Source organism: Callithrix jacchus, chromosome X, assembly GCF_049354715.1.
Source record: "Callithrix jacchus isolate 240 chromosome X, calJac240_pri, whole genome shotgun sequence".
Taxonomy (NCBI): Eukaryota; Metazoa; Chordata; class Mammalia; order Primates; family Cebidae; genus Callithrix; species Callithrix jacchus.
The window spans coordinates 49,632,195-49,742,036 of NC_133524.1; the positions used below are offsets into that span (position 1 = coordinate 49,632,195).

The 109,842-nt window shown below is 49.7% G+C and overlaps 5 protein-coding genes, 1 long non-coding RNA gene and 1 pseudogene across 17 annotated transcripts; 2 read left to right on the forward strand and 5 right to left on the reverse strand.

Moving 5' to 3' along the window:
- Positions 1 to 6,931: 6,931 nt before the first annotated feature.
- Positions 6,932 to 7,461, reverse strand: LOC100405965 (large ribosomal subunit protein uL11 pseudogene; annotated as a pseudogene).
- Positions 7,462 to 31,179: 23,718 nt separating this feature from the next.
- Positions 31,180 to 60,847, reverse strand: GPKOW (G-patch domain and KOW motifs). 8 transcript variants are annotated; one of them, XM_078363232.1, is made up of 13 exons: positions 60,768 to 60,847; positions 57,440 to 57,537; positions 41,361 to 41,569; positions 40,435 to 40,589; positions 40,220 to 40,344; positions 37,622 to 37,731; positions 35,537 to 35,747; positions 34,970 to 35,102; positions 34,163 to 34,265; positions 33,833 to 33,956; positions 33,668 to 33,737; positions 32,100 to 32,185; positions 31,180 to 32,002 (listed from the first exon to the last, which is right to left on the reverse strand). In XM_078363232.1, the coding sequence occupies exons 3-13, from the start codon at positions 41,534 to 41,536 to the stop codon at positions 31,868 to 31,870; spliced, it is 1,428 nt and encodes a 475-aa protein (XP_078219358.1). In that variant the 5' UTR covers positions 41,537 to 41,569; positions 57,440 to 57,537; positions 60,768 to 60,847; the 3' UTR covers positions 31,180 to 31,867. The 8 variants fall into 8 exon arrangements, with proteins under 8 accessions (XP_078219358.1, XP_078219353.1, XP_078219355.1 ...); XM_078363227.1 differs by having other exon boundaries at positions 41,361 to 42,034; XM_078363229.1 differs by having other exon boundaries at positions 57,440 to 57,557.
- A 1,385-nt stretch (positions 60,848 to 62,232) lies between these two features.
- LOC128930643 (uncharacterized) lies at positions 62,233 to 70,834 on the reverse strand. The gene is made up of 3 exons (XR_008478891.2): positions 70,744 to 70,834; positions 63,845 to 64,159; positions 62,233 to 62,945 (listed from the first exon to the last, which is right to left on the reverse strand). It is a non-coding gene; the product is annotated as an uncharacterized LOC128930643 (long non-coding RNA).
- MAGIX (MAGI family member, X-linked) lies at positions 70,465 to 73,234 on the forward strand. 4 transcript variants are annotated; one of them, XM_008989273.4, is made up of 4 exons: positions 70,465 to 70,784; positions 71,298 to 71,681; positions 71,781 to 71,952; positions 72,677 to 73,234. In XM_008989273.4, the coding sequence occupies exons 2-4, from the start codon at positions 71,352 to 71,354 to the stop codon at positions 72,985 to 72,987; spliced, it is 813 nt and encodes a 270-aa protein (XP_008987521.2). In that variant the 5' UTR covers positions 70,465 to 70,784; positions 71,298 to 71,351; the 3' UTR covers positions 72,988 to 73,234. The 4 variants fall into 4 exon arrangements, with proteins under 4 accessions (XP_008987521.2, XP_008987523.2, XP_008987519.2 ...); XM_008989275.5 differs by having other exon boundaries at positions 70,465 to 70,551; XM_008989271.4 differs by lacking the exon at positions 70,465 to 70,784 and having other exon boundaries at positions 70,921 to 71,380; positions 71,454 to 71,681.
- Positions 73,235 to 78,421: 5,187 nt separating this feature from the next.
- Positions 78,422 to 81,590, forward strand: PLP2 (proteolipid protein 2). The gene is made up of 5 exons (XM_002762856.7): positions 78,422 to 78,620; positions 79,639 to 79,791; positions 79,899 to 79,994; positions 80,823 to 80,913; positions 81,176 to 81,590. Exons 1-5 carry the CDS (start codon positions 78,525 to 78,527, stop codon positions 81,196 to 81,198), a joined length of 459 nt encoding a protein of 152 aa, XP_002762902.1. The 5' UTR covers positions 78,422 to 78,524; the 3' UTR covers positions 81,199 to 81,590.
- A 464-nt stretch (positions 81,591 to 82,054) lies between these two features.
- PRICKLE3 (prickle planar cell polarity protein 3) lies at positions 82,055 to 91,958 on the reverse strand. Of its 2 annotated transcripts, none has more exons than XM_035289709.3 (9): positions 91,811 to 91,958; positions 90,166 to 90,251; positions 89,326 to 89,509; positions 86,418 to 86,531; positions 85,973 to 86,110; positions 85,002 to 85,205; positions 84,723 to 84,909; positions 83,376 to 83,675; positions 82,055 to 82,750 (listed from the first exon to the last, which is right to left on the reverse strand). In XM_035289709.3, exons 1-9 carry the CDS (start codon positions 91,850 to 91,852, stop codon positions 82,170 to 82,172), a joined length of 1,836 nt encoding a protein of 611 aa, XP_035145600.1. In that variant the 5' UTR covers positions 91,853 to 91,958; the 3' UTR covers positions 82,055 to 82,169. The 2 variants fall into 2 exon arrangements, with proteins under 2 accessions (XP_035145600.1, XP_035145599.1); XM_035289708.3 differs by having other exon boundaries at positions 84,723 to 84,927.
- Positions 91,959 to 93,340: 1,382 nt separating this feature from the next.
- On the reverse strand, positions 93,341 to 106,162 carry SYP (synaptophysin). Its single transcript, XM_035289711.3, has 7 exons — positions 106,118 to 106,162; positions 104,907 to 104,972; positions 103,653 to 103,777; positions 100,345 to 100,540; positions 99,431 to 99,622; positions 96,965 to 97,295; positions 93,341 to 94,825 (listed from the first exon to the last, which is right to left on the reverse strand). Exons 1-6 carry the CDS (start codon positions 106,151 to 106,153, stop codon positions 96,969 to 96,971), a joined length of 942 nt encoding a protein of 313 aa, XP_035145602.3. The 5' UTR covers positions 106,154 to 106,162; the 3' UTR covers positions 93,341 to 94,825; positions 96,965 to 96,968.
- Between the last annotated feature and the right edge of the window lie 3,680 nt (positions 106,163 to 109,842).

The window sequence follows — 109,842 nt, forward strand, 5'->3', positions numbered from 1 at the left end:
AAATTGACAATCTCTGTTACCCAGCAAAGATTACTAGGCATAAAAAGAACCAGCAGCCTGGGTGCAGTGGTTCATACCTGTAATCCCAGCATTTTGGGAGGCCGAGGACAAGTAGATTGCTTGAACCCAAGAGTTGGAGAACATCCTGGGAAACATGGTGAAACCCTGCCTCTACAAATAATTTTAAAAGTTCTACTATCACATTGGATATAAAATAAACAAACAAAAATGTTAGCTGGGCATGGTAGCACATGCCTGCAGTCCCAGCTGCTCAGGAGGCTGAGGTGGGAGGATTGCTTGGGCCCAGGAGGTGGAGGCTGCAGTGAGCCATCATGGGCCCATTGCACTTCAGCCTGGGTAACAAAGAGTGAGACCCTGTCTCTAACAATAAATAAATATACAAAATGAAAAGGACAGTATTCCAATGACCTAGTAACCTGTGGAAACTTGGATGAAAGTTCAGGCATTCCAGACTTGTACAAATTAATTGTATCTATATCTCAGAGAAAATCTTCCTCAAAACATGAATTTTTTTAAAACTGGGGAGACAGCTTCTAATTTAAACTGAAAATGCACACCCAAAACACAAATCTCTGAGATAAAAATTACTCTGCTCAGACCCAGTTGAGCCAGCTTTAATATTAGTGCCCTTCCTTTGTTACTGGAAAGGGGTCCTGATACAGACCTCAAGAGAGTGTTCTTGGATCTCACGCAAGAAAGAATTTGGGGTGAGTCCATAGAGTAAAGTGAAAGCAAGATTATTATTATTTCAGAAGGAGTTTTGTGCTTGTTGCCTAGGCTGGAGTACAATGGCATGATCTCGACTCACTTGCAACCTCTGCCTCCCCAGTTCAAGCGATTCTCCTGCCTCAGCCTGCCGAGTAGCTGTGATTGCAGTTGGCGGCCACCATGCCTAGCTAGCTAATATTTTTAGTAGAGATGGGGTTTCACTATGTTGGCCAGACTGGTCTCAAACTCCTGACCTCAGGCAATCCACCCACCTCCTGAAGTGCTGGGATTACAGGCATGAGCTGCTATGCCTGGCCATGGGTAGAGCAGCCCAGAGGACTGGTGGTTGTGATTTTTGTGGTTATTTCTTTTTCTCTCTTTTTTTGAGATGGAGTCTTGCTTGTTGCTCAGGCTGGACTGCAGTGACACGATCTTGTCTCACTCCAAGCTCCACCTCCCAGGTTCAAGCAATTATCTTGCCTCAGCCTTCCAAGTAGCTGGGATTACAGGCTTCTGCCACCATATCCAGCTAATTTTTGTATTATTAGTAGAGATGGGGTTTCACCATGATAGCCAGGCTGGTCTTGAACTCCTGACCCCAAGAGATCTGCCCGCCTTGGCCTCCTGCAAGTGCTGGGATTACAAGCGTGAGCCATCTTACCTGGCCATATTTCTTGATGATATGCTAAACAAGGGGTGGATTATTCATGCCTCCTTTTTTTAGAATATATACAGTAACTTCCTGATGTTGCCATGGCATTTGTGAACTGTCATGGTGCTGGTAGGAGTGTCTTTAGCATGCTAATGAATTACAATTAGCATATAATGAGCCATGAGGATGACCAGAGGTCACTTTCATCACTGTCTTGGTTTTGGCCGGCTTCTCTACTACAACCTGTTTTATCAGCAAGGTCTCATCCTCCTATCTCATCCTGTGATTTGGAATGCCTAACCATCTGGGAATACAGCCCAGTAGGTCTCAGCCTTATCTTACCCGGCCTTTACTCAAGATAGATTTGCTCTGGTTCAAATGCCTCTGACACCTTGGAACAATTGGCCTTTGTGGTGTGAGTCACTAAACATACCTTTCTCTAATGCATCCCAGAAAATGAATTAAGTTTGTGGATTGAGGAAGTAAGTTTTACTCTGATGTTTTAAAAAGCAGCATCCTGATTTCCGTGTGCCTTCATTTCATAACTAAAATATGTTTTAGCTCACTGTTGTAAAGTGAAATAATAACTCTTCATTGAACATTCATTCATTCATGTATAGGAAAAGTATTTATTGAGTGCCTACGACATACCAGGCACATCATACTAGAAGATGCTGGGAACAGAACAGGAAGCAGAACAATATTTTTGTCCTTGATAGAAAAAGATGAAAACACACACACACACACACACACACACACACACACACACACACACACCATGGAGTGGAAAAGAAATAGGAGGTAAGAAGGGCTGGGGTAGAGATTACTATATTTGGGGTGGTCAGAGAAGCTTCTTGAATAAGGTGACATTTGAGCAGAGAAGGAAGTGAGGGAGTGAGCCTTGTGGATATGAGGGGAAGGAGCATTCCTAGCAGAAGGAACAGCAGGCTGGAGGACAGAGGCGGGAGGATCTCTTTAGCTCAGGAGTTCAAGACCAGCCTGAGCAACATAGCAAGACCAGTTCTATATTAAAAAAAAGAAAAACAAATTAGCCAAGGGTGGTGGTGCACACCTATAGTCCTATTTACTCGGGAGGCTGAGGCTGGGGGATTGCTTGAGCCCTGGAGGTTGAGGCTGCAGTGAGCTATTATTTTGCCACTGCCCACTCCAGCCTGGTTGACAGAGCAAGACCCTATCTCAAAAAAAAATTTAAAATAAAATTTAAAAAGGCCAGGAACTGTGTCTCTCACCTGTAATCCCAGCACTTTGGAGGCCAAGGCAGGAGGATCACTTGAGGTCAGGAGTTCAAGACCAGCCTGGCCAAACCCAGTCTCTACTAAAAATACAAAAAAATTAGCTGGGCATGGTGTCACACACCTGTAGTCCCAGCTACTTGGGAGGCTGAGGCAGGAGAATTGCTTGAACCTGGGGGGTGCAGGTTGCAGTGAGCTGAGATCATGCTGCTGCAATCCAGCCTGGGTGACAGAGTGAGACTCCATCTCAAAATAAATAATTGAATAAATAAAAATAATATAAGCTATTGATTGTCTATACATTGTTCTTTGTATCGCAAATTTCAGGAATTTTTGAAGATAATGGGTGAGGAAGCTATTCAGTAACAACGTATCTTTTTTTGTTTTGAGACGGAGTCTCTGTTGCCCAGGCCAGAGTGCAGTGGTGCAATCTCGGCTCACTACAACCTCCGCCTCCCAGGTTCAAGCAATTCTCCTGCCTCAGCCTCCTGAGCAGCTGGGACTACAGGCTCGAGCCACCATGATCATCTAATTTTGTATTTTTATTTATTTATTTTTTTTTTTTTTAAAGACAGGGTTTCACCATGTTGGTCAGGCTGGTCTTGAACTCCCGACCTCAGGTGATCTGCCCCGCCTTGGCCTCCAAAGTGCTTGGATTACAGGCGTGAGCCACCACGCCCGGCCCAATTTTGTATTTTTAGTAAAGGACAGGGTTTCTTTCACCATGTTGGCCAGGCAGGTCTCTAACTCCTGACCTCAAGTGATCTGCCCACCTCTTCCAACCAAAATGCTAGGATTACAGGTGTGAGCCACTGCACCCAGCTCCTATGTAACAACATCTCTTTAAACAATTGCCCCGGGTGTGGGTGGGTGGGTAAAGGATGTGACTGAGCTGAGATGCTCCTTTCTCTCTGGGACTGAGAAATTTTGCATACTTTACATAGCTCAGACTGCCCTTGGGCTATTTTTCTTTTCTTTTTTCCTTCCCCCCACCCAGGTGGAGTCTCCGTTGCTCAGGTTATAGTGCAGTGGTGCAATCTCTGTTCACTGCAGCCTCCATCTCCTGGGTTCAAGCAATTCTCCTGCCTCAGCCTCCCGAGTAGCAGGGATTACAGGTGTGCACCACCATGCCCGGCTAGTTTTTGCATTTTTAGTAGAGATGGGGTTTCACCATTTCAGCCAGGCTGGTCTCGAAATCTTGACCTCAAATGATCTGGCCCCCTCAGCCTCCCAAAATGCTGGGATTACAGGCATGAGCCACTGTGCCCCACCTCCTTTTTTTCTTTTTTAGAGACAGGGTCTTTATCTTCTTGTCTCTGCCTCCCAAAGTGCTGGGATTATAGGCATAAACCATGGTGCCCAGCCTAGTTTTATTTTCTCAGTGCAAATTTACGAGCCATCAGTATACTGATTTTATTTAAAAGATAAAGAAGGGACCGGGTGGGATGGCTCACACCTGTAATCCCAGCACTTTTCAAGGCAGTGGTGGGCAGATCACCTGAGGTCAGCAGTTCAAGACCAGCCTGGCCAACATAGTAAAACCCCATCTTTACTAAAAGCACAAAAATTAATTGTGCATGCTGGTACACCCCTGTAATCTCAGTGACTCGGGAGGCTGATGCAAGAGAATCACTTGAACCTGGGAGGTGGAGGTTGTAGTAAGCTGAGATCACACCACTGGACTCTGGCCTGGGCAACAGAGTGAGACTCAGTCTCAAAAAAAAAAAAAAAAAAAAAAAAAGACAAAGAACGGCCCAGCGCAGTGCCTCTTGCCCATAATCCCAATACTTCAGGAGGCCGAGACAGGTGGATCACTTGAGGTTAAGAGTTAGAGACCAGCCTGGCTAACATTGTGAAACCCTCTGTCTACTGAAAATACAAAAATTAGCTGGGCATGGTAGCACATGCCTACAATCTCAGCTACTTGGGAGGCTGAGGCAGGAAAATTGCTTGAACCCGAGACGCAGAAGTTGCAGTAAGTTGAGATTGCACCACTGCACTCCAGCTTGGACGACAGAGTGAGACTCTGTGTCAAATAAATAAATAAAAATGAAAAAATAAAAGAGATCACCTAGCAAGTGAATGTACATAAAGAAAAGGTTAGAGGACTAAGCCTTGGGACATTGCTAAGATATAGGGCTCTGGGGAACCAGGAGGAACTAGCAAGACTGAGTAGGAGAAGCCAGCAAGGCAGGAGCAGAACCAAGAGAGGATTTCAGAAAGTCAAAGGAAAAATCCTTTCAAGGACAGGTGTGGGGGCTCATGCCTGTAATCCCAGCACTTTGGGAGGCAAAGGTGAAAAGACTGCTGAGATGGCTTTTAGCCAGGTGTGGTGGTGCATGCCTGTAGTCCCAGCTACTTCAGAGGCTGAGGTAGGAGGATTGCTTGAGCCTAAGAGATGGAGGCTTCAGTGAGCCATGATTGTGCCACTGCACTCCAGCGTGGGCAACAGAGCGAGACCCAGTCTCAAAATTAAAAAAAACACACACACACACACAAAATCAGTGGCAGTTGTTTAGCCTCATAGCTGCTTGAGATGGTGATAAGAGCTGGAGTAAACAAGCAGCTGACCAAAAATCTTGAAAGGGAATGTTGGGGAATAAGATGTCCATGAAAACTTCTGACACATTGCTGGAAATCTGGAAGGCAATATGCACGTGCATGCACAGGGCTATGAGCATGCCCAAGAAAGAACCAAGAAAAGGCGGAGCACAGTGGCTCACGCCTGTAATCCCAACACTTTGGGAGGCTGAGGTGGGTGGATCACCTGAGGTCAGGAGTTCGAGACCAGCCTGGCCAACATGGTGAAATCCTGTCTCTACTAAAAATACAAAAAAAATTAGCTGGGTGTGGTGGCAGGCACCTGTAATCCCAGCTACTTGGGAGGCTGAGGCAGGAGAATTACTTTAACCTGGGAATCGGAGGTTGCAGTGAGCCGAGATCATGCCACTGCACTCCCACCTGGGTGACAGTGCAAGACTCCGTCTCAACAACAAGAACCAAGAAGGCATTAAGCTCTTACTTGTAGAAGACCTTCAGGCTTTGGGCAAGGAAAAAATGAAGGCTAAGGTACAGTTGTGAACTACCTGAGGGAGTGTTCAAGGCATGCTCCAACATACACGGACACACATTAGGCAAATGCTGGAAGAAGTAATGGTTCAAGGCATTTAAGGAAACCTTTGCCTAACCATTAACTGGTCAGTAAGCTAATGAAGCAGGGCCTTCAGTGGCCACACACAACAAAGAATACGGACTTTATAGAATTAGTTCAGGCAAGTCGCTAAACAGGTCAGTCATAGTAGCCCTTGCCTGTAGTCCCAGCACTTTGGGAGACTGACATGGGAAGATGGCTTGAGCCCACGAGTTTAAGCTGCAGTAAGCTATGATCATGTCACTGCGCTCCAGCCTGGACAACAAGAGGTAGAACCTGTCTCAAAAACAAACAAAAAGAAGTCACTAAACAGCAGTGATAATAAAAACAAACAGCATGGTGCTGACCAAGAAGCATAAAAAAATAAAAATAAAAATAAATTTAAAAAATAAACAAACAACAGCCACAAGAAACCCTGGGAAGGAGAGAATCTGAATTTCATAGTTGCTACATTCTTTAAAATGTCCAGATTTTTAAAATGCAAAGAAACTAGAAAGTAGGCCAGGTGTAGTGGCTCACGTTTGTAATCTCAGCACTTTGGGAGGCTGAGGCAGGTGGGTCACTTGAGGTCAGGAGTTCGAGACCAGCCTGGGCAACATGGTGAAACCTTTGGTCTACTAAAAATACAAAAATTAGCTCGGCATGGTCGCAAGTGCCTGTAATCCCAGCTACTTGGCAGGTGCGGAGGGGGAATCACTTGAACCCGGGAGGCGGAGGCTGCAGTGAGCTGAGATCATGCCACTGCACTCCAGCCTAGGCAAAAGAGGGAGGCTTCATCTCAAAAAATAAACTAGAAAGTGCGGCCCATACACAGGGAAATAAAACCAATAAATATATATATGTAAAAAAAAACAATAAATACAAACTTCCACTGAGGAAGCTCAGATGTTGGAATTACTAGAAACTTTTTTTTTTTACTTTGCTGGCATAACAAAATAGAAACTTTTTTTTTTTTTGAGACAGAGTTTCGCTCTTGTTGCCCAGGCTGGAGTGCAATGGTGCAATCAGCTCACTGCAACCTCTGCCTCCCAGATTCAAGCGAATCTCTTACCTCAGCCTCCCGAGTAGCTGGGACTACAGGCGATGGCCACCACACCTGGCTAATTTGTTGTTGTTGTTGTTGTTAAATGACCTTTATTGAAATATTTTCCTTTGTGTTTCTTAACTAGCTGGGCATTCCCCAGCACTACTGTTGATGTCATCTATGATGTCATGAGGGTGGCGGCCATCAACATTACAGCCCACAGACTGGGCAGTCCCCAGGATCTCTTTAATGATTCCAGAGAGTTCTCCGGCTAAAGATCGGTGCCACATCTGTCGAGCAATGTTGACAATCTCATCGAAAGTGATATTCCCGCTGTGTTTAATGTTTTTCTGTTTCTTTCTGTCTCTTGGTGGTTCCTTAAGGGCTTTGATGATCAGGGCAGAGGCAGAAGGCACCACCTCAATCTGGGCCTGTCTGTTCTGAATGGTCAGTTTCACTGTAATCCTCAGGCCCTTCCAGTCACCCGTTGCCTTGGCAATGTCATCACCAACCTTTTTTGGAGACAGACCCAGGGGGCTGATCTTGGGGGCAAGTGCAGAAGTGGCACCGACTTCACCCCCAGTGCACCTCAGGTATATACGGCTTTGATCTCATTGGGGTTGAACTTCGGTGGCATGGTGGAGGCGGCTGGTGTCGGATGAACCCGGATTCGGGACGACTGAAGAAAGTTGCACCTTTGCCTCCTCTGAGCTGAAAGCTGAAAGCTAATTTTTTATATTTTTAGTAGAGACGAAGTTTCACCACATTGGCCAGGTTGGTCTCGAACTCCTGACCTTGTAATCTGCCCACCTTGGCCTCCCAAAGTGCTGGGATTACAGGCACAAGCCACTGCGTCCGGCAACAAAATTTTTGTTTTGGAGAGAGTCTCACTCTGCTGTCCAGGCTGGAGTGCAGTGATGCAATCTCAGCTCACTGCAACCTCAGCCTCCTGGATTCAAGCGATTCTCATGCTTCAGCCTCCCAAGTAGCTGGAATTACAGGTGTGTGCCACCACGCCCCACTAATTTTTGTATTTTTAGTACACATGGAGTTTTGCTATGTTGGCCAGGCAATATAGTGAGGCCCCATCTCTACAAAAAATTCTCTGGGAATGGTGGTGTGCACCCACCTACTCAGGAGGCTATGGCAGGAGGATTGCTTGAGGCTAGGAGGTGGAGGTTGCAATGAGCTAAGATCAGGCCACGGCATTCCAGCCTTGGCGACAGCAAAACCTTGTGTGGGGAAAAAAAAAAAGGAATGAAAGAAGTACTGTACTCATACATGGATGAACCTCGAAAATATTATGCTATGCTGGGCGTGGTGGCTCACGCCTGTAATCCTAGCACTTTGGGAGGCCAAAGCAGGTGGATCATGAGGCCAGGAGATGAGACCGTCCTGGCTAACACCGTGAAACCCCATCTCTACTAAAAATACAAAAAATTAGCTGGGCATGGTGGTGAGAGCCTGTAGTCCCAAGTACTCAGGAGGCTGAGGCAGGAGAATCACTTGAATCTGGGAGGCGGAGGATGCAGTGAGCCGAGATCGCACCACTGCACTCCAGTGTGGGTGACAAAGAGAGACTCGGTCTCAAAAAAGAAAATATTGTGCTATATGAAATAAGCGAGACACAATAGGCCACATTTTTTTTTTTTTTTTGAGATGGAATCTCGGTGGCATGTGCCTGTAATTCCAACTGCTGGGGATAATTTTTGTATTTTTAGTAGAGATGAGGTTTCATCATGTTGGCCAGGCTGGTCTCACGGGGTGTCTTTAACTAGCACAGAATCCACAATATTCAGCTCATTCATTTTTGTATTACCTTCCAGGCTCAGCATGGAGCCTGGACCTCTATAAGGCGGAAATGTGTTGAGATGTCAACCACCACCTTTGAAAGTCTGTCCTGCAGCCCCTGACTCAACGACAGATGAGTGAATGCACTCTCACACCTGGTTCAGTGATCCAAGTGGACTAGGGATGGCCATTGGCTGCTTTCAGAGGATGAAATGCAACCAATGGACCAAGACCCTCTGTCCATCCACACATTTATTCTGTCAAGATTTTACAATAGAGGTTCTAAGTTAACACACTTGTGGATAATTAACACGGTTATGAGAATGGTTTTGGCCAGGTGCGGTGGCTCACGCCTGTAATCCCAGCACTTTGGGAGGCCGAGGCGGGTGGATTACGAGGTCAAGAGATTGAGACCATCCTGGTCAACATGGTGAAACCCCATCTCTACTAAAAATACCAAATTTAGCCGGGTTTGGTGGTTCACGCCTGTGATCCCAGCTACTCAGGAGGCTGAGGCAGGAGAATTGCTTGAACCCGGGAGGCAGAGATTGCGGTGAGCCAAGATCGCGACATTGCACTCCAGCCTGGGCTACAGAGCAAGACTCCATCTCAAAAACAAAACAAAACAAAACAAAAAAACACCCAGCATAAAATTAACATGAGTAAACAGAGTGGAGACAAAGGGATGTGGGGTAAGGCCTTTGATTGTCTCTATTTCTTTCCTATGCTAATGTTAATGAGGAGGCTGCCTTCAGCATGCCTTGATAAAACCTTTTGGCCTTCGAAAAGGTTTGAGATTACAATCTATAGCTTTTCATAATAATTAATATCTTGCCAGCCACCCTGAGTGAGTATCAACATTACCCCCCCTTGTTTTCCACAATATCAGGCTTTGTTGTCTGCTGGCCACTAATTTGTTCAGATATGGGTCTGTCAGGCGAGGCAGTCATTGCTTTTACTCTGGCTTTGCATCCTAGGATTAATAAATAACGTAAGACAATTATGAGTACAATTACCAACAGTCTTTTCCAGCCAAAGATCAACTCCCCGGAATGGGGTCTAACCAGGAAAGATGATCTTGTACACCTTTCCATCATTTTTAGCCAGATTATCTATAAAAGCTGCTGTTCGTACTGTCTCAGTAATAGATGCCACTGCAACGCTAGCTGTAGCCAGGATGAATATGGCTGATACTATAAAAGCTAGAAGTGTAACTATGAATCTTTTGTATTTGACCTGTAATGTTACTTGGCATTTCAGTTTACTGTGTGCCATTACTGAGGAACTTCACTGGGAGTAAGTTAATTTCTTTTACTTAAGCAGTTGCATTGTTAGAAGCTGTGAAGTGGAAGTGGTTGTTAGTTTAAGTTACCAGGACAGAAACATATGGATTACAAAATAAACTTGAGCCGGGCGCAGTAGCTCAGGCCTGTAATCCAGCACTTTGGGAAGTCGAGGCGGGTGGATCATGAGGTCAAGAGATCGAGACCATCCTGGCCAACATGGTGAAACCCCGTCTCTACTAAAAATACAAAAATTAACTGGGCATGGTGGTGGCATGCACCTGTAGTCCCAGCTACTTGGGAGGCTGAGGCAGGAGAATTGCTTGAACCCAGAGGCAGAGGTTGCAGTGAGCCAAGATCGCGCCACTGTACTCCAGCCTGGAGCCTGGCAACAGAGTGAGACTCTGTGTAAAAAAAAAAGAAGATGAGCTTGACAGAATGTATCAAGTACAGGTTGCAGGCAGAGTAAAAATAAAAAATAAACAAATCCTAAGTGGAATTTGCTTAGCCTCCTGTGTTTCCCTCTTCAGCATTCTCCAGGTGACATCTGGGGCTTGTGTGTGGTCTGAGGAAGTTGCATCGTCCTGCAGGGTCTCTCTCAGACTAGCTTGAGTTTTTTCTCCTTTCCATCCCTTCATGAGGACACAGTCTTTTAGCTGGTGCTGATGTCCTGGAAATTCTAGTGATTGTGTCTGTGCTAAGAGACTTCTAATAATCTTTGCAAAAGAACAGGTTAGTGTTTTAAGAAAAAACTTTGGCAGTTTATAGAAAAACTGGATGGTATCTTTTTAACTTTCAACCAATATGTTTACACACAGAATTTCTTTCACAATTCATGTTTTAAAACTTGCTTAAACTTTCAAAACAAAATTTATACAATCTGCTTGCATAAGTTCCCTTCTATAACATATTCCACAACTTTCACTGACAAACTTGGATGTGCTTTAACCTTCTTTTGTTTTATAACCTTCCTTACTAAGGGTACATTCTTATATCTATAACTTTTAAAATATTTCTTTCCTTCTTTATCTCTCTCTAATCTGTCTCTCCTAGTCTTTCTTTCTCTCTTTGCCTTCCTTACCTCTTTCTCTCTCTCTCTTACTGATTCTTTCTTTCTATTTCTCGCTCTAATCTTTCTGTCTGTCTTGGTTAAGCAGTGACATTGCTACTTGTAAGTCTGTTTGTCCATTGCCATAAGCTAATGGATCAGGCAGTGAGCTGTGGGCTCAAGATTAGACTTAATTAAAGCTCTTCAAAATTTTGTAATAGATAAACTGAGTAAGCCAAGTTACTATATTTATGGGCTGAGCAGAAATGTTTTTAATGCCAGAATTAGGGCTACAGTCTCAGCTCTCTGACTCCTAGTAAACTTAGATTATGTGATTGAATGATGTGGTCTCTGTAAGGTCTTTTAGGATGATGGCACCATGGACGCTGTGGTGACCCCCATGACCTGCATGTACACATCTGGAGGGCCTTCTGGAATTAGAAAACCTGAAGCAGCTGGAATATCATGAAAAACAGAACAGCGGCCGGGCATGGTGGCTCACGCCTGTAATCCAAGCACTTTGGAGGCCAAGGCGGTGGATCACCTGAGGTCGGGAGTTCAAGACTAGCCTGACCAAAATGGTGAAACCCCATCTTAAAAAAAAAGAAAAAGAAAAACAGAATAGCGACCAACCCCTGTGACACTTAACTAACCTGACACATTCTTCTATTGTTTCTTATTCTGGCCTCAACTGACAAGGCCATTGGATTTTGTAACCGACCTTGGTTGACCTTGTGACTCCAGACCCTCTGATTCCCTCCCACCTGGCAAACCTATGACCCCCTCCCAGCTTGCAAAAAACCACCCTAAACTGTAACGTCTGTAACTTTCCACTGCTTACTCCAAATCTATAAAACCAACGTCTATCCCACTGCCCTGCACTGACCCTCTTTTCAGACTCAGCCCGCCTGCACCCGGGTGAATAAACAGCCATGTTGCTCACACAAAGCCTGTTTGGGGAGGGTCTTTTCATTCAGAGCATGCTTTTTAACAGTCTCTACCAGACTGCACCTCTTCCTTGTTCACTTGACCTGTCAGCAAACAGGGTTAAAGCATTAGGTATGGAGAAGTGCAACACGGCTTCGAATTGCTCTTTCCTTAAAGGAATTTTGATGATATTAAGATCATAACTTAGCAACGGACTGCATTATTAAAATGGCAAACTGAAATTGGTAACATGAAGTTTTAAGAGGAAATCTGAAAATATTTCTAGTAGCAGAGACTTAAATAATATACTTTAACCATGTGCTTAAAGCCATAGGCAAGAGTAGCTTAAATCTTGCAATTGAGTTTCCAGGCTGACCAACTTTATGGACTTTAAACTGGCGAACAGTTCTGAAAACAGTTCCTTACTAACTGAGCAAAGACTATCTCTAATCAGTCTTTCACACATGTTTTTACCACACTACATACAAATTTATTTCACTTTCTGAGAAATGGACACAACATTTCTACTTCTTAATTCAACAAATATGTAATTTGGATTAAGCTTTCCCTTTAAAGGTTAATGTGGGGTTGTACATGCTTAGCTTTTCATTTCCTTTTAACTAATTTGTGGGCCTTTTTTTTTTTTTGGAGACGGAGTTTTGCTCTTGTTACCCAGGCTGGAGTGCAATGGTGCGATCTTGGCTCACCGCAACCTCCGCCTCCTGGGTTCAGGCAATTCTCCTGCCTCAGCTTCCCAAGTAGCTGGGATTACAGGCACGCGCCACCATGCCCAGCTACTTTTTTTTTGTATTACTAGTAGAGATGGGGTTTCACCAAGTTGACCAGGATGGTCTCGATCTCTTGACCTTGTGATCCACCCACCTCGGCCTCCCAAAGTGCTGGGATTACAGGTGTGAGCCACCACACCCGGCCCCTGGGCCTTCTTTTATATCTGATTGAAATTTATCATTTAAATTTACAAAATTAAGGGTAAATAAGGCTTGTGCTAGTAGTGTTTTTTTAAGATAGAAAACAGGTTTTGCAACTTACTAATTCATTAGAAATTTTTTTCTACTAAGCAGCAAAGCTATATGTCTGGCTTTTTTTTTTAATATTTTTTTTTCTTTTCTTTTCTTTTTTTATCAATCCTTTTGGCTCATGACACAATGGCTGGCTTTTAATTGCTCCTTACGAATTCATGGGCTAGCTGAAATTTCTCTCCCTTCAGAGGTTATTGTTTTACTTAGACTGATTCTAAAAAAGCCACGTTAAGATTAGAGTTGGAATAACAACAGTGGCTAATATTAGAAAAAGGTTTTACGCAGGGCGCGGTGGCTCATGCCTGTAATCCCAGCACTTTGGGAGGCCGAGGCAGGTGGATCACAAGGTCAAGAGATCGAGACCATCCTGGTCAACTTGGTGAAACCCCATCTCTACTAATAATACAAAAAATTAGCTGGGCATGGTGGCGCGTGCCTGTAATCCCAGCTACTTGGGAAGCTGAGGCAGGAGAATTGCCTGAACCCAGGAGGTGGAGGTTGCGGTGAGCCAAGATCACACCATTGCACTCCAGCCTGGGTAACAAGAGCAAAACTCCGTCTCCAAAAAAAAAAAAAAACCAGAAAAAGAAAAAGAAAAAGGTTTTACACATACTTAAATTTAACTTAAATCTTAGCAGAGAATTACAATTTGGGATGTTGCTTGTATACAAGAACACACGAAATTTCACTGTGGGACACCTTTGGAGAGCAGCGCGCAGGTCTTTGGATGGCAGCAGTGCTGGCCCTGCCCAGGGGCCACTCGCTGCTTTCCACTTGTGCTGCTGGCTCCCCACCACCGGCCTGGGGCGCAGCTGCTGGCCTTAGGCGGAGCTTTCCTGCCAGAGTCTTTTTACTTTCTTACTTCTTTTTGCTCAGCCGAGCTGGTCTGGCCTGCAATGCCTTTTTTCTTATCTTTTTAAAGAAACATACACCTGATTGCCTTGCTGATTATTAATTACTGGGCAGGTTAGGAGTTCTTTCTGTAATGCTTCTTGCTTAAAACAAATTCGTAGAGTTGGAGCGTTTCCTCTGTCTTTTTTCTTATTTATTAGATGCCTTTGTGCATGATTTCTCCCCATTTCTTCCCAAAGCTTTCTGTCCAGCGTGCTCTTTGCCTGGAACCATGGGCCTTGGGAAACAGCTGCTTGAATTATGTTCTGTACTTTTATCTGTTGAGCTGATTATTGCAGTCCCATGATGAATCCCTTGCCTGAAATAATGCCTCCCCGAGCTTGGCAATCCCCAGTGGGTACCAATGACTTACTGACTTCTTGACCTGACTGCATGGTCCTCTTTACTCTCTGGTCTTGGGAGGTCTGCCCGCCCTTCCTCACAGCAATGATCATGTCGGTTTGCTCCAGGTTCAAGTGCCTGCTGTGACGGGTATCATGTCGGGGTCACCACCTGAGACATCAACCACCACCTGCGGAAGTCTGTCCTGCAGCCTCTGACTCAACGACGGATGAGTGAATGTACTCTCACACCTGCTTCAGTGATCCAAGTGGACTAGGGATGGCCATTGGCTGCTTTCAGAGGGCGAAATGAACCAAGGGACCAAGACCCTCTGTCCATCCACACAGTTATTCTGTCAAGATTTTACAACAGAGATTCTAAGTTAACACACTTGTGGATAATTAACACGGTTAAGAGAATAGTTATATGACTGATAAAAGCTTTAGGTAAATACTATTAACAGGTAATTTCCCTTTGATCTTCCAGAGAGGGCCACCCAGCACAAAATTAAGAGTAAACACAGTGGAGACAAATGGGTGTTGGGTAAGGCCTTTAATCGTCTCTCTTTCCTATGCTAATGTTAATGAGGAGGCTGCCTTCAGCATGCCTGGATAAAACCTTTTGGCCTTCCAAAAGGTTTGAGATTACAATCTATAACTCTTTCTAATAGTTAATATCTTGCCAGCCACTCTGAGTGAATATCAACAATGTGTGTTAAGAGAGACAGGAGGGGGGCCGGGCGCGGTGGCTCACATCTGTAATCCCAGCACTTTGGGAGGCCGAGGCGGGTGGATCACGAGGTCAAGAGATCGAGACCATCCTGGTCAACATGGTGAAACCCCGTCTCTACTAAGAATACAAAAAATTAGCTGGGCATGGTGGCGTGTGCCTGTAATCCCAGCTACTCAGGAGGTTGAGGCGGGAGAATTGCCTGAACCCAGGAGGCGGAGGTTGCGGTGAGCCAAGATCGCACCATTGCACTCGAGCCTGGGTAACAAGAGAGAAACTCCGTCTCAAAAGAAAAAAAAAAAGAGAGAGAGAGAGAGAGAGAGAGAGAGGCAGGAGGGGTCAGTTGTGGTGGCTCAGGCCTGTGATTCCAGCACTTTGGGAGGCCAAGGTAGGCAGATCACTTGAGGCCAGGAGTTCAAGACCAGCCTAAAATCGCAAAAATTAGCCAGGAGTGGTGGTGTACGCCTGTAATCCCAGTGACTCAGGAGGCTGAGGCATGAGAATTGCTTGAACCCGGGAATTTCAGGTTTCAGTGAGCTGAGATCACCCCACTGCACTCCAGCCTGTGTGAACGAATAAGACTGTCTCAAAAAAAATTTTTTTTTGTAGAGACGGGGTTTCCCCAGGTTGCCCAGGCTGTAAATGTACTTTAAAAGACACAATACTGTAGAGATGTCATTAGAGTTAGGTGGATTATTAACTTAATTGACCCTAAATTCACTATTTTGCAGGTAAGTAACCAATAATGGCCTGGTGATAGATATATCCACCTGCTCCCTGGATGGAGATTCTGTGAAGGCAGCAGCTTGTCCATGTTGTTTACTGCAGGGCTGAACACTGATCTTGGGATACAGTTGGCACTCAAAATTAAATGTTGAATGAGAGAATTTTGATTAGGAGGACCTAATGCATTTGAAATCATTCATAGGGCTGGGCATGGTGGTTCAAACCTGTGATCCCAACGCTTTGGGAGGCTGAGGCTGAAGGATTGCTTAAGCCCAGGAGTTCGAGACCAGCTGGGCAACCTGATGAGATCCCCAATCTCTACAACATTCTTAAAAAAATAGCCGGGCATGTTGGCTCACACCTGTAATCGTAGCACTTTGGGAGGCCGAGGCAGATGGATCACCTGAGGCCAGGAGTTTGAGACCAGCCTGGACAACATGGCAAAACCAAGCCCAGCTAATTTTTGTATTTTTAGTAGAGACAGGGTTTCACCATGTTGGTGAGGCTGGTCTCTAACTCCTAACCTCAGGTGATCCCCCTACCTCGGCCTCCCAAAGTGCTGGGATTACAGGCATGAACCATCATTCTGGCCCAATTTTTGTATTTTTAATAGAGACAGGGTTTCGCCATGTTGATCAGGCTGGTCTCAAACTCCGGATCTCAGGTGATCTGCCTGCCATCTCAGCCTCCCAAAGTGCTGGGATTACAGGCATGAGCCACTGCGCCCGTCCTATTCATTTATTTTTTGAGATGAGGTTTTACTCTTGCCCAGGCTGGAGTGCAGTGGTACAATCACGGCTCACTGCAGCCTCAAATCCCCAGGCTTAAGTAATCCTCCCACATCAGCCTCCTGAGTAGCTGGGACCACAGGCTTGCACCACCAAACTGGGCTAATATATTTTGTAATTTTTGTAAACATGGTCTCATGTTTCCCAGACTGGTCTCAAATTCCTGGCCTCAAATAATAGTAATTTCTCTTTATTATTTATTTATTTTATTTGAGACGGAGTTTTGCTCTTGTTACCCAGGCTGGAGTGCAATGGTGCGATCTCGGCTCACCGCAACCTCCGCCTCCTGGGTTCAGACAATTCTCCTGCCTCAGCCTCCTGAGTGTCTGGGATTACAGGCATGCGCCACCATGCCCAGCTAATTTTTTGTATTTTTAGTAGAGACGGGGTTTCACCATGTTGACCAGGATGGTCTCGATCTCTTGACCTTGTGATCCACCTGCCTCGGCCTCTCAAAGTGCTGGGATTACAGACATGAGCCACCACGCCCGGCCCGTAATTTCTCTTTAAAAAAAAAAAAAAAACTGCCGGGCACAGAGGCTCACGCCTGTAATCCCAGCACTTTGGAAGGCTGAGGTGAGCGGATCACTTGAGGTCAGGAGTTTGAGACCAGCCTGGCCAGCATGGCAAAACCCGATCTCTACTAAAAATAAAAAAAAAGCCAGGAGTGGTGGCGAGTGCCTGTAAATCCTATCTACTTGGGAGGCTAAGGTGGGAGAATTGCTTGAACCTGGGAGGCAGAGATGCAGAGAGCCAAGATCAAGCCACTACACTCTAGCCTGGGCAACAGAATGATAATCTGTCTCAAAAAAAAAAGGTAATACAGGCTTGGCACAGTGGCTCATTCCAGCACTTTGGGAGTCTGAGGCAGGAGGATTGCCTAAGCACAGAAATTTGATATCAACAGGGCAACATTGTGAGACCTCATCTCTACAAAATGTGAAAAATTAGCCAGGTTTTGTGTGACATACCTGTACTCCAAGCTACTTGGGAAGCTGAGGTGGGAGGATGGCTTAAACACAGGATGTCCAGACTGTGAGCTATGACTTCGCGATTGTACTCCAGCCTGGGTGACAAAGTAATATTTTGGGCACCCAGTTAAAAGATCAGTAGTACCCCTTCCCTTTAGCATGTGACTCACCTCAGGGCAATGAACTTTGACTTTGTATCTGCAGGAGTAGGACAGGCACAGGAGGTGTCTGATTGTCCTCGCACCATAAATCTCAGACAGAGGCCCCCTGTGGTCTCTGGAGACAGTGTATCAAAGTTAGATTAATTGTACTCCTTCCCACAAGCAGGTCCAAGGTTCGAAGCAGTGAAAAAGCCCTAAGTGCCAGGGCCCTTAGCGAAGCATGTTGGGTCCCCACTGCTCCATCTACATCCCTATAAATTCTGCATTTATACATATTGGTATATACTTTTATAATGCTCATAATATATATTTCTTCTTCTTTTTCTTTTTTTTTCTGAGATGGAATCTCACTCTGTCTCCCAGGCTGAAGTGCAGTGGCCCGATCTTGGCACCTCCCGGGTTCAAGCGATTCTCCTACCCTAGCCTCCCGAGTAGCTGGGACTACAGGCACCCACCATCACGCCTGGCATTTTTTTTTTTTTTTTTAGTAGAGACGGGGTTTCAACTTATTGGCCAGGCTGGTCTCGAACTCCTGACCTTGTGATCTGCCCGCCTCTGCCTCCCAGAGTGCTGGAATTACAGGCATGAGCCACAGCGCCTGGCCTGTAATATATACTTCTATTTCAACTTACATATATATAAAATGTAAACATTTCAACCTGTAAAGAGGTAAGTGATCACCTCATCTATGCTGTGGATTAAATAAGACGTGTCAACGCAGCCATCCTGCCCCATCCGACCAGACCTTAATGCTCCAAAACCATCAGTTTGCGCCTGGAAAAACTGGGGAAAGTGTTTATTCCCTTACGCTTCGCCAAAGGCCCTGGCACTTAGGGCTTTTTCACTGCTGCGAACGTTGGACCCGTGAGGAGTACAATTAATGTAACTTTGATACACCGTATCCAGAGACCACTGGGGGCTCGCTCTGCAATTTATGGTTCGAGGAGGACCAGACACCCCTGTGTTCGTCCTACTCCCGCAGATACAAAGTCAAAGCCACACTTTCCGGAGTGAGAAACTGGACAGTAAAGGAACGCAGGAACCACGGTGCGCAGGCAGAGAACTCCTCTGGGTTTGCTACGAAAGTTGCGGTGGAAGCGCACACCGCACCAGGCGCCACGGCCCGGTTTGTGACCTCACTAACTTCCACCAGCGCGCACCCTGTCCTGCCCCTTCACGGACGAACAACCCCACACGAAGTATCGGTGTGGGAACCAGCACCCGGAACGGCCAAAACGCGGCTTTCCGGGAGCCCGGGAACCGGACTGGCACCCAGTTCGCATGCCCCAGTACGGCGACTAATGGGAGCCCGGCGCGCAGGGCCGGGGGCCAACGTGGTGGGCGGGAGAGAGGCCGAGGGCCGCCAGGGTCGGGGGTGGGGCGCCGGGAGGACGGGACGGGCTCGAGCATGTCGGGCCCCACACGGGGAAGGGGCTCCTTCCTCCTCCCACACAAAAAGGTGTTTCCGAGTTGGCCGCCCCTGCCAAGTGGTACGGCTCCAGGTGGACGTTTCCGTGCGCGCGTCCCTGCCCCGCGCTTGGCGGGCCATTTCTGGCTGAGGGCTTCGAGGGTCGGACACGCTGGGGAGTGGACACCCCTAGAGACACAGACAGGGCTTTGGACACCCACAGGGGCACACACATTGGGAAATGGGCACTCCTGAGCTCACACAGACCGAGGTGCAGGGAGGTAGGTCGCGCCCGTCCAGGGTGAGTTGGTGGTGGCTGAGGGTGAGGGCTAGGTAGGGACTGGGAGGAGACTTCTGGATCCCTGGCTAGGCCGGGGGTTTTTCTGTGCTGGTTCAAGGGAGTAGGGCGGGGCCTCTGGTTGGCGGGGAGGGCTCCAGGAGCCTGTCCTAGCTCTGCAGGGATCTAGCTGAGCGCCACAAAAAGGCTCTCTGAGATGGGCTTTGCAGCAGGGGAAAGGAAAGGGAGGTTGGTCGCCTATTCTGAGTTCTTGACCATCCACCAGAGGTGGTGGAACTTGGAAGTCTGAGGGAAGAGGGTGGGGAGGCGCTTGAGGGATGGGGGGAATCAAGGTATCAGAGATGATAGTTCATTGATCCAAGTTACTCATAATGGATACTTTTTACATGTGCCAACCTCTCCTGATCACTTTAGACGAATCATTTCACTGCATCTTCACAACAACCTTAACTACCGTTATTATTGCCTTCGCGTTCTGGATGAGAGATCTGAGGCCCTGTAGAGGTTACCAGAAGACACACAGCTGAGACGTGCCAGGGCCAGGGTCAGGCTGTGCAGCTCTGGACTTTGTGTTCTGACCACTGCGTCATTGACTCTACAGATGTCTCTGCTTTGTGTGCTCACCCTGTTCTCATTCCATGCCCCGAAGGACTGAGGGCCCCTGAAGCATCCATTTGCCCACAGCATCAGTGAACTGTGTAGAACTTTCCGTGCAAGGGAGCTGGCCCCTGTGCACCCTGAGTTGTTTTTCTTCCCCAGTTCCCCAGGCAGGGGCCATGAACAGAGGACAGGGAAGCCTTGTTGGAAGAGGGCGGTAAATCACAGCATAGATGTCCAGACTGTGCAATTATTTACTTACTGCATGCAGGGTCTTGTGCTAGGCGGTGGGGATACCGCAGGGAACCAGACAGACAAGGGTCCTGTTCCTGTTCCTGCCCTTGTGTTGTGTTTTGGGAATTTCTCCGCGAGGGTGCTTTGGCATTGAATGGGCAGAGGTCTGGTGCTGGGGGGCAGCCCCACACCACCAAGACTTGTAATGTACATGAATGTGAATGCCATTTCAGGATTGTAAAAGGAAGCCTCCCGAAATGTTTCTTATTAAAAGGGAGCACTGGGTCTGAGGGTTGGGAAATGAAATTCCTTAGGTCAGGCCTGTCCCAGGAAGCACCTGAGTCAGGGGTATAGAGGCCCATGAGGATATTAGGGTGAGGGGAGGAGGAGGATATAGCAACATAAATTTTGCCATCTTGGACTCAGTTTGGTTTTAAAGGACAGCAGCTGGACCCTCCTTACGTGTAGGACTTAGTGAGGCCAGGGTGTGGAAGACACCTTTGTGTCTTATTATCTACTCAGGGCCTGAGGTGTGGCAATCAGGATCTTGTAGGGAATACCTTCCCGACAAGAAGCAAAATACACAAGATATAAGCAGGAAGCCAGGTGTAGTGGCTCACACATGGAATGCAAGCACTTAGGGAGGCCGAGTTGGGAGGATCCCTTGCACTCAGGAGTTTGAGACCCACCTAAGCAACATAGTGAGACCCTGTCTGTATAAATTTTTCTTAAAAAATTAGACGGGCATGGTGGTGTGTGCCTGTAGTCCCAGCTACTTGAGGTGCTGAGGAGGGAGGATTGCTTGAGCCTGGGAGTTCAAGACTGCAGTGCGCTGTGATCATGCCACTGCACTCCAGCATGAATGATACAGCAAGACCCTGTCTCAGAAAAAAAGAAAAAACAGATATAAACAGGAGGTGATTCATCTGGTGCCCCTAGAGGTTGGAGAGGAAGATGATGGGGTCTATCCCAGTTCTTGGGGGTTCCTGGTGTTTGCTGTATTACTGTAGAGTAAATTAACACTTCTGCTTCCAGCTGTGTGGACAAGCAAACAGAAAACCTGGATTAAAGTTCCTGTTTTTGTCTTGAAGTCTATTTGAAGGCCCAGGAAAGCAAATTATCTTTGAGGTATTACCTCACCAAGTACTGGCATCCAGTGCAGAAAAGCAAGAGTTGACGGAGACATATAAAAAACAAACTAACTCAGCCGGGCATGGTGGCTCACACCTGTAATCCCAGTACTTTGGGAGGCTGAGACGGGCAGATCACAAGGTCAGGAGTTCGAGACCAGCCTGGCCAACATGGTGAAACCCTGTCTCTACTAAAAATACAAAAATTAGCTGGGTGTGGTGATGGGCGCCTGTAATCCTAGCTACTCAGGAGGCTGAGGCAGGAGAATCACTGAAACCTGGAGGCAGAGGCTGCAGTGAACCAAGATCTCGCCACTGCACTGGAGTGGGCAGTGGACAACAGAGCAACACTCCATCTCAAAATAACAAAACAAACAAAAAAATTCACAAAAAGAAACTAGCTCTGGCTGGACGTGGTGGCTCATGCCTGTAATCCCAGCACTTTGGGAGGTGTGTGGATCATTTGAAACCAGGAGTTTAAGACCAGCCTGGCCAACATGGTGAAACCCTGTCTCTACTAAAAATACAAAAAAGTAGCCAGGCATGGTGGTGTCTGCCTGTGTTCCCAGCTACCGGGGAGGCTGAGGTGGGAGGATCACTTGTGCCTGGGAGGTGGAAGTTTCAGTGAGCCGAGATCATGCTACTGCACTCCAACTTGGGTGACAGTGAGACTGCATCATATTAAAAAGAAAAAGACAAATATGAATACAACTACAAAAATTACTTGGGTGTAGTGGCATGGGCCTGTAATCCCAGCTGTTCGGGAGGCTGAGGCGACAGAACTGCTTGAACCTGGGATGCGGGCTCATGCCTGTAATCCCAGCACTTTGGGAGGTCTAGGCAGGTGGATTACTTGAGATAAGGGGTTCGAGACCAGCCTGGCTAATGTGGTGAAACCCTGCCTCTACTAAGAATACAAAAATTAGCTGGGCCTGGTGGCACACACCTGCAATCTCAGCTACTTGGGTGGCTAAGGCACAAGAATCACTTGAAATCCAGGAGGCAGAAGTTGCAATGAGCTGAGACTGCACCACTGCACTCCAGCCTGGGCAACAGAATGAGACTCTGTCTCAAAAAAAATAAAAAAAAAAATAAAAAAATAAACTACCTCCAAGTTACTGATGCCAATCAAGAGAGTAATAAAAAGTATGAATGAGTTGGGCACAGTGGCTCACACCTGTAATCCCAGCACTTTGGGAGGCCAAGGTGGGCAGATCACCTGAGGTCAGGAATTCGAGACCAGCCGGGCCAACATGGCGAAACCCTGTCTCTACTAAAAATACAAAAAATTAGCCAGGTATGGTGGCAGGTACCTGTAATCCCAGTTACTTGGGAGGCTGAGGCAGGAGAATTGTTTGAACCCAGGAGGTGGAGGTTGTGGTGAGCCAAGATTGCGCCACTGCACTCCAGCTTGGGTGACAAGAGTGAAACTCCATCTCAAAAAAAACCCATATATATATGATATGAAATGTGATATTAAAATGATAATTAAATTACTATAGTCCATAATGGGAAAACTCATTCCATTATGTACTAAAATAACAAAAATCCAGCCTGGCACAGTGGCTCACACCTGTAATCCCAACACTTTGGGAGGCTGAGGTGGGCAGATCCCTTGAACTCAGAGATTCAAGACCAGCCTGGGCAACATAGCAAAATTCCACCTCTACAAAAAATATAAAAATTAGCCAGGCGTGGTGGAACGTGCCTGTAGTCCCAGCTACTCAGGAGGCTGAGGCGGGAGGCAGAGGCTGTAGTGAGCTGAGATCACATGCACTGCACTCCAGCTTGGGCAATAGAGCCAGACCTTGCTTAAAAAAAAAAAAAAAAAAAAGGGCCAGGCACAGTGGCTCACACCTGCAATCCCAGCACTTTGGGAAGTCAAGGTAGGTGGATCACCTGAGGTCAGGAGATCGAGACCAGCCTGACCAATATGGTGAAACCCCGTCTTAAAAAAATAAATAAATAAAATAAAAAATAAAAAATTTACAAAATCGGCCAGGCATGATGGCTTAAATCTATAATCTCAGCACTTTGGGAGGCTGAGGCAGGCAGATAGCCTGAGGTCAAGAGTTCGAAACCAGCCTCGCCAACGTGGTAAAACCCCGTCTTTACTAAAAAATGCAAAAATTAGCTGGGCATGGTGGCAGGCACCTGTAATCCCAACTACTCGGGAGGCTGAGGTAGAAGAATTGTTTGAACCCAGGAGACAAAGGTTATAGTGAGCTGAGATCACGTCACTGCACTCCAGCCTGGGCAACAGAGCATGATTCTGTCTCAAAAAAAAAAAAAAAATCATTTGCATACCTTGATAAGGAAATATGCAACTTTTAAATGTTAATTTAGAAAATAATCAGCAAATGTAGCAGATGTTTAGTGTCCCCTGAATTAGTGTTCAAGGGGATAGATCTGGAGGCAGAGAGAAGTAGAAAGATGGAGAACATTCTGAAGCCACTTCAATTAAAAAAAAGAAAAAAAAAAGAAGAAAAAGAAAGATGGAGAACAGGCCAGGCACAGTGGCTCATGCCTGTAATCTCAGGGCTTTGGGAGGTTGAGGCAGCAGGACTGCTTTAGCCCAGGAGTTCAAGACCAGCATGGGCAAGATGGCAAAGCCCAATCTCTACAGAAAATAAAAATTTTTAAAAATTAGCCCACCATAGTGGCAGTGGCTTGTAATCCCAGCTACTCAGGAGGCTGAGGTGGGAGGATCCCTTGAGCGCAGGAGTTGGAGGTAGCAGTGAGCCACTTAGAGATAGGGTCACTGTCATGAGCCACTGTACTGCAACCTGAATGATGGTGAGACCCTATCTCTAAGAAGAAAAAGCAGAAGAATTTTATGTTGGCCCCCATGTGGCACCTCATAGCTTGGGAACAACAATTTCTCACGTTTCCTCAGCTCCACCACTCGAAAGCTGTGTGACCTCGAGTAAGGCACCCAAGTTCCTCTGGGCCTCAGCTTCCCCGTCAGTACAATGGGGATAACAATAGTCCTTACTTGGTGGGGTCATCTGTGAATGTGAAATGAGTTAATGGAAGGCACTTAGAAAAACCTCTGAAACCACTGAATCGAATTGGATATCATTATTGATCCCTTATTCAATCCCTCAGTACCCATTTAGTGCCATCTGTCCAGATGCTGGAGATACTCCTGGCACACTGTGACTGCTTAGCAAGCAGTGTCACAATGAACATGTGCAATGGCCTTGAAGGCCACATTGGGGCTTGCCCTGATCAGCAGGTTGGAGGCGCTCTAGGCCTGAAGCTTAGCTGTGAGTGCGGACATGGGAGGGAGATTGGAACTGCCACTGCAGAAGGGACTCTGAACCTAGGTTCAGGAGAGAGGCTTTGAACCTGACTTCTGGGGAGCCATGGAAGTTTCCAGGAAGAACTGCAGGTCCCATCTGGAGATGTGCCATTCCTCCTTCAGGTACCTAGGAATGTCAGTCACACCCCAGACCTGCTCAGCTCCCCAAAACTGCTGTTCCTGTATCTGAGAGCTTCAAGTCTCCAAATGGCCTACCTCATACATAGGGAAACTAAGGCCTGGGGAGGCCTGGGGACTGAGCTAGCATTCACTTGGAGAAATAGTCTGGCATCACCTGGAGAAGTTAGAGACATGCAAACCCTATAACCCTCAGATTCCCCTCTGAGAGTCTGCATGCCCATGTGGACCAGGAGATGTGTGCAGGAGCGAGGACCGCAGCATTGCTCCCAACAACAAAACCCAGAAACAGCCCAAAGGCCTGTTACAACAGAATATGGACACACAGACTGCATAGGCACTCCACAGAATGCTGCATGACAGCAGAAATAAATGAACAGCTACACCTACAGGCAAACAGGAATCATAGCAACAGCTGGGAGTGAAGGCATGAAGCAGAGGGATGAGAACGTACACTCAGGCCTGGCCTACCTGGTTTACAATCCTGGCTCTCTGCTTGCCAGCTAGAACTATTGTGCAAATCATTTAGCCACTCCTGTGCCTCAGTTCCCTTATCTCTAAAATGGACATGGTAACTGTGTGTCCCACAGGCCACTATGAGGAGTTAAATGATTTAAAGGATTGTGAGCCGGGCGCAGTGGGTCACACCTGTAATTCCAGCATTTTGGGAGGCTGAGGTGGGTGGATCACCTGAGGTCAGGAGACCAGCCTGGCCAATATGGTGAAACCCAATCTCTACTAAAAGTACAAAAAAAAAAAAAAAATAGCTGAGTGTGGTGGCAGGGGCCTGTAATCCCAGCTACATGGGAGGTTAAGGCAGGAGAATCACTTGAATCTGGGAGGCAGAGATTGCAGTGAGCTGAGATTGTGCCACTGCACTCCAGTCTGGGCAACAGAGTAAAACTTGGTCTCTAAATAAAGAAATAAATGATTGCAAATGTAAAGGGGACAAAATAGTGCCTGACACACACATCAACTGCTACATAAGTGTCAAGATAAAACTAGCCAGGTGCAGTGAGTCATGTCTGTAATCTCAGCACTTTGGGAGGCTGAAGTGGGTGGATCACCCGAGGTCAGGAGTCGAGACCAGCCTGGCCAACATGGAGAAACCTCATCTCTACTAAAAAATTAAGAAAATAGCCAGGGATGGTGGTGGGCACCTGTAATCCCAGCTACTCAGGAGGCTGAGGCAGGAGAATCACTTGAACCTAGGAGGCGGAAGTTGCAATGAGCCAGGATTGTGTCACTGCATTCCAGCCTGGGTGACAGAACAAGACTCTGTCTTTAAAAAAAAATCCCAGCACTTTGAGAGGCCAAGGCAGGAGGATCGCTTGAGGCCAAGAGTTCAAGACAAGCCTGGGCAACACAGCAAGACCCTGTCTCAAATAAAAATTAAAAAAATTAGCCAGGTGTGGTGGGGTGTACCTGTAGTCCTAACTGCTCAAGAGGCAGAGGGGTGAGGAATACCTGCGCCTGGGAGTTTGAGGCAGCAGTGACCTATGATTGGAGCACTGCACTCCAGCCTGGGCAACAGAACAAGACCCTGGCAAAAAAAAAAAAAAAAAAAAAGAAATCTAGAATGCCCAGTGGGGAAAAAGCAAGTTTCCAAAGATTACATACTGTTATAGTTTGATGACTTGTCCCTCTCAAACCCAGCACTTTGGGAGGCTGGTCTCGAATTCCTGACCTCATGATCTACCTGCTTCAGCCTCTTGAAGTGTTGGGATTACAGGTGTGAGCCACCACGCTCAGCCATGATTTCAACATATGAGCTTGATGGGGGGCCACATTCAGTCCACTGCAGATATAGTGCTTCTCCCCTTTAGCTTCTGGTGTCTGGTGATCTTCAGGCATTGATAACTCTTCCAGAGGCAAGGTAAAACGCCAGGGGTGTGTGGAAGTCAAGTGCCAAGGATCCCAAAGGCCTGGAAAGGAAGCTGCCTCTCAAGTTTGAGACAAGTACTCCACTGATAGTGATAAAGGGCACACCCCACAGGAAGAAGCCTTGCTGCTACGAGAGGTGGATCACACCTGTAATCCCATTTGGGATTTGGGAGGCTGAGGCAGGAGGATTGCTTGAACCCAGGAGTTTGAGACCAGCCTGAGCAACACTGTGAGACCGTGTCTCTACAAAAAAAAAATTCTTTTGTTTGTTTGAGACGGAGTCTCTGTTGCCAGGCTGCAGTGCAGTGGCATGGTCTTGGCTCACTGCAACCTCTGCCTCCCGGGTTCAAGCGATTCTCCTGCCTCAGCCTCCTAAATAACTGGGACTACAGGTGCGTGCCACCACGCCCGGCTAATTTTTTGTATTTTTAGTAGAAATGGGGTTTCACCATGTTAGTCAGGCTGGTCTCAAACTCCTGACCTCAGGTGATCTGCCTGCCTCTGCCTCCCGAAGTGCTGGGATTATAGGCATGAGCCACTGCACCTGGCCTTGTATTTTTAGTAGAGACATGGTTTCACCATGTTGGCCAGGATGGTCTCGATCTCTTGACCTAGTGATCCGCCCACCCTCAGCCTCCCAAAGTGCTGGGATTACAGGCCTGAACCACCACACCCAGCCATTTTTTTTCCCTCTTCTTTCTTTCTAAAGAAGAACATTTTTTTTTTTTAAATTGAGATGGAGTCTTGCTCTGTCACCCAGGCTGGAGTGCAGTGGCACGATCTCAGCTCACTGCAACCTCTGCCTTCTGGGTTCAAGCAATTTTCCTGCCTCAGCCTCCCAAGTAGTTGGGATTACAGGTGTGTGCCACCACACCTGGCTAATTTTTCTATTTTTAGTAGACATGGGGTTTCACCACGTTGTCCAGGCTGGTCTCAAACTCCTGGCCTCAGGTAATCTGCCCACCTCGGCCTCCCAAAGTGCTGGGATTACAGGTGTGAGCCAGTGCCCCTGACCTCTACTAACAATTAAAAAAAAAATGAGCTGGGCGTGGTGGCACACACTTGTAATCTGAGCCACTTGGGAGGCAGAAAGATTGCTTGAGCCCAGGAGAGCAAGGCTGCAGTAAGCCATGATCGGGCCCCTGCACAATTAGCCTGGGAGACAGAGTGAGACCCTGCCTCAAAAAAAAAAAAAAAAAAAAGGGGAAGCATTGCTGGGCAGGAAAATGATGTGTTCCCAACAGTGGAAATCAGCTAGATTGACCAAAGCACTGAGGGACAAATGTATTTAGTAAGTGTAGTTCTGTGTGCACATGGTGGGGAGTGTACTGCAAGCAGGGAGTTATCAACTGGTAGTCTTTGGCAGTGGCTACACGGAGGCTTCTCATGATTTCCACTTCAGTCACAACAAAAGCCACAGTAGTTCCAGTGGACTGACCTTACACACTACAGGATCTACCAGACCTGACCTCCTACCTTCTCCCTCTCTTACTCCCCTGCAGCCACACTGGCCTCCTGGCTGTTCCTCACACACACCAGCAACAGCACTACTGCAGGGCTTTTGCACTTCATTTCCCCTGCCTCGACCACTTTCCCCAGATAGCTGCATGACCATCCCTTACTTCCTTTAATACCTTTGCTTAATGTCACCTCCCTAAGGCTTTCCGTGACCATCCTATTAATACTGCCCCTTTCCCCCATGGTTCTTACCTTCTTGTAATATCCTCCTCCATCATTTACTTCTGCTTATTACTCACTGTCTCAGCCCCAGTGGAGCATCAGCCCCATAAGGGCAAGGTTCTTTGTTTTGCTCATAGCTCCATACTCAGTACCCGTGATGCTGCCTGGCATATAGTAGGGTCTTGATATTAAGTGATTTACTCCACACTGTTCCCCTAGCATGCAGGATAATACTTGACATTCAGTTAGGGGCTCAAGAGATGTTTGTTGAATGAATTGGGGTGATAGGGGACTTGATGGGAACCCATCCCCACTTAGATAGCTTTTAAGTTGTTAGATATGTCATTCCTCTTCATGGTGCTGCAGACATGGAGATGAAGAGGTGGCCTCAGTGTGGGAGTAGAGGGGAGCATTCCCTTGAATGAGGAAGGAATGTTAGAAAAGAGAGCTGAGGCGGGGTGCAGTGGCTCACGGCTGTAATCCCAGCACTTTGGGAGGCCAAGGCAGGCAAATCACAAGGTCAGCAGTTTGAGATCAGCCTGACCAACATGGAGAAACCCCATCTCTACTGAAAATACAAAAATTAGCCAGGCATGGTGGCGTGGGCCTGTAATCTCAGCTACTTGGGAGGCTGAGGCAGGAGAATCGCTTGAACCTGGGAGGCGGACGTTGAAGTGAACCAAGATTGCGCCATTGTACTCCAGCCTAGGCAACAAGAGTGAAACTCCGTCTCAAAAAAAAAAAAGAGAGAGAGAGAGAAAGCTGAGAGGCTGGGTGCAGTGGCCCATGACTGTAATCCCAGCACTTTGGAATGCTGAGATGGGAAGATCACCCGAGCCCAGGAGTTTAAGACCAGCCTGAGCAATATAGTGAGACCCTGTCTTTATTATATTCAAAAAAGTTAAGAAAAAAAAAGGGCTGACCTGTCCATATCTGCCACCAAGCACAGTCCCGGCAGCAGCCTCCATCACCTCAATAATTGACTTCTCTTTGAAAGGCAAAGAAGCTGCTTCCTGAGTCTGCTGCTACAAATTCAAGGCTAAGTCTGGAAAACTTTTAACAGAAGCAGCCTCCTGCTGAGGAAACTTCTGGAGGCTCGGCAGAAGAGGCAGATGCCTTTTAATCTACATCTTGCTCAATCACTGTGATGTGAAAAAAGCCAGTCTGGACAAATTGTACAGGTCATAGTCCCCAGCTTGTGAGGGGCCTGTAGAGAATTCTCGGGCTCACAGAAGCTGTTGCTGCAGTAACTACTGCCACAAGAGCAACTTTGGCAGCAGGCAGATGCCAGGCAGCAAGCTGAGAGAACACTGCACAGATTCAAAGGATCTTCAGATACAAGGCTTTGTTTGTGCACAGTGAACAAGGGGCAGATTGAGAAAGCCTCCTTATATTGTCCACACTTCCCTGAATGTAAGGAACCCTGTCCTCAAAATGGGGATCAGCAGGGTTCCTTTCAAGGCAAAGCACAAAAAGTCCCAGTGGCCTGTCAGGAGAGACCAGGCGCTCTGCCTGGAGGTAGGTGTTCTGGACAAAGGGCCATATTCAAGAACTCGGGGCCCCATTTTCAAGCGTAGGCTTAGGAGAAAGATGAATTCCAGGAAATCTGAAGCTGATTATCTACTTCAGCATTGTGGCACAGGGAGGAGATGGAGGGTGTGTGAAATGGCTGGGTTATGTTGTGTTACAGGGCAGAGACAGAGCCCAGTGCCATTCCCTGGGGAGCTTTAGCTCTTCTTGAAGGCGCTACCCAAGGCTGGTTTATTATGACTGGAGAAAGGAGGAGGCCTTCTTGACAGGGTGAAGTGCATAAAGCATAGGAAACTGACTACTGGATATGAGAAATTGGGAACATCCTCCCTAAGATTAAAAAGATATAAGCCAGAGGCCAGCTGTGGTGGCTCATGCCTATAATCCCAGCACTTTGGGAGGCTGAGGCGGGAAGATCACGAACCCAGGTCAATGCTGCTGTGAGCTATGACTGTACCACTGCACTCCAGTCTGCGTAACAGCATAATAGAGGAAGACCCCAGGCTCAGCATATTCTCTGGGGTCTTGCTCTAACCTGAGAGTGAAAGCAGACTCTGCTGCTAGTTGCTAGAATTCTTGCTCAGGAAGTTGTTCAGAGACCTAGTACTTCAGATTCCACAGCATCTAGTCAAGAGTCAGATTTTTTTTTTTTGAGACAGAGTGTAACTCTGTCCCTTGGGCTGGAATGCAGTGGCATGATCTGGACTCACTGCGACCTCTACCTCCCGGGTTCAAGCAATTGTCTTGCCTCAGCTTCCTGAGTAGCTGTGATTATAGGCGTTTAACACCACACTTGGCTAATTTTTTGTATTTTCATACTTTATTTAATAGAGACAGGGTTTCCCCTTGTTGGCCAGGCTGGTCTTGAACTCCTGGCCTCAAGTGATCCACCCACCTCAGCCTCCCAAACTGCTGGAGTTACTGGCATGTGCCACTGTGCCTAAGCTCATAGTTTTTATATCCCAAGAGTGAGCTCATAATCAAATGAGTCCTTTAACTTGTCCTGTACCCTGGGCAGGAAAGCAAGGCTGAAAAATGAAATGGTTCCCACCTCAGTCAACTCAGTTCCCACCTTAACTCGCAGCTCATGATACCACTTATGATTACATCTTTCTTTTTTTTCTGAGATGGAGTTTCGCTCTTGTTACCCAGGCTGGAGTGCAATGGCGCGATCTCGGCTCACCACAACCTCCACCTCCTGGGTTCAGGCAATTCTTGTGCCTCAGCCTGATGAGTAGCTGGGATTACAGGCAAGTGCCACCATGCCCGGCTAATTTTTGTATTTTGAGGAGAGACGGGGTTTCACCACGTTGACCAGGATGGTCTTGATCTGTCCACCTCGTGATCCACCCGTCTCGGCCTCCCAAAGTGCTGGGATTACAGGCTTGAGCCACCGCACCCGGCCTATGATTACATCTTTTTTTTTTGTTTTGTTTTTTAAACTCTCATGTAATGTTTATTTCACAAACATGAACTTGGAAGATTTTATAAGACAGCATCCCAGTCATTTACATGAAAATAGAAAAACCAGCTTGAGTTTAAGATAACAAATCTTTCTGTAAAACTAGCAAATCTTTCACCCAGACTTTAGTTTTAAAATTTGCCCTCTGAGCAGTGCTAGAGACATCTTTTTTTCTTTTTGAGACGGAGTTTCACTCTTGTTACCCAGGCTGGAGGGCAATGGCGCGATCTCAGCTCACCGCAACCTCCGCCTCCTGGGTTCAGGCAATTCTCCTGCCTTAGCCTCCTGAGTAGCTGGCATTACAGGCACGCGCCACCGTGCCCAGCTAATTTTTTGTATTTTTAGTAGAGATGGGGTTTCATCATGTTGACCGGGATGGTCTCGATTTCTTGACCTCGTGATCCACCCGCCTCGGCCTCCCAAAGTGCTGGGATTACAGGCGTGAGCCACCGTGCCTAGCCTGCTACATCTTTCTATTAAGTGTCCGAAATGGTTTTTATTATACCCTAAATTCTGGTAAATATTGGGTTTGTTTCTAGCTTCCCTACTGGTTCATCCATCCATGTCCCTTGTCCTTGTCCCAGAACTGCACTAGAAGTAGAGGATGGAACAATGATCTTCCCACCTTCTTGAAGGCAACTTCCTCATACTGTACAGAACTGGTAACAGCCTAGGGGATGGGAGGAGTCCCATGGGTCAGTCTTCATCTGTGTCACTAGGGCCCGTGTACTGGCAGACAGCATCGTAGTGAAGCTCCACCACCTGATTCTCTCTTGGCAGTTGCACCAAAGCCCGGCTCCGTGCTCTGTCCCGGCTCAGCAAATGTCCCACCTGGAACAGAGGTGAAGTGAAATCAGCAAGGCCAGCCTAGACCCTGCTACAGGCTGTGAATGACCCACAAACCTCCACTGCCAGGTTTGAGACTCACCCTTCCAGCCTGTGGGCCCAGCACCACCATCACACGGTCGCCCTCTGCCTTGGGAACCAGTGTCTCCAGCATGTCTTCCCTCAGGCCTACAGGTAAGGGAGAGGGGAGTGAGGCCCACAGCAAGGACCAGCCCAACCGGGGTCCTGTCAGAAGGGCCCTTCCTGGCCAGGTGTGGTGGCTCACACCTCTAGACCCAGCACTTTGGGAGGCTGAGGTGGGAGGATCTCTTGAGCCCAGGAGCTTGAGACCAATCTGGGCAAGATGGTCAGACCTTGTCTCTACAAAAAAAAAAAAAAAAAAAAATTTTTTTTTTGAGTCGGAGTTTTACTCTTGTTGCCCAGGCTAGAATGCAATGGCGCAATCTAGGCTCACTGCAACCTCCGCCTCCTGGGTTCAAATGATTCTCCTGCCTCAGCCTCCCAAGTACCTGGGATTACAGGTGCCTACTACCACACCCAGCTAATTTTGTATTTTTAGTAGAGACAGGGTTTTGAGCTGTTGGTCAGGCTGGTCTCAAATCCATGACCTCAGGTGATCCACCCACTTTGGCCTCCCAGCATGCTGGGATTACAGGCATGAGCCACTTCACCCAGCCTACAAAAAATTTTAAAATTAGCCAGGCATGGTAGTATATGCCTGAGTCCTAGCTACTCAGGAGGCTGAGGTGGGAGGATGGTTTGAAACCAGGAATTCGAGGTGGCAGTATCCATGATCGTGCCACTGCACTCCAGCCTAGGTGATAAAGCAAGACCCCATTTCAAAAAAAAAAAAAAGAAGGGCCTTTCCTGTATTCTCTGGAGCCACTCTATGCCCTGTTGACAGATAGAGTCCCACCACATCCATTTCACAGATGAGGAAGCCTAAGGAGTAGTTTATAAAAATCACTATAATAAAGGGAGGATGTCCATGTGGTGGTAGTGATAAGAACAGCCATCGTTTATTGCTGGCATGTTCTAAGCCCTGCCCTGCACTGAGAGCTCAATACACATCCCTTCACCAAGGTACCAATCACAAGAGGAAGAAAGTAATTTCCATGCTAATTTGATAGATGGAGGCCAGGCGCAGTGGCTTGTAATCCCAGCACTTTGGAGGCCAAGGCGGGAGGATCACTTGAGGTCAGGAATTCAAGACCAGCATGGTCAACATGGTGAAACCCCATCTCTACTAAAAATACAAACATTAGCCAGGTGTGGTGGCGCTTGCCTGTAGTCCCAGCTACTCAGGAGGCTGAGGCAGGATTATCGCTTGAAACCAGGAGGCAGAGGTTGCAGTGAGTCAAGATCATGCCACTGCACTCCAGCCTGGGCAACAGAGCAAGACTGTGCCTCAAAAAAAAAAAAAAAGAAAGAAAGAAAGAAAAAGAAAACTTGGCAGACCGGGAGTGTGGGGCTCAAGATAACTACCATAATGGAAGTGTCCAATGTTCTGTAAGAGGATGCTAGGCCTTGCAAAATACCTGAACTCTGCCCAACCTCCCAGCTTTGCCTGGGCCAGGCTCTGGGCCTAAGACACTCTTCTTGATCAACCTCCAGGATGATCATGCTCCAGCTGCAATCACTCAAACTCACCTTCCAGGACTCGGCCTTCATCTGTCTGACATACACAGGTATCTGGGCTTAGGACATCTTCAATTATCATCTGGGGATACAGGTCAGGGGGATGTGAGATTTTTAGAGAGCTAAGGGGGCCCAGTCCCTGGGGGAGGGAGGGGACTCAGGCTGTAGGGTTCCCACCTTGGTGTTATAATACTGGCCGCCTTTGTACATCTTGTCCACAAACCGCACCCGCAGGTCCCTGTGCAGCCAGTGCCGACTCCTGGGGGCTGCTTTCTCAATCTTGGCTGTAAGCCCATTCTGTCTGTGGAGAAGGTGGCAGCACCAGGCTTAGCTCTTCATCAGATGCACTTTCCAGTCTCCCTCCCTTTGTCTATGCTATGAAACCCACCCACAATGCGGTTCCCAGTTCCTTCTATGAGCCTGCCCTGCCTTGAAAGCCTTTCCTGGCTGCTCAAGCCTACTCACAGCCCTTCCCTCTTGCCCCCTCCCACATGCTCAGAGTCCCACCGGCCTGGAAGGTGTTTCCGCTTCCTCTCTGAGTTGTCCTGCTGGATGTGGAGTTCTTGATTCCGGAGGGTCTTCTGTAATGAGGCAGTTCTGTTCTGTTGCCCTAGGGAAGGAAGTTTTCCTTACCTGGCCTGTTCAAGCGGTTAGGAGAACCAGGACAGAGCCTCAGTGTCTCACTGCCTTTCCTTCCAAGGCCATGTCTCAGCCTAGGGCCACCTTCCACCTGCCAAAGTGTCCCTCTCTCCCCTCATGCATTTGCTAGTAGAATGCCTCTCCCTGACCTCTCAACCATTTCGGCTTCCTTCAGGAACCCTCCCACAGCTGCCCTAGCCTACAGCAACAATGCCTACCTAACATTGACTAGAGATTCCCTGAGAGCTCTGTCTGTACCCATCTGCCAAACTGCCCCATCCTACTGAAACGCCTTCACCTGTGCTATTCTGTCTGCCTAGAATTCCTTTCTTCTCAGTCATACACTAATCCTAGTAGTTCTCACTCCCTAGTAAAAGAGAGGTTCACCACCCCAAATGGACAAAGATCCTGAGAGTAGGAACTGATTTCTGTACCTGTTTCTTCCCACTCAGAAACAGGCTACAGACCAAGGGGTATGACATCCACCTTTCTCCAATCAAATGGAATAAGTCACTTATGTCCATTCTTACCTCCTGACCTCTGATTGGAAGTCACACCTGTCAGGCAGACTGCTGACCCTCCCTGCTGCAGATCTAAAACCATTCCATAAGCCAGGCCCTGCCATCCCCAGGAATGCTTTGCCAACTCCCCTAGCTCTACAAGAGGCTCACTCACTGAGATCCAAGGCGTTCTTGTCAAATTCCTGCTGGGAGACTGGCCGTAGGCAGTACTCACTGACAGTCACCATCCGGCTCCCCACAGCCAGACGAACCATGGCCCGAACATTGTCAGGATCGAGGCCTTCCACCTAAAGTGTTGAGGGGAAGAAGTTAGGTAGGGATTGTGGACTCCACCCACATTCCTAGGACCAAGCTGTCCACCTCTCACCTCTAAGAGGCCTGCTTCCTCTGTCTCCCCGACCAGACTTTGACCCCTAAGAAGTGGGACCAGGTCTGGTTCCTGTGTCTCCCTCAGCTAACTGTGGGGCTTCCTTGGATCCTTTAAGCATTTAATCCTCAGGGACTTGTGGCATATGACATTCTTTTCCTTTTAACTGGTAACTGAGGCTCACAGAGGCCAGCAAGTGATCCTGGGTTACTGAGTGTGGCAGTGGGCCAAGCAGGCCTAAAAGACTAGAACTCCCAGCCTTTCTACCTCAAACCCAAGTCTTCCTCCCTCTGACCCTCAGATCAACATTCCCTGCTGCCTGTTTTGGGCTCCTGGGCTATCTTGGTTCCTTACCTTCCCATAGAGGCCTCGGTGAGGGCCAGAAAGAACCATTACAGCTCCTCCCGGCACCAACCCTTGAGGCTGATCTTCCTTATCCTTCCCTTGCTCATCTGGCCTTGGCATGTGGGAGGGGCCGGTAGGGGTCAAGGTCTGGGCCTCGGTCAGGTTGGCACCCAGCCCTAATCCCTTGGGCCTCAGTGAGTTGACACGGGGCTTCACTACTCTGCAGGGAGAAATATGGGTTTGCTGGAGAGAATGCGACAGTCTTCAACATCTTATTTATTTCCTCTCCCTGACCAAACTCTACCCCATCGACATTTTCTTTTCTTTTCTTTTTTTGAGACAGAGTTTTGCTCTTGTCTCCCAGACTGGAGTGCAATGGCTCGATCTCGGCTCACTGCAACCTCCACCTCCCAGATTCAAGTGATTCTCCTGCCTCAGCCTCCTGAATAGCTGGAGTTACAAGTACATGCCACCATGCCTGGCTAATGTTTGTATTTTTAGTAGAGACAGGGTTTCACATGTTGGTCAGGCTGATCTCAGAACTGACCTCAGGTGATCCACCATCCTTGGTCTCCCAAAGTGCTGGGATTACAGGCATGAGCCACCATGTCTGGCCCCCATCAACATTTTCAAGGATGCCCTTTCTGATCTCATATTAGGACTGTTTTTGACCCACAGAAACAGCAATTTCATTTGATTCAACCTAGTAACATGCTGCATATACCATCTATTACATACTATCTACAGTAAGATCAGAGGCAGATCACTGTAACCAAATATACTATGTCTACAGGGGAAATCATATGAATATTCACAACAAGCAGGAGAAACAGACTATAAATACTCGACATGGTTGGGCATGGTGGCTCATGCCTGTAATCCCAGCACTTTGGGAGACCGAGGTTGGCAGATCACCTGAGGTCAGGAGTTCAAGACCAGCCTGGCCAACATGGGGAAACCCCATCTCTACTAAAAATACAAAAATTAGCCAGGCATGGTGGAACATGTCTGTAATCCCAGCTACTCAGAAGGCTGAGGTAGGAGAACCACTTGAACTCAGGAGGTCAAGGTTGCAGTGAGCCAAGATTGCACCAACTGCATTCCAGCCTGGGCAACAAAGAGCCTCCATGTCAAAAGAAAAAAAATACTCGATACCAATTCAGGTCATGTTTGGCTACCAATGGCTTAGGAAAAAATGTTTGTTTTTCAGAATTCTTCAGAGTTTGCAATTGCAAAGAAAGGGTAGTAAGTCTGCATGACAATAGTAAATGTTTAGTCTATGCTTTCTTGGGGCCAGGACCTACTGTATGTGCTTTACGTATATAATTTCTTTTCTTAAAATTAATTAATCTTTTGTAGAGATGGAGCCTCCCTATGTTGTCCAGGCTGGTCTCAAACTGCCAAGGTTAAGTGATCCTCCTGCCTCAGTCTCCCAATGTGCTGGGATTACAGGCATGAGCCACTACCTGGCCTATATGTATAATTTCATTTAACTCACACAACAGACCTGTGAAGTCAGTATTACTATCCCCATTTTTCAGATGAGGAAATTGATGTCCCCAGAGGCAAACTTTATAAAAATAGGATTCTATTACAGTATTCTGAAGGCCAAATGGGAGTTTAAAACAGAAGTGGAAGCCAGGTGTGGTGGCTCACGCCTACAATCCCAGCACTTTGGGAGGCCAAGACGGGTGGATAAGCTGAGGTCAGGAGTTCAAGACCAGCCTGGCCAACATGGTAAAACCCCATCTCTACTAAAAATAAAAAATTAGCTACTCGGGAGGCTGAGGGAGGAGAATCACTTGAACCTAGGAGGCAGAGGTTGCAGTGAGCTGAGATCACGCCACTGCACTTCAGCCTGGGCGACAGTGAGACTCCATCTCAAAAAAGAAGACAAAACAAAACATTCCTCTCCCTTTGTGGCTAAAATAAAAATAAAATAAAACAAAACACAGTAGTGGAAGGAGCTGCTGAATTAGTTAGGGCAATAATGTATCCTCCCTCCCTGCCTGGATGGTTCCAGTTTGGCAGTGATCCTGGGGATCTTGATCACAGCCTGATCTGTCTGTCCCCTTACCCCATCCCAGAACTCACTGATTGAAGGTGCGACCGATGCCCTCGCCAGGTTTCCAGCCCATGCCCCGCAGCATGGCCAGCCCATAGGCCTCCACAGGGACCACCTCATAATTGGCCTCCTCTGGCACCTACAGGTTCAGGCAGAGGAAGGAGGGTCAGTATTACTTATATTGGGTCCTCTATTTGAAGTGCACTTGCTGCCACCCACTGTGTGACTTGCTATGTGTCTTTTCCAATCAGCTCAAGGGTGACTTTTGATTTCCTCTTTCCATCCCTCACTGTACTCCTCCATATTCAGTCCTTCAACAAATATAAAGCACCTAATCTATGGCAAATACTGTTCTAGGTACTGGGGATGAAGCAGTGAACTAAACAGACAAAAACCCCTACCCTTGCAGAGCTTCTAGTCTAGTACTGGAGACACACTATAAATAAAACACAGAGAACATGATGTGTCAGGTGGTGAGGTAAAGAACAAGAAAGCAGGGTAAGAGGATGCAGAGGGATGGAGAGGGAGTGCCACTGGGTTGAGATAACAGCAGAGGGAGCCATGAGGATATGAGAAGAAAGTGTCCCAAGCTGAAAGCACTGTAATAGCAAAGGCCCTGAGGCCAGACAAGGCTTGGTAGGTGTGAGGAGTATCACGAAAGTCACCATGATGGTGAGAGTAGAGAGCAGAGAAGGGTGGCGAAGAGACTAAATTAGGAAAGCTGGGCAGAAGTCAGAGGACCCTGAGCCAGGTGGGAGCCACAAGAGGGACCAGTGAGGAAATTACTATAATAGTCCAGATGAGACATGCTGGTGGCTCAGCCCTTTGTGGTGGTATTGGTGGTGGTGAGAAGTGGTCAGTTCTGGGTGTCATTATGAAAAAAGATGATAGAATTGTGCTGGCAGATTGGACGGGGCATGAAATAAAGAGGGGAATTGAGAATGACTCCAAAGATTTTGTTGTTGTTGTTTTTGGTTTTTGAGATGGAGTCTTGCTCTGTGGCCCAGGCTGGAGTGCAATTGTGCAATCTCTGCTCACTGCAACCTCCGCCTCCTGGGTTCAAGCGATTCTCCTGTCTCAGCCTCTGAGTAGCTGCAATTACAGGCGTGCACCACCATGCCTGGCTAATATGTGTACTTTTCGTAGAGATGGGGTTTCACCGTGTCGGCCAGGCTGGTCTCGAACTCCTGACCTCAGGTGATCCGCCTGCCTCAGCCTGCCAAACTGCTGAAATTACAGGTGTGAGCCACCATGCCCAGCTGTCTCCAAGGTTTTTAAGCTGAGTGAGAGGAAGGATGGATGAAATTTTGGTCAGTTGAGATGCGGAAATCTGCAGGAGGAGGTTTATAGAGGGAAAAATTAGAGGAATGAGGCCAAAGCTGGAACAGGATGAAAGGATGAAGAGTGAAGTGGGATCTTTTTTTTTCTTTAAAGATAAAGGAGCTGGGCACAGTGGCTCACAGGTGTAGTCCCAGCACTTGGGGAGACCAAGGTGGGTGGATCACTTGAGGTCAGGAGTTCAAGACCAGCCTGACCAACATGGCAAAACCTTGTCTCTACTGAAAATACAAAAATTAGCCAGGTATGGTGGCGCACATCTGTAACTGCAGCTACTCGGGAGACTGAGGCAGGAGAATTGCTTGAACCCAGGAGGGGTAGGTTGCAGTGAGCCAAGATTGCACCACTTCACTCCAGCCTGGATGACAGAGCAAGACTGTGTTAAAAAAAAAAAAAGATGAAGGAAATAACAGTTCAGTCAAAAGGGAGAGTGGTCTGCAGGTGTAGGAGAACTAGACTCCAAAGAAGCAGTGCAAGAAATTTATGAAAGAAAAGGTGAAAAGTCAGGTCTGCGGGTATGAAAGACAGACTTGGTTACTTCTGTAGAAACACCTCTAACCTCTTCCCTTGTCACCTCCCATCATCACTCTTTCACATTCACTCCAGAGATACAAGTTGCCACACCGATTTTCTGCTACTATGTCATTGCTTAGGCTGTTGCTACCAACAGGAGTACTCACTCTGTTTGTTCTTCCCTCTCTTACTAAACCCTGCTTATCCTTCCAGACCACTCTGGTCTATGCCCCCAGCATCTCTAGCCTGGACTAAGCCCCTTGCTTCCACCTTCACTAATGATTCTGTTCACAGCAGCCAGGGGGATGCTGTCAAATTATAAATCATATTTCATCTCTGCTCAGGGCTTGTCCCTGCTCTCACCCCACTCAGAGTAAAAGCCAAAGTCCTCACAATGGCCTACAAGGCCCTGCCTGGTCTAGCACCCTGTCTCCTTTCTGACTTCATCTACTATCCCTTCCCCTCACTCATTCCACTTCAGTCACACTGGTCTCTTTGGTGTCAGCAAACACTCTAGGCAGTGTCTACCTTGAGGGCCTTTACATTTCCTGTTCCCTTTGCTGCACATCTCATTCAGATAATCCTAGGATTCAAGTACTTTTTTAGCATCCAGGTATCCAGATTCATTTGGTAATGCTTCCGAAAAGGATGGCAAGAGAAGGGGCAGGTGGCGGGCCTCTAGCACACACAGACTTTCCCTGCTACGTGCAGGGACACAGCGTGGCAGACAGGGCAAAGAAAGGCTGGGGCAGAAGGGGGACAAGGGGCCAGCTCACTGTCTCAGCCCGGGGTTCGCTGTCTGCCCCTTCCCCGCTGGGGGTGCATCCTTTCTGGATCATGGGGATAGCAAGCGTGGGGTTGACATGCGCATTCTCTCTCTCCTCCAGAGACTTCTTGGATTCTAAGGGAAGAACAGGAGGGAGCAATGAGGTCCCACCCTATCCTTCCACCTTCTTCCTTCACTGGGGTAGGGTAAAGGGGCATCACTCACCCTCAATGAGCTCCTTCACAGCCTGGGACAGCACCCCATCCACCAAGGCCTCAGAATCTGCGGATGGCCCAGGGGACGGGGCTGGTGGCTGCCTGCGATAGCCACTCTGGATCAAAGGGATGATGAGTTCCGTGGGGGCTTCCTGGGGCTTCACACTGATGTGGACACAGAGGGGTGAGGTTGGGTGAGTGGCAGGGTCAGTGGGTTCTGAGTCACACTCCTTCATTCAGAGAAAACACAACAGCCAAACTCACCCCCAGCCCCACAGACCATGTCTTCCCTACTCCATGTCTGGATCTCCTGTACCTCTCTGGTCGTCCATTCTTTGGATTCTCTCCCCTAGTGTGCCCAACTCATAAATGTCAGTGCCTTCGACAAATAATTCCTGGACTCTCTGTTAAACCCAAGACCGGCTTCCACAATGACTCGCAAATCACTATCTTCAGCCCAGACTCTCCCCAGCTCCCCAAACAGCTTCCTAGATGCCTGATTCTCTTCTGAAAATCCCTCCCTCAGACCCCTCGGACTCTCCTCTCCTCATTAGACTGATGGTGGCCTCCATTAACCTGAATATGCATCTCCATCCCGTTCCCCACATCGGAGAAGCCCCGCCACTTCAGTTTAGACACTAGAGGTCCTGTCATTCTCCCAACCTTTCCTTCTCCCAGAACGCACACACCTCAGTGTCTTCAAGTCCTAAAGACACTTCTTCTCAGGAATACACGCTCTCTTCACAATTCCCACGGCTATCAGGTCCAATTTCCCCACCCCTCCTATGAACTCCCGCCTTCTGGCCTCCACGAATTTATTCAGGCTGTGCTTCAGGTTTAACAGGCCACTGTCACCGAGACAAACAACTGAGATTCCTCCCTCCCGCTTGCGACCACCGCAGCGATTTCCAAGGTGTGAAAGACCCGGCGCGTCACCTCTGCAGCTCCCTTCCTTCCACGGATTTCAAGAAATCCTTCTCCTCCGGGGATGGCCCCGCGCCGTCTCCTGAGTCGGCCAGCCGCCTTCGGGCAGACGTGCGAGTGAAGCCGAATGAAATTGGTGCAGTGGAAGCAGCAGTCAGCGGCAAAACAACCTCTTCAGAGTCCGCCATCTTGCCCTTTTTCCCAGGCCGGCGCGCTGCTTGCTGGGAAATTTAGTTTGGGTTCAGGTCGCTAGAGGCCGGCCTACGCGCGTAAGAACTACCTTCCCATCAATCACTGTGGCACCGGCGGTTAGGGGGCGGCACGGGGCCGTGGGAAGTAATTGTCGCTCGTTCTCGTGGGAGCGCGTCGCGCCAAGCTTACAGGGAAATGTAGTTTTTAGCGAGGTAGGCATGGTGGAAGGTCATTCTTACCAGTAATTAATTCCTTCGTGTAGGCTTTTGACAGGTATTTATGGAAAGCCTACGGTGTGCCCTACTCATGTGGGAAGAGTGGATGAAGTAAATCATTTAGAAATAATCAGTCGGATGTGGTGGAGCCCAACTGTAGTTCCATTGACTCCGCAGGCTGAGGCAGTAGGATCGCCTGAGGCCCGGGAGTTCGAGGCTGCACTTAGCTCTTATCACACCCCTGCATTCCAGCCTGGGTGACAGAGTGAGACCCCGTCTCTTAAGAAGAAAAAAAAAAACCAGTGAGTATCAATGTGTATAATAATGAATAATAGACATGAAAAAGTGCCTACTGGCTGGGCATGGTGGCTCACGCCTGTAATCTCAGCACTATGGGAGGCTGAGGTGGGTGGATCACCTGAGGTCAGGAGTTCGAGACCAGCCTGACCCATATAGTGAAACCCCATCTCTACTAAATATACAAAAATTAGCAGGGGGTGGTGACGGGTGCCTAAAAAAACAAAAAACAAAAAACTAGTGCCTACTGGCCAAGCAGGATAGTTCACACCTGTAATCCCAGCACTTTAGGAGGCTGGGGCAGGCAGATCACTTGAGATCAGGAATTCGAGACCAGCCTGACCAACATGGTGAAACCCGTCTCTACTAAAAATACAAAAATTAGCTGGGTATGGTGGCTCATGCCTGTAATCCCAGCTACCTGGGAGGCTGAGGCATGAGAATCACTTAAATACGGGAGGCGGAGGTTACAGTGAGCCAAGATCTCAACACTGCACTCCAGCCTGGGCTACAGAGCAAGACTCTGTCTCAAAAAAAAAAAATAATAATAATAATAATGCCTACAGATGTCAGATTTTAATAGTCATACTCAACAAGGCACTGGATTCAAATAATAAAATATGCCGGGCTTGTTGACCTGAGGTCAGGGGGTTGAGACCAGCCTGGCCAACATGGCAAAACCCAGTCTCTACTAAAAATACAAAGATTAGCTGGGTGTGGTGGTGCACACCTGTAATCCCAGCTACCTGGGAGGCTGAGACAGGAGAATTGCTTGAACCTGGTAGGCGGAGGTTGCAGTGATCCAAGATCTTGTCACTGCACTCCAGCCTGGGCAACAGAGAGAGACTCCATCCCAAAAAGAAAGAAAAGCAAGAAAAAAAAAAGGAACTTGTAATGTAGACCAGGCGTGGTGGCTCATGCCTGTAATCCTAGCACTTTGGAAGGCCGAGGTGGGTGGATCACTTGAGGTCAGGAGTTCAAAACCAGCCTGGCCATCATAGTGAAACCCCATCTTGGGGTAGGGAATAGACATTTAAATACATTTTTAAAAAATATAGCAACATGTGCCGAGCTTAGTGGCACATGCCTGTAATCCCAGCACGTTGGGGGGCCTAGGCAGAAGGATCCTTTGAGCCCAAGAGTTTGAGACAAGCGAGGGCAATGTAGTGACATCCTCTCTCTACAAAAAATTTTAAATATTAGCAGGCTGTGGTGGTGCGAATCTATGGACCCAGCTACTCAGAAAGCTGAGGGGGGAAGGATGGCTTGAGCCCAGGAGGTTGAGGATGCACCTGAGTGGTGATCAGGCCACAGCACTGCAGCCTGGGCAACAGGGTGATACCTTGTCTCTAAATAAATAAATAAGTAGGCCAGGCACGGTGGCTCATGCTTGTAATCCCAGCGCTTTGGGTGGCCAAGACGGGTGGATCATGAGATCAGGAGATCGAGACCATCCTGGCTAACACGGTGAAACCCCGTCTCTACTAAAAATACAAAACATTGGCTGGGTGAGGTGGCTCACGCCTGTAATCCCAGCGCTTTGGGAGGACAAGGTGGGCAGATCACAAGGTCAGGAGTTCAAGATCAGCCTGGCCAATATGGTGAAACTCTCTACTAAAAGTGCAAAAATGAGCTGGGCATGGTGGCTTGCACCTGTAGTCTCAGCTACTCGGGAAGCTAAGGCAGAAGAATTGCTTGAACCAGCCTGGGCGACAGAGCAAAATACTGCACTCTAGCCTGGGCAACAGAGCAAGACTATGTCTCTCTCTCTCTCTCTCTCTCTCTCTCTCTCTCCTCTCTCTCTCTCTCTCTATACACACACACACACACACACACACACACACACAGCAACATTAAACATTAACAGGAATATATATATATGTGTATATATATGTGTATACACACACACATACACACACACAGCAACATTAAACATTAACAGGAATATATATATATGTGTATATATATGTGTATACACACACACACACACACACACACACACACACACACATATAGCAATTAAACATTGTGAGAACCAGGTCCTAAGGCTTCAAAGATTACTTAAATGAAGGAAAAATGAAGCAGGTAGAAATTTAAAAAAAAAAGAAAAAAATTATGGAGACAGATTTCTCTTGTGTAGGACCTCAAGAGTTTATACAGGCCGGCTGCAGTGGCTCATGCCTGTAATCCCAGCACTTTGAGAAGCTGAGGCAGATGGATCACTTGAGGCCAAGAGTTCGAGACCAACCTGGCAAACATGGCAAAACCCTGTCTATACTGAATATACAAAAATTAGCCAGGTATGGTGGCACACACCTGTGGTTCCAGCTACTCAGGAGGCTGAGACACGAGAATCATTTGAACCTGGGAGGTGGAGGTTGCAATGAGCCGAGATCGTACCATTGCACTCCAGTTTGGGTGACAGACGAAACTCTGTCTTAGAAAGTAAAAAAAAAAAACAACTAAAAATAAAAAAGAGTTTATTCAGAGTGGCTTATACAGAGTTGCTGGGTGTGGTGGCTCATGCCTGTACTTTCAGCACTGTGAGAGTCTGAGGCAAGAGAATTACTTGAAGACAGGAGTTGGAGGTTGCAGTGAGCTATGATTGTGACACTGCACTACAGGTTGTGTGATAGAGCAAGACCCTGTCTCTAAAAAAGTAAATCAATAAAATAAAAATAAAAGAGTTTGCATAGTAGATGATAGATAGTTAAACAAATATTCTTTTATTTTTTTGTCTTTTTTTAAATGCCACTTTCAAACAAATATTCTCAAGAAAGAGTAATATAATTCTGCTACAAGTTAGGCTCAAGGAAATCATTGAAGATGTGTACAATAATTTTATATAAGATGTATTGTTGTATTATTGTGGCAAAAGCTTCAAGACCACTTAAATAATCAACAGAAGCGGATGCAGTAAATGAATTACAGCACACACCTTGGATGGAAGAAATATGCCTTTAAATTCGAAGCTATAAATAGAATTGTTTTTTTGAGACAGGATCTCATTCTGTCGCCCAGGCTGGAGTGCAGTGGCATGATTTTGGCTCACTGAAACCTCCATCTCTCGGGTTCAAGTGATTCTGGTGCCTCAGCCTCCTGAGTAGCTGGGATTAGAGGTGTCTGCCACTATGCCCAACTAATTTTTGTATTTTTAGTAGAGATGGGTTTTCACCATGTTGGCCAGGCTGGTCTCGAACTATTGACCTCAAGTGATCTGCCCACCTTGGCTTCCCAAAGTGCTAAGATTATAGGTGTGAGCCACTGCATGGCCAGCTGCTATAAACATAATTAAATAGTCTGGGCACTATGGCTCACACCTGTAATCCCAGCACTTTGGGAGTCCAAGGCAGGCAGATCACTTGAGGTCGGGAGTTCAAGACGAGCCTGGCCAGCATGGTCTATCTCTACTAAAAATGCAAAAATTGGCAGGGTATGGTAGTGGGTACCTGTAATCCCAGTTACTCAGGAGGCTGAGGCAGGAGATTGCTTGAACCCGGGAGGCAGGGTTTGTGGTGAGCCAAGATCAAGCCACTGCACTCCAGCCTGGGTGTCAGAGTGAAACTCCTTCTCAAAAAAAAAAAAAAAAAAAAAAAAAAAGAAAGAAAGAAAAAGAAAAAATATATAAAATTAAACGAAATGGGGACATACCACATTTTGGAAGGTAGATTACTATGGTGGTTTAGAGAATGGTCTTAAAAACAGGCAGCCCATTATTCAATCTCATGGCCATGTTTCCAGGCCTAGAAGCTCTGGGCATCCTGGGATGGGTCCTGGAATCTCAAGGGTAAAACCACTTTGCTTTTCAAGATACATCAAAATTCTTTAAAATGTACTTAAAGGCAAGGCATGGTGGCTCATGTCTGTAATCCCAGCACTTTGAGAGACCAAGAGGCAGGAGGATTGCTCGAGCCCAGGAGTTGGAGGCTGCAGTGAGCTATGATTGCACCACCGCACTCCAGCCTGGGCAACAAAGCTAGTGAGACTCTCTTTTTGTTTTGTTTTGTTTTGTTTTGTTTTGAGACAGAGTCTTCCTCTGTCACTCAGACTGGAGTGCACTGGTGTGATCTCAGCTCACTGCAACCTCTGCCTCACAGGTTCAAGCGAGTCTCCTGCCTCAGCCTCCTGAGTAGCTGGGGATTACAGGTGCATGCCACCACACCTGGCTTAATTATTTTTTCCTTTTTGAGACAGAGTCTTTCTCTGTCGCCAGGCTGGAGTGCAGTAGTGCAGTCTTAGCTCACTGCAACCTCCGCCTCCCGGGATCAAGCAATTCTTTCGCCTCAGCCTCCCAAGTAGCTGGGACTATAGGTGTGTGCCAAATACCAGGCTATTTTTTTTTTGTATTTTAAGTAGAGACCGGGTTTCACCATGTTGGCCAGGATGGTCTCGATCTCTTGACCTCGTGATCCACCCGCCTCGGCTTCCCAAAGTACTGGGATTACAAATGTGAGCCACCGCGCCTGACAATTTTTTGTAATTTTAGTAGAGATGGGGTTTCACGGTATTAGCTAGGATGGTCTCCATCTCCTGATCTCATGATCTGCCCACCTCAGCCTCCCAAAGTGCTGGGATTACAGGCATGAGCCACCACGCCCAGCTAACTCTGTTTCTTTTTAATTTTTTTTTTTGAGAGGAAGTCTTGCTCTGACACCCAGGCTGCATGCAATGTTGCAATCTCTGCTCACTGCATCACTGCAACCTCTGCCTCCCAGGTTCAAGTGATTTTCCGGCCTCAGCCTCCTGAGTAGCTGGGATTACAGGCGCATACCACCACGCCTGGCTAATTTTTGTATTTCTAATAGAGGTGAGGTTTCACCATGCTGGCCAGGCTGGTCTTGAACTCCTGACCTCACGTGATCTGCCTGATTTACTTCCCAAAGTGCTGGGATTACAGGCATCAGCTACCACACCAGTCCCTTTTTAATGTTTTGTTTTGTTTTGTTTTGAGACAGACATTCATTCTTCTTGCCCAGGTTGGAGTGCAATGGCACAATCTTGGCTCACTGAAACCTCTGCCTCCTGGGTTCAAGCTATTCTCCTGCCTCAGCCTCCCGAGTAACTGGGATTAGAGGCATGCACCACCATGCCCAGCTATTTTTTTGTTTTAGTAGAGATGGGGTTTCTCCATGTTGGTCAGGCTGGTCTTGAACTCCAGACCTCAGGTGATCCGTCTGCCTCAGCCTCCCAAAGTGTTGGGATTACAGGCATAAACCACTGCGCCCAGCCTAAAATTTTTTTTAACTTTTTTTTTTTTTTTTTTTTTTTGAGATGGAGTTTGTTACCCAGGCTGGAGTGCAATGGCGCGATCTCAGCTCACTGCAACCTCTGCCTCCGGGGTTCAGGCAATTCTCCTGCCTCAGCCTCCTGAGTAGCTGGGATTACAGGCATATGCCGCCATGCCCAGCTAATTTTTTGTATTTTTAGTAGAGACAGGGTTTCACCATGTTGACCAGGATGGTCTCGATCTCTTGACCTCGTGATCCACCCGCCTCGGCCTCCCAAAGTGCTGGGATTACAGGCGTGAGCCACCGTGCCCGGCAACTTTTTTTTTTTTTTTTTAAGACAAGGCCGGGCTCGGTGGCTCACACCTGTAATCCCAGCACTTTGGGAGGCAGAGGCAGGTGGATCATGAGGTCAGGAGTTTGAGACCAGCCTGACCAACATGGTGAAACCCTGTCTCTACTAAAAATATAAAAGATTAGCCCAGCATGGTTGTGCAAGCCTGTAATCCCAGCTACTCAGGAGGCTGAGGCAGGAGAATTGCTTGAACCCAGGAGGCAGAAGTTGCAGTGAGCCAAGATTGTGCCATTGCACTCCAGCCTGGGTGACAGATTGAGACTCCATCTCAAAAAAAGAAAAAAATAGACAAGGTCATGCCTGACCAACTCTGTCTCTTTAAAAAAAAAAAAGAGGACTTCTAGGGAGGCTGAAATAGGAGAATTGCTTGAACCCAGGAGGCAGAGGCTGCAGTGAGCTGAGATTGCACTACTGCACTCCAGCCTGGGCAACAAGAGCGAAACTCTGTCTGAAAAAAAAAAGACTTCTGGCTGGGTGTGGTGGCTCATGCCTGTAATTCTAGTACTTCGGGAGGCCGAGGCAGGCGGATCACCTGAGGTCAGGAATTTGAGATCAGCCTGGTCAACATGGTGAAAACCCGTCTCTACTAAAAATACAAAAATTAGCCAGGCATGGTGGCACACGCCTGTAATCCCAGCTACTCGGGAGGCTGAAGCAGAAGAATTGCTTGAATTTGGGAGGCGGAGGTTGTAGTGAGTGGAGATGGAATCACTGCCCTCCAGCAGCCTGGGCGATGGAGCAAGACTCAGCGGGGGAGGGAGGAATACAAATCGCAACTGAGCACATGTAAAGATTCTCAACCTCACTAATAATCAAAGCAGTGCAAACAAACGAATAATGAAATGTTGTTCTTCATTTAACACACTGGTAATGACCAAAAGTAAAAACAGCAAACACTTATATGGCAAGTCCTCTTGCCAATTTAAGTATACATTTGGTCTTTGAAAGGATTCTGTGAGGCCAGGAGCGGTGGGTCTCATCTGTAATCCTAGCACTTGGAGGCACAGGTGGGTGGATCGCCCAAGCTTGGGAGTTCAAGAGCAGCCTGGGCAACATGGGGAAACTCCACCTCTACTAAAAATACAAAATTAGCTGGGCATGGTGGTGGGTGCCTGTGGTCCCAGCTACTGGAGAGTCTGAGGTGGGAGATCACTTGAGCCTGGGAGGTAGAGTTTGCAGTGAGCTGAGATCATGCCACTGCATTCCAACCTGGGTGACAGAGTGAGACCCCATCTAAAAAAAAAAAAAAAAGACGGTGAGATGGGAATGATTTTAAATCCATTTAACAGATGAGGGAGCTGTGGCCCAGAGAGACTAAGTCAGTTGGTCAAGGTCTCAAATATTACATACTAAAGATAAAGTTCAGAGTTGCTAGTGATGGAAAAATGTGGGCATTTTCATACACTGTTGGTAGGGGCACAAATTGATTCAACTGTATTTATCAGGGGTGGTATAATAATATGAATACCTTTGAGGCAGGAGAATAGGGTCTGGAGGCAGGGAACCTAAGACCATTTGACGCTGACTTCCTAGAACTAAATTGAAAGGAAAATCCTGGCAGGGAGCGGTGGCTCACACCTGTAATCCTAGCACTTTGGGAGGCCGAGGCGGGTGGATCATCCGAAGTTGGGAGTTCAAGACCAGCCTGGCCAACATGGTGAAACCCTATTTCTACTAAAAGTACAAAAATAAGCTGGGTATGATGGCGGGCGCCCAGAGTTTTGCTATTATCCCACCTACTCTGGAGGCTGGGGCAGGAGAATCGCTTGAACCTGGGAGGCAGAGGTTGCAGTGAGCTGAGATTAGGCCATTGCACTCCAGCCTGGTGAAAAGAGCAAAACTTTGTCTCAAAAAAAAAAAAAAAAAAAAAAAAGAGAGAGAAAGAAAGAAAAGAAAGAAAATCTTAACTTTTCATGCCTAAGTAACTACTAAAGGACCAGAGGCTATTCCCTTTGCAACCCCCCACCTTTTCTGCCAGGCAGGTGGGAAATTGAAAGTACCTCTGGATTGGTGTCTTTTTGCAGCCAATCAGACGTTTGCATAAGAGTGTAACTTGTAACTTCACTTCAACCTCTCATTGGTTGCTGTCCACAACCAATCAGACTGATTGCAGTACACCACTTCATTTACATGTGGTGAACACCAAGTGGCCAATGGGAAACATCTAGAGGGTATTTGGACCTGAGAAGATTCTGTATTCCAGCTCTTGAGCAGATGCTTGGCCGGCTCCCACCCTGCAAAGTGTACTTTCCATTTTCAATAAATCTCTGCTTTTGTTGCTTCATTCTTTCCTTCCTTTGTGCATTTTGTCCAATTATTTATTCAAAACACCAAGAACCTGGACACCCTCCTCCTCCAGTAACACCTTTTCTGACCTAATGATTTCTTTTCCCTCCCTCCCTCCCTCCCTCCCTCCCTCCCTCCCTCCCTCCCTTCCTTCCTTCCTTCCTTCCTTCTTTTTTGAGACGGAGTCCTGTGCTGTTGCCCAGGCTGGAGTGCAGAGGCATGTGATTACGGCTCACTGCAACTTCTGCCTCCTGGGTTCAAGCAATTCTCCTGTCTCAGCCTCCTGAGTTCCTGGGACTACAGGTGCATGCCACCACACCCCGCTAATGTTTTTGTATATTTAGTAGAGATGGGGTTTCACCGTATTGGTCAGGCTGGTCTCAAACTCCAGACGTCAGGTAATCCAACAGCCTCGGCCTCCCAAAGTGCTGGCATTACGGTTGTGAGCCACGAGTGTTTCACCATTTTGACCTGGCTGGTCTCAAACTTTTGACCTCAAGCAATCTGCCTTCCTCGGCCTCCCAAAGTGCTGGGATTACAGGCATGGGCCACCACATCTGGCCCTCATTTTTTTTTTTTTTTTTTTTTGAGACAGAGTTTTGCTCTTGTTGCCCAGGCTGGAGAGCACTGGTGTGATTTCAGCTCACTGCAACCTCTGCCTCCTGTGTTCAAGCCATTCTCCTATCTCAGCCTACTAAGTAGCTTGGATTACAGGTGTGTGCCAGCACGCCCAGCTAAATTCGTATTTTTAGTAGAGATGGGGTTTCACCATGTTGGTCAGGCTGGTCTGGAACTCCTGACCTCAAATGATCCACCTGACTTGGCCTCCCAAAGTGCTGGGATTACAGGCCATTGTGCCTGGCTTTTTTTTTTTTTCCAAAAGAAAATGGTCTCACTTTGTTACCCAGGCTAGAGCATAGTGGCTTGATCATATCTCACTATAACCTCAAGCTCCTGTGCTCTAGGGATTCTCCCCACTCAGACTACCAAATAGCTGGGACTACAGACACATGCCGCTGTGCCTGGCTAATTTTCTAAAATTTTTGTAGCCACAGTGTCTCTCCTTGTTGCCCAGCTGGTTTTGAAACCCTGGGCTCAAGCAATCCTCTCACTTTAACCTCCCAAAGTATTGGGATTATAGGTGTGAGCCACCATGCCCAGCCTCAATGATTCAATTTCTAAGAACAAATCTGAAGGAAAAAATGGAAATCTTGGGCAGGATTGTTTTTTTCAGGAATGTTCAGTCTAGGGTTTTTTTCAATTTAAGAAATAGTATACTTTGGGAGGCCGAGGCAGGAGGATCACTTGAGGCTGGGAGTTCAAGACCAGCCTGGGCAACTTAGCAAGAACCTATCTCTCAAAAAAATTTTTAAAATTAGCCTGCATGGTGGTCCCTGCCTGTAGTCCAAATTACTGGGGAGACTGAGATGGGAGGGTTGCTTGAGCCCAGGAATCGGAAGCTGCAGCAAGCTATGATGCCACTTACTTTATTGAAAAAGTAAGTGTCTTGGACTGTTCATGTTGCTATAAAGGAATAACTGAGGCTGAATTATTTATTTATTTATTTACTTTTGAGACAGAGTCTTGCTTTGTCATCCAGACTGGAGTGCAGTGGCGGGATCTCAGGTCACTGCAATCTCCTCCTCCTGGGTACAAGCAGTTCTCATGCCTCACCCTCCTGAGCGGTTGGGACTGCATGCATGTGCCACCAGGCCCAGCCAATTTTTTTACTTCTAGTAGAGAGGGAGGTTTCACCATGTTGGCCAGGCTGTTCTCGAACCCCTGACCTCAGGTGATCTGCCCACTTTGGCCTCCCAAAGTGCTGGGATTACAGGCCTGAGCCACTGTGCCTGGCAGGTTATTTATTTATTTTGAAATGCAGTTTCACTCTTGTTGCCTAGGCTGGAGTGTAATGGCACGATCTTGGGTCACCAAAACCTCTGCCTCCCAGGTCCAAGCAATTCTCCTGCCTCAGCCTTCCGAGTAGCTGGGATTACAGGCATGCACCACCATGCCCAGCTAATTTTGTATTTTTAGTAGATATGGAGTTTCTCCATATTGGTCAGGCTGGTCTCGAACTCCTGACTTCAGGTGATCTGCCTGCCTTGGCTTCCCAAAGTTCTGGGATTACAGGCGTGGGACACCACGTCTGGTCAGGTAATTTATTTTTTTTTATTTATTTTTGAGACAAGGTCTCACAGTGTTTGCCCAGGCTGGAGTGCAGTGGCTCAATCATAACTCACTGCAATCTTGAATTCCTGGGCTCAAGCACTCCTCCCACCTCAGTCTCCCAAGTAACTCCTGGCTAATTTTTTCTTTTTTTAGTAGAGAGTAAGTCGCACTATGTTGCCCAGCCTCATCTTTAACTCCTAGGCTCAAGTGATCTTCTTGTGGCTGGGCAATTTATTTATTTTTATTTATGCATGTTTTATATTTATATAACTAGGTCTCACTATGTTGCCCAGGCTGGTCTCCAACTCCTGAGCTCAAGCAACCCTCCTGTCTTGGCCTCCCAAAGTGTTAGGACTACAGGTGTGAGCCACTGTGCCTGGCATTTAAGTTTTTTTTTTTTTTTAAGACAGAGTTTTGCTCTGTTGCCCAGGCTGGAGTGCAATGGCATGATCTCGGTTCACTGCAACATCTGCCTCCTGAGTCCAAGAGATTCTCCTGCCTCAGCCTCCCAAGTAGCTGGGATTACAGGCGTTTGCCACCACACCTGGCTAATTTTTGTTATTTTTGATAGAGTTGGGGTTTCACCATATTGGCCAGGCTGGTCTTGAACTCCTGACCTCAGGTGATGCACCTGCCTCAGCCTCCTAAAGTACTGGGATTTTTGATAGAGTTGGGGTTTCACCATGTTGGCCAGGCTGGTCTTGAACTCCTGACCTCAGGTGATGCACCTGCCTCAGCCTCCTAAAGTACTGGGATTTTTGATAGAGTTGGGGTTTCACCATGTTGGCCAGGCTGGTCTTGAACTCCTGACCTCAGGTGATGCACCTGCCTCAGCCTCCTAAAGTACTGGGATTTTTGATAGAGTTGGGGTTTCACCATGTTGGCCAGGCTGGTCTTGAACTCCTGACCTCAGGTGATGCACCTGTGTCAGCCTCCCAAAGTACTGGGATTACAGGCATGAGCTAACGTGCCTGGCCTAAAAAATGTTTAAACATTTTTATTTATTAGTTATTTAAGTCTGTGTAATTCATAAAGTGAAGAAGTTTATGTGGCTCACAGTTCTGCAGACTATACAAGAAACATGACACCAGAATCTGTTTGGCTTCCGCTGAGGGCCTCTTGCTGCTTTCATTCATGGCCTAAGTCCAAAGGAAGCCACCATGCAGAGATCACATGGGGAGAGTCATGAAAGAGAGAGGGCATTTTGGGAGGCCGAGGCGGGTGGATCACGAGGTCAAGAGATCGAGAACATCCTGGTCAACATGGTGAAACCCCGTCTCTACTAAAAATACGAAAAATCAGCTGGGCATGGTGGTGCGTGTCTGTAATCCCAGCTACTCAGGAGGCCGAGGCTGGAGAATTGCCTGAACCCAGGAGGCGGAGGTTGCGGTGAGCCGAGATCCCGCCATTGCACTTCAGCTTGGGTAACAAGAGAGAAACTCCGTCTCAAAAAAAAAAAAAAAAAAAAAAAAGAAAAGAAAGAGAGAGGGGACGTGCCAGGATTTTTCAACAAGCAGTTCTCTAGGGAACTAAGAGTGAGAACTCACTCACTCCTGTCACTCCTGTACTGAGAGATCCACACACAAGATCCAAACTCCTCTAATTAGGCCCCTCCTCCAACACTGAGGATCAGATTTTAATATGAGGCTTGACAGAGCCAAACCATATCTAAACCATCGCAGTAAGCTTTTATGTGTTATTTGTGACAGTTCATCAATCTGTATGCTTATAAATGAGTGTGTGCTATACTGTGAAGAAAAAGGTTTAAAAATTCTTCATAGATTGACAGGGAACAACAGCTAGAGTATTTTGTTATGTGGGAAAAGCAATTTCATATGTGTGCAGGCGAATTCTGGGGAATGGTTACAGTCTCTCTCTCTCTTTTTTTTTTTTAAAGGGGTTTCACCATGTTGGTCAGGCTGGTCTTGAACTCCCGACCTCAGGTGATCTGCCCACCTTGGCCTCCAAAGTGCTTGGATTATAGGCGTGAGCCACCACACCTGGCCCACAGTCTCTTTTTTAACCTGGTAGGGGTTACACGATACTAATTTTATAATTCATTAAACTGTTTATGTACATTGTTTGCATGTTCTTCTCTATTAGCTATATATCACCATTTTAAAAACTAGAGAGAAGCAATTCCAGAATGGTGGCATGAGGAGCTTGGTGGACCTTCTCTCCCCAGCAAAACAACCATAATCGGTGAAAATTATTTTAAAAAAACAACGCTGGGAATTGTCAAAGGTCATACAGCAAATGGAGATACATTTATTCACGGAAACAGGCCCAGCACAGTAGCTCACACCTGTAATTCCAGCACTTTAGGACTCCAAGGTGCATGGATCCCTTGAGGTCAGGAGTTCGAGATCAGCCTGGCCAACATGGTGAAATCCTGACTCTACTAAAAATACAAAAATTAGCCAGGCATGGTGATGCATGCCTGTAATCCCACCTACTTGGGAGGCTGAGGCAGAAACATTGCTTGAACCTGGGAGGTGGAGGCTGCAGTGAGCCGAGATGGTGCCACTGCACTCCAGCCTGGGTGACAGAGCGAGACTCTGTCTCAAAAAAACAAAACAAAACAAAACAAAACAACACACACACACACACACACACAAAACCTTAAAAACAATAACAACAACAACAACAACAACAACAAAACCTTAAGGGAAGAGGAAGGCATGACAATATTTCATTGACTAGAGAAGATTAATCGAGAAGTAAAAATTACAAAATATTCACAAATCTTGAAGTTGAATAGTACTGTATAGTAACCCAAACAAGAAGAGAAAAAAAGAGATCACAAGGGATTGCCTAAGGTCAGGAGTTCAAGACCAGCCTGACCAACATGGTGAAACCCCATCTTTAAAAAAAAAAAAAAAAAACGGCCGGGTGTGGTGGCTCACACCTGTAATCCAAACACTTTGGAGGCTAAGGTGGGCGGATCACCTGAGGTCGGGAGTTCAAGACCAGCATGACCAACATGGTGAAACTCTGTCTTTAAAAAAAAAAAAAAATTCACTAGAGTGGATAACAGTACATTAGAGCTGGCAGGTGAAAGAACCAGGGAGCTAGAAGAGAGAGCAATATGGATCATGCAAACTGAAGATTAGACAGTAGAAAGAATCAAGAAAAATGAACAGAGAAATATGGGATGCCATTAGGTGCACCAACATACAAGTAACAGCAATACTAGCAGAAGTGAGACATGCAAGATGAAAGGGTAACGTTACACATAAATAAATAAATAAATAGAAGTGGAGACTGGAAGTATCAGGGGTGCAACTAGCTGGGGCCCGTGTTGAAACTGGTAAAGGAATTTACTAAGACAGTCATAGGTAAAGAAAAGCAGATTTAGGCCGGGCATGGTGGCTCACACCTGTAATCCCAGCACTTTGGGAGGCCAAGGTGGGTGGATCACCTGAGGTTGAGAGTTCAAGACCAGTGTGACCAACATGGAGAAACCCTGTATCTACTAAAAATACAAAATTAGCCAGGTGTGATGGCACATGCCTGTAATCCCAGCTACTTGGGAGGCTGAGGCAGGAGAATCTCTTGAACCTAGGAGACGAAGGTTGTGGTGAGCCCAGATGGCACCATTGCACTCCAGCCTGGGCAACAAGAGTGCAACTTTGTGTGAAACAAAAAAACTCATAATTATTTATTAGGAAAATGCAAATCAACCACAATGAGATGCAACCTCACATCTACTAGGATGTTATATTCAAAAATATAGACAAGGGGCCAGGCAAGGTGACTCCCGCCGTAATCCCAGGGCTTTGGGAGGCTGAGGCAGTTGATCACTTGAGGTCAGGAATTTGAGACCAGCCTGGCCAAAATGATGAAATCCTGTCTCTACAAAAATACAAAAATTAGCTGGGTATGGTGGCACACACCTGTAGTCCCAGCTACTTGGGAGGCTGATGTGGGAGAATCACTTGAACCTGGGAGGCAGAGGTTGCATTGAGGTGAGATTTCGCCATTACACTCCAGCCTGGGCCAGAGCAAGACTCCAGGTCAAATAAATAAATTAATTAAATACAGATGAGGCAGAGAGCGGTGGCTCTGCCTGTAATTCCAGCACTTTGGGATGCCAAGGTGGGTAGATCATTTGAGGCCAGGAGATCTAGACCAGCCTGACCTGTAGGGGGAAACCCCGCAAGAGCCGAGGCAAGGGTCTGAAGCCTCAGCATATCCTCATATAAATATATAGAATTAGAAAAGAATTAGGCTGGTCTGAAGGTAGTGAGTTATCTCAATTGATTGTTCACAGTCAGTTACAGATCGAACTCCTTGTTCTATTCTTTCCCTGCTTCTCACTACTGCACTTGACTAGTCTTTAAGAAAGAAAAATAAAAAAAAAAATAATTAGAGATATAGTTACATAGTTATTCCTGTATATAATCATAAATAATCACATAGCTATTCATATGTAATCATAACAATATAGATCTGTTTAATCATATAATCTTTAATCTTACTAATAAGTCTCAGGTCAAGAAGTATGGGACTAAAGTGGCATTGGAAAAGAGGTGACCCTAAGGCAAGATGCTCTAAGTCCTCTGTCATGCCCGCATAAGGGCTGCTGGAGGACACCTTGGCTGTGCAACAGTGTCAGTGCTGTGAAAACGCCCACTGTTTAGTCAGCTAGGGAAGGAGACGTCCAAGGTGGCCGAGACGTCTCCTTCCTCGGGGTGTTGGGGGGAGGGGAGTGAGGAGAAAACTTTGCTCTCCCAAGCTCTTGTGGTAAGCCTGACAGCTGTCAGGGAGGCCCACAGACATCCGGTGACTTAATTGTCTCTATTCGGTGCTGTGCTTCAGCGGTCACGTTCCATGGCTACTTTGAAGTTCTGCTTCTGCACCTGGTTCCTCTTTTTCTTAGAAGATAAGAATTAGTAATAGTAACATAAATCTTAGTGACCTCGTTATTTCTTGACAAGTATGAAAAAAGTGCTGACGCCTTAGGTTTTCTCCTTGCCTCAGCTTCTTCAAAGTCTTGGGCCCTTATCTCTAAGATATGTGATTTACCTGACCCTATCACTGACCACCATGACCTCATCCTACTTGCCCTGTCCCCTGCTTTGTACTCAGTAAAAGTCAGAGCGTCCAGGCACTTGGGGCCACTGCTGAACTCCACACTTTGGCTGGCAGTGGACCCCTGGGCCCAAACTCTGTTTTCTCTTTCTTGGTATTTTGTGTCTTTTATTTCCAGTTTCTTGTCTCCACACCTGCAGAGTGGGACTCATAGGACCCTGTAGGGCTGGACCCTACATTGACCAATGTGGCAAAACCCCGTCTCTACTAAAAATACAATTAAAAAAGTAGTTAGCTAGGTGTAGTGGTGCATACCTGTAATGCCAGCTACTGAGGAGGCTGAGGCGCAAGAATTCCTTGAACTCGGGAGGTAGAGGTTGCAGTGAGCCGAGATGGTGTCACTTCACTGCAGCCTGAGTGACAGATCAAGACCCTGTCTCAAAAAATATATAGACAATAACAAGTGTTAGAGAGAACTTGGAGAAATTGGGAACCTCATACATTGCTGGTAGGATTGTAAAATGTTGCAGTAACTTTGGAATACAGTTTAATAGCTCCTCAGAATATTAAACTTAGAGTTACCATTTTTACCATATTGCAACCCAATAATTCTACCCCTAGGTATATACTCAAGATAAATGAAAACATATGTCCACTCAAAAATTTCATACACGAATGTTCAGGGCAGCGTAATTATAATCGTCAAAAAGTGGAAACAATTCAAATGTTCATTTACTAATGAATGTATAAATAAAATGTGGTATAGCCATACAATAAATATTAATTTGCAATGTAAAGGAGTGAGGTACTGGCACAGGCTACAACACAGAACCTCAAAAACATTGTGCTTTGTGAAGGAAATCACAAAAGACCACATATGGTATGATTCAATTTTTAGGAAATGAGAATAAGCATATCCATAGAAATAGTATGCTGATGGTTGCCAAGGGCTGGAGGAGTAGAGCTAAAGGTTTGGAGCGGGTGCTGTGGCCATGCCTGCAGTCCCAGCTACTCGGCAGTCTGAGGCAGGAGGATTGCTTGAGTCCAGGAGTTCTGGGCTGTAGTGTGCTATGCAGATTGGGTGTACACACTAATTTGGCATCAATATGGTGACCTTCAGAGCCAGGGACCACCAGATTGCCTAAGGAGGGAGTGAATCTACCCGGGTTGGAAACATAGCAGGTCAAAACTCCTGTGCTGATCAGTAGTGGGATCACGACTGTGAATAGCCAGTGCACTCCAGCCTGGGCAACATAGCAAGATTCCATCTCTCTCAAAAAAGGCTATAGGGGTTTGTTTACTAATTTATTCATTCTCTTTAATTTTTTTTTTATTTTTGAGACAGAGTCTCACTCTGTTGCCCAGGCTGCAGTGCAGTGCATCTTGGCTCACTGCAACCCTGCCTCCCAGGTTCAAGTGATTTTCCTGCCTCAGCCTCCCGAGTAGCTGGGACTACAGGCACCTGCCACCATGCCTGGCTAAATTTTGTATTTCTAGTAGAGACGGGGGTTTCGCTATTTTGGCCAGGCTGGTCTCGAACTCCTGATCTCATGATCTGCCTGACTTGGCCTCCCAAAGTGCTGGGATTATAGGCATGAGCCTTCACTCCCTGCCCATTCACTCACTTATTGAGACAAGGTCTTGCTCTGTCGCCTAGCCTGGAATGAATTGTTGAGATCAGGGCTCACTGTAACACCCACCTCTCCTGTTCAAGTGATCCTTCTGCCTCAACCCCTGAAGTAGCTAGACTACAGGTATTGGCCATCATGTCAAGCTACTTATTTTATTTTTAGGAGAGACAGGGTCTCACTATGTTTCCCAGGCTGGTTTGGAACTCTTGGGTCAAGTGATCCTCCTGCTTCGGCCTCCCAAAGTGTTGGGATTACAGGCATGAGCCACTGCAACTGGCATGGGGTGTCTTTTAGGGGGACAAAAATGTTCTGAATTTATGGCCAGGGGTGGTGGCTCACACCTGTAATCCTAGCACTTTGGGAAGCTGAGGTGGGTGGATCATGAGGTCAGGAGTTTGAGACCAGCCTGACCAACCTGATGAAACACTGTCTCTACTAAAAATACAAATATTAGCCTGGTGTGGTGGCAGGTGCCTGTAGTCCCAGCTACTCAGGAGGCCGAGGCAGGAGAATCACTTGAACCTGGGAGATGAAGGTTGCAGTGAACAGAAATTGCGCCACTGCACTCCAGCCTGGGTGACAGAGTGAGACTCTGTCTCATAAAAAAAAAAGTTCAGGGGGTATATGTGCAGTTTTCTTATATAGATAAACGTGTGTGATGGGGGTTTGTTTACAGATTATTTCATGCCCCAGGTATTAAGTCTGGTAACCATTAGTTATTTTTCCTGATCCTCTCCCTCCTCCCACCCTCCACCCTCCAATAGGCCCCAGTGTGTATTGTTCTCCTCATGTGTTCATGTGTTCTCATCATTTAGCTCCCACTTATACTGAGAACATGCGGTATTTGGTTTTCTGTTCCTGCCTCAGTTTGCAAAAGATAATGATCTCCAGCTTCACCTATGTCTCTGCAAAGGACATGATCCCATTCTTTTGTATGGCTGCAGCTAAGCTTTTCACAAAGAACTTAACGTACTGAAGGTGAGGAAGTTGGTAGTAACAGTCAGACTTGAACCCAGGCTGCCTAGCACCAGAGTTTGGAGTCTTACCCAATTCTCCATATTGGCTCAGGGCTTGCGCTGTGTTTTCAGCCTAGCTCTGTCCACTGCCCTTCTTCACCTTCTGTTCTTCCCCATATCCTTGCAAGCCTCCCGCCCCCAAGGTTCATTAAGGCAGTCTCCAGAGCCACTTACTGTTCACAGCTCCCAAAAACTACCAAAGGTTTTTCACGCCTGGCTGTATTTGCCATGATAGAACCTCTGCATGGAAGGCAAGGGGGTCTGTGGGACAGGCGACTATTCATGAAATTATTGTCCTTATAGCCCAGAAAGATAAAGGCTAGGGAATGGAAGAGGCGGAGAAAGTGGTTAGGGACTCTCAATAGAAACTGTCTCAGCCCCGCCCCTTACGTTCACTTTCTAGCCGCAGCTCCTGGAACCTGGAGCCACGCCCAAACTGTCTTCGCACTCTCCTCTCAACTAGTCCCCAAAGCTCCATCTCCTTAAATAATCCTGGGCCCGACCATTTCAATACCTCCAAGACCTTACCTTCCTATCTCCCTCTACTAACGCACAGAAAACATTTCTCAAATAACACCTTCAGGATTATCTTCAAATATGGTCACACACACATGCAAACTCCATTCGGTCCTCCCTGGAGGGTGCTACTCCAAAATTTGGCTCCTGAACCCTCCAGAGCAAACCATTTAATTAGCCTCTAACCCTCATCCCATTCTTGACATCGCAAGCCCCGCCCCCATGGGCCTATAGGCTCCATCCCCTGACTCACATTTCAGGCCTGCCCCTTCGCTGCAAGCTCGCCCCCAGCACTTTCCAGACCCCGCCTCCTCGGAAAGGAATTCTCGAAGCCCCACTGGCCAGAACAGGGATCCAGCCCCGCACTCTCAACTAATCTGGTCCCCGCCTACTGCGATAACCCTCAATGAATATTCTAGGATAACCCCGAGGCTCCACCCACTCTAAGCACTTTCCGAGCCCCGCCCTCCCAAATCGTACCTCTTGGCACCACCCAACGCAGGGCAGTAGCCGCTGATTCCACGGGCCTACCCTTCTGAAACCAGCTCCTCTCCTAACTCGTCCCACGGGAGGCCCTGCCCCTGTCACGTTCCCTCCTTGGGGCGCAGGCGCAATGTAGCGCCCTGCTCTGCGTAGCACCGCCGCCCGCGCCGCCAGGGGGCGCGCGTCCAGCCACGCCAAGAGCTGCCCGGCGCTGTGGCTCGCGGCCTGCGCAGGAGAGGGGAACAGGTCAAAGCCGACCCTCGGCCTCGGCCAACCCCCACTCTTCCGGACGCCCGAAGATCTAGAAATGACCCTCAGGACACTGGGCGACCCCTAGCCACTCCCTCGATAGTTCCGGAGTCGCCGCTGTCCCTCCCCCTCACCCATCCCCGACCAACGCGGGTAGCCGGTGCACTCCCGCTTGCCCTCACGGTGTCCCTGGAGATCGCTGTTAGACTGCAATAGTCCTGGACACCTCTGAACATCCCGTGAGGTCCTCGACTGCCCCCTAATCACCCTGGACGCCCAACTCTTCGTCCATGACATCTCCTGGGAACGTTTCCCCCAGATATCCTGGGAGAACCCGGCCTGACCCTGTAGCCCTGGGACCCCCAATTCCCACTCTAGGTATCCTAGGCAACCCCTGCTATCCCCATGAATTCCCTCAGGAGGCCCGTTCCCCCCATGACCCATGTACCTCCAGATTCCCCCTCCACAGGTCCCCAGGGACCCCCAGCTCCCCTACTCCCAGTTCACTACAGACCCTGAGTGCCCAGGTGTCCCCAGTGACCACGGACAGACTCCTCCCCGCACATCTGCACATCTCCCTGGAGACTCCTGAGAGCCCCTCTCCGGTTCTGTTGTGCAGGCGTTTCGCTCCGGTGTGGGTGTGGGTAGGGGACCTCAAGCCCAGCCTCTATCGCTGGGCCCCTGCCCCCTGTCACCGCCACTTGGGCGCCAGAGCAGCTCTGTTTACCACCTGTCAGAAGGAAAAAATGTGGAGCGGACAGGCGGGAAGAGGGTGGCAGCGACTCGACCTGTCCTTCCCCAACACCCTCGATCCCTGTACCTCCTCTGCTCCCCCTAGGGTCCGTGGTGCACCCTGTGCGAGGACCCATGGCCAGTAGTGGGCCGGGTGGACGCAGGGCAGCCAGCAAGGAATTTTGAGTGCTGGGGCGTGTTCACCTGGCAACCCGCTTAGACCCTGGAGGCTGAGGCTGGCGGGTCTTGTGCCTGGTTCCTGGATCTGCAGGGTGGCGGAAAGGAGGTCAGCAAGGAAGCCTGGCTCCGTTAGCTGAGGACGCTGGGCTGGCTCCTTTTTCCATCCCAGGATGTTGTTATTCCAGCATAGGAAGGGAAGCCGAAGTCCAGAGAAATTAGGGTACTGTCTGACTGACCTCTGACAACTAAAAACAGGGACACAGAACTCGAAATTTCCACCAGAGCTTTGCACATAGTAGGCATTCAGTTTATTTGCAGGGAAAGTTTACCTCCCATTGTCCCAATTGGGAAACTGGAAATGTGTGGTGGGACTGAGTACCCTTTGAGCTTTTGGAACCAAAGAATGGTTTGGTGCTCTGAGTATTATGAGGTTGTGGGTCTCAAAAACTGGGGAGGACCACAGGGCACAGTGGCTCACGCCTGTAATTCCAGCACTTTGGGAGTCTAAGGCAAGTGGATCACTTGAGGCCAGGAGTTTGGGACCAGCCTGGCCAACATGGCAAAAACCCATCTCTACTAAGATTATAAAAATGGCCAGGCGCTGTGGCTCACAGCTGTAATCTCAGCACTTTGGGAGGTCGAAGTGGGTGGATCACCTGAGGTTGGGAGTTTGAGACCAGCCTGACCAACACGGAGAAACCGCATCTCTACTAAAAATACAAAATTAGCCGGGCATGATGGCACATGCCTGTAATCCCAGCTACTCGGGAGGCTGAGCCAAGAGAATCACTTGAACTGGGAGGGAAGGCTTCGGTGAGCTGAGATCGCGCCATTGCACTCCAGCCTGGGCAGCAAGAGCAAAACTCCGTTAGCCAGGCATGGTAGTTGGTGCCCATAATCCTAGCCAGTTGGGAGGCTGAGGTAGGAGAATCGCTTGAACCTGGGAGGCAGACGTTGAAGTGAGCTGAGATCGCACCACTGCACTCCAGCCTGGGTGACAGAGCAAGACTCCCTCTAAAAAAAATTAAAACAAACAAACAAAAAATTGGAGAGAGCAAGTACCTTGGAGAGTGGACAGGAAGTGGGGCCGAGAATTGAGGAGGCTCTGAATGCATTGGAGTTGGATGGGACACTAGCCAATGTCAGTGGAGGAACCAGGCCCCTTCTGTTTGAAAAGGGGAGTGTCTGGCCGGGCTTGGTGGCTCAGGCCTGTAATCCCAGCACTTTGGGAGGCCAAGGTGGGCAGATCACGAGGTCAAGAGATCGAGACCATCCTGGCCAACATGGTGAAACCCCGTCTCCACTAAAAGTACAAAAATTAGCTGGGTGTGGTGGTGCATGCCTGTAGTCCCAGCTACTTGGGAGCCTGAGCCAGGAGACTCACTTGAACCTGGGACACGGAGGTTGCAGTGAGCTGAGGTCGTGCCACTGTACTCCAGCCTGGCGACAGATCAAGATTCTGTCTCAAAAAAAATTAAAAAAAAATAAATAAATAGAAAGAAAAAGAAAAGGGGAGTGTCTGGAAACATAAGGGGTACACTGAGGTGTCAGACAGTGCAGTGGCTAGAGTTCCTCCCTCATGTCTGCATCCTCTCTACACCCCCAGTCCTGCCAGCAGTCTCGGTGACACAAGCACTACTCTCTCAGCTCCAGTCCTTGCCCTTGCTCCCGGAATTTCGGCCCTGCTGGTGTCAGCTCTCTCAGTAAACACCTATCCAGCATCCTGGGGCCCCGCCCCCACCCCTCCTAAGCAGGGAGCATTCTGACACAGTGTGACTGTAGTGGGAGGAGGAATGGGATTGCTGTGAGAGAGGGCCTTTACTTTACCAAAGAAGAAACTGAGGGTCTGAGAGGCTCAGTAACCTGCCCAGGTTCCTGCAGCAAGGCAACAACGCCAGTTTTAGGCAGCTTACCTACAACACTCACTTGGTCAGTGACTGTTTCACTGCAGGCTGTGGACACACTCTATCCTAATGTCCATTCTGGCTGGTTGTGCAGCCTCTCTGGTTCGCCTTTCAGATGCCTGGTGTTCTCATAGGTGAAAGGGTCTGAACAGTTCCTGCTTTCATTCCACCTGCAATCCTCTGCCTCTTCCACATCTGACCAGACCTTCTCTGAGAGTGGATACCCAGGACCTCCTTCACTGCTTCTCCCAGTTCTTGTTGAGACTTCCAGCACCTAAATCTGGAGAGGGCAGCTTCCAATCTGGGGCTCCAGGTTTTACGAACCTGTGGATGGGAGAGTGAGGTGCTTGCACACTGTGAAGGAGAGCTTGAGCCTCTGTAGCTCCATAGATGGAAGGGTCTTGCAGATTACAAGGACTGGGGACAGGTGGATGGTGAGGGGAGGCATCAAAGCACTACACAGAATCTATTGACATGAATCAGGGAGTTGCCAACTGGATGGGAGGCTCAAGGGTCTGGGGATGGAAAACTGCTTCCAGGTTGGGAGGCATTCAGGCTTGGGGAGTCATGAAGGAATGAAGGGGTCCAAGGACATCTTCCAGCATGATTACAGGGGCAGAGCCCCAGGATGCTGGATAGGTGTTCACTGAGAGAGCTGACAGCAGCAGGGCCAGAATTCCAGGGGCAGGAGCAAGGACTGGGGCTGAGAGTGCTTGTGTCACCGAGGCTGCTGGCAGAGCTGGGGGTGTAGAGAGGATGCCGACATGAGGGAGGAACTCCAGCCACTGCATTGTCTGACATTTCAATGTACCCCTCTGGAAAGTGGGGGTGATGAGATATGCATGGTAAGATTGTCAAGAGAGGAACAAAGCTTCCAAATTGCTGGTGGTGTGCCCAGCCAAGCTATTTGGTAGCAGTGTTGGTGCTTATCTTTAATATTGATTACAATCACACTGTGGGGGAGCAAACCCCCACTTAGTTCTGCCCCACTGTGGATTCAAACCAATGCCCCTCTTGGCCTCATCAATTTATGATACAACCCAAATTACCCAGCCAGGTGCAGTGGGTCACACCTGTAATCCCAGCACTTCAGGAGGCCGAGGTGGGTGGATCACTTGAAGCCAGGAGTTTGAGACCAGCCTGGCCAACATGACAAAAGCCTGTCTCTACTAAAACTACAAAAATTTGCCAGGCGTGGTGGTGGGCGCCTGTAGTCCCAGCTACTCGGGAGGCTGAAGCATGAGGATTGCTTGAACCCAGCAGGCAGAGGTTGCAGTGAGCTGAGATCACACCACTGCACTCCAGCCTAGGTGAGAGAAGCAGGTGTGGTGACTCACGCCTGTAATCCCAGAACTATGCGAGGCAGAGGAGGGCAGCTCAGGAGGTCAGGAGTTCGAGACCAGCCTGGCCAGCATGGTGAAACCTCGTCTCTACTAAAAATACAAAAATTAGCTGGGTGTGGTGGTGGGTGCCTGTAATCCCAGCTATTTGGGAGGCCGAGGCAGGAGAATCACTTGAAACTGGGAGGTGCAAGTTGCAGTGAGCCGAGATCATGTCACTGCACTCCAGCCTAAGTGACAGAGTAAGACTCCACCTGAAAAAAAAATCCCATAATAATAGTTAGGCACAGTGGCTCGCACCTGTAATCCCAGCACTTTGGGAGGCCGAGGCAGGGGGATCACCTGAAGTCAGGAGTTCAAAACCAGCCTGGCCAACATGGTGAAACCCCGTTTCTACTAATAATACAAAAATTAGCTGAGTGGGGTGGGGAATGCCTGTAATCCCAGCTATTCAGAGGTTGAGGCAGGAGAATCGTTTGAACTCAGGAGGTGGAGGTTGCAGTGAGCCAAGATCGTGCCACTGCACTCCAGCTTGGGCGACAAGAGCGAAACTCCATCTCCAAAATATAATATGATAATAATAATAGTTAAAAAATAAACCAATTACCCCTTTTAGCCTCATCTCATTCAAGGATTAAGTCAATTTCTCTCACAGCCCCACTCAATTTTTAATTTAACAAAAGCTTCTATTTATTTGTTTAATTAGAGACAAAGTCTTGCTACATTGGCTAGGCTAGTCTCAAAACTCTGGCCTTAGTCATCTTCTCACCTTGGCCTCCCAAAGTGCTGGGATTACAGGCATAAGTCACCATGCCCAGCCTATTTTGAGAATTTATATTTTATTTTTTTAGAGACAGGGTCTTGCTCTGTCACTGAAGGTGGAGTGCAATGGTGTGATCATAGCTCATTGTAACCTCAAAGTCTTGGGCTCAAGTGACCCTCCTGCCTCAGCCTCCCAAGTAGCTGGGACTGCAGGTGCATGCCACCATGCCCAGCTAATTTAAGTTTTTAAGGGGTTGAGATATAATTGACTTCAATTTGATAGGTTTTGAATATGTTTACACCAGTGAAACTATCACTATGGTGAAAATACTAAACAGGCTGGGTGTGGTGGCTCACCTCTGTAATCTCAACACATTGGAAGGCTGAGGTGGGAGTATTTTTTGAAGCTAGGAGTTTAAGACCGGCCTGGACAACATAGTGAGACCCTTCACCCCTGTCTCTACAAAAATGTACAAAATTTCCAGGGCGTGGTGGCACATATTTGTAGTTCTATCTACTCGGGAGGATACCTTGAGCACAGGAGTTTGAGGTTACAATGAGCTATGATTGTGCCACTGCAATCCAGCCTTCGTGATAAAATATGTCTCTTTCACTTAAAAAAAAAGTGCTCAGGAGGTGTTGAAAAAAAAGAAAAAAAACATACTGAGCATAACCATTTCTGCCAAAAGTTTTCTCCTGACCTTTGTATTTTTTCTCTTTCCTGACCTTTTGGCCCCCTGCCCCCAGGCAATCACTTATCCACTTTCTGTTACTGTACATCAGTTTGCATTTTATTAGATTTTTATATAAATGAAATAATACAGCATGTGCTTTTTTGGAGAGTGGGTCTGGCTTCTTTTACCATAATTATTTTTGAGAACCATCCAAATCCTTCATTGTTTTTTACTGCTGAGTTGTATTCCCCTGTATGAATATACCATAGTTTGTTAATTCATTCACCTATTTGTTTCTTTCAAAATTGTTTTCTTTTTAAGAAATGGGGTCTTCTTGGCTGGGCGTGGTGGCTCACGCCTGTAATCCCAGCACTTTGGGAGACCGAGGCGGGTGGATCATGAGGTCGAGAGATCAAGACCATCCTGGTCAACATGGTGAAACCCCATCTCTACTAAAAATACAAAAAATTAGCTGGGCACAGTGGCGCGTGCCTGTAATCCCAGCTACTCAGGAGGCTGAGGCAGGAGAATTGCCTGAACCCAGGAGGTGGAGGTTGCAGTGAGCCGAGATTGTGCCATTGCACTCCAGCCTGGGTAACAAGAGTGAAACTCCGTCTTAAAAAAAAAAACAAGAAAACAAAAAAGAAATGGGGTCTTTTTTTTTTTTTTTTTAAGAGATGGGGGTCTCGCTATGTTGCCCATGCTGGAGTACAGTGGTTATTCACAGGTGTGATACCACTACTAATCAGCATGCAAGTTTTGACCTGCTCTGTTTCCGACCTGGGCCGGTTCATCCCTCCTTAGGCAACCTGGTGGTCCCCCACTCCCAGGAGGTCACCATATTGATGCAGAACTTAGTGTGGACACCCGATCGGCATAGCCCAGAACTCCTGGGCTCAAGTGATCCTCCCACCTCAGCCTTCCAAGTAGCTGGGACTACAGGCACATGCCACTGCGCCTGGCAAGAAATGGGGTCTCATGATGTTGCTTAGGCTGGTCTTGAACTCCTGGGCTCAAGTAATCCTCCTGCCTGCACCTTCACCCTCCCAAAGGGATAGGAATACAGGCATTAGCATTTTTAAAATAGAGAAAATGTTCCTATGTTTTCACAATAGAGACAATGTTTTACTATGTTGCCCAGGTTGGTCTCCAACTCCTGAGCTCAAGTGATCCTCCCACCTCAGCCTCCCAAAGTGCTGTGATTATAGGCATGAGCCACTGGGCCTGGCCTGGCCTTATTCAACCTTTTTTTTTTTTTTTTGAGATGGAGTTTCGAGTTGTCGCCTGGGCTGGAGTGTGGGGTGGCTTGATCTTGGCTCACTACAACCTCCACCTCCCAGGTTCAAGCAATTCTCCTGCCTCAGACTCCCGAGTAGGTGGGATTACAGGCGCCTGCCACTATGCCAGGCTAATTTTTTTTTGTATTTTTAGTAGAGATGGGGTTTCACTATGCTGGCTAGGCTGGTCTCGAATGCCTGACCTCGTGATCTGCCCTCCTCTGCCTCCCAAAGTGCTGGGATCAGAGGCCTGAGCCACCATGCCTGGCCTTATTCAACTATTAATGGACATTTGGGCTATTTCCAGGTTTTGGATATTAACAAATATTATGGACTGGATCGTGTCCACTCATAAATATATATGTTAAAGCCCTAACCTCCAATGTGACTGTATCTGCAGATCGCTTCTGTAGGAGGAAATTAAGGCAAAATGAGATCATTAAGGTGGAGCCCTAATCAGCTAGGACTGTAACCTTATAAGAAACAAAAGAGAGTGATCTCTGCCTCTGTGTGTCTTGCTCTCTCTCACCCCTTTACTCTCCTTCATTCTCTTAATTCCATGTGAGGACACAGAAATTTGGCATCTGCAAAATTTGGCATCTCTCCAAAAGGAGAGACCTCGCCAGGAACCAGATTGGCTGCCACCTTGATCTTGGACTTTCCAGCTTCCAGAACTGTGAGAAACATGTTGTTTAAGCCAGCTAGTCTATGATATTTTGTTACAGTAGTTCTAAATGAATAAGACAAAAAAATGAAGCTGGCTATGAACATTTGTAAGACAAGGCTGTGTAGATGTATGCTTTCTTTCAGATAAAGACTCAGGAATGGAATGGCTGGCTCATATGTACACCTACATTTAACTTTTTTTTTTTTTTTAGACAGAGTTTCAATCTTGTTGCCCAGGCTGGAGTGCAGTGGTGAGATCTCGGCTCACTGCAACCTCTGCCTGCTGGGTTCAAGTGATTCTCCTGCCTCAGCCTCCTGAGTAGCTGGGATTACAGGCACATGCCACCACACCTGGCTAATTTTGTATTTTTAGTAGACACAGGTTTTCTGCATGTTGGTCAGGCTGGTCTCGAACTCCTGACCTCACGTGATCCCCCAGCCTTGGCCTCCCAAAGCACTGGGGTTATAGGCATGAGTCGCTATGCCTGGCCATGTACATTTAACTTTTAAAGACACTACCAAACTGTTTCCTAAAGTTGCAACATGATTTTACATTTCCACTGGTGGTATAGGAGTTCCATTTCCTCCATATCTTCAGCAACAGTTGGTATGGTCTGACTTTTAAATTCTAACTAGGACCTTTAGTTAACAGAGCGCCAAGCCTGCAGCAGCCTGAGGCCAAGCACTCCTGCTGGCTCCCACAGCCTGGCCTCCTTGCTGGCCGCCAGGTAGGTCACCAAGCGGGTCCAGGAGCTAGGCACGGGACCAGCCAGCCTCAGCCTCCAGGACCTGGGCAGGCCGCCAGGTGAGCGCGCCCCAGCGCTCAAAACTCGTCGCTGGATGCCCTGCGTCTACTCCGCGACTACTGGCCATGGAGCCGCGCACAGGGGGCGCCACGGACCCTAGGGGGAGCAGAGGAGGTACAGGGATTGGGGGTGTTGGGGAAGGACAGGGCGAGTCACAGCCACCCTCGTCCCTCCTATCTGCTCCACATTTTTTTCTTCTGACAGGTGGTAAACAGAGCTGCTCTGGCGCCCAAGTGGCGGTGGAAGAGGGCAGGGGCCCAGCGATGGAGGCTGGACTTGACGTCCCCTATCCATCCCCACACCCGAGCTAAAGGGCCGCGTACCAGAGCAAGGGAGGGGCTCTCAGGAGTCTCCAGGGAGATGTGCAGATGTGCGGGGAGGGGTCTGTCCGTGGTCACTGGGGACACCTGAGCTCTCAGGGTCTGTAGTGAACTGAGGATAGGGGAGCTGGGGGTCCCTGGGGACCTATGAAGGGGGAATCTGGAGGTACATGGGTCATGGGGGAAGAGGCCTTCTGAGGAAATTCATGGGGATAGCAGAGGTTGCCTAGAATACCTAGAGTGGAAATTGGGGGACCCAAGGCTACGGGGGTCAGGTCATGTTCTCCCAGAATATCTGGGGGAAACGGGGTCCCCGGAGATATCATGGGCGAAGAGTTGGGCGTCCAGGGTGATTACTGGGCAGTCGAGGACCTCACAGGGTGTTAAGAGGTGTCCAAGACTATTACAGTCAAACAGCAATCTCCAGGGACACCGTGAGGGCAGGCGGGGGTGCACCGGCTACCCACGATGGTCCGGGATCGGGTGAGGGGAGGGACAACGGCGACCTCCGGAACTATTGAGGGAGTGGCCAGGGATCCCCGGCTATCCTGAGGGCGTGGGGGTTGTCCGAGGCCGAGGGTTGACGTTGATCTGTCCCCTTCTCCCGCGCAGGCCGTGGAACCTCTCAGCCGGCGGGCCCCAGCTCCCGGCAGTTCCTGGCGCGGCTGGACGCGCGCCCCCTGGCGGCGCGAGCTGCGGGCGACGTGGCGGCGCTGGTACGCAGGGCAGGTGCCACATTGCGCCTGCGCCCCAAGGAGGGTGCGTGCAGGGGCGGGGTCTCCCCGGGGGGCGGGTTCGGAGAGGAACTGGGTTCAGAGGGGCAGGCCCCGGGGATCAGCAGCTACTGCCCTGTCTTGGGTGGAGCCAAGGGGTGCGAATTGGGGGGGCAGGGCTCGGAGGGTGCTTCGAGTGGGTGGAGCCTTGGGGTTATCCTAGAATATTCCTTGAGAGTTATCGCAGTAGGCGAGGGCCAGATTAGTTGAGAGTGCGGGGCTGTCTTCTGAAGTCTAGGAGGAGAGAAAAGAAAGAAAGAAAAAAGAAGTGAGAGTGCGGGGCTGGATACCTGTTCTGGCCGACTGGGCTTCGAGGGTCCTTTCCGAGGAGGTGGGACCTGGAGAGTGCTGGGGGCGGGCATGCAGCGAAGGGGCAGGCCTGAAATGGAGTCACGGGGGTGGAGCCTATAGGCCCATAGGGGCGGGGCTTGAGATGTCAGGAATGGGATGAGGGTTAGAGGCTAATTAGAGGGTGTGCTCTGGAAGAAGGTTTGGGAGCCAAATTTTGGAGTAGCACCCTTCAGGGTAGGCTGAATGGTGTTATTTGAGGGATGTGTTCTGTGTGTTATTAGAGGGAGATAGGAAGGCCTGGAAGATTATTCACATGGGTGAGCCCAGGATTGTTTGTTAAGAAGGTGGGGTCGGAACAGTTATTTGTTTGGGCTGAGAGCCTTTAAAAGATTACTTGAGGGGATGGTGCCTAGTGAAATGGTGGGCCAGTTTGTAAATGAGCTGCAGGGGCTAGGCAAATAGATGAGGTTAGACTGTTAACTCAGGGAGCAGGTCCTAGGTAGTTTCCATGGCATGTCCCCCCACAGCCCTCTCCACCACTTTTATTCCCCAGCTGTTAGTGTGTTGGACTCTGCAGACATAGAGGTCACAGACAGTCGCCTGCCTCATGCCACTATTGTGGATCACCGGCTCCAGGTACCAACTCATCCTTCTATTAGAGGCCACCTGCCTCAGGGCAATCTATGTACACCCGTGTCCTTTATTTCAGCACCGTCGGTTAGAGACATGTAACAAGCCTCCTCAAGTGATCCAGGGTAAGGCACCTCGTGCTCCAAAGCCCTCCCAGGCCTCTGGTCATTTCTCTGTGGAGCTGGTCTGCGGTCCCGCAGGCTTTGGCCTCACCTTAGGTGGGGGCCGGGATGTGGTTGGGGATGCTCCGCTGTCCGTGCGTGGGCTGCTGAAGGATGGCCCGGCACAGCGCTGTGGTCGTTTGGAGGTGAGCCCTGAAGCCCCTTCCACTGGTAGGTGCTATCCCTCCCTTTGTTGCGGTGCTCTCCTTTTGCCTTTCCAACACTATTGCCTTGCACTCTTGCAGGTCGGGGACCTCGTGCTCCACATCAACGGGGAGTCAACGCAGAGCCTCACCCATGCCCAGGCTGTGGAGCGGATCCGAGCTGGAGGCCCCCAGCTCCACCTTGTGCTTCATCGGCCTCTAGAGACCCACCCTGGCAAGCCTCGAGGGGTGGGAGAGCCCCAAAAAGGAGCTGGTGGGTTTCCCAGGGGAGAGAAGTCAGAGATCAGTGAGGAGAAGGGAGAGGTTCACAGAGTGGAGAGGCTGAAATTCTGGGTAGGAAGGGCTTGGTGGTCTCTGTGGGGAGAGTCTGCAAGAGGTCATGGTATTCTCACAAGTAGGAGCAGGGAGGGGCACAGGGTCCCAGGATAGGAATAAAGCAGGGGCAGGGAGGGGTGTCAGTCCCGAGGATAGGGATTTCAGAGGATGGGCTTTCCAGGTACTGCGGGGAGAGAAGGGAAGGGGTTTGGGATAAAAGCAAGTGTTTGGAAGGAAGGGTCTTAGTTATCAGAGGGGAAGGCAGAGTGGATCTTACCCGGGATGAAAGGGGAAGGAGATCCAGAGGGTATAGGGTCTAGTTCTGAAAAAGAGAGTCGGTGATTTGGGAGTCAAGGGAGGTGGGATGAGAGGAGAGAGTAGGGGATCCTAGATGAGAGGGGCTTGATTTCCTTTGGAGACTGTGGGAAATGATTTCTGAGGAGCATGTTCTGGATCCAGGAGGGGAGGGGTCTGGGGAAAGGAGGTGTTGGGGTTGTGAGGGGCGGTGCTGGCCCCAGAAGGCCTCGAGAGGAGATTTTTCTAAGGGCCAAGTTCTCCATCTCCCGCAGCCTTTGGGTTATTCTGTCCACCCTCGGTCAAAAGCCCTGATTTCCCTTCCCTACTTCGCCACCCAATCTAACCCGTAGTCCCGCCATTGCCAGATCGCAGCCCAGATCCTGGAAGGCCGGAGGTGATGGGGTCTCGCAGCAGCAGCACTTCCCCAGTTCAGCACCCTCCATCCCGAACGACACTCAAGAAGACCCGGGGCAGCCCGGAGCCTAGTCCAGAGGCAGCCGCCGATGGCCCCAAGGTTTCTCCTCCTGAGCGCCTCACTGAGGATCCCAAAGATCAGATCCCTGGTTCCCCGGGTCCCTGGCTAGTGCCCAGCGAGGAACGGCTCTCGCGGGCCCTAGGGGTCCGGGGGGCAGCGCAGCTCGCTCAGGAGATGGCAGCCGGAAGGCGGAGGCACTGAGCCTACCTCTGACGGCTCGGGGCTCACTAGTTACCGCCCAACCTGGATCCGGAGCGTCTGACCGCCCCGCACTTGGCACCTCCCCAGAGCTTCCATTTGGTCTGGTCCCCCCTCCCGCTGCGCAGTGGCTCTGCCCGCACTCCCCTTGCAGCGTCAGTGGTACAACCCTTCCAGCCCAGCCAGCCTGAACTTCTGGTTCTGGGGCGGACGGGTGTGTGTGTGTGTGTAATAAAATGGTTCGATCTGGTCTTGGCTTGCCAGGTGCTTGAGGCGGGGTAGCGCTGCTCAGAGCACTCTGTAAAGGAGCGAGTGGGTGGAACCTGTTTAGAGTAATCGCTGACGTGCTTCGTGCAGCTGGTTTCCTGCTTGCACACAGATCTTTGCTTCTGCCTGCCGGTTCTCAGCCCGGCGTGCTTTCTCCCCATTCTTTTTCTCTTTACTGTCTCCTGCTCCTCTCCTTATTCATTCATTTCACCTTTTTGGAGGTGTGCAGGGGCTCACACATAAATTATTGTGCATGGCATGGTGGGCCTGTAGTGACGGGACTACACCAGTGTACCCACAGTCCTGGCTCTGAATCATCCAGACCCTCAGCTGACGTCGGGATAGCAGCAGGGCGAAGCAGGGCGGCTTCCTTCGCCAGGGGCCTGTGGTCTCCCACTTCCGGCCTAGTCGGCTAGCTTTTGCTGGCACCTAGGCTACCACTCTCCGGGCACCAGCTGGGGACCTGGAGCCCCCTTTGGGGCGGAGCAGGGAAGGTGTGAGTCAGCGCCCCCGGGCGGGCCGGGCTAAAAAAGGCTGTTAAAACCTTTGGGCCGTTCCCCCATTTTCCGTACATGGTGAAGAACTGCAGCCGGGCTTGTGTGCACACGCCACACACTGGGCGTTCCTGGCCCTGAGAGAGGCCCAGAGTTTCCTTCACCCTGGGAACAGAGCCCCACAGCCAGGGCTTATATGGCCAGCGGGACTCCAACCGGGGTAGCCACGAGGAAGGCGCTGGCAGAGGACAGAAATGTCCAGTCACCTCCGCTGTCGCCACATCCTGAGCACTGGGTCCCATCCCCCCAGGAGGGAAGCTGTGGTCTGACGGAACGGGCAACTTTTGCCCCTGTGGGGAGAAGACGGGGAAGGAAGAAAGAAATTAAAGGATCTGGTGGGGCGCGGTGGCTCACCCCCATAATCCCAGCACTTTGGGAGGCCGAGGCTGGCGGATCACCTGAGGTCGACCAACATGGAGAAACCCCGTCTCTACTAAAAATACATAAATTAGCCAGGGGTGGTGACATGCGCCTGTAGTCCCAGCTACTCGGGAGGCTGAGGCAGAATAGCTTGAACCTGGGAAGCGGAGGTTGTGGTGAGCCGAGATTACACCATTGCACTTCAGCCTGGGTAATAATACTGAAACTCCGTGTCAAATAAATAAATAAAAATAAAAGAGAAAGGAAAAAAGAAAAGAAAGAAATTAAAGGACCCGAGTGTGAGAGTCCAGGTGGCCTTGGAGAGGAAAGAGGAATGGTGAAGACAAGCTGAGAGAGCTGGGAGCTGGAGGGTGAAGAGGTGAACACTGAGTGGTTAGAGCTGTAGATAGACACTGTGGGAGAGTGTGCCAGGGTGGCTTCCAGCTACCCCTGACTCAGAGCCTGGTGGAGGTGTGGTTCTTCAGAGGTCAGCAAAGGGCTCAAGAGCCCCAGTCCTATAAATACAGTCCCACCCAGGAGACTAATAATAGTAACCCCAGCCAGCATGCAGGTAGTTTTATCTTTGCTACTGGCTTTATTGCAATATTTATTTTCATCTACAGTAGTTGCACATCCACTCAATGATCCAAATATGTTCATTTCACAGAGGAGGAAAGTGAGGCCCAGGGAGCACAGATAGCTTGAGAGAAGAGGGTCAAAGCAAGATTTAATCAAGGCCTGATTTCCAAACCTGTCCTCTTAATTTCACTTGCATCGACAAGTATTCATTGAACCCCAACTGTATACATTGTACTGTGCTAGGTGCTGTGGAGATGCTGGAGGAACAAGACATAAAATTTCTATTTTTGTGTAGCTGAGGGTAAACATGTCAGACAAAAAAGACAAGAAAATGAATAAATAAAAAACCAGGTTGGGCGCAGTGGCCACTTGTAATTCCAGCATCTTGGGAGGAGGCCGAGGCTGGCAGATCACCTGAAATCGAGAGTTTGAGACCAGCCTGACCAACATGCAGAAACCCCATCTCTACTAAAAATACAAAAATTAGCTGCGCATGGTGGCAGGTGCCTGTAATCCCAGCTACTCAGGAGGCTGAGGCAGGAGAATTGCTTGAACCCGGGAGGCGGAGGTTGCAGCAATGAGCCAAGATCGTGCCACTGCACTCCAGCCTGAGTGACAGAGCAAGACTTCATCTCAAACAACAACAACAACAACAACAACAACAACAACACCCATTTCAGGACAGACGTGGTTTGTGCCTGTAGTCCCAGCACTTTGGGAGGCTGAAGCAGGTGGGTTGCTTGAGCCTATGAGTTTGAGACCAGCCTGGGCAACATAGAGAGTCCTCCTCTCTACAAAAATTTGAAAAAAATAGCTGGGTGTGGCAGCTCATGCCTGTAGTCCCAACTACTTGGGACGCTGAGGTGGGAGGATCACTTGAGCCCAGGAGGTCAGGGCTGCAGCGAGCCATGATTTTGCCACTGCACTCTAGCTGGGATGACAGTGAGACCTTATTTAAAAAAGAAAAGTCCAGGTGCGGTGGCTCACACCTGTTATCCCAGCACTTTGGGAGGCCAAGGCGGGTAGATCACCTGAGGTTGGGAGTTCCAGACCAGTCTGACCAACATGGAGAAACCCCATCTAAAAATATGAAATTAGCTGGGTGTGGTGGCACATGCCTGTAATTTCTGATAGGAGGCTGAGGCAGGAGAATTGGTTGAACCCGGGAGGTGGAGGTCATGCCATTGCACACCAGCCTGGGCAACAAGAGCAAAACTCCATATCCAAAAAAAAAAAAATAAGACAATTTCAGAGAGAAGTGAGAGCCATGAAGCTATGAAGGAGGTTATATTGTGGGAGATGATGGTGAGCTTCTGGCCTCTTTGAAGACGTTAACACTTGAGCTGGGATCTGAATGACCAGAAGCCAGGTATATGAAGCAGCGAGTGAAGGACATTGACAACAGGGGGAATAGCAAGTGCAAAGGCGCTGAGGTGGAACCAGGTTTGTCTTGTTTCAGAAACTCAGATGTGTCCTCACAGAGTTGGCAAGCACATACTCATCACTGGGAAGAGTATGTTTCAACCTTTCCACTACTCACTCACACTTCCAGCAACCTGGACTGAAGGGGGGTGCTCTTTCCTCAGTTTTGAGGGGCCCTGTGTGGGCAGAGCGAGCAGGCAGGCCCTTGGGTTGAATCCTCCTGGCCATCCAGTTATGATTCTCCCCCACTTCAAATGAGATAAGAATAAAAACAACATCTAGTCTGGAGAGTGTGTCCCTCGGGGTACCTCTGGGATTCTGATTTCAGGAGACCAGATGCATGTCTTAAATGAAGAAATTAAGGCTGAGCTGGTGGAAATAACTTGCTCAAAATAACACACTCAGCCAGGCGTGGTGGCTCATGCCTGTGATTTCAGCACCTTGGGAGGCCAAGGCAGGAGGAGTTCAAGACCAGCCTGACCAACATAGTGAGACTGAGTCTCTACTAAAAAAATAAATAAAGTGTCTACAAATGTCACCCAGCCTTGCACCCCAGGAGCTGTCCATTCATCTTTCCAATCCCCCAGAAATAAACTTTCCTATTCCTCATGTACGATTGTGCTGACTGGCCCCTTTCTTCAGAACCAGGAAACTGAGGCCCAACATTTAAGGCCAGGACTTCCTGGACTTCCTTGGGATTGCAGAGCACAGAATCAGACCCTGGTCTCTAACACTATTACAAAAAAATATTTTTTAAATAGAGACAAGCTCTCACTACATTGTCCAGGCTGGTCTCAAACTCGAGCTGAAGTGATTCTCCCACCTTGGCCTCCCAAAGTGTTAGGATCACAGGTGTGAGCCACTGCTCCTGGCCTTGGGCTCTAACATTAGAAACAAGGCTTGCCCTATTTCTTATCAGCTCAGTGCTCACCAAGCCCTGTTCTCACACAGCCTTTACACGGGTGGGTTCTTATTCCCATCACTGCTCAGAGGTTTATTCCACTGTCCACAATCCATTATCCAAAATTCTGGAGAACAAAAAGCTCTGGAAACTGGTGGTTTTCTGACAAGTTAGGCACTATTTGGTTACAAAACTTGACCTGATCTAATGAGGAACACTTTTCTTTCTTTGTTTTTCCTTTTTTGGAAACAGGATATTGCTCTGTTGCCCAGGTAGGAGTGTAGTGGCATGATCATGGGTTCACTGCAGCCTCGAACTCCCGGGCTCAAGCAATCCTGCCACCTCAGCGTCCGGAGTAGTTGGGATTACAGGCACGTGCCTAGACTAATTTTTTAAATTATCTGTAGAGACGATTATGTTCCCAAGATTGATCTCAAACTCCTGGGCTCAAGCAATCCTTCCACCTGAGCCTCTCAGAGTGCTGGGATTACAGGCATGAGCCACCGCGCTTGGCTGAGGAACACTCTTCAATCCTTACTTAACCAGTTATTGTGAACTTTCATGCTTTTTCTTGAATAAATACTGTTTTTATTATTTTATTTTATTTTATTTTATTGAGACAGAGTTTCACTCTTGTTACCCAGGCTGGACTGCAATGGCGCGATATCGGCTCACCTCAACCTCCGCTTCTTGGGTTCAGGCAATTCTCCTGCCTCAGCCTTCTGAGTAGCTGGGATTACAGGCACGCGCCACCATGCCCGGCTAATTTTTTTTTTTTTTTGTATTTTTAGTAGAGACGGGGTTTCACCATGTTGACCAGGATGGTCTCGATCTCTTGACCTCGTGATCCGCCCGCCTTGGCCTCCCAAAGTGCTGGGATTACAGGCGTGAGCCACCGCGCCCGGCTTTTTAAAATTTTTTTAACGCGTCAGCTCCAAACCCCGGCTGAGAGTATATGCACCGGAAGACTCCGAAATCAAAAATGTTCTGAATTCTGGCAACGTACTGCGCCCCAAGTCTTTCGGATTTAACTCTGCCTCGGCCGTTTTATTCAGTTAAGGAAACTGAGTCACTCCCTCCCAAAGGCAGATTCCCGTGGTTCTAAGTTGAAGCTGTCTCGGGTGCATTTGCATTCCAAAAAGGCTAAGGGTCCCGCTATTACTGCTCATGATACCTGGAGCTGCCGCGCATCCCGCCAGTGGGGCGCCCTGGGGGCTGTGCGTCAGGCTGGGAGTATCCTTGGCGGGCGGGGCGAGGGGGCTTCCGGGGCGGCAGCCACCTGGCCCGGCCCCCTCCTGCCCCGCCCTCGTCAGCTCTGCGCGGTGATTCACTCCCTCCTTCGCCCCGGGGCCCCCTTCCCGGCCAGACGGCGGGCAAGACGGCTGGGTGTGCGGCGTCCTCGAACCCACGAGCAAAAGAGAAGATCCTTCGAGGGCCCAGGGACTCCAGCCCATGCCATGGCGGATTCTGAGCGCCTCTCGGCCCCCGGCTGCTGGGCCGCCTGCACTAACTTCTCGCGCACCCGAAAGGGAATCCTCCTGTTTGCTGAGATTGTGAGCGTCCTGGGGCAGGCGCGTGGGCAAAAGCGGGATGGGGTGGCTGGACCACGCGGAACCGGATGGTCCGGGTGAGGCGGGCACATGGCCGGGGCGCTTGGCAGTAAGGTGCAGGTGGGTGGGTTCACGGTGGAGGCCCGAAACCCGGGGCGCACGGCGAGTCGGTGGGGTTTGGAAAAGAAGGTAGTTGAGATCTAGTGGCCCCGGGGTGAGGCAAGGAGCCTATAACTCATACGGAGGGCTGCGTAGGGGGAGCCTGTGTGGACTCATCAGTGGACGCATCGAAGGGGTCCTGGGGTGCTGGGAAGTGGGGGCCTCCTGCGGCAGGGCGTGGCGCGGCCTGGGCACCGGAGGGCGGGCTGGCAGCGCGCCCAGGGGCAGGGCCTGTTGGGGTGGGGCCCCCCGCGCTAGTCCCGCGGTGTAGAGCGCCCCACCCTTTGCCAGTTCTTCCTCGCCCTTCTGAGGCCGGGCGGGATGTCCTTAGCTTTTCGGGGTTTCCACCCTCCTCAAAGTGGGCGCTGCCTTTGAGTCACTTGTAAAAGGGGTGCGGTGCCTTTAACGGAGTCCCGCCTCTCTGGTGTCACTCTCACCACTTCCCAAAGGGGTTGCTGGGGGAACCGCGTGTCCCGCCTAGGTCAAGGCCACAAAGCCGGCGTCACCGGGGCTCGCAAAACACCTGGCAGCTCCACTCCCCTCAGGCTGCCCATATCCTAGAAGGAAAAGGGGGAGGGAACTGAGGCACCCAAGTCTACTCCTTACTTGCTGGGTGACCTGGGCAAGCCATTAAACCTCTCTGTGCCTCAGTTTTCTCATCTATCAATTAGAGTAATAATAGTACCCAGCATGAGATTGTGGTGATGATTAAGTGAATTTGGAACACAATGAGCACACAAAAAGTGTTTAGCTATTATTATATGTCATTTCCCCAGCCCTGGTAGGCATACGAATATGGGACCCCCAATTTAAACGGATCGCCTCAGCCCTTAGGTCTCCTTTCCCATGTTCCCTTTTCTAGATATTATGCCTGGTGATCCTGATCTGCTTCAGTGCCTCCACACCAGGCTACTCCTCCCTGTCCGTGGTTGAGATGATCCTTGCTGCTATTTTCTTTGTTGTCTACATGTGTGACCTGCACAGCAAGATACCATTCATCAACTGGCCCTGGAGTGTGAGAAGGGGTCAACAATGGCAAGGCCAGGGAGGGGTCTGGGCAATTAGGATTGTCTGGGGAACTCTGGAAGCTGACTCCCCTCTTCTCCTCCCTACACTTCACAGGATTTCTTCCGAACCCTCATAGCTGCGATCCTCTACCTGATCACCTCCATTGTTGTCCTCGTTGAGAGAGGAAACCACTCCAAAATCGTCGCAGGGGTAAAGGTCATGGGAGCAGCTCTGAAGCACAGAGGGAAGGGTTTGAGGAATCAGCCAGGGGCCATTTCTGTCCGTGCTTCTAGCAGAAAGCCTGTGATCCATAGCAAGTCACATTTGTCCTCAGGGCATGCATGTCCCAGGCCTTGGTTTTACCTCCCAAGGTCTTCATTTGCTGTGAAGGCGGTCCCTTGTCAGACACAAGGACCTTGGTGGGAAGTACAATCAGGTGACCCCTTTGTCAATGCACTAGACTACCATCTGCAAGAACTTTTTCCCAAATGTAGTAGGAATTGGGGCCGGGCAGGGTGGCTCATGCCTGTATTCCCAGCACTTTGGGAGGCTGAGGCCAAGGCAGGTGAATCATTGAGGTCAGGAGTTTGAGAACAGCCTGGCCAACATGGTGAAACCCAGTCTCTTCTAAAAATGCAAAAATTAGCCGGGCATGGTGGTGGGTGCCTGTAGTCCCAACTACTAAGGAGACTGAGGCAGGAGAATCACTTGAACCCAGGAGACAAAGGTTGCAGTGAGCTGACATCATGCCACTGTATTCCAGCCTGGGTGACAGTGCGACTGTTTCTCAAAAAAAAAAAAAAGTAGTATAAATTGTGTGTGCTACGTGTAGGACCACAGTGTGACCTCCCTGTGTTGAAGCATAAGGAGGAGGGAGGGTGGGGTAAGATGCCTCCACTGGGGTTCTTTGGCTTCCCAACCTCGGGCTTCAGTCCCATCTGCATGGGGCAGGTGCTGGAGGTGGTGAATACAAGAAGATAAGAGACTGAGTAACCTGACAACCTAATCTAACCCCCCGACTCTGATCCTGTCCCCCAGGTACTGGGCCTAATCGCTACATGTCTCTTTGGCTATGATGCCTATGTTACCTTCCCCTTTCGGCAGCCAAGACATACAGCAGCCCCCACTGGTAAGTGTGTGTGTGTGTGTGTGTGTGTGTGTGTTGGTGGGGGGCAAGGGGGTTGCTGAGAGGGCAGAGGAGAGAAGGAAAGCAATCTCTTAAAGACATGAATGCCAACTCTGTCCAGTGTTGGTACTTATGGGCTTTTGTACCAATAGGTATCATAATCTTCAGTATTCTTGTGCATAAAATGTTCATGGACTTTGGATCTTGTTTTTAAAAATGGGCATATAGATTCAGCCAATGCTTTCTCTCTTTTCCTCACCTGCAGACCCCGCAGATGGCCCAGCGTAGGTGAACTCCCCTCATTTCTCTCTGAAGTCTGCAAATAACTCCTCCATTGAAATACTCCTCTCCATCCCCACAACATTCCCAGCCAACCAATTCCCACCCCCTCATTGAGGTAAAAGTGCCTTTATTGGGAGACTTTTGTCTTCTAGCCTGCCAATCAACCCTCCTGGGTGTGGCCACCGTTATGCTTGTGCCTAGGTCCTCCTTCGGCAGGATCCAATAGGAGATACCAGTTCTGCCTGAACCATAACCCCCACCTAAGTCACAAAATGAGGGAGGAGGGAGACTTCGATTTCAGAGTCCGGGCCCCAGGTTGTGACCCACTCCAAATAATCTCCTCGGTGTGTGTGGTGGTTCTGTAGAGGGATAAATAATAAACATATTGTTAAAATATATGATAATGAATAAAGTAATCCTTTCACCAAATGTGGGTAAATTTCAAGCATCAGGAGGGAGAAATGGAGCGGAGACAGCTGGAGCAAGGAGGCAAAGAAGCCAGGCCTGTTTTACAGCAAATATTAAATTACTTCAATAATACAAACGAGAAGCCTGGTGAGGTGGCTCATGCCTGTAATCCCAGTCCTGTGGGGGGCTGCAGCAGGAGGATTGCTTGAGCCCACGCGCTCTAGACCAGCCTGGGCAACATGGCGAAACCCCATCTCTACCAAAAAATTTAAAAATTAGCTGGCACACTGACACAAGTCTGGAGTCCCAGCTACTTGGCAGGCTGAGGTGGGAGGATCGCTTGAGTCCAAAACTTTGAGGCTGCAGTGAGCCTTGATCACACACTGCACTGCAGCCTGGACAGTAGAGCAGACCATGTCTCTAATACAGAAACAAAAACAGAAACAGACAAAGGAGGGAGGAAGAGGATTTATGACTTAGGTTGTGAGGGTGTGGTGTGGGGGTGGGGGGTATGGGCCTCATGGTCTACTCTGACTGGAGAATGGAGCCCCCTGCTGGACGTACTGCCTTCAAGCCAAGATACAGTTCTTGTCTCGGGCCTGTCTCGGACGAGAGTCCCTGGGGAGCAATGAAGATGGGGAGATGAAGGTCTCCGTTGCAGTGTCCTGAGCAGGAGTGGGCCTGCACAAATGTGGGGGCAGAGGGATGCGCTCTCCTAGGAAGAAGCCATCATCCTCTGAGGATTCGGAACTGGAACTGGAGGGCGAGCTGGAGCAAGATTCCGAATCTGACCCTGATCCCGCGTCACACTGATAGTGGCGACGTCTGCTTGGGTTTCGGTGGTGATGGTGACGGTGATTGTGACGGTGGCGGCGACGGCTGGGGGCCCTGGGTGGGGGACTGCGTGGCCTGCGGCGCTGGGCCGGGGGTGCACTCAGTGTCCGGCGCGGACCTCCTTCAGACACCAGAGGGTCGCGGAAGCTGACACGTGGGGTGCTCTGGCGACCGAAGGCACTATCATCGGGACGCGGGTTAGGCTGGCCGGGGGACTCTGGGGGCAGCTCGGGGGCACTGCGGAGCCCCAGCTCCGGCATGGAGTGGCGGTGGGGGGCCCCTCTCAGAAAGTGGGAGGGCTCCTCCGGACCTGCAGCTGTAAAGGGGGAGACAGAGCGACTTCTTGTATCTGCCCTCGCACTGGCGCCCTCCTATGGGGAGGCCTACAGAAGAGCCTTCTTTCCTCGACTAAGACTGGGAAAGTGGGAGCAGGGGTCGGAGAAGGGCAGGGAGGTGGGGAGCCTGGGAAGTGTGAGGCCTGGAGCAGGCTCTGGGTGGAGAGAGGGTTGGAAGGAAGAACAGGGAGAAAGACAGGACCGGTTGGGGGGCGTGGCCAGGGTACCCGGAGTGGCTTCGGATGGAAGGGGTGTGGCATAGGCTGGAGTATTTGGTTTGCGATAAATGGGGTGGGGCCTGGGAACAGAAGATGAAGTGCGACCAGCTGGAGAAGAGGAAGAGGAACTTGTGCTCAAGCAGAGACAAGTTGAGGTAGGGGACCGGTCATATATTGTCAGGGTGGAACCAGGGTTCTCAAGGCGGGTGTAGTTTGGGATGGAGACCAGGTCTGGACTAGTGTGGGGAAGGAGGATGGGCTGAGATGCGGGCGGGGCCCAGGGATACAGCAGGTGAAAGGGCCTTGGCGAGTCAAGGGGGAAGGGCCAGCGTTGAGGGAGGGGCAAGGACGTGGGGGTGACTGGGCTGTGGCTGGAGGGTTAGCTCACCTGGCTCTGACGCCGTGCAGGTGCCTTTGGTGGTGGTCTCCAACACCCCCTCTGCAGCAGAGAAAGAGGCGGTGGAGGCTGCAAGTGGGGCTGTGACAGTGCCGGCACTCCAGCTGCGGCGGCCTGGCCCTGGAGTGGTGGGCTCGGACCCAAGGCTGCAGGCTCGCGAGCAGAAGATTAGGCCTCGGCGTGGCAGGAATGGACGGCCCAGTAGGGCCCGCCCGCAGCGACTACAGCAGAAGCAGCGCTCTGAGGCATGCCAGTGCTGGCCTTCGTAAGCCATCTGGCCTTGGTCCAGGCCTGTGGGGACCAACAAGGGGGAAAAATGGAATCAGAATCCCCGGGCATACCCCTACCCCTTGTGAATGGGTCCCTTCTCAGGAAGAGGTGGGGAATCTGAGGCAAGGCACTCCTGGGCACCTTCCTCCTCCAAATGGGGCCCTTCTGGAGAAAGCAGGAAACGGGTTTTGGTTCTCTCCTGGAGACTGGCTGGTGAACCTCTCTCTCACTCCTTCCTTTCTTTCACAGGGTGCTCTCTCCCAGAGCGGCGTGGGCATTGGATTCTAAGATCCAGGCCAGGCTTAGACATTAAGGAGAGTGGAAGGCTGGGCCCTAAGAGGAGGCCTGGCTGGTGGGGGCAGGGCTTGGAAGGTGGGGTGTGGCCCTCATGAGAAAGGAGTGGGTCTCACAGGGTAGGGTGAGCTAGAAGCTAGGCCTGACCTAGGCTGATGCAGGAGAGTGGACGAGAACAGGGCATAGCTTGGGGTGGTGGAGGCTAGCCTTAGGAGGAGCCCTGGGGCAGGAATTAGAGCACCCTCTGGAGGTGGGTCTAGACGTGTGGTGGTAGCCCAGCATTGTGTGGGTGGGATTTAGAAAGCATGGCATAGTGGGGACATTGGGAGTGGGACTTGCAATCAAGCATACAGGCCTACAGTGTTGGGGCTGGACAAAGCGCAGAGCACAGTGCAGGGTGGGACCTGGTGCATGGTCCAGCCCCCCAGGGTCTAGTGGGTGTTCTTCTGTGTGCGGAGATGATAGGTGGTAGAAAAGAAAGACACAAGACACAGAGATAAGAGAAGAGTTCAGCTGGGCCGGGGGGACCACTGCTATCAAGGGGCGGAGTCCAGCAGTGGCCCTCCCACCCCCCCAGGCCCAACTGAATTCTTCTCTTATCTCTGTGTCTTATGTCTTTCTTTTCTACCATCTATCATCTCCGCACATAAAAGAACACCCACTAGACCCTGTGAGGCTGGACCCTGCAGCCTGGACAGGAGGTGTCCTGTTGGGGTGGAGCTGTGGCCCAGTTGTCCATCCATCCCTCTGTCCATTCCCACCGCATTCACCCACCAATGTGCTCCCCACAGCCATCACAGTACTCCGCATGGCGGGCCTCATAGCAGGTGCAACAGTGGGGGCGGCTCTGACGCATTACATAGCGCTGCCCTCCTAGCGAAGCTTCACACTCGAAGCAGCAGAAGTGATCCATATGCCAGTGGCGGCCCTCAGCTTCCGTGCACTCAGGGGAAAAGATGATCTGGAGGGCACAGGCCATCTGTGGCTGTCAGATGAGCCTGCCCCTGGCCCTACCCATCCTCCACTCCCACCCCTGGGCAGGGAGGCCCAAACCTCATCACAGGCTTGGCAGCGTGGACGCAGGCATTCGGCATGGTGACGCCCGCAATAGACCTTTCCAGCATGGTAGAAGTAGATGAGGTCAACCAGAAGCTCCCGGCACGTGGTGCACAAAAAGCACTGTGGGTGCCAGCAGGCACCCAGGCCCGCACGGCTGGCAAACACTGCGATGTCCCCACCTCCAATCTGCTTCCCGCACTGCCAGGAGACAAGCACCAAGATGGTTACCATCACTGTCACCAAGATGGTCAGATGGATGGGGTCAACCAAAGTGTGTTACACTTGGGCCTTTCCCCTGGCAAACCTTTGTGACTGGCCCCACCCATGGGGTAACTTTGAGACAGGCCCTGCCTACACCAGGGATGGGGTTAGGAGGTACCTTAGAGACTGAGCCTGCTCATGGTGGAAGCCACAGAGACAGGCCCTACCCATGGTGGGTGGCCTTACAGACAAGCCTCCCTCCTCAGGGGTGGGGAAGACAGACAGGCCAGGCCTAGTGGGGGAAACCACAGAGATAGTCACCACCCACTGGGACCTTAGCAATAGATCTCACCTAACAGGAGTATCTAAGGATAGGCCTTGCCCATCACTGGGCTCTGCAGACAGGCCCTGCCACTGTGGGTCAGCTCTTGAGGACAAGTTCTGACCACAGGAGGACCAAAGAGACAGCCCATGCCCCATGTTCACTGCACAGAAGGGGAGAAAACCACACACGACAGTGGGATCGATGGGACAGGTCCCTGTTCACTAGGGGTTGCCTTAGAGACAGTCCCTGCCCAACAGTGAGATGTGAGGAAGAGACCCCACCCAGGAGAAGGTACCCCGCCCAGCAGAAGGGACCCTAGAGACAGCCCACTGGGGCTTCAGTGGCAGGCCTCATCTTCCCACTGCCTGGAAGATGTGCCCTGCTCCTCAGGGCTTGGAGCAGAGGCAATGCTCACTCGCTGAGGCCCTCCATGGCTCACCTCCTCACAGATGGCCCCAGTGATAGTCACCGGGAAGATGCGCACAATGCCACGCCCCAGATTCTCCCGCTTCCGCTGCTGGCTGAAGGCTCTGAGCTCTTTCTTCTCCTCCTCTTCCAATGCGGTACAGTACTGTGCCTGGGAGGAGAGAGAAGGCATCTCCCAGGCTCCTCCCTTAATATCTGTCCCCACCCCTCTTCCAGACTTCATCGGTGCCCTGAAGTTTACTTCTAGGTCTTTCTATAGATGGTGCCTCCTGCCTGAAGTACCCACCTCTTCCTCCAAGCCCCAGCTGTGGTTTTGTCAAGGAATGTCCCATGATGGTCCCTGCCTGTCTGGACCACTCACCTCCGATCAGCTCGCCTTTCCTCTTCTGACCCTGCCCAGCATTGGCCCAGGCTGTGCCCCATGCCTGGCATGCCCTTCCTGTCTTCTCTCTCCTCACCTCACTGTCGTGTGGGGGCAGCTGGTGCAGCAGCTGCTTGATCCTGTATTTCTCCCCAGGACTGTTGACGTAGGGGACCTTGTCCTCTGGGAGGCAGCTGAAAAATTGATACACCTGGGAGGACATAGGAGTGGGAGAAAACAGCTCAAATGAGAGGTGAGTTGGGATGCAGTGAGATGTCAGGTCCCCATTTCTCTGAGAAAATGAAAGGCACCTGGAGGGACCTTCTCTGGACTCCCCTACCTCCCCTTCCTAAAGGCAGATAATTTCCCTCAGCTCCCAAACATGCTGAGAGTTCCTGCATGTCTTGACCTCACTTCCTCCTCCAGCTGCTGATCCACTTTTTTTTTTTGAGATGGAGTCTCGCTCTGTTGCCCAAGCTGGAGGGCAATGGCACGATCTCGGTTCACTGCAACCTCTGCCTCCCGGGTTCAAGTGATTCTCCTGCCTCAGCCTCCAGAATAGCTGGGATTACAGTCATGCCACCATGCCCAGCTAATTTTTTAATTTTTAGTAGAGACAGAGTTTTACCATGTTGGCCAGGCTGGTCTTCAACTCCTGACCTCAAGTGATCCATCCACCTTGGCCTCCCAAAGTATTGGGATTACAGGCATGAACCACAGGACCCGGCCTGCTGATCCACTTTTCTTTTTTCCTTTGTGGGAAAATTCCTCCAAAAGTTATGAGCACTTGTATTCACGCCACTTCCTCTCCTTCCAATCTCTCTTGAGCCTATTGAAGGCAGGCTTCCGCTCTTATCCCTCTTCCAAAGCTGTCAAGGTCATCTACGACATCCGCATTGTTAAAATCATTGTTCAGGTCTCAACTTCATCAGACTTAAATGACTGCAGCAATGCACCAAGCTGACCACTCCTTCTTCCTGGAAACGCTTTCTTCCCTTGGCTTCCAGGACAACACACAGTCCAGGTTTTCCTTCTCCCTCATTGGCTGCTCCTTCTCTGTCTCTGTTTTGGCTCCTCCTCAACTAGCTGACCCCTAAATGTGGGAGGATCCTAGGACTCACCTCTTGGTCCTCTTGCCTCTGTCTACATTCAGTCTCTTGGGAATTACATTCAACCTCATGGCTGTAAATATCATCTACTTGGCTAATGTGTCACCTCCAGCCTGTGACACGTTATGGCAAACACATACCTCCAGCCCTGTGACTTCTTTCTTGAGTTCTAGGTAATGTGGCTATTTAGATGTCTAACAGGCATCTCAAACTCCAAATGGCCAGAACCAATGTCATGCTCTTACCTCTCAAACTCACTCCTGTCTTGGGCTCTCCCACACCAGTTAATCCACTCATCCTCGGGGGCATCTTTCAATTCTCTCTTTCCCACTCCCACAACAAAATCCTTTCAGCTCTACTTCCAAAATATAGGCTGGGTGTAATCCCAGTACTTTAGGAGTCCTAGAGGGGAGGATCACTTGAGCCCCGGAGTCCAAGACCAGCCTGGGCAACATGGCAAAACTCCGTCTCTACAAAAAATACAAAAATTAGCTGGGTGTGGTGCTGCATGCCTGTAGTCCTAGCTACTCAGGAGGTTGATGTGGGAGGCTCACTTGTGCCCAGGAAGTTGAGCCTACAGTGAGCTGTGATCGTGCCACTGCACTCCAGCCTGGGAGACAGAGTGAGACCCTGTCTCTCCTCTCCCCCCCATATATATAATATAATATATATATATGTATATATATTATATATGTATGTATATTTATTGTTATTATTCTTTTTTTGAGACAGAGTTTTGCTCTTCTTGCCCAGGCTGGAGTGCAATGCCACGATCTCGGCTCACTGCAACCTCCACCTCCCAGGTTCAAGCACTTCTCTTGCTTCAGCCTCCCGAGTAGCTAGGATTACAGGCATGCACCACCATGCCCAGGTAATTGTTTTGTATTTTTAGTAGAGATGGGGTTTCTCCATGTTGGTCAGGCTGGTCTGGAACTCCCGACCTCAGGTGATCTGCCCGCCTCGGCCTCCCAAAGTGTTGGAATTACAGGCATGAGCCATTGTGTCTGGCCTTTTTTTTTTTCTTTTTTGAGACAGGGTCTCACTCTGTCACCCAGGCTGAGGGCAGTAGCAGGATCGAAGCTCACCACAACCTCCACTTCCTGAGTTCAAGCAATTCTCCTGCCTCAGCCTCCTGAGTAGCTAGGATTACAGGCATACACTGCCATACCTGGCTCCTTTTTGTACTTTTAGTAGGGATGGTATTTTGCCATGTCTTAAGTAATTTGCCCACCTCAGTTTCCCAAAGTGCTGGGGTTACAGGTGTGAGCCACCATGCCCCTGGGCAGATATGTTATTTTGTGTTCTTTTCCCAGAAAGTGTTTTGCTCACTGCTGTGTCCTCAGGGCCTAGAACAGTGTCTCACATGCAGTAGGTGTCCCATAACTATGTGTTGAGTGACTCAATGAAGTCATGTGGCGAATGAAGTGCTGGAAGGGTAGGATAGGGAGTGGGGCCAGGCATGGTAGCTTGCTCCTGTAATCCAAACATTTTGGGAGGCTGAGGCAAGAGGATCACTTGAGCCAGGAGTTCCAGAGCAGCCTGGGCAACATAGGGAGACCCTGTCTCTACAAAAGCTTAAAAAAGTTAGCCAGGCATGGTGGCATGTGCCTGCAGTCCCAGCTATGCGGGAGGCTGTGGTGGGCAACAGAGTGAGACTGTCTCAAAAACAAACAAAAAGAATAGGATTGGGGTGAACAGGCCCTGAGGAACTGGTCCCTCAATCATCCAAGGTGTGGGGGGGCTGACTGCTCCTCCATCACAGAAGGGCCAGAAGGATCCTCATCTGACTGCACACTCTAGCATAGCTCCAGAAATAGGTTCCCACATGAGTGTGTGTGTGTGAGCATGAGTGTGCACCCACTGGACAGCAAGAGTGGAGGGCTGGCCTCTGGTCACCTGCTCCGGCTTAAGGCCTGGGGGCACCCAGGCATACTCCTCCGATGCACAGCCTGAGTCATCGTCGGAGATGGAATGGCGCTGGAAGTCCGAGATTAGCCGACACATGATTCGTTCCAGGTCCACAGGCACTGAGTGCACTGCGTGCTCCTCCCGTGGGCATTTGCAATGCTGGCAGATCTTTCTGAGGGGCCGAGGATGGAGGTCAATTACTAAGGGGTTGCCCACCCGAACCCCCCGGCAGCCCAGGTGGGGACATGCAGATTATCACCTGGGGGCGGGGCTGCAGGAGGTGGGCCTATGAACCAGGGTATGGCTGGACTGTGAGCCAGAGGACAGGTCGCAGGGAGTGGGACGCTTTGTGCGGGAACTTTCACTAGATACAGGCATCTAGCCTGTGATGAGGCTCTGAACTTGTGGGCTCTGAGCCTGTGGGTAGGGTCTGAGTCTGGGGACTGTAGGCTCTGTCTGTTGGGTGCAGGGCTCCAGTAGGAGGATAGGACGCTGGGCCTGGGAGGTCTGAGTCTAAGAGGGGTGCTGGAGGCCAGTGGGCGGTGCTCAGAGCTAGGGATGAAGAATCTCTCTAGGGTTGCGACTCAGGGGCTATGGAGAACTCTTCTGGGGGCGGGGCTGTGTGGTGGGTGGAGCTTTCCTGGGAACTCTACTTTTCGGAATGAGTCAGGGGGCGGGGCTCTGAATCTGAGCCTGAGGCTCTTTTCCCAACTGAGATTCCCTCTGTAGGCGGAGCTCAAGCTCAGGGGCGTGGGATAAACCTCCCGGATTCCCCCCCGCGAAGGCGGAGCTCCGACAAAGGCGAGGCCCTTTGGGGGCGTCACTTACCTCCAGCCGTGCAGCAGAAAGCCGGGGCACTGCTCCCTGCAGGAGTTGCAGGGCTGGCCCCGGTCTGGGTCCTCTGCCTCTGGAGGCTGCAGTGAGCGGGGGTAGACCCAGTGCCCGGTGAGGCGCGGGAGCAGGGAAGAAGTCAACGGCCGCCCCTCCACTTCATTGCCCACGACCGCACGCTGGGGCCTGTCTCAATTGGGCAGCGCTGGGCAGGCTGGGACAGCGCCCGGAGTGCGGGGGAGCGGGACACAACCGAGGCAGAGGCGGGGCAGTTGAAGCTACCTCTTTATATGTCCCCTTTTCGGGGAATTCCACTGCCTAGACTGGCCTCGGACCCCACCCCCCCGTCTGCCCCTAGCCTCAGACACCTCCCACCAGCCTTAGATCCTTCCAGGGCTCAATCACCTCCCCCAGAATTCAGAGTACTCTCCCCACCAGAGCACAGAGCCCCTACTCTGGGCATCCTCTCCCAGGCCTCATCTCGGTTCCCTCTTCACCTACGCTGCCAGCAGCACTCCAGCTCCACAGGGTAGGGGATGAGACCCCATCCTTCTTCGAGATCCCCACACGAACCCTGCCCCTCTCTTCAGAAGCTCAGGAGCTCCTCCCCCAAACCCTGGCCTCAAGCCCTGATATCTAAGGAACTGGGGACCCTCCCCCAGGATCTCAGGAGGCCCTGCTTCATTAAGAAACCCCCACCCCAAGAAATTTTGGCCTTTACCACTCCTATCCTAGGGCTATTTCGTCCTTCTCCAGACCACCAAACCCAGATCCCACATTCCCAGGTCGGGGACCCACTCCAAAGGAAGTGAAAGACCCTCCTATCTAAAAAGTCAAAAACTCCCTTCCTCAGGCAGAAGCCTGGAAGCCTCGTTCCCCCAAATCCCGGTCTCTTGGCCCTCAGCATTCTGGCATTCCAAGAGTGTAGGACTCCATCCCTCCATCCACATTCCTCCAAGGTATTGTGTCCTTTGTTTTAGAAGCCCAGGAGGTCTGCCAGGCACGGTGGCTCACACCTATAATCCCAGCACTTTGGGAGGCCGAGGCAGGCGGATCACCTTACGTCAGGAGTTCGAGACCAGCCTGGTCAACATGGTGAAATCCTGTCTCTACTAAAAATACAAAAATTAGCTGGGTGTGGTGGTGGGCACCTATAATCTCAGCTACATGGCAGGCTGAGGCAGAAGAATTGGTTGAACCCAGGAGGTGGAGGTTGCAGTGAGTGGAGATCACACCCACTGCACTCCGGCCTGGGTGACAGAGCAAGCTTCCGTCAAAAAAAAAAAAAAAAAAAAAAAAAAGAAAAAGAAAAAGAAAAAAGAAGCTCAGGAGGTTCCTGCTCAACCTAAGGCCCCATGTGGCCCTCAGAAGTCCCTCCACAATTCGCAAGAAAGGGGTGCCCCCCAGGTCCCAGGAGTGCTGATGAAGGTGTGCGTAGAGGTGATTAGGGGGCTTGGGCCACCAGATCTACATCCTTCCTTCATCCATTCGCCTCCAGCAGCCCCAACCCCAGGTCTGGGAATGTTGAGGATGGGATTTCCGGACCCTCTGTGGGGCGCCTGTTCGCTATGCCTATCCCTTGCCCCCTCGCCCGGGCCTCAGTTTACCCCCAACCCCCACTGCTGCCCTGATTCACGCTCACCGCACGTCCCGAGCGGCGCCTCCGGGACCCACGAGAGAACATGGCGCGCCCGGGCAGGGTCAAGCCAGGCCGGGTCTGGCAAATGTAATCCTCGAGACCGTCAGGCCACCGCGCGTCGGGCCTGGGAGCTCGGTTCCGTAAATCTGACACCCGCGTGGGAGGAGCGCGCCCCACAGGGCCCACCCCCGGCCTTGTGGTCTCTCCGCGGCCTTGGCGCCCCCTGCCTAGAGAGAGGTGAGCTGCACGCAGCCCGGGGCGCCCCGCGGGAAAGGACCCTGACTTCCCGCTCTGAGCTGGAGCGGGGCGTCACAAGGCACACCCCCCAGAACCCCTGTGTGCCACGTGACCTCTCACGGGACCTGGAGCTTGAGAGCTCTGTAGTGGAGGAGGGGGAGACTCGGAGGTGGCCGACAGGACTTGGGGGGGGGGCGCGCTAGGGTGCTGTGTTGACGTTTTGTGTCGATTTATTTTGGATGCTTATTTGGGAGAGGGGTTAAAGACACCTCTTGGCTCCTCCCCGCCGGTGAGGTCCGGATGAATGCTGTAACAATGGTCGCCAACCTCACCCGCAGCCCCAGGTGGTGCTCCCTGGGAACCTGGGAATCTGGCCCTAGTCACCAGAAAGGTAGATCTTATACGCACTCCTCCCTTCTCATTCCCCTCTCAGAGCCAGACCAGCTTCCAAATCCCTCCTCCCCTCTCTCTCCTCATCCTTATAAGCCTAGCTGTCCAGCCCCCCAAGTCCTGAGAAGTAGATCTTAAAGCCTTCCTTCCCCCGCCCCCATTTTTCTCTCTCCAGTTCCAGGTCAGCTTCCCCAGCTCAGTTCCAGGGCTGGGAGCCTCTCCTATGCGTTCTCAGGCTTAACTGTGCCTCAGGGCTGGGAAGAGGGAGGTCCCATGCCCTCAATCAGAACTCGGGCGCCCTAGCCAGGGTCTCTAATTAGGCACGGAGGCGACAGCGGCCATCGTGGGCGCCAGGGACCTTTTCCCGCCCCCATTACACACGTCCCTGTCACTTCCCGTGGAGTGGAGGGGTAAAAGAGAATAACTAATGAACTAAGGAGTCAACCCGGTGCCCCACCCCCTGGCCTTGCCTAACCGGTCTCCCAATTCTCCAGCCTGGGCGGAGGCAGGGAAAGGAGAAACAACAGGGTCCTAAGAATAGGGGGGACAGGCAATGTGAGGTTTCCTCCTTTCGGACCACTTGGGGATTTGAGGAGAGGGCTCCACAGGGGCTGAGAAGGGGCTTGGCTAAGGAACCAGAATTAGAACCAAATCCTAGAACGACAGGGCATTCGGTGGCCAGTAGTGGGAGGGCAAGCAGGGCTACTCAGAGTGACAGAGTGATCGGCTGGAGAGGCTTCCCAGAGGATGCCCCTCTGCCTAACACTTTTGAAGAGGCCTGAAATGGCGCAGCAACCTAAACTTCGGTCGGTAGGTCCGGGGTGATCTTCTTCTCACCACCTCTCCTTTCTCCCCTGGCCGACCCCCTCCCTGGCACCCGAAAAAGACACACTGAGAAATCAGAGCTGGGTGGACTAGGTGGTTAAGGAGTTTATTTGGGAGAGGAGAATCATATTTGTTCTTCCTTGGGGAGGGGGGATCTTCAAACAATACCGAAGTGCTCCGGAAAGGGTAGGGGTCTGGAGGGGAGAGGGAGGGGCCACAGCCAGACAAAATGGCAACACACGATCACAGGCACTACTGACATCACAGACACAGCAAAGGGTGCAGGATAGGGGCTCCAGACCGGGCCTCCAACCACCCCAGGATGCGTGGAGGTGTGGAGGGAGGGAGGGGCAGGGGAAGGGGGAAGAGGGGCGGGCCAGCCCCACAGACCCGTTGGTTCTGTCCTCTGATTATCTGGCTGTTTCATCACGGGAGTGGGGAAGGGTGGTGGGGTGCTTCTCTCTGGATCCCATGCCTCACCCTACAAGCCATATCACTCGGCTCTTCTCAGGCCATCTCGGTCCCAAGCTGTAGCCAGAGCCATTCTCCCCAACCCCTAACAAAACCCACCTGGAAGCTCCTATCCAAGCCCCCCTCCACTGTCCAGACCTGGCCACTGTACAACATTTTCTTCACTGCACCATGGGGAGGGGCTGCCCTTTCTGAAACCACCATGCAAGCCCCACTCTAAGCCCTGTCTGGAACCCTGTCGAGGATCTCATCCCAAACGGCTCATTCCTGAATCCCACTTCTTGCTTTGCTCAAGACCTGTCCCCTTTAGAATCAAGCTCAGTCTCCCAAATGTTCCAAGCCACACCCTTTCCATAGGCTCTGGTCCCAATCCAAGACTCACCTACTCACTCTGGAGTCCACCATTCTGCCTCGCTTAAAGCCCTGCCACTTTTAGAACCCTGCCCTCAGCATCCTTCCAAGCCCCACCCCAGAATACTCCAGCGCACTCCTCTCCTTAAGACTCCAGATCCACTATATCTGGAACCTAACCCCGCTGCTGACTCCTCCACTCCACAGCTCCTCTCCAAGACCACCTTGGGTCCTAAACTGCCCTCTCTACCCCAAGCCCCCCCAATCTCTGCCTTTCTCTCACCCTGGAGTGGATTTCCCTAATGGCCTCTGTTCAGGCAGGCGTTGCTGAAGGAACCAAGGCCAGAGTTGGGAGGAGGGGAGGGACAGAGAGGAGAGTCTGAAGCCAAGCCCACCCTCCCCACAAAGCCAAGGTCTGTCCCCTCCCTGTTCACCTTTCAGATCCCCCTAACCTCAGGGGACAGGGAGGGTAAACAGAGAGGGGCCAAGGGATGCAGGGAAAGGGACAGGGGTAAGAGAGAGGTCCACTCAAGACTGGGCACCTAGTGCATGAGGGGAGGGGAGTGAGGGCAGGGCTCAGACAGATAAATAGATATTTATATAATATATATATATATATAAACAGCAAAGACAGTTAGGGTCTCCTGGCTTGAGGGGTGGAGACCTAGGGTGTACGGGTGGGAAGGGGGCAGGCCTTCTCCTGAGCTCTTGCCCCCCCATGGGGTCCTCCCGGGCTGCACTGACCTGTAGAAACAAAAGGAGAAAGGAGAGGGGGTCCGACATGGGTGGTGCCCTCAGATAGGGGTTGGGCTGCTATGCCTTTATCCTGGCTCTATGTATTTTTTTTTTCACTTATAGTCCTGGAGCCAGCTTCATCCTAGCTACCTCTACCAAGAAGATATACCTGACCTTGCCCGCACTGGGTTAGGTACCAAAGTGATTACAGTTTCCCTCCCCGCAACCAAAAAAATAGTCTCTTAACTGGTACTGTTCTGGCCACTTGTGATAAACTATATAGAGCAAAACAAAGATCCCTGTCTTTGTGGAGGTTATATTGTAGCAGGGGGAGATAGACTTCACCCAGCCAACATGAAGCATGAGTGGATTATCTTGTATAACATATGCGTGACAGTAAGTGAAATGGAAAAGAAAGTGAGCTGGGCACGGTGGCTCATGCTTATAGTCTCAGCTACTTGGAAGGCTGAGGAGGGAGGATCGCCTGAGCCCAGAAGTTCAAGCCTAGCACTCCCAAAGTGCTAGGATTACAGATGTGGGCTACCACTTCTGGCCTGTGACAGGGCAGAGTTCTGACACAGGAGGACTGTGGCCTAATTTAGGATTTAACAGAATCCTTCCGGATGCTGTGAATAGAACAGAATGGAAATGGAGGTGGAGACCTGAGAAGAGGCCCAGGAGAGATGACAATGAGAAATGGGAAGATGACAGATACATTTTGAAGGTAGGGCCAACAGGATTTGTTGAAAAATTAGATGTGGGATGCCCTTTCCATCCTGGCTAACCCAGTGCCAGAAGCTACCTCCATCCAAGTATTGCCACCTTCTTGCCTTCCCCCACCTCATGCCACCCCCTAACCTTTACCTCCTGCCTTTCCTACCCTATATCTTCCCTCCTATCTGAGGGAAATCTCACTTCTCTCTTTCTCTCTTCTTTTTGAGACAGAGTCTCACTCTGTTGTCCAGACTGGAGTGCAATGGCACAATCTCGGCTGACTGCAACCTCCACCTCCCAGATTCAAGCAATTCTCCTGCCTCAGTCTCCAGAGTACTTGAGACTACAGACGTGTGCCACCACACCTGGTTAATTTTTAGATTTTTAGTAGAGACGGGGTTTCTCTGTGTTGGCCACGCTGCTCTCAAACTCCTGACCTCAGGTGAACTGCATGCCTTGGACTCCCAAAGTGGTGGGATTACAAGCGTGACCCACTGCACTCTGCTGCCTCTCTTTCTTTGTTTTTTTTTTTTTTTTTTTTTTTTTTTTGAGACAGGGTCTTGCTCTGTCGCCCAGGCTGGAGTGCAGTGGCAGGATCATAGCTCATGGCAGCCTCAACCTCCTGGGCTCAGATGATCCTCCCACTTTAGCCTCCCGAGTAGTTGGGACCACAGATACATGCCACCACGCTCGGCTAATTTTTGTATTTTTTGCAGAGGTGGGGTTTCATCATGTTGCCCAGGCTGGTCTCGAACTCCTGGCCTCAAGCAATCCACCCGCCTCGATCTCCCAAAGTGCTGGGAATACAGGCGTCAGCCACCGAACTGGACCCTCACTTCTCTATTAAGGCCTAGCAAGCCTTTCCAGGACCCCACCCCACCCCTCTTCCTCCTTTGAAATTCCACACTACTTCCCTCTCCTCGAGTGTTGGGGAGAGGTGGCAGATCTATCCCCTTCTCCCAGATTGGTGAGCTCGTCTGACTTTCAAGATCCACGCCCATTTACCCTCGCCATCTATTTTGGCCTTATCACCTATTGGGTTTATCAGTCACTTCTAAGACACACCTCCTTGTCACTTCTGTGGCTCTTGCGCACCGCTGATTCGTCACTGCGCAAGTCCCTGCTATTCCCTCCCTTTATCGTTTGCTCTGCTTCTCTCCCCCCGCCTTTCCTCGGAGTTGCACTTCTACCTCCCTCCCATTGGCTCTTCATTCTGTTCATCTTGAAGCACCATTCTTCTTTTCTCCACTCATTGGCTAATTTTTCCGCTCTTAGCCGGTAGCTCTGCCTCTTGATTGGCTCCTTCAAACTTCAGTCCTTACTTGCCCCAGTAAGCACCTTACGTACTCTCTACCACTGACTCGTATTGGCTCACTGACCCGCTCGTCTCCTTTCTTGTACCCTCCTTGGCCGCACCGCTCGCCAGTCACTCACCAGACTACATTTGATTGGAGAAGGAGGTGGGCGCACCCTGCGGGCCGTAGCCTTGTTGCCCATAGTCGCCCTGAGGCCCGTAGCCACCGCCACCGCCGCCGGCTGGTTGCCCGTAGTCGGGCTGGTAGCCGCCCTGGGGCCCGTAGGAATCCTGGGGCCCATACCCGCCGGGGCCCTGCCCGTAGCCCGCATCGCCGTAGGCGTCCCCGGGTGCTGGTTGTTTCTCCGGGGCGCCGGGAGGCGCGCGCAGGAACGGCGCTGCCCAGCCTGTTTCCTTAAACACGAACCACAGGTTGCCGACCCAGAGCACCAGGTTCAGGAAGCCGAACACCTGCAGGGAGACAAGGCTCGGCTGTGGTCCCCTGCCCATTGCCTTGGCGGCCCTGCGTGCAGTAATCAGCATGCGGGGAATGAATGCGTAGGCTCCGCAGGGTAGGGGTTTCCGAAACCCAGACCCTCTCTGAGTCCCAGCGCGAGAACGTCGATGTGCAGAAAAATCACCTCTGGTGGGGAAGGCGTGTTAGAAGGATTTGGAGTCCTGGGAAATGCTGCTATCTATCAGTATTACATATACAATTATTTACTTATTTGCACATATACACGTTTATGCATGTATAAAATGTAAGTTAAAATTTGTAATATAGTAAAATGTAAGGATACAAACTTTTTTTTTTTGGAGACGGAATCTTGCTCTCTTGCCAGGCTGGAGCGCAGTGGTGCCATCTCGGCTCACTGCAACCTCGGCCTCCTGGGCTCAAGCGATTCTTCCACCTCAGCCTCCCGAGTAGCTGGGACTACAGGCACGTGCCACCCCGCCTGGCTAATTTTTGTTTTTTTAGTAGAGACAGGGTTTCAGGGTTTCACCATGTTGGCCAGGATGGTCTTGATCTCTTGACCTCGTGATCCGCCCACCTCGGCCTCCCAAAGTGCTGGGATTACAGGCGTGAGCCACGGCGCCCGGCCACAAATTTACTAAATATACATATATCACTAACATGCATCTAAATACATAAATGTAGATACAGATATATGTATAGGTGCACATGTATAAAATATAAATATATGGAACTTACATAAAGTTTTTTTTTTTGAGATGGAGTTTCGCTTTTGTTGCCCAGGCTGGAGTGAAATGGTGCGATTTCGGCTCACCGCAACCTCCTAGGTTCAAGCTATTCTCCTGCCTCAGCCTCCCGTGTAGCTGGGATTACCGGCATGTGCCACCATGCCCGGCTAATTTTGTATTTTTAGTAGAGACGGGGTTTCTTAATGTTGGTCTCGAACTACCGACCTCAGGTGATCAGCCTGCCTCGGCTTCCCAAAGTGCTGGGATTACAGGTGAGAGCAACCGCACCCGGCCACATAAAGTCATTTTAAGACATAAAACACTTTATGTACCTTTCCCTATATGCTATGCTCTTCTAAGAGCTTTACATGTTATTAATTCACTTAAAATTCAGTTTTAGACAGGAAATAATATCTCATTTTATAGTTCAGGAAACTGAGGTGTTAGAGGCAAAGTTACCTGAAGTCTCACATCCAGCAAATGACAAGAAAGAAAAGTTGTAATCTGGCCAGGTGCGGTGGCTCACGCCTGTAATCCCAGCCCTTTGGGAGGCTGAGGCAGGCAGATCATGAGGTCAAGAAATCAAGACCATCCTGGCCAACATGGTGAAACCCCGTCTCTACTAAAATTACAAAAATTAGCTGGGTGTGGTGGCGTGCGCCTGTAATCCCAGTTACTCGGGAGGCTGAAGCAGGAGAATCGCTTGAACCCCGGAGTCGGAGGTTTCAGTAAGTGGAGATTGCACCACTGTACTCCAGCCTGGTGACAGAGTGAGACTCCATTCCCCCCGCCAAAAAGAAAAGTTGTAATCTTAGCATCTTAGTATCTGTAACCCTTGTATATGATTTTACCTTGTGCCAGGCTCTTTTCTGAGCACTCTGTATTATTAGTTCACTAAATACTCAACTTTGGAGCAGGACCTATTATTAGTCTTCGATTATACATGTTAAACTGAACCCTGAGAGACTGTGACTAGTTTCAGGTTTGGGAGCTTGCAAGAGTAGAGCTGGGAAGTGAGCTCAGACAGTCTGACTCCAGCCAGTAGGGGGCATCCAAGTGGGGAAACATTTCAAGTTTTTCCTTCATTTTACACATGAGGAAACTCAGGTCCCAAGAGGGTGCTGAGTTGCCAGAAATTCCACATGACTAGGCTGGGTCTGGGATCCAGGTCTTTTAAACCTAATCTGGACAGAAACTCTCATGTTCCCCCTTTCGGGGCAGTCTGTGGTGTCACAGTGATTGCAATTGGTAGCTCGTCCTTCAATGCTGCTGTTGGCATGCCTTCTCCAGGGACAACCCTTGGATCTCCCCTGACTCTCCTCTTATTCTCCCACTCCACCACTCCCCATGCTGGACTGGACTATTTTCCAGTGTCCCTCCTCCAGCCGGCACCCAAGGCTTACCACTGAGGTGTTGAGTCCCGAGGTCACAGGATCTCTCAGCTCCTTGCATGTGTTCCCTGTCTGGCGGCAGACAGGCATCTCCTTGATAATGTTCTCTGGGTCTGTGGCCATCTTCACGTCTGACAGCCCCTTGGCCCATGCTGATGAGCTAACTAGCCACATGAAGGCGAAGACAGCCGTGGCCAGAAAGTCCTAAGGCAGGCAGGGGTGAGGAAGACGACACTGTGAGTGGACTGCTTCACACTAGGCCCTGGGGCCTCCTCAGATCACAGGCTTTCTTGGTGGGGGTGGTCCCCCAGAAGAGGCCTGTCTCTCCCCTGCCTTTTCAGCTCTCAAGCCCACAACACTTTCACCTGAAGGTGGCCCTCCCAGCTTGGGCTTGTGTGTGTACATGACACAGAGGATGTGGGAGTGTGATTGTGTTATGTGGCTGTGGGTGTCGGTGGGAGGCAGACTCTGTGGGATGATTTCCGAATCTGTGGAAAGTAATGTGTCTTTCCACTTTTGTCTGCATGTGGGAATTTTTGTCATTTTGTGTCTAGGCTGAGGGTGTGTGAGTACAGCGGTGTAGGAATCAATGTGTCTCTGTGGCATGACGACATGCATGACTGTCACAGTGAACCTCTGTGGGCCCCTTCCTTTGATCTAGGCTGTGTGGTCGTGTGAGAGCAGGAAGGTTCTCAGGTGTGGGCCTGTCTGGGATTCTGCATGGGCTGTATGTCTCCATGACTCTATGACTATGCGTCCCTGATGCTTGGTGTGGACTCATAGCAGCGGCAGCTATATGTGTGGCTGTTATGGTGGCTCTTTGCATGTGGAACTGCCTGGGATTTGGTGTGGACTGTGAGCATGGCTGTTTCCCTGAGGTCCCGTGTCCCCATGGTCCCTACATGCAAGTGGCTGTGGGGACTCACCATCATGGGGCCTTTGTTGTTCTCTCGGTACTTGTTCTGCAGGAAGATGTAGGTGGCCAGAGCCCCCATGGAGTAGAGGAAGGCAAACACGGCCACGGTGACAAAGAATTCGGCTGACGAGGAGTAGTCCCCAACTAAGAAGACCTTGGTGGTGCCCCCTCGGCAGGTGGGTGCATCAAAGTACACTTGGTGCAGCCTGTAGACAGAGGTGGGCAGGTGTGGCCCAGCCCCTAAGAACCCCCTCAACCCTCCAGCCCAGTCATGGGTCCCCCTGATTCTGACAAGGCCCCAGGAGGTGGAAATAACCATTCATTGAGCACCTACTATGTACCAGTCACATTTCATTAATTGCTCAAAACATCCTGGTGAGATAGGTGTTATTCGTCCCTCACTCCAACCCAAGCACTCTGGCCTCTAGATTATTTCTAGAACTTTCCAGGCATTCCCCCTGCCCCAGGATCTTTGTTTGCACTGGCTGTTCCCTTTACCAGGAATGCTTTTCCCTAGATAGCTTCGGGTCTTTCTCACTCATCTCCTTGAAGCTTTGCTCAACTGTCACCTTCTCAGTGAGACCTTCCTTGATCTCCCTACTTAAAATTAAATGGAACCATTCTCTTAACCGGCACTCCTTAGGCTGCTTCCTTCCTTGTACCACCTCTAGTAGTGGTCTCCTCTCTGACATATCATGTATTTTATTTTATTTTTATTTATTCATTTTTTGAGATAGTGTCTCACTCTGTCACCCAGGCTGGAGTGCAATGGCTCAATCTTGGCTCATTGTAACCTCTGCCTCCCAGGTTCAAGTGATTCTCCTGCTTCAGCCTCCCAAGTAGCTGGAATTACAGGTGTGCAACCACCACGCCTGGCTAATTTTTGTAGTTTTTAGTAGAGACGGGGTTTCACCATCTAGTCAGGCTGGTCTTGAACTCCCGACCTCAGGATCCACCTGCCTCAGCCTCCCAAAGTGTTGGGATTATAGGCATGAGCCACCACACCCGGCCTGTATTTTTTTTTTTATCTTGATTTTGACTGTAACTACAAGAGGGCAGGGCTTTTTCCTCTGTTTTCACCGCCGTATCTCCGTGACCTGGAACAGTGCTGGCACCTAGCAGGTGCTCAAGAAATGTTTATCAAATGAAATGTACAGAGGCAGAAACAGAGGCTCAGGGAAGTGCATTAACTTGCCTAAAGTCACACAGCTGGCAAGGGAATGTAGAGTTGGGATCTGAACCTTATTTTTTACCTACCTCATGTTGACTCTTCTCCCCCACCCCAGTTCAGGTCCCCGAGAGAAAAAAATGTGTGAGTAGCAGAGGATAGCCCAGTGACTAGACAACAGGAAAAGACAGACAGAAAGGAGGGTAAAGGGATCTTGGAACAGAGTGTGTGTATGTGAGGGAAGAGGGGAGGTGTCCTGGGAGTAAGGCCTTTCCTGTGGTGTGATGGAGGAGAGGTGGGGGCTGTGGAAAGAAAATGTCTGTGGGGAGAAGTACTGGAGTACGGTCTCAGATTGGAGGCCAGGATCCTGAGACTGAGCAAATGGTGCCAATGCTCTTGTGTAGCAAAGGCCCTGATGGAAGAGGCTTGCACTTATTAATCACCTACTAAGCACTTTACATAATTGTCTCATTTAATGACAGCTTTCAGCAGTTCTCTAAAGCGGGCATTATTATTTTTTTTCTTTTTTAGTTTCCTTCCAGTACATGTTCTCATCTAAAAAGGAGGCATTATTATACCCTTTTTACAGATGAATCAACAGGGGCTTAGCAAGGTTGTTACTTGCCCAAGGTTGTACAGCTCCTAAGTGATGGAGCTAGGAGTCGCATCTGGATTTGAGTTTCTGTTTCTAGTGGTCTGGGTCAGGAGAGGGGGCCCCTGAGAAGGAATGAGAGGTCTTTGGGTATCAGGGCAGTCTGGGGGGATTTGCTCAGGGGGAAGGGCAAATACTTTTTCTGGGGGACCTGTGGGTAAGAGCCTTAGAACCCAAAGTTCTAGACATAGGAGGCATGGGGAGGGACAGGGGATGGTTGTGGTCTTGTGGATCCCCAAAGGGCCAGCTTTAAGCAGTGTCCCATGCTGCCAGCTCCCCCTCCTTCCCCAAACTCTCTTCTCCCTTGCCTCTATGGACTCTTGGATACCTGGCTGCCCCTCTGCCTCTCAGGTCACACTTTCCTGGCACCTCCTCTCTTTTCCATCATTGCTCAGGGCCTGTGCTAGGTTTTCTTCTATTTTCACTCTTCCCCCCACTGGGTGATCTCTTGAACCTACATTTACCCTCAGTGCTCAGAACCCCCCAGTTTCCAATTCAATCCCTGTCCTCTTTCCTGAGTCCCTTAAATTTATTTTACTTATGGAACAAACACTGATGGAGCACTTATTGTGTGCCAGGCACTGTGCCAATCACCTGATGAGGATTAACTCATTGAACGCTAACCACAACCCTGTGAGGTAGGTATCATTAGTATTCCCTTTTACAGATGAGGAAATTGAGACCCAGAGTAATTATGTAATTTGGCCAAAGAGTGAGAGAGTCTCAGAAACCCGTACTGGGATTGTATCTATGGGTCTCTGTCGTCCCACCCTGCAGGAGGTAAATATCATTGTGAGGGTAGCACCCATGCCAGCCGTGCTCATTCTTGTGCACCTAGCACCCAGTGTAGTGCCTGGCACACAGTGTGAGCTCAATAAATGTCAAAATTGTTTAATTGGGTTTATTTTTTCCCTATATGTAAGCAGTGCCCCTCATTATTCTATTCTCTACCATAAAACCCTACACAAGGATCCCCTCCTTGAGTTTCTCTCAGTCTGCAATTATCCTCTTTGTTAATTTATTTGTTATAATGTAGGTTCCATGAAGGTCGGGAGTTGGGTCTGTTTTAGTGACTATCATGTTCCCAGCACTTTGACTAGTACCTGATATACAATAAGTTCTCAAAAATGTGTATAGAATGAATGAATGGGGATTAAATAATAATATGGGCTTGCATTAATTGAGCACCTACTGGGTTAAGGTACGTATATACACCTGTCTTTTACTTTTGTATCTTGTTTATTGCCTGTCCCTTACCCCTTACCCCTTCGGGCTGGAACAGAGCCCGAAGGCCACAGCCTATGTCTGCCTTGCTCACCACATAGTCCTAGAGTCCAGAGCAGTGCCAGGTACAAGGCAGGTGCTCAGTGATCCGAGGGGATGTGGCCTCTTGAGGTGGGAGCTGGGCAGGAGCTACTGGGGGTGGAGGGAGTATTGGCCAGTTCCACCCTGCCCCTTCCTCTCCCAGGTTTGTTGGGTTCCCAGGGTGGGAGCACACCTGAAGGGGTACTCGAACTCGACCTCGATGCTGAGGTCACTCTCGGTCTTGTTGGCACAATCCACGCTCAGCTGGAGCTCCCCACTGTAGCTGCCGCATGTGGCAAAGGCGAAGATGGCGAAGACCTTGGGCAGCAGGGATGGGGATGGCCACAGTGAGCCTGTGTGCATGTGGGAGGGAGGTGCCCTCCTCTGGACAGATCGGGGGCCCAGCACAGGCAGCAGCAGATGGAGCAGTCCCCACCCCCACCCCCTAATCAGGGCTCATCGGGACCAAGGACAAGCTGATTACAAGGGTATGGCTGTCTCTTCTTGTTTCTCTCTCTGCGTCTCTCTCTGTCTCTGCCTCTCCATTCTGACCTCCCTCCTCTGTGTTTGTCTCTGTTGTTCTCTGTGCATCTCACTGTGTCTCTGTTTCTCTCGGTATCTCTGTTTCTCTATGTGTCTTTGTCTTTCTCAGATGTCTCTTTGTCTCTCTGTCTCTGATCCTTTCTGCCTCTGCCTATCCGATCTCTCAGTGTCTCTTTCTGTCTCTTTTTTTCTCTGTCCGTCTGTGTAAGTGTAGGCCTGTATGTCTGTGTCTTTCTGTTTCTTGGTCTGTTGGTCTCTCTCTCTCTCTGTCCTGTCTCTCACTCAGTCTCAGGATGGCTCTCTCTCTGTCTCCTTCTTGCTTCTCTCAGTGTGTTGGTTTCTCTTTTTTCTGAGTGTCTCTTTCTCTCTGTGACTCTCTCTCCCTCACCCTGTTTTCCTGCCTCTCTTTGCGTCTGTTTCTCTTTGCATCTCTGTTCTCTGTATCTCCCTTTGTTTCTGTTTGTCTCTTCTCTCTTATCTCTGTATCTCTACTCATCTCTGTATCTCTTTTTTTCTCAGTGTTTTCATCTCTCTCTCCCTCATTCCCTGTCTCTCATTCTCTCTGTCACCTTAACTGTCTCTGAGTTTCTTTGGCTTTGCATCTCTCACCCAGCATCTGCTACAGGCTCCACCTCCCCCACCCCTCCCTCACTTCAGGAGAGGAGGTAGGACGTCACAATCTCCCACTTCACGACGGGGGTACCCTCAGCCCTATGTGACGTCACAGCTCATCTGTTTTCTGGCCTCAAACCCCTGAAACCTCACCATGGGGCCCAATTTCCCCATCCCCTATAACCCCCACACTCATCCCTGTCTACCCGCCCCTACTCCACCCCTGCTCTTCTGGACCCCAGGACCTCCCTCTCTCCCTGCACTCTCCCCCAACAGCCTGGACCACACTCACCCATTGCAGCACCTTCACAAAGCCGAGGGGCTCCTTGACCACCCGGAACTGACCCCCAGCCACCAGCTGAGGAGAGAAACAATGGGGAAAGGGTGGGGTTGTTGGAGGTAGAGAGGGAGGTGAGGTGCAAGGCTGCCAGTCAATGACCCCTGAGGATGGAGCTTGTGACCTCGGGGAGGGAGTGAGAAGGAGAAAGTGACACCTTGGGGAAGGTGTGAGTCCCAGGGTCTCTGAGAGAAGACCCCCGGGGTCCAAGGACTGACGGGGAGGTCTGAAGAGATGGCGAGTCAGATGGCAGAGGAGGTGGGGGTGAGGAAGATGGGGATGAGGTCAGGACTAGTTACAGAGAGGGAGCAGGTCTGAAATGTAAAAGCGAGTCAGATGGGGAAGGGGTTCGGGTGGAGAGTGGGGATGGAGTTGGGTACATTTGGGTGGGGGGTCGTTATGGCAAAGGTGAGTCATAACAGGGCAGGAGTCCCTTCAGCTGGGGTGGGGGAAGGGGCTGCAGCGGTAAAGGTGTGTCAGATAGTGGTGGTGGAGGTCTGAAATGATGGGGATGGGGAATGGTCGGGACTGGTCGGGGGTGAATTTCTGAGGTGGCCAAGGAGAGAGAGATGGCGGAGAGGGTCTGGACTGATTAAGGTGGGGGAGGGCTGGGACATGGCTTCAGTAGCTATGTGTTGGGGGTGAGGAGACTGGGGATTTTGGAGGGAGCAAAACCGGATTGTCCCTTAGGTCTGCTCTGGGGGAAGAAGTGGTCGCCTATGGGGGTACGGTCTGTTTGGGAAGGGCGGGTGCCAGCCCTCTCCCCCACCCCCGCCCCCACACCTTCTGTCGCTCTATTTCCTAGCTTATCTGCAGCCCCCCCCAACTTCCTTCCACTCTCCCCTCCCCTTGTCCCTTACCCTCACTCCAGCCCCCAAGCCCCTCTTCCTCCCCTCGCAGTCGCCAGTAATGAGCTGGGCTGGTGGGGGGGGGGGGCGGCTGCTGCGGCAGTGAGGATGGCCCTCGCTGCGGCAAAGAGCGCGCTCCTTTTCTCCATCTCCCCCTTCCTCCCCTTCGCCTGCCGCAGGCCCCCAGCCCCAGAGCCAGGGACCAGTTCTCCACTGCCAGATCCTGGCTACTACCTCCCAGAGTAAGCGGGCCAGAGCTACCCGGCGCCCGGGCAGCGGGGCAGCGGCGGGCTCTGTCCACGGTGCTGGAGCGCGTACCTGATTCACCACGTCCATGTCTGCCAGCAGCAGCATCAGCAATGCAGGGGGCGGGAGGCGCCTGCTAGCAAGGGCGGCGCGGGGCGCGGCGGGGGCGGCGCGCGCTCGTTGGAACAGCCCAGGCGGCTGCAGCCCCGCCCCTCGCGCCCCCTCCTCGCCCGCCGCGCGCCTGCGCACAGCGGGTTATACCACGGTCTTCATCGGCAGCCATTCCGGCCCGGAGGCTGGAGCCGCGAGAGCATGCCGCGAACATGCCCTGGGAAAACACAGCTCGAGGGCTCGGGAGAAGAGACCTCCCCACTGGGTCCTACAACAACTTTGCCATGCCCTTTTCTGAATTTGTAAACGTGTTCGCTCATTTAGTGCTTACAGAAGTCCTATGTCGTAGGGACTATGAGGCCATTTTTACAGATGAGGAAAATGAGTCCCCAGAGAGGTTAAGTGACTCGCACAAGGTCAGCCAGCTAATAGCTGGCAGTGCCCATAGTCCCTGCAGTTTCAACGCGGTTAAGGTCTTCCAAGTTCCTTTTTCTTTTCTTTTTTAAGATGGGGTTTCGGGCCGGGCGCGGTGGCTCAAGCCTGTAATCCCAGCACGTTGGGAGGCCGAGACGGGTGGATCACGAGGTCGAGAGATCGAGACCAGCCTGGTCAACATGGTGAAACCCCGTCTCTACTAAAATTACAAAAAAAATTAGCTGGGCACAGTGGTGCGTGCCTGTAATCCCAGCTACTCAGGAGGCTGAGGCAGGAGAATTGCCTGAACCCAGGAGGCGGAGGTTGCTGTGAGCCGAGATCGTGTCATTGCACTCCAGCCTGGGTAACAAGAGCGAAACTCCGTCTCAAAAAAAAAAAAAAAAAAAAAAAAAGATGGGGTTTCACCATGATGGCCAGGCTGGTCTTGAACTCCTGACCTTAGGTGATCCACCCACCTCGGCCTCCCAAAGTGCTAGGATTACAGGCGTGAGCCACCGGGCCCGGCCCATTTTTCATAGTCTGCATTTTAAGTACATCCTAAAACCCTCTCCTTCCCCTCTCTAACCATTTCCCTTATTTCTCTCTTCCTCTTTGTTGAATTAATGCCTACTCTAACTCTGTCACTTTACCTGCTATTTATTCCTTACCTCTCTCTTAATTGGAATAACCCTCCTTCATGCAACTGAAACTAGGCCCATTAAGGTCAACAGTGATGGCCGTGATACAAAATCCAAAATACAGTTGGGGCTTAAGATACTCAAATTTGGCTGCGGTGCGGTGGCTCACGCCCAGCACTTTGGGAGGCTGAGGGGGGTGGATCACTTGAAGTCAGGAATTTGAGACTAGCCTGGCCAACATGGTAAAACCCCATCTCTACTAAAAATACAAAAATTAGCCGGGTGTGGTGGTGGACACATGTAATCCCAGTTACTCAGGAGGCTGAGGCAGGAGAATCACTTGAACCCAGGAGCGGAGGTTGCAGTGAGCCGAGATTGCACCACTGCACTCCAGCCTGGGCAACAGAGTGAGATTCCATCTCAAAAACAAAACAAACAAACAAAAACTACCGAGATACTGTTTTTCATCTTTGAGGGTAGTATCAAAAAGTTTGATAATGTTCCATATTGGTAGGTTGGCCAGAAACAAGCATTCTCATAAATCGCCTGTGGAAGTTTCATTGGTGTAACCTGTGTAGAAGGTGACTGGGCAAAATACAAAAAAGTAACAAACTCATTTAGTGTTTGATTCAGCTTCGTACTTCTAGGAATTTATCTTACAGATAAACTCATACATGTGCTAAAAGATGTATGTATAAGATGATACACGACTATGCTATTTATTTTTATTTATTTTTGAGACAGAGTCTTGCTCTGTTGCCCAGGCTGGAGTGCAGTGGTGAGATCTCAACTCACTGCAAGCTCTGCCTCCCGGGTTCAAGCAGTTCTTCCTGTCTCAGCCTCCTGAATAGCTGGGATTAAAGGCACCTGCCACCTTGCTCACCTAATTTTTTTTTTTTTGTATTTTTAGTAGAGACAAGTTTTGCCTTATTGGCTAGGCTTGTCACAAACTCCTGATCTCATGTAATCCACCCACCTTGGCCTCCCAAAGTTCTGGGATTATAGGTGTGAGCCACCGTGCCTGGCCAGGGCTGTTTATAATAGGATAAAGAATGTGTCTGGGCGTGGCGGTTCATGCTTGTAATTCCAGCACTTTGGGAGGCTGAGGCGGGCAGATCACTTGAGGCTGGAAGTTGGAGACCAGTCTGACCAACATGAAGAAACCTCATCTCTACTAAAAATACAAAATTAGCAGAGCATGATGGTACATACCTGTAACCCAGCTCGGGAGGCTGAGGCGGGAGAATCGCTTGAACCTGGGAGGCAGAGGTTGCAGTGAGGTGAGATTTCGCCATTGCACTCCAGCCTTGGCAACAAGAGTGAAACTTCATCTCAAAAAAAAAAAAAATTGCTGGTAGCCTATTTAAATAAACTCTGATACTATGTCGCTGTTATTATAATAACATGGAGCTATGGAATGATTGCCAAGATATTTAGTTAAGTAAAAAATGCAAGATGCCAAGCTGTGTGGGAATTGTGTACAAAGAGAAGAGAAGGGTTATATCAGACAGAGAATAGCTAACATTTAAATTGTGGCTGTTTTCTGTTAAGTACTGTTTAGAGAACTTTGCCTGTATTACTCACTTAAATTCTCACTGTAGCCCTATGGGACAGGTATGACAACTATCTTCATTTTACAGCTGAATAAACTAAGAGTCAGAGAGGAATTTTCCTAAGCTCACACAGCTGGTAAATGGTAGAACCAGGATATAAACCCAGGAAGTCTGGTTCCAGCACCTGTTACTCTTAGCCACTGTGCTAACTTATCAGCACACCATCTTTTTTTTCAGCACACCATCTTATATGTCTATAAAAGATACCTGATAACACTATTTGCTTCCAGAGGGTAGGGAAACTTTTCACTTTATACCCTTTGTACCTTTTGAGACTCCGTCTCAAAAATCTATATAATAAAAAAAAATGGCCTGGTAGTGTATCATTGTAGGGAGCCAGAGTAGCCCACCCCCTCTAAGGGGATCAGCAGCAAGGCTACTGTGAACTTTGGTTGAACTTCAGAAAAGTGAAACCACAGTAGGAGAATGTGTATGTCTCAAAGAAGAAAAAACAGGCCTAAAAAGAGATAACCAGCTTTCACTAACCTTGCTGCAAGATAGTTTTTAGCTAAAGTATGTTAACTGAAGTATAAAAATAATAACCACAGGCTGTTCTAAGTAACTGCACCCTCCCTCTGCTATGTGCTTTGTAAACATATAAAATTAAGTACACTAAAACAGGTCAAGGCAAAAAAAACTAACATCCTCACCTCTCAAACCACCTGGCCCAGCTTTCTCTATGTCTGTGTCTGTGTCTTTCTTTATCTCCCACCATTCCCTTAGGTCTTTAAATCCTTGTGCAGCACTGAATGCAGCACACATCAGATATCATCTCACACATCTTTTAGCACATGTATGAGTCTATCTGTAAGATAAATTCCTAGAAGTATGAAGTTGAACCAAGCAGTGAATGAATTTATTTTTCTAGATTTTGCCCAATTGCCTTCTACACAGGTTATACCAATGAAACTTCCACAGGCGATTTATGAGAATGCTTGTTTCTGGCCAACCTGCCAATATGGAACATTATCAAACTTTTTGATACTCACCACCCTGAAAGATGAAAAACAGTATCTCAGTA

Excerpts from the sequence above, each read along its gene's own strand:
- GPKOW (XM_078363230.1), bottom strand. The coding sequence starts at position 41,536 with ATGGCGGACTCTGAAGAGGTTGTTTTGCCGCTGACTGCTGCTTCCACT. Across the intron at positions 37,732-40,219 it reads GCGAACCCCGGGCTGAGACA|GTGCCAGAGGAGGCCAATTA; the intron begins GTGAGCTGGCCC and ends CTGAACCTGTAG. Across the intron at positions 35,748-37,621 it reads ATCGGTCGCACCTTCAATCA|AGTAGTGAAGCCCCGTGTCA; the intron begins GTGAGTTCTGGG and ends TTCTCCCTGCAG.
- SYP (XM_035289711.3), bottom strand. The coding sequence starts at position 106,153 with ATGCTGCTGCTGGCAGACATGGACGTGGTGAATCAG. Across the intron at positions 104,973-106,117 it reads ACATGGACGTGGTGAATCAG|CTGGTGGCTGGGGGTCAGTT; the intron begins GTACGCGCTCCA and ends TTCTCTCCTCAG. Across the intron at positions 103,778-104,906 it reads TTGTGAAGGTGCTGCAATGG|GTCTTCGCCATCTTCGCCTT; the intron begins GTGAGTGTGGTC and ends CTGCTGCCCAAG.
- PRICKLE3 (XM_035289708.3), bottom strand. The coding sequence starts at position 91,852 with ATGTTCTCTCGTGGGTCCCGGAGGCGCCGCTCGGGACGTGCG. Across the intron at positions 85,206-85,972 it reads CTGGGGCCATCTGTGAGGAG|TGCGGGAAGCAGATTGGAGG; the intron begins GTGAGCCATGGA and ends GTCTCCTGGCAG. Across the intron at positions 82,751-83,375 it reads CTGCACGGCGTCAGAGCCAG|CTGCAGGTCCGGAGGAGCCC; the intron begins GTGAGCTAACCC and ends CCCCCTTTACAG.
- MAGIX (XM_008989271.4), top strand. The coding sequence starts at position 71,258 with ATGTCCCCCCACAGCCCTCTCCACCACTTTTATTCCCCAGCTGTTAGT. Across the intron at positions 71,381-71,453 it reads TTGTGGATCACCGGCTCCAG|CACCGTCGGTTAGAGACATG; the intron begins GTACCAACTCAT and ends CCTTTATTTCAG. Across the intron at positions 71,682-71,780 it reads AGCGCTGTGGTCGTTTGGAG|GTCGGGGACCTCGTGCTCCA; the intron begins GTGAGCCCTGAA and ends GCACTCTTGCAG.
- PLP2 (XM_002762856.7), top strand. The coding sequence starts at position 78,525 with ATGGCGGATTCTGAGCGCCTCTCGGCCCCCGGCTGCTGGGCCGCCTGC. Across the intron at positions 78,621-79,638 it reads TCCTCCTGTTTGCTGAGATT|ATATTATGCCTGGTGATCCT; the intron begins GTGAGCGTCCTG and ends TCCCTTTTCTAG. Across the intron at positions 79,792-79,898 it reads TCATCAACTGGCCCTGGAGT|GATTTCTTCCGAACCCTCAT; the intron begins GTGAGAAGGGGT and ends TACACTTCACAG.